The 122,808-nt window shown below is 37.4% G+C and overlaps 5 protein-coding genes and 1 pseudogene across 6 annotated transcripts; 3 read left to right on the forward strand and 3 right to left on the reverse strand.

Annotated features, from left to right (window-relative positions):
* Positions 1-76,082: 76,082 nt before the first annotated feature.
* LOC143540464 (putative galacturonosyltransferase 12) lies at positions 76,083-78,289 on the forward strand. Its single transcript, XM_077033516.1, has 6 exons — positions 76,083-76,330; positions 76,410-76,474; positions 76,554-76,712; positions 76,899-77,489; positions 77,565-77,867; positions 77,930-78,289. The coding sequence occupies exons 1-6, from the start codon at positions 76,120-76,122 to the stop codon at positions 78,212-78,214; spliced, it is 1,614 nt and encodes a 537-aa protein (XP_076889631.1). The 5' UTR covers positions 76,083-76,119; the 3' UTR covers positions 78,215-78,289.
* Positions 78,290-79,600: 1,311 nt separating this feature from the next.
* Positions 79,601-83,868, reverse strand: LOC143540465 (transcription factor bHLH115-like). Its single transcript, XM_077033517.1, has 5 exons — positions 83,571-83,868; positions 82,471-82,536; positions 81,787-81,864; positions 81,555-81,717; positions 79,601-80,032 (listed from the first exon to the last, which is right to left on the reverse strand). The coding sequence occupies exons 1-5, from the start codon at positions 83,735-83,737 to the stop codon at positions 79,766-79,768; spliced, it is 741 nt and encodes a 246-aa protein (XP_076889632.1). The 5' UTR covers positions 83,738-83,868; the 3' UTR covers positions 79,601-79,765.
* A 1,969-nt stretch (positions 83,869-85,837) lies between these two features.
* Positions 85,838-94,115, reverse strand: LOC143540482 (kinesin-like protein KIN-14N; annotated as a pseudogene). Its single transcript, XR_013136598.1, has 17 exons — positions 93,939-94,115; positions 93,714-93,822; positions 93,535-93,644; positions 93,257-93,376; positions 92,977-93,180; positions 92,692-92,902; positions 91,888-91,962; positions 91,663-91,809; positions 90,977-91,115; positions 90,781-90,890; positions 90,187-90,348; positions 89,878-90,083; positions 89,702-89,783; positions 89,089-89,193; positions 88,994-89,022; positions 86,480-86,555; positions 85,838-86,097 (listed from the first exon to the last, which is right to left on the reverse strand). The product of XR_013136598.1 is annotated as a kinesin-like protein KIN-14N (transcript).
* Positions 86,868-88,198, forward strand: LOC143540467 (arginine--tRNA ligase, chloroplastic/mitochondrial-like). The gene is given in 7 exon segments (XM_077033519.1): positions 86,868-86,972; positions 87,030-87,153; positions 87,273-87,342; positions 87,462-87,531; positions 87,602-87,820; positions 87,902-88,000; positions 88,088-88,198. Coding segments are annotated over 7 exon segments (798 nt in total).
* A 16,295-nt stretch (positions 94,116-110,410) lies between the features above and the next one.
* Positions 110,411-112,203, reverse strand: LOC143540466 (21.7 kDa class VI heat shock protein-like). Its single transcript, XM_077033518.1, has 2 exons — positions 111,830-112,203; positions 110,411-110,678 (listed from the first exon to the last, which is right to left on the reverse strand). Exons 1-2 carry the CDS (start codon positions 112,125-112,127, stop codon positions 110,422-110,424), a joined length of 555 nt encoding a protein of 184 aa, XP_076889633.1. The 5' UTR covers positions 112,128-112,203; the 3' UTR covers positions 110,411-110,421.
* A 2,113-nt stretch (positions 112,204-114,316) lies between these two features.
* LOC143540483 (uncharacterized) lies at positions 114,317-120,085 on the forward strand. Its single transcript, XM_077033530.1, has 6 exons — positions 114,317-114,442; positions 115,311-115,698; positions 116,373-117,033; positions 117,296-117,507; positions 118,076-118,311; positions 118,388-120,085. Exons 1-6 carry the CDS (start codon positions 114,317-114,319, stop codon positions 120,083-120,085), a joined length of 3,321 nt encoding a protein of 1,106 aa, XP_076889645.1.
* Positions 120,086-122,808: the final 2,723 nt, after the last annotated feature.

Below are 122,808 nucleotides of genomic sequence, written 5' to 3' on the forward strand. Positions count from 1 at the left end.
GATATTGCTATCCACTCAAACCCATGCCCCCAATACTTACCGAGGCAAATAAGGCGCGACAATTTTATCAGTTTGAATAACAGTGGGACCCATAATTAAGAACCATACCAGACCCGAGTCACCCCAATTTGACTTAAACCTTATATCTCGTTGACCAAAACATGATGTGCCATTTTTAAGAATAGCTAAAGACAATCAAGGGTATTGTTTATCCACCTAAGCTTAAGCATTACGGTCTACCTAGCAGCCATTAGATACGATTAATGTATGTTTAAGTCACTAACTAGTAAGTGTTCCCCACTACATGGCATACCCCCGTTATCAAGCAATACCCCAAAGTTCATCTCCAAGGGTGAGTATGCACAAATTTATATGTAGGGCTTACATATGATGTGTCCCTTGTGGCCGTTTCTTAATGGTAATAAGGCGCGAGCAAGGGGACCCATATGACTAACAGCGTGGATGATCAAGTCAGTAGTGTATTTGTACTTTGAAGTATGAGGTGATCATCTTTATTGACTTATGTTTGGCAGACCGACTGCAGGTTTGCTCTTTGAGCTCTTTTAATATTCATAACTCCACTTAGGAGATGTGAATACCCAGATGATAAATCGCATAAAGACCCATGGTGTCCGCCCCCCAGAGCATCCTATCAATACAGGATTTAAGGTTATAAAACCATACGCCTATGAAGTGTTAACCACTAAAACTAGAAGCATGAAATTTATGTTTATATCACAGGCTACTTTGGTGTACCCTAATGTTAAACCTACCCAAGCATCATATGATTAGCCTATTCCAATTTCTATAAAATTTTTAATTTTTACAATCAAACTAAACATAAGGCTTGAGTATGACCCGACCTTTTCATCCCATTTTCTATAAAGTTAAGTCAACAACTAAACCGCCCTTTCATTCTTGAAGGCTGAGCCTACTAGTACATCGATTACTGAGTCTAAACTGTTCGGTTGCCATACATTATGTGCGGGTCTAATGGGCACTGTTTTTATTATATATATTTGAAAATACCAAGAAGTTATAAAATAACCACTACTCGGTAATAATATCATTTCCTGTTTAACGTAGAGAAACAAATTTCAAGGGACTATTTTTTTCAAATTTTCTAATTCTTTTTTTTTTTATTTTTTTAATTTTTTAATTTTTTTTTTAAATATTTTCTACAACTAAGTAAAATAAACCCTATCCCCACACTTAGAACGAAATCGTCCTCGATGAGTACCAGGAAAAGAAATAAAATAAAATAAAAATAAAACAGAAAGTCAAAATATAGTATACAAGACTAAAACAAGGAACGGGTTACTCCCCTGGTTTGTGTGTAGAATCTTCAACAGCTGAGTAGTAACCAAGCGACCGTATAGCATTTCATTCGTGGCCGCAACCTCGGGAGAACATGTTCCAAAACGCCATCGTAGCTACCATGCGCATAATATAACCTGCAAAAACTCAAAATCGCTCGCATGTAGCGGCGTACAAAACAGAAAACAAAAACATAAATAAATAAACATATTTTTGTGTTTTTAGTTTTTATAATTTTTTTTTAAATAACAGAACACCCCTTTAATCGACCGACTCGAATGGAGATTGAGTACGAGCGGTTTCATTTTGGAACATCCAGAAACAAACAAAAACAAATAAACAGATAGCACAAACAAATAACATAAATACAAACTCTATAGCTCGGGCAGTCACCCGAGTGATGCATCCAACACGTCTACGTCCCGGAGAGCGAGTCAAGGTAGAATACCTCGACCGTCTGATCAGTCATCGGCTCGCCAATGTAGTGCTTCAGTCTATGACCGTTCACCTTAAACGTCCCGCCTTTATCCTCTATCTCAACAGTGCCATAAGGAAAACCTCAGTAATCGTAAACGGACCTGACCAACGGGATCTCAACTTTCCTAGGAATAACCTCAACCGGGAATTATACAATAAGACCAAATCCCCACACTTAAACTGCTTATTACCTTTCAACTTACGATCCTGTAGTTTCTTCGCCCGCTGCTTATAACGATATGAATGCGTGTAAGTATGGTCCCGTAACTCCTCCAACTCATACAACTGATGAAAACGATGATCTCCGGTAGATAACTCAGATTCAAGGGAGGACGACTCAGTTTCAACATCAAAGGGTTGTTCAGTCAAGGCGACCATCTCAACCTTTGGATTCTCCCTATCTAAAATCTGTGTGTCTGAGGCGGAGCCTCCACAAAGGTCCCTAGAAAACTCCCCTACATGAGTCCTGATCGTATCAATGAAGTATAGGGAGTCATCAACCGATTTGGGATGCTTAAGTGACTGTCAACGTCAAACGTGAGGTTCTCATCCCCGACTGAAAAAATCAATTTGCCATCGCGAACGTCGATCAACGCATACGCGGTGGCTAGGTGTAAGGCCTCGAACCCTGGGAACCCCACAGTTGGACAGTTGGTAATCATTCAAAACACTCGTAAAAATAATTAAACTTAAAAACAAGTCTTTTCATTAAAATAAGCATCACAGAGTATAATTCGGCGGAAAACGTAAATAACAAAATAAGTTCCCAAAACCCGGGATTTTGCCCAAAACCAACATAATTATCTTTAATAAAAATTTTTAAAATAAATGTTTAATAATAAAATCTTCAAATCCCGTATGCCCTTCACCGTCCAAGTAGCTTCGTGCACGTCCAAGCGATAAGGCATCCTCTTCCTAACCTGAAACTCACACTAACATGCACACAAAGTCAGCTTAAGCTGAGTGAGTTCAAGTTTTAAATAAGTAACAAAAGTCTTAATAATCATTCCAACGGTTTTAAGACTGTAAACGGAAATACATCAGTTAGGTCATCACATTTAATAAATAATCATCCTTACGCATAAACATCTCTATACGTACATTCCTATATATATATATATATATATATAACATTCAATAATAACATTCAGGGTCGAGCAAACGTACAACCCAAACACGTAACATTCAGCACATGCAAACACAAAGTAGGCATACGCAACATTCAGTAGTCGAGACGACTACAACATTCGCCAAATATTTGCCATTCTATAATATATATATATATATATACACACACATACACACATTCTTTAACATTCCAAGGCCTACCAATACTAGCAAGCCTATGTAAATTCGTTTAAAACATTTCATCAAGCAAAATTGCTTAGGTGTGCATGCTAGCCCAAAACTTAAAAAGATTTAAACGGGGCATCAAGAACTCACCTAAGGTCAACCAAACACCAGCAACGAGCTAAGGACTCCCTAAGTACTCACTCACAAGCAAGGGCCTGTAAATTGCACGCAACGCGTCACTAAACTGGACCGTAAGAACACACTTGCCTAATGGGCCGTTCAAGCCCAACACTTTGGCCCGAGGCCCAACAACTTGGCCCGAGGCCCAACCCATACCCAATTACTTTACCTCAGCCCCTAAAACCTTTCAATTAACCAAATCCACCCTACGATTCTGGTCGGGGCTAACCATGACACACAACTCACCCACCGGTAATCAAATCGAGTCGAATACGCACGTAATAAATCTTAAAACCAATTGTCAAACAAATCAGCCCCAAATGGACCAAATTCCCATCTTAACCTTTTCTTACATTATAATTATATCACCCGAGTTGATAGGGTTGACGGGTCCTTTTTACAACTTTCAATTTAACATTTAAACGAAAATTCGCGCACCACCGACTCGATTGACCAATCACCAACCAAAACAGCCCCGAGTATCAAAAAAATAATTTTCCCACAGCCCTTAGACTCTTTTAGGGCCATGCAAACTGATTCGGTTGGTCATTCAATTGATTAACACATCAAACTCAACAATTGACAATTCTACACCCGATAAACCATAGTTTTCGAACTAAAATCGATTGACCGACCTAAACACCTTCAATGGCCACGAAATTTTAATATGACGTAAATGCCATGCCTGGGAATCTTTCTACACCAGAAACTCTAATTTTTATCCACGGGAAGTGGGTCAATTACACCTTGGCCGAAATCTGTCCAGCGAAAAGTATCGGCAAAATTGAGCATCAAAACGATTAGGGGTGAACGAAAAGAGTGTTGGGGATTGTAGTACATACCTTGAACTACTTCTAGGAGCATGGAATTGATCAAAAAGTCGAAGCAAGGAAGGGAGGGGGGCTGGTCTCTTGGTAGATCGCTGTAGGGGGGAGTTAGGGTTAGGAATTGTTTTATGATATAAAAAAAAAGTTACATCCAAGTCCCTCCAAATTGAAGTGTAAGGCAAAATGGAAGGAAAAGTTAGGTTCTTTAACGTACTGGGATGACGTAAAGGCTTCCGAGAAACGTTGGATAAATCCCGAGAATTATACATACTCTACAAGCTTTAATTCTTGAAACCGGAATTAACGGGCGTTACAAGTCCACCCCCCTTACAATGGGATTTATCCCCGAATCCCGATACGACAGGAACAACTGCGGATAGTGCTTCATCATCTCGTCTTCGGACTCCCAAGTGGCCTCGGAACCCCTACGGTGTCTCCACTGCACCTTCACCTGCCTAACCACCTTATTCCTCAGACGCCTCTCCTGACGGTCAAGAATAGCAATCGGTTGATCAACGTAGTTCAGCTTACTGTCGAAATATCATCAAGAGGCAAATGGGCCTATTCATCCGCTGAGCATTTCCTCATATGGGACACATGGAAGGTAGGATGAATCCCCGCGAGCTCATCAGGCAATTCCAGCCTATATGCTACCTCACCAACACGGGACAATATACGAAACGGACCAATAAACCTCGGACTAAGCTTCCCCCTCTTACGAAAATGAATGATGCCCTTCCAAGGAGAAACCTTTAACATAACCCGGTCCCCAGCCTCAAACACGATAGGCCTTCGCCTTTTATCCGCATAAGACTTTTGACGATCCTGATCGGCCTTCATAAAAGCCTTAATCTTATCCAGTTTCTCCGTCGTAGCCTCAACCACCTCCAAACTACCCAACTGTTTCTGACCAATGGAGCCCCAGCAGACTGGAGTCCTACACCTCCTACCATACAACATCTCAGACGGTGGCATCCCAATCGTGGCGTGATAACTGTTATTATATGAGAACTCTACCAAAGGTAAGTGACGATCCCAACTACCACCAAAATCGATTACACAGGCCCGCAACATATCCTCAAGAGTCTGAATGGTCCTCTCAGACTGACCATCCGTCTGCGAGTGATAGGCAGTACTGATAAGGAGTTTGGTACCCATCTCCTCGTGAAACTTTTTCCAAAACCTGGAGGTAAAACGCGTATCCCTATCCGAAACAATGGATACCGGCACCGCGTGCCTAGAAACGATCTCACGAATAAACACATCGGCCAACTGCTCGGAATTAAAAGTCTCTCGGATCGGTAAGAAATGAGCGCTCTTGGTCAATCTATCAACAATTACCCAAATGGTGTCATAAATACCCTTAGGAGTACGAGGCAATTTAGTCACAAAATCCATAGTAAGATGCTCCCATTTCCATTCAGGTATTTCCAACCGATGAAGTTTCCCAAACGGCTTTTGATTCTCGGCCTTAACTTGTAGACACGTCAGACACTTACTCACGTACTGAGCCACCTCAAACTTCATCGCAGGCCACCAATAATTTTTCTTCAAGTCTTGGTACATATAGGTCGCGCCCGGGTGAATTGAATAGCGCGACTTGTGTGCCTTATCCAAAATTTTATCTCTGAATCCCCCATACTTCGGTACCCATAAATGACCATCCTTATACTTCACCCCATCACCGACGTCTTCCAACAATTTCTCCTGACCCCAAACACGTTCTGACATAATCCATTCCACCTGCGAAGCCTCATTCTGAACGCTGGCTATTTGCTTCAAAATATCGGGTTTAATGATGAGCTGGTAAGATTTTACACGAATCGGCTTCGGTCTCTCCTTCCGGCTCAACACGTCAGCCACCATGTTAGCCTTACCTGGGTGGTACATAATCTCCAAATCATAATCCTTAATCAACTCCAACCATCGACGCTAGCGCATATTCAGTTCCTTTTGTTCGAAGAAATACTTTAAACTCTTATGATCGGTATAGATAACGCAGGGAACACCATATAAATAATGCCGCCACAACTTAAGCGCAAACACAACGGCCGCAAGCTCCAAATCGTGAGTACGATAATTCGCCTCGTGAGGCTTTAATTGCCGCGAGGCATACGCGATGACTCGACCTCGCTGCATCAGAACACACCCAAGCCCCTGGTAAGAGGCATCAGAATAAACCACCAGATCGTCGGTGCCATCAGGTAGAGCTAAAATCGGGGCATGCGTCAACCGGTTCTTCAACTAGAGAAAAGCCTCCTCCTGCTCAGTACCCCGAACGAACTTAACACTCTTCTTAGTCAACCTGGTCAGCGAAGAAGCAATTTTCGAAAAATCGGGAATAAAGCGGTGGTAATACCCCGCCAAACCCAGAAAGCTACGGATTTCAGATGGAGACTTAGGAGACTCCCATTCATTCACGGCTTCCACCTTTGCTGGGTCAAACAGAATACCACTTGGGTTAATAACATGACACAAGAATTGAACCTCACGCAATCAGAAGGAACACTTAGAAAATTTCGCATACAATTTGTTCTTTCGCAGAGCCTCCAACACTTCCATGAGATGATCGGCGTGATCGGATTCACTTTTAGAGTACACAAGAATGTCGTCGATGAACACAATAACCAAACAATCGAGCATCGGCCTACACACCCGGTTCATAAGGTCCATGAACGCAGCCGTTGCGTTGGTCAAACCGAATGACATCACAAGAAATTCATAATGCCCATAACGAGTGCGGAAGGCGGTCTTAGGAATATCATCCTCCCGAATTTTCAGCTGATGATACCCGGACCTAAGGTCGATCTTCGAGAACCAACTAGCTTCTTGGAGCTGATCAAATAAGTCGTCGATCCTCGGGAGAGGGTACCGATTCTTAACAGTGAGCTTGTTCAATTCACGGTAGTCAATGCACATTCGCATGCTACCGTCCTTCTTCTTAATGAACAATACCGGGGCACCCCAAGGTGAGATGCTTGGTCGAATAAAGCCCTTATCGACCAAGTCTTCCAACTAAGCCATAAGTTCATTCATTTCATTCGGCGCTAGGCGGTAAGGAGCTTGGGCAACGGGTTTTGCGCCCGGCACAAGGTCTATCTGGAATTCGACCTCGTGGTCCGGCGGCACATCTGACAAATCATCAGGAAATACATCCAGGAAATCCCGAACAATAGGAACATCACCGACAGTAACCCCCTCGGTATTTACGTTTATAGCATACGCCAGATATGCCCCGCACCCCCGCTGCATCAATTTTCCCGCCTTAAGCATGGATATAATATGTGGCGTCGCAACATTCCGATCACCGAAGACCGTAATTTGAGTCCCATCCGGGCCCTTAGACGAACGAGTTTCTGACCACAAATGATTTGAGCATCAACACTCACGAGCCAATCCATCCCGAGAACCACATCGAAACAGCCAAGCGGCATCAAATACATCCGCACCGGAAATCTATACCCGGACAACTCGATGGAACAACCCTGAATAGCCCTTGACACGGACACGGATTTTCCTACAGCGACCTCAACCTCAAACAATTCGACTACGCGCTCGGGTGATTTATTCAACGAGGAACAGAAAGCGGTAGACACAAAACTTCTACTGGCACCCGAATCAAATAAAACTGATGCCTGTAACTCATCAAGTAGAAAAGTACCTGGGACGATATTATACTACTGCTTAGCTAAACGGTCAACACATACAATTTCAAAGGAACAAGAAATTATAACGGTGGAATGAAAACTAAATAAGGAAAAGTACCTGAAACGACATCCGCATCATTCGCCTCCTTCTTGGAGATGTTGAAGCCCTTGCCCTGGCCTTCGGCTTCTCTTCCATCTTCCCTCTTGAGGAAGTCCCCTGACCAGACCCCCCCCCCACCTTACTAGTAGGACAGTTTGATGACAAGTGACCGGAACCTCTATAGTGGAAACAAGTCAGAGTCAGACACTCGAAATGGGGGTGCCCAACCTTATCGCAACGAAAACAGGTGTCGGACCCACTCTTACGCTCCCCCTTGTGTAGTTTTCCGCACTTCTTGCAATTACTGAATGCCGCATCCCTCCTAAACTCAGAAGTCTCAGTCTTCACCCTTTTCCCAGACGAACTAAAATTGTCTCCCCGGGGCCGCTTACCATACGAATTAGTGTTCCAAGTCTTCCTAGCCTCGGTCGGCAGTAACTTCTCCCTCTGATCATACAATGTACCGGCCAAGGTAACCACCGAGTGAAAGGAGTTCATGTCGATGGTCAACACACCCCTAGGAATATCCACCGGAAGGCCCTTCACATACTTCTTAATCCTTTTTGCCTCAGGGGTAACCAGATCGGGACATAAGCGAGCCATCTTGTTGAACTTTGTGGTGTATTCCCGATGTGTCATACTGCCTGCCTCCAAGGTAAAGAATTCCGGTTCAATTTTATCCAATTCGTGCGGAGGATAGAACTGTTTGAGAACCAACTTCTTCAATCCAACCCATGTCATCCTCCTAATCGATCGATCACCCATAGCCTGCACCAGATTATCCCACCAACATAATGCCTCAGAACGGAACGAGGCGGTAGCATAAGTGACCATGTCATCTCCCTTGCACTTTCTAACCCTTAGAACGGCCTCCATCTCTCTCACCCCACTGATGAGCTGCCAAAGCATCTTTAGTACCATCGAAAGAAGGAGGGTCACACTTTTTGAAGTCCCCATACGAACAACCCGGAGTAGATACACTAATAGTCCGAACCTCGTCCTCATCCCCACTCGGTACATACACCTCTTCCTCTTCCTCGACCAGTGCCTCCTTACCCTTCTTCCCTTCGTCCGAACCTTTACCAACCAATGACTCTTCCATGGCCCTAACGACCTCAGCGACGATCTCGAGAATGGCGCTATGGAGCACCTGGTAAACCTCGTCGACGATAGCCGCGCGCATAGCAGGATCTAAGGCGGGGTTATCCCCTCCTCATGAATCGGGGTCTCCTCCCGCTGGGGAGTAGGAATCTCCCTCTCGGCTTTGGCACGTGGCTTACGACCACGGCCGCGAACACTAGGACCACCTCCCTTAGCAGCTCGAGTATTAACCATGACTTATCCCTATAAAGACAGAATTTTAGCACGGTCAAGTACAAGTGGTAATTAGAACATGTAAGGTAAGGGTAAACTGCTAATGACGTTGATCAAGTGTAATTAGTCGTTTACTTTACCCGCCCGTCCTAACCACCCCTTACCCCTAACCACGTTAGCCTTCTATCTAACACTTAAACAGTTAATCACATACCGGGAACTTTTAAATTTAAAGGAATGACTAAATAATTAAAAGTTACCTCTTGGCATGCAGCTACTCGCGGTGGGCATACTGGTCTCTTTTCTTTCAGTTCGAGTCCAAGCATTCGGGGATGCTCGGATCCCTCGAACCATGGCTCTAGTAACAACTTGTAAGGCCCCGAACCCCGGGAACCCCACAGTTGGTAATCATTCAAAACACTCGTAAAAATAATTAAACTTAAAAACAATTCTTTTCATTAAAATAAGCATCACAGAGTATAATTCGGCGGAAAACGTAAATAACAAAATAAGTTCCCAAAACCCGGGAATTTTGCCCAAAACCAACATAATTATCTTTAATAAAAATTTTTAAAAATAAATGTTTAATAATAAAATCTTCAAATCCCGTATGCCCTTCACCGTCCAAGTAGCTTCGTGCACGTCCAAGCGATAAGGCATCCTCTTCCTAACCTGAAACTCACACTAACATGCACACAAAGTCAGATTAAACTTAGTTAGTGCAAGTTTTAAATAAGTAACAAAAGTCTTAATAATCATTCCAACGGTTTTAAGACTGTAAACGGAAATACATCAGTTAGGTCATCACATTTAATAAATAATCATCCTTACGCATAAACATCTCTATACGTACATTCCTATATATATAACATTCAGGGTCGAGCAAACGTACAACCCAAACACGTAACATTCAGCGCATGCAAACACAAAGTAGGCATACGCAACATTCAGTAGTCGAGACGACTACAACATTCGCCAAATATTTGCCATTCTATAATATATATATACACACACACATACACACATTCTTTAACATTCCAAGGCCTACCAATACTAGCAAGCCTATGTAAATTCGTTTAAAACATTTCATCAAGCAAAATCGCTTAGGTGTGCATGCTAGCCCAAAACTTAAAAAGATTTAAACGGGGCATCAAGAACTCACCTAAGGTCAACCAAACACCAGCAACGAGCTAAGGACTCCCTAATTACTCACTCACAAGCAAGGGCCTGTAAATTGCACGCAACGCTTCACTAAACTGGACCGTAAAACACACTTGCCTAATGGGCCGTTCAAGCCCAACACTTTGACCCGAGGCCCAACCCATACCCAATTACTTTACCTCAGCCCCTAAAACCTTTTAATTAACCAAATCCACCCTATGATTATGGTCGGGGCTAACCATGATGCACAACTCACCCACCGGTAATCAAATCGAGTCGAATACACGCGTAATAAATCTTAAAACCAATTGTCAAACAAATCAGCCCCAAATGGACCAAATTCCCATCTTAACCTTTTCTTACATCATAATTATGTCACCGGAGTTGATAGGGTTGACGGTTCCTTTTTACAACTTTCAATTTAACATTTCAATGAAAATTCACGCACCGCCGACTCGATTGACCAATCACCAACCAAAACAGCCCCGAGTATCAAAAAAATAATTTTCCCACAGCCCTTAGACTCCCCTAGCGCCATGCAAACTGATTCGGTTGGTCATTCAATCGATTAACCCATCAAACTCAACAATTGACAATTCTACACCCGATAAACCCTAGTTTTCGAACTAAAATCGATTGACCGACCTAAACACCTCCAATGGCCACGAAATTTTAATGTGATGTAAATGCCATACCTGGAAATCTTTCTACACTGGAAACTCTAATTTTTATCCACGGGAAGTGGGTCAATTACACCTTGGCCGAAATCTGTCCAACAAAAAGTATCGGCAAAATTGAGCATCAAAACGATTAGGGGTGAACGAAAAGAGTGTTGGGGATTGTAGTACATACCTTGAACTACTTCTAGGAGAATGGAATTGATCAAAAAGTCAAAGCAAGGAAGGGAGGGAGGTTGGTCTCTTGGCCGATCGCTGCGGGGGGGGGGGGGGTTAGGGTTAGGAATTGTTTTATGATATAAAAAAAAGTTACATCCAAGTCCCTCCAAATTGAAGTGTAAGGAAAAATGGAAGGAAAAGTTAGGTTCTTTAACGTACTGGGATGACGTAAAGGCTTCCAAGAAACGTTGGATAAATCCCGAGAATTATACATACTCTACAAGCTTTAATTCTTGAAATCGGAATTAACGGGCGTTACACTAGGAAAGGTCTGCCCAGAATGAGTGGAACATTATCATCCTCGTTTATGTCAAGAATAACGAAGTCCACCGGGAAGATGAGCTTACCAATGCGAACGAGCATGTTCTCAACAATCCCACGCGGATACTTCACGGATCGGTCCGTGAGCTGAATGCTCATCCCAGTGGGTCTTGGCTCGCCCAGACCTAGTCTACTGAAAACAGAATACAACATCAGATTAGATTAATACTGGCCCCAAGGTCGGCCAGTGCATGAATCACCGTATCATCACTCAAGATTCAGGGAATTGTGAAACTCCCTGGATCGGCAATCTTCTCTGGTAACTTTCTCTGTAAGACAGCGGAACAACTAGCACTAAAAGGGATGGAAGCTACCTCAGCTAACTTCTCCTTATTTGAGAGAATATCCTTAAGGAACTTCACATGTTTCGGCATCTGGGTAAGTGCCTCAAGGAATGGAATATTAAGGTGAAGCTGCTTCAAAAGATCAAGAAATTTGGATTTCTGCTCCCCATCTCTATCTCTACGGAGTCTCCCGAGGTATGGCACTCTAGGTTTGTAGACTCTCGGTGGCTCGCTCGGTAACTGCTGTCTCTCGGCCTGTGCTGAACTCCCTGGGCTGCTCCTCTGATGCACCTAGGCCGGCGGAGACTCCATCTGAATCTCCTCATCCATCTGCTCCTCTCTATCATCAACCGCAGGCTCCTCGACCACTCCTCATCTAGACGTCTCCTGAATCACGGGCTCATCTCGTGCCCCTACACCGCTCCTAGTAATCACTGATTTCACGAATCCTCTCAGGTTTTGCTCGGTATTGCTCGGAAGTGTACCCGGCAGCCTCTCATTTAAACGATTAGCTATCTCTCCCATCTGCCGCTCTAGATTCTGAATCGATGCTCCCTAATTTTCGTGAAGGTTTCATGCTCACGTAATTTCTCTTGGGTTTCTTTATAACGGGAATCCTCTCGTGTCATGAGCTGGGATAGCATCTGTCTGTTGTGCCATCATCTCCTCTAAGGTGGGCTTCTTCTCTTCACTACTCGCTCCTTCACCCGCATCCTGGAATAGACTCTGCCGCTGCTGAAAACCGGACTGATTTCCGCCCCTCCAGTTGGAGTTCTGATTGCCTCTTCAACCCGAATTATAAGAATTGAAAGAATTTTGATTTCGGTTTGGATTGCCTATGAAGTCTACCGCCTCCTCCTGCGAACTGACTGGGCACTGAACAGTATCATGCCCTCCTCTACAAATCTCGCATGGCTTGCTCTTTGTCTTCAGGTCATTCACAATCTTCGCCAACGCCTCTACCTGTGCCGTGAGTGCGGTGGTCGTGTCCACTGAATGCATGCCACGTGATACGGAATCGACGGTCTTACCACCCTTGGCGGGCGGCCTCTGTTATCCACTCATAGCTAACCCGTTAAACAAAGCTATACGCTCATCCGGGTCCTTCGTCGTCAGCAAATTTCCTCCCGCAGCCATGTCGAGCATATTCTGCGTCGCGTACGTCACTCCATTATAAAACTTCTTGAAAACCGCCCAATCTTGCAAGCCGTGGTTCGGGCACAACGCTAACAGATTCTTAAAAAGCTCCCATGCCTCGTAGAAACTCTCGGTATCCTCCATTTGAAAAGAATGTATCTGGTTACGCAAACGAGCGGCCTTAGCCGGAGGATCGTGTTTCCCAAGAAATAGGGTCTGCATGGCAGCCCAAGTAGTTATGGAGCCCTATGGGAGGGACTCGAGCCACAAACTCGCATGATCAGCGAGTGAAAACAGAAAGACGCGAGCTTAACGGCGTCTTCGGAAATGCCCGCAAGATGGAAAGTGTCGCAAATACGCACGATGCGAGTAAGATGAGAATGCGGGTTCTCGTGAAGCAACCCGTGAAACTGAGCAGAATGGGAAATGGTATTCAAGATGTTCGACGGAATCTGCCAGTTCGTGTTAACTCCAATGACGGGTGGTGCGATGCTGGATCTCGCGCCAGCATTGGGCGGACGGGCCCGGTTTGCAACTGTCCTCCTCGGTTCGGTCATAATGCTATCCCTATCGTCGAAGTCAACGGATGAAGAAGTGGACGATGGTGAAACAGGGCGACGTCTCTCACAAAACTCTCTCTAGCTCGGAAATGCTTCAGTGTCAGGTGGTCCACGAGATCGAGTATGTCGCATAAACCTATAAAAAAAATAAAATTAGCTAAACTATTCTAACAAATAAGCAAAACAAAAATAAATACACGTAGCGCACAAGGTAAATCCTAACTCGAGTCGCTCTCAAAACGCCTAAAACCGTGTCCCCGGCAACGGCGCCAAAAACTAGATGTGCGTCGGATAACCCTATAACAATGACCCTCACAATTAAGCTTTATATATAAAACGAAAATCCTAAACCACACACAACCGGCAAGTGTACCGGTCGCAAGTAGTACAAACCTAGGAAGTCCGAGTATCGAACACGAAGACACGTAAGGACGCTAAAGATCACTAACCCTACACAAGACCTACCTAAGAATAATATTTAATTGATTTTTGATTTTTAATTACTTAACTGGACTAACTGAACTGGCTGACAAAAGTTACATAAAATAGAAAACTTAACGGGGAACTAACTGTGTTAACTTAGGATGGAGAAAAACGTCTACCTAAGTCTGAATCAAACTGTAGGCCTAACAAGCTAATGGATTGTATGATATCAAGACACCGGCTCCTAAAGATGACACGACTAAGGATCGCTTGGGCTCACTGGATTACCTCTCGGTCTCACTCAACGAGCCTAAACTACTCAAAATCGGCAAAAACAACCAAACCGGAAAATAATCGTTAACGTGTTCTAATGTTGACTCACCTCTCGGTCTCACAAACACTCGAACCTAATGGCAATGACTTCACAACCAAGGATAGAGGAGCAATTCAACTTAAACCAAAATAGATCGACTAGTCGCTCAAAACACCTAAACCTAACAAGAAACGAACTCGCTCTCGCACAATTCTTATTCTAGCATGCAAAGGCAATGAGACAACCCTAACTTCTTATCACCTCTCAGTCTCTAAGAAGGTGTTTAACCGCTGTACTTTAACCTCAAATTCATGCAATAAAACTCTACGGTTTTTCCTACCGCAAACAAACCCTAAACACAAAGTCTAAAATCAAACAAGCACCGATCAATCAATACAAAACTAATCAACCAACGCAAGGAGTTTATGCAATGAATTACCAAAATTTCCAGCCCTTAAACACAAACTATTTCATGTCTAAATCAAACTTTACAATAACAATTAAGGTCTATTAATCAAACAATCAATAAAACTCATCACGTACTAACAATTATCATCATTCCTAGGTAGAACCGACAAGATTAGCCTAGCATATTGTTTGGACAGCACCAAATACTCTATAAAAACATCTTATAACTCATCTCAAACATCAATTCAAACACTCAATGATCAATACTAATCATAAACAAGTTAATATCTCAAGCAATTGCAAAACTACTAATCAATTGAACAAGAAAAATCAAAGTGTTGAACAATGAAATAATTGAAAGGATATGGCTGTTCCGGGGCTGCTCTTGGCTGTAAAAACCGATGGTGAATGATCCCGAGCTTTGGTTCTTGCCTCTTCTTCCTTCCTTAGCTTCCACAACACTCCAACCCTAGCACACAAAAGATTTTCTCTTTCTTTCTTCTCTTTCTAAGTCCGATCGCAGGTGGCTAGGGTTCTTTAGGTTTATTTTTTTTTATATTATAATATCATTGTAAGACTAGGACCTCCATGACGCATATGGGCCAGGCTTTGAGTTGTTCTTGAAATCATAAGCGTAAAAGGCTCGTAAACTCCTCAAAAAGCTCGGTTTCTTCAATCTTTCACCCATATCCTACAAGATAAAGATTAATATGTAAAACCTATCTAAAACAAGTTAAAACACATAAAATATAATATAATACGTAGATAAAAGATGCGGAAAATAAGTGTGTTTTACAACACATCATGTGCATCAGTAGGGTTCAATTCTTGCCAATCAATGTTGAAAGACTCCAAGATCACTCTAGTTTTCTTGTTGTACACCCGATAAGCACTTTTGTCAGCAGAATAACCAACAAAATAGCACTCATCCGCCTTTTTAGCAAACTTGGAGTTTGTTCCAGCATTGGTTTGGAGTATGGTACAGGGACATCCAAACATTCTGAAGAAATTCACCTTGGCTTCGTTCCATAAAAGACTTCATACGGAGTCTTGTTCATTCTTTCGTTCAGAAGCACACGATTCTGGGTAAAGCAAGCTGTGTTGATGGCTTCTCCCCAAAAGATCAATGGTAGTTTGGAATATGACAGCATTGTTCGAGCGGCTTCAACCAACGTCCGGTTTTGTCGTTCAGCCACCCCGTTTTGTTCGGGAGTGTAAGGTGCACTGTATTGACGAAGGATTCCCTTGTTGTGGCAGAATTCGTTCACCACTTTATTGCAGAATTCTGTGCCATTGTCACTCCAGATACACTTCACCCTCTTGTCAGTCTGGTTCTCCACCAAGACTATGAACCGTAGAAGAAATTGAGATGTCTCATCTTTGTGCCCTAACAGTAATGTCCAACTGAATAATAACCAGACATAGGCTTTTCGACCTATTGTCAATGGTTGAATTGGACCAAAGAGGTCCATGTGCAACAGTTGGAGAGTGGAGTTTATGGAATTGACAGTTTTGGTTCTGTGAGGGAGTTTGTGCTGTTTGCATTTAGAACAAGATAAACATTTTTCAGCACAATGAAAAGATTTTACAGGTAAACCCCTCACATGGTCACCTTTAACCAACTTATTCAAGTTTTTAATGTTGATGTGGCCCAATCGTCTATGCCATAAGGGTGAATCGTTCTCCGAGGCCTTGGACATCAAACAAGAAGCAGAACGCATGGAATAATTACTTCTCATGTCCAGAATGTAGGCATCATTGTGCCTCGGAGTACGCAACATGATCCACTCTTCAGGGACTTTAAAACCTGGTTTTAATATAAGACACTCATTTTCTGGAACAGGGTTGAGAATTTCTTATCACTAATTTGGGAGACACTGAGCAGATTGTGGTTGAGATGTTCCACCAGATTAACATCATCAAAGGTCAAAGTACCATTTGAGACCTTTCCTTGCTTTGTTATCTCTCCTCCAATGTCACCAGCAAAGGAAACATGCCCGCCGTCGAATGGTTTGATGTCAAACAACAATGACTCGTCTCCTGTCATGTGTCAGGTGCAGCTACTGTCTAAGTACCAAATATTATTGACAGACCTTCCAGGCTGACCCTACGCACACGAACAACCAGTTGGTGGAGGGTTTCCCGAGACGTACTTGTCACGGGAAAATTAAACACAAAATCACCAAGTTTAATTTTATGATTTCTGAAAATATAGTCCTTTGGTGAGTCAGAATCTGAAGAGCAATCCCTCGAGGAATTTGAATTATGATTTCTTCGGTTTTGAAACGGTTTTTTGGATTGCCTTCATTTTGGTTTAGGCTTAACCACAAAATCTTCTTGATTAGCCTTAGTGAAAACCTTTAAAGGGTTCTTGGGCTTTTCAGCTTCAGACCCCTTCGCTAATCTCTTCCTTTCCCTTTGGGTTAGCCAGAAAGGTTTCTTGGGTTTCTTAGTTCTTTTGGGTCTGAAATCCGTCTCACTGGCTGAAGTGTTAGTTTGGTTAGACATTTTCTTAGTTTTAGCAGGAAACTTAGGAAATGTCTGACCAAACTTACTGTTGAAGTCTCTTCGTTTCTCATGCCAGTTTTTGCAATGTCTTGCAAGATGAGACGAATTGCCGCAAACAATGCAACATTTTCTTTGATTGCAGTTATAGATATCTTGATCACTGAGATATGTGGGATAAGGTGATGTAGTAGGGTTAACATGTCTGTAACCTGTATCTGTCTGATAATGATGAACATTTGTAAATTTTGAAGCAAAATAATTTGAATGCCTAGGTTTCTGTTGAGAATAGTAATAGGCATTATCAAACTGATCATTATGTTGAGAACTATTGTTGTAGTAAGTATTTTGAGAAAATGAAGTTTTCTTTGGTGGCACATATTTATAAGAAGTTCTTGGTTTTTCATTTTCAAAACTCGATTTCATTTTGAAGGCACCATTGAATAATCATATCCTAGCCCCATTTTAACTTTAGTACTTCTTTGTGCTCTGATAATATCATCCAATTGCTCAGATGACGCTTCAAATCTTTCAACTTGTTTTTCTTTTTCTCTTTTATCAGAAGCATCAAGTTTTAATTTCTCAATTTCATCTTTTAACTCATTAATTATATTTTTATAATAGATGACATCTTGCTTCTTTATAAAATTCTTAAGTTTAAGATTTGTCACATCATCATGGTGAGTTTTAATCTTTTCAATATAGATTTTGTCAGCTTTTACATATTCAGCATTTAATTGACGAAGTTTTGCATTTTCTTTCAAAACTTCATGTTGCAGATATCTAATATGTCACCTTATTTATGCAAGCTTGAGTGCAAAGATTGTGATTTACTTCATCGATGGGTTACGCATCAGAACTTGCAGCTGCGAATGTGGATGGTTCATTGCCATGTTGAGAGGATTCTGCAGCTCTTGAAATTGATCATCCCAATCCTTACCAGTTTGGACCTCCATTTGGGAGACAAGGGCCCTTGTGTTTAAGCTTGAATTGCCCTTGTGTGGATGATTACCAATTCTTGGAGCTGAGCTGCTTGGCTTATGCACCTCATGCTTCTTTCCAGCAGCCTTACTGTTTTCTTCCTCAGTCACCTCAGTGACACGAATATCGTTTGCTGGCTTTGACGGATTCGTGCATTCTCGCGAAAAGTGACCCATCTCACCGCAGTTGTAACATCGTAGCTTTGACTTGTCAAACCCGATCCTCTTCCTGTCAGAATCCTTGAACCTGTCTTTCCCATACATCTTCATGAAGTTTGTGGCTCTTTGCACGGCCATTGCCATTTGGTACTTGATATCCATCTTGTCAAGATCCTTTTGATTGATATCTCTCATATCCCCAATCTCAAATTGTGGTGGCAATAGATTTCTTTGCATCAACTCTTCATGGCTTGAGAGAAAATCATGAACTATTGAGATGTTTAAGTCATTCAACATGGGTAGTGCTTCACAGTTGCTGGAGCTTTTGCTTGGCTGATTCTTTGATGACGATGAAATTCTGTGGGCCTTCAATGCTTGCTCAACTACACTATCGATTGCCTTTTGAAAAGAGCTAGGCTCAGATGATCCAGATTGACTTTTCGTTGAGATAAAGGTAGTAGTCTGTGGAGGAACACTTCGAGGAGTACTTTGGAGTGTTCACAGGGTACACATTCTGTTGGGTTTTGCTTAGAAAAGCAGTTGGAATAGAGGATGCAGTACTCATCCCAGCTTGATTCAGAGAACTCTGATGATTGTTCATTCTCATTTGTTCGTCTATTTCAAATGACTTGATATGGATATCAACTCACTGTTTGTCATGGCATTCAGATTGGTGGTTCTCTTGATTGTGATTGTGTTTGTACTCCAACTATAAGGTAACGAATTCATCAACTTATGATTGACCTCAAAGTTGGTGATGTGACACTTGCAGCTCTGACCCTTACCATTAGCTTCTCAAATCTCTTCACCAGGTCCAACACAGCTTCACCTTGACGATGGTTGAACATTTTGAATTCTTCCTTCAATAGGGCTTCTTGTTTTCCTAATTTCAGCGTTGCCCTCAACCTTCTCAACAAGAGCATCCCACAAACCCTTGGCACTTCTGTGTTCACGTAGAGTCTCAGTGATCTCATTTGAAAGACAAACGGTTAAAATGAGATATGCTTTCTTATCTTGTGTTAACAGGTCCCTATCGTTTTGATCATAATTTTCAGGAGTTTTTAGTTATTCCCCAGGCACAGTCATGGGAACATGAGAACCTTGTTCAAAACATCTCATTAATTCAGTTTCAGTCAACGAGATATAGTTCATGAACCTCCATTTGAAGTTGGCAAAGTTGTCATCTAAGGTCATGTACTTTGGAGGTTTTTGAGGTGTTCCCACTTGATTTTCTAACAACAAATACCCCTTCAACAACTTTGAATCAGTGCTAGCCATGGTCTTAGCAGTCTCAAACACTTAACAAATCTCAAACAGTTCAAATTTCAACAACAGACAACTTTTTCGCGCCAAACAGTCTTTCAAGCGAAGCAAAAAAAAAATTGTTTCAAGCGAAGCGAAAAAGCTTTTCCAACCGAAGCGAAAAACTTTGTGCAAAATGAACAGTGAAGTGAAGCGAAAAGATCTTGCGCGAAGCGAAATGCTATGCGAAGCGAAATCCTGAGCGAAGCGAGATTCTATGCGATGCAAAAAAGTCAAGTTTCCGGAAGAAATCTTTCTTGGGATCCGTTCAGCTAAGCTGTCAGTTCTGGTCTAAAGTAGGTACACTGATTTTCATGCCAAGCGATGCGAAAATCTTTAACTTATCATTTTTAACAAGTTTTCAAATCCGTAACACCAACTTCAACACTTTTAAACCCAAATATTTTAGATATAAGGCTAGTACACTTGTTGTTTTCTCCAAGAACACATTCTAAGACATCTTATGAACTTTTTAGCCGAATATTTTTGTATTTTTGTTGTTTTTCTTGTTTTCATGGTTTTCTTTGCAAGAGCTTTCTTATCTTCTTCTCAAGATCAAAACCCAAGGTTGTGATCCAAAAACCCTCAACTAGTGAGCCGAAGCTCTGATACCAATTGTAGGTCCCATGGCGGGTGGATCTAACAATGTTCTTGGATCAACATAACTTAGTGCTAGCGGAAATCACACTTAGCAACCTAAGAGGTCTCGGATCTTGAGTTTTATGATCGGTTTAGAGAAAGACGAGAAAGATAATATGTGTTTGTTAGAGAATATTTTCAAAAGGTTGTTCTTTCTCATGCCATGCTCCCTATTTATAGAGGAGCATGCATGAGAAATGGTTTTATTTCCAAATGCCCATTGGGCTTGTTTACATTTCTCTTGGGCCATTTCCCTTTGGGCTTCATACATATATAAATAGACATTTAAAGTCCAAGAGATACAAAATCAATACAAAAGACTTAGTTATACAAAAAGGGGCCTAACATACTTTCCCTGTGATACCTGGCGTATACAATCAGAGAATCATCATGATAAGGGTAGTTGAGTGAGCGAGAACTTGCACGACTTGTCACATAATGAGTCTTCTTGTTTCTCTTTACCGTTGTTTGTGACGACCCTGCAGTCTGGGCGAAAACGGGTTCAACTTCTGGTTCAGATGAAAGTTGATCTTGAGCTGGAGGTGTCTCTGGATTAGGCGAGTATTTGATATAGTCATCTTCTTGCGTCTTCTCTGCTTGAACAGATGCGACTGGTTCTAAAGTAGCTCCAGCCTCTAAGAAGGAATCCAGCATACCTACAAATGTATCTGCATCAAACAGATCGTTAAATAAATTATCAATGCCCACGTCATCTTGTCGCACCTTCTTTGAGGCCTCGTATGCGGCAGGGTCTTCGTGTTGTTCATGAACGTGTGGAGGTGATTGAGTGATGTCTCCACCTCCACCCGCCGCACAGGCTCCGCTATCCCCTCCATTTCCTCCTTCGTCATCACCATCGTCATCATCAAAAATATCGTGGACATTGTCATCCACATTATCATCATCCTCATTATCACTGTCGTCATCATCATCCTCATCAACGCCTCCACCAGCTCCAGCACTTGGTCCTCCAATGTTTACTGGTGCTGAGCTGGTACCCACCACACTTGTTGCTTGGCCAATAAGTGGTACCACAAGACCCACTGTTGCCTCGCCTTCAGAATCCACAACCTGCTCTGCACGTACCACCACACTTGGACTAGCAGTGGGTTGTTGTCCACCCATTTGTGATGTTTTCCTGATTTCCTCCAGCTTCCAAAAACTAAGTAAAGACGAGCCTCAAGCATGGCAAAGTCATCATCACGCATTCTGATAAGCTTGGAGGCTGCCTTGTATTGGCTTACCATTTCCTCATTATCCTTCAATTGGAGCTCGTTTAGGCGCTCCGGATTTGCAATCTTCGTCTTCATCTACTCTATCTCGGTTCTGAATTGAGCAATTTCATAAATAAGTGTACCAAGAGAGGCTGAGGATGTCAGTTGTCCTTCAAGTGCAGAAACCCTGGAATCTGTAGCTTCTTGAGCAATGAACCACTTGTCCGTTTCGCTCTCAATCTTCTTTGACAATCTATCCTTCAAGTATAGTAGTAGTGACAATCTAGAGTAGATACCCGATCTGCTACTTTAGACCTTTCAGCGTGATGAGAAGCGAGCGACAATGCTTCATTGTTAAGCAATTATTGCTAGTTGTCCACTCGCTTCTGAAGGGTTTGAATCCAGGACCTCTGACTATCTATCAATACTCCCTATACTCCCTGCATATTACGAGATTCCTCCAGAATCCCTATTCGATTCACCAACGCAGCCTTCTCTTTCGCATTTTCGAGCTCTTTCTTATTATGTGTCTTGATATACTCAAGCAATACCATCTCACGCTCAGCCCTTTTTGCGTTTGATTCCTCCAGTGTGATGATCCTATCAAAGATAGGATCTGCGCATACTAGAGGTCTCAAAGATTTCCCGGCAGTAATGGGTTTAGGTGTAAGGACTGTTGAGTTGGAGATGGTGGTGTGTCGGAGAGGATTGGTGGTGAGGTGGATTGTAAAGCTAAGGTGATGGATTGGGTAGGTGGTGGTGAGGTTACGGTGGTTGGTAGTGTTGAAAGTGTGGTGGTGTGGTGGCTTCGATTTGGGTGGTGGATGATGTTGGTTGTGTAGGAGGTGAAGCGGTGAAAGTTTGGGACCATAAGCTAGTGGATCTGATTGGTGATACGAAGATGGGTGAGCTAAAAGGTGAGGTAGATAAAGGGTCGGTTAATATGGGTTGCTCGGGTGGTGTGATGGTTTGAGTTTGTTGTTAAAGTGGTGAGGGTGGTAGCTTTTCTAGAAAGGTGGAAATAGGTGGGTCTTGTTGAGTGGGTGAGGGTTTGGGTGAGTCATCAGGTGAGTCGTGTAGTAGGTCTTTGGTGGTTTGGGTTTGGACTTGAGGCGGCCCTTAGGTTTGGCTTTGTAGATTGGAATTTGGATTTGGGAAACCTTAAGGTCGGCTAAGGTTTTGGCTAAGGTCTTAGGTGATGCAGTGTGTTGGTCAGGTGGAGAGGAAGGTTTACCTTTTCCGGAAAGTTTGATGGCGAGCTTTGGAGGCTTCTTGGAGTCTCCAACTCTCTTTAAACGCTTGAGCGGCCGCTTTTCTTCCTCCTCCTCTTATTCGGCTTGTTCTGAAGAACCACCCACAAAAGGCTTGTCGGTGGCCTTCCTTTTCATATCATGCTTAGCCTTTGTTCTACCCTCAGGCTTGTTAATACATGTTTTGTAAGTCTCGATCTTTATCAGGGTTATTAATGTAATAGATTAAAGTATAGGGGTTATAATGTAATTATGGCAAAAAGGCCATTCACTCTATTGTAAGTTACATTCGTTACCCCGTAACGAATGTAACACATTTGTCTAAATGTAAGCTCATTCGTTAACCCCGCTTAACGAATGAGATAACGAATGAGGGCCAATCGCTATCATTTAAAGTATTAACGAATAAGCATGTTTATTCGTTAAGGTTTTTGTAACAAATGACCTATTCTTTAAGTTAAGGTTAACGAATAGGGTCATCTCCCTATAAATATCCCTGTAATCTATTTTATCTATAACAGTTCTGATTATTCCTTGATTCTATCTCGTTACTCTATCCATTTGTCCTCTCAATACACACTAACGTAAATCTATCCTAATCGTATGGATAATCAACGAGATCATCGTCGTAATCGTAAGATCTAGATCCATCACATATTCTCTCTCACAATTGGTATCAGAGCCTGTGATCTGATCTTCGATGATTCTCTTGATGTTAATCGTATAATTCATTGTGCATTGAATTCAATTCATAATGAATTGATCGGAATTGAAGTTTAATTGAGATTAGGTTGAAACAAAGTTTGTAATTGAATAGAATTAAACTGTTCTAATTGTATCGCATCATTTATTTAGGTATTGTGGTTGAGTAATGGAGGTTTGAGGATAAACTGAGTTTGAATTGAACGATTGACAGTATGAATTGAGGTTGAGATGGTTTTTGTGAATACAGAGGGTTAACTGTATTGATTTGGTAGTAGTTTGTGAGTTCGGACGAGTTCAGTGAGGTTCGGATTTGGTTTGGGAACAGTTTGATAAAGGTTTAGGGTGATTTAAGCTTGATTTGGACGGATTTGTGTTTGAATTGGTTTTCAAACTGGATGAAGATTTGAACACTCATTCGTTATGATGAAGACTAATTCGTTAAGATCTAACTGCCCATTCGTTCATACCTAACTGCCCATTCGCTAAAGCAAACTGCTAATTCGTTAAACCATTCGCTTTCGTTTCAACCTGATTCGCTAAACGAATATCAATCTCATTCATTAAGTCAGTCATTCGTGAAAATCTTTTACGAATATCACTCATTCGTTAGAGTAACTCTCATTTAACGAATATACTTTATTCGTTAATCTTCCATTCGTTACTCAGGGTAAGGTATTAACGAATATCTATTCATTCGTTAATCATCTCATTCGTTACTGTGATCACATTCGTGTGAACAGTAAGTCTAAGTTTACAGTTTCACAAGTATAGTCCCTGAAGTTTAACCAGTGTTCTATCATGACTTCGCAAAACATGTCTTACTATGCATTAGCCTCTCAGAATGTATTACTGCAGCAGATGCTAACCACGGATAATGAAATTGGAAGTCACAACAAATGTCCCAAATTGTTGAAATTGTCAGACTTTGCTCGCTGGGAACCGAGGTTCCGTGCTCACTTGGGATCCGTGCATCCAAGTAGTGTGCGTTTTCTAGATGACGTGTATGCGACACCTTTGGTAGGCAGTTGACAACATGGGATGGATACCAAAGGAATTCAAAGAGTATGAAACTCAAGAGTAGAAAGATTTTGAGAGTGAAACTAAAGCCTACTCAACTCTTACTATGGCATTACCAGAACAAATTTTTCATCAATACAGTACAATTAAGATTTATGCCTCTTTGTTCAGAACTTTGAAAACAAGAAGTTTGGGGAACACACTTGAGAGTAAGAAGACGCTCGTAAAATTTCAATTTAGAAATTTTATTCTGATGGAAAATGAGACAGTTGAAAAGATGATTAACCGATTTAGTCATTTGCTTGTGGAGATGTCAAGTGTCAATCTTGAGCCAACTGAAACAGATAAGATTGATACACTGAAGAATGCTTTACCTCCTTCATATTCAACTTTTCTGTTTGTATTGAAAGAAAACGGTTTCTTTCGAAACACCGAGCTCACAGCTGTGCAATTCATCAACAAGATTGAAGAAAGGGAATTTGATATTAAATGTCAAAACTCGTTGAAAGAAAATCAAAATCAGCAATCTTCAACTCAAAACCCTTCACTCTATGGGGGTGCATTGCCAGCAAATCGTTCTTCAAGTTCTGTACCAATCAATGCTTTCTTTGCTCAATCTCAAGAAGAAATTCCTAATGTAAACTGTTCTCCTAATGTATGCTTTATGGCAAATGGAGCTAATGCAAACACAAGTGCTTCATCATCAAGCTTGCCTAAAGTAAATACGCAAGAGGCTGAACAACAGTTTGCATTCTTGTGTGCTTTCATGACTTCATATGAACAGCTTGTTGGAAGCAAGATTGCCACAAGTGAATTAACGGATGAAGATTATGAACAAATTGACCCGGATGATCTTGAATTAATGGATTTCAAGTGGAACATGGCTATGATTGTTAGAAAAGTAAAGAGATTCATGCAGCGTACTAGGAAAGATCTTTCTACTTTGAATAAAACGGTCGGATTTGATAAACTGAAGGTGAAATGTTACAACTGCGGGGACTTTGGCCATTTTGCCAAAAAATGTGATAAGCCAAGAAAAGAATATTCTGGGCCACGCAATTCAGAAAGATCTTTAGGGAAAAATTCATATGGTGGGGATAAGAATAACACGACTGTATCTGGTGGTGAACAAGATAAGTCTCCTGCTACTCAGGCTCTGGTGGTTAATGAAGTTGTTGATTGGTCTCAACGTTTGTTGGGAAATAAAGCAAATGTAACGCCCGTTAATTTCCGACAAAAGGTTTAATCTTATAGTGTTATGTACACCTTTAGGCTTGACCCGGCATTCTCTCGGGAGCTCCTTGCAACCCTCGTAAACGTTTCTCACTTAACTTTTCTTACAAATTCGATCTTTAGTAAAGTGGAAGGGCTAGGATGTATTATTATTTTATTATTATACAAAAAACAAAATAAAACCCTAAACCCATAACCCATCACCGATCGGCGCCCCCCCCCCCTCTCTCTCTTCTCGATTTTCATGCAAGACCAGCCCATCTATGGCCATCCAAAGTTAAATTCCAGCTTGGTATTAAGTGTCTACAACTCTTTTTCACCTTAATTGATCATATTAACATGCTTATTAGTCGTTAGGGTTGAGTTTTGATTATAACAATTTCTGACATATTCGTACTCGTTTATTGTAGGGCATGTAACTTGATGATAATCCTTTTTTTTTATCAATTCTCCTTTCCATGATGTTCTACTTTGACTCTAGTTTCCAGAAAGGTATAGTACATAATTTTTGGACGAGATTAGAATATTTTTTATAATATTATAATATCGAGGGTCAAAGCTGATACGGGATGACGGATTCTGGTCTGTCTTCCCGACATCATAACTCTTTTTAGACAAGTCAAAATTGGTTGGTTCCACTTCTAAAAGTTAATATTCTGAGTTAGGAACCAAACCCAATTGGAATAGTTTAATTTGGCTAGGTAATGATTTTTATAAAAATAAAACCATTTTGTTGCGCACTGAAATAGTTGCACATACCTTTCTGTGTTGGAGGACTTTTTATGATTTTTGTGTGTACTGGAAAAATATAATAAAAATATTTTTAGATACCCAAGACATTTATACAACTCTGGTAAAAATTTCATAACATATTCCTATGATTTTCCTATGTAAGGAAATACACTTTTGCATGCTAAAATCTGCTCCTTATTCTCGACATTGATCAATTCTTTCGGTTTAGGACTTAACCGGTGGCTGACCAATTGAGGTCCTTTCGGGGCTGTTTTAATTGAATTTCTTGATCTATCATCTTCTTTGGTATGTCTTGTATATCATACTTTAGTATCATGAGTTTTGGAATTGGTTAGGTTGGCCAATTGTTAATAGTTTGAAAACTAGGATTCGGTTGACTAGTTTGTGAGTTGTTGTGTTTAACGCGTTGTTTGAGGGAATTGACAACCAATTCGAATGTTGTAGACTCGGCATGATATGTTGGCTGTGAAAAATTCATTTTTTTTAGTATTTGGGGTGAATTGGTTGGCGGTTACTTGAACGGGTCGATACGGCGCAAATTCGCGTTTATTGGTAGTTTGTGCATCGTGCTTGCGAATTATCGACCCATCCAACTCGTGTAGAGTCGTGTGGACTTGTTGGCTGTGATTTTACTAAATTTGTTGCACACGGGGCCGAGTCGGTATCTAAGTGCATAAACAACCCGTTAACGCGCGTATTCGATAACGTCAACAACTTTCGAGGGTAAATTGGGAATCCTTTGTCCCCGGAATTAACTAAGGGTGGTTTTGGTAAATACATGGCCTCAGGGGCTGATATAATTGGATTTGGAAATGTCAAGGCTTTAGGTAAATCAAATCATGTCAGAACGTCTCGTAGGATAAGCGAGTCGGTACGTTTAGTTAGTAATCTTTGTGTGCAATCCGACATGCTTGTAAACTGTGGATTAGCTTTGAAGTTCTCATACCTATTGTTATTTGATTGGCTCGTTTCAGGTGAGTTCATGATGCCCTTTTTAATCTTTTTACGTTTTGGGCTAGCATACACACCTTATTATGATTTTAAGTGCTTTTTATTCGTTTATACTATTGGTTTGGTATTGTATGATTTTGTTTGTGGTTGTACCTTTATGAAGACATGTATAAATTATATTTTATGCCTTAGGATATTTTAGACTCGTTTAAGGTCATATATCCCTTAAGGTTATACATTTTACTTAGGCTCTAAGCCTCGAGGTTGCTATTAGGCTTTGTATTGAATTCCTAGATTATCCATTATTTATGGATTGTATGTGGTGATATTGTTGGTTGGATGTTTGAATTAGATGTTTGTATGTGTGTATGTGAATGTGTATGTGAATGTGTATGTGATGGTAAACTATGACCGGGTCAAATATATTACTCGGGGAAGACCCGGGGTGAGGAGGCCCGTGTTGCATGTTTATGACGCGGCTGGGTCAAATATATTACTTGGGGAAGACCCGGGGTGAGGAGGCCCGCCGTTCTGAAAACCGTGGTCGGGTCAAATATATTACTTGGGAAAGACCCTGGGTGAGGAGGCTCGTATCACGTGTTTGGTATGTTAAACCGTGACCGAGTCAAATATATTACTTGCGGATGACCCGGGGTGAGGAGGCTCGTGTTGCGTGATTTTGTATTAATTAAACTGCGACCGAATCAAATATATTACTTGGGAATGACCCGGGGTGAGGAGGCTCGTGTTGCATGATTTTAACGGTTTTGTTAAACCGCGGCTGGGTCAAATATATTACTCGAGGAAGACCCGGGGTGAGGAGGCCCGTGCTGCGTGAAAAGATGTTTAATGTTTTATTTACTTATGATTTGGTTAAGAAAATCTATTTATGATTTTATGGACTCATGATTTTCCCCTACATTCCATACTCATGGAATTTAAATTTTTAATGAATGTCCTTTATGAAAACTTGAACTCACTCAGCTCAAGCTGACTTTGTGTGTATATTAGATTGACTTTCAGGTTAAGAAGTGGATGCTACCGCTTGGGCGTGCTGGATGCTACTCGAGAGGTTGAAGGCATTTCTGGTCAAGGATTTTCAAATAAAACAGATATTTTATTTATATTCGATTTTGGACACTTGTACCCGTGTTTGGAACTTTTAATACTTAAACTTTTTCCGCTGTTATTTACTCTGAACTGGTTTTAAATACAAAGAATTGTTTGGTTTTAAATTTTTGTGAAATTATGGATGTGATTACCAACTGTAGGATTCTCGGGATTCGGGGTCTTACATAATGTATCAGAGCCATGGTTCGAGGGACTCGAGTGGTTCGAGGGATTCGAGCATTCTCGAATGCTTGGTCTCGGACTGAAAAAGAAAGGACTAGAAATGCCAACCGCGAGTAGCTGCACGCCAAGATGTAAATTTTTATATTTGTTTATTCGTTTTTATAAGTATTGGAGTTCTATTATGTGCATATTTGCTTGAATGTTAGATGGGACGCTAATATGGTTAGGGGCGGGGGTGCTTAGGATGGGCGGGTAAAGTAAACAATTAATAACACTTGATTAACGTTATTAGCAGTTTACCCTTACCTTCCATGTTCTAAATACTACTTGTGCTTAACTGTGTTAGGGTTCTGTCTTTGTAGAGATAGGATTTGGCTAATGCTCGTGTCTTAGCGTTAAAGTTCCTCGCGTTCCTTAAATTATCCCGCTCATTTCTCATCCTCTTGTGTAATTAGATAATTAGGTTTCATCTCCACTTGCGCTTGTTCCTGTATAGCGGGATTCGGGGACTAATCCCATTCTTAGGGGGGTAGACTTGTAACGCCCGTTAATTTCCGACAAAAGGTTTAATCTTGTAGTGTTATGTACACCTTTCGGGCTTGACCCGGCATTCTCCCGGGAACTCCTTGCAACCCTCGTAAACGTTTCTCACTTAACTTTTCTTACAAATTCGATCTTTATTAAAGTGGAGGGGCTAGGATGTATTATTATTATATTATTATACAAAAAAAATAATAAAACCCTAAACCCCTAACTCATCACCGATCGGCGCCCCCCCCCCCCCCCTCTCTTCTCGATTTTCGTGCAAGACCAGCCCATCTCCGGCCATCCAAAGTGTAACGCCCGTTAATTTCCGACAAAAGGTTTAATCTTGTAGTATTGTGTACACCTTTCGGGCTTGACCCAGCATTCTCCTAGGAGCTCCTTGCAACCCTCATAAACGTATTTTACTTAACTTTTCTTACAAGTTCAACGATTAGTAAAGTGGAGGGGCCAGAATGTTATTTTGTTATTATATTTTATATAAAAAAAACTAAACCCTAACCCTAACCATCTAGGCCGATCAGCGCCCCCCCTCCCCCTCTCTTCTCGATTTTCGTGCAAGACCAGCCCATCTCCGGCCATCCAAAGTTCAATTCCAGATCGGTATTAAGTGTCTACAACTCTTTTTCACCTTAATTGATCATATTAACGTGTTTATTGGTCATTAGGGTTGAGTTTTGATTATAACAATTTCTGACAGATTCGTACTCGTTTATTGTAGGGCCTGTAACTTGATGATAATCTATTGTTTTTGATCGATTCTCATTCCCATGATGTTTTACTTTGAGTCTAGTTTCCAGAAAGGTATAATACGTAATTTTTGGACGAGATTTGAATACTTTTTATGATTTTATAAGATCAAGTGTCAAAGCTAATGTGGGATGACGGATTCTGGTCTGTCTTCCCGACATCATAACCCTTTTTCGATAAGTCAAAACTGGTTGATTCCACTTCTGAAAGTTAATATTTTGAGTTAGGAACCAAACCCAATTGGAATATTTTAATTTGGCTAGGTAATGATTTTTATAAAAATAAAACCATTTTGTTGCGCACTGAAATAGCTGCACATACCTTTGTATGTTGGAGGAATTTTTATGTTTTTTGTGTCCACTAGAAAAATATAATAAAAATATTTTTATAAACCTAAGACACTTATGAAAGTCTGGTAAAAATTTAATAATTTATTTCAAAGGTTATTCTATGTAATTAAATGCATCTTCGCATGCTAAAATCTTCCCGTTTTATTCGTTATTGATAGATAAGTTCGTTTTAGGCTTAACCGGTGGCTGTCCTTTCTCGTATCTTTCGGGGCTGTTACAATTGAAGTTCGTGCTCCGTCATCTTCTTAGGTATGTGTAGTGTAATATACTTTAGTATCATGAGTTTTGGCATTCGTTAGACTGGTCAACTGTTGATGAAGTGAAAACTAGGTTTCGGTTGTCTAGTTTGTCAATGGTTGCGTCTAGCGCGTTGTTGGAGGGAATTAACAACCAATTCGGATGTTGTAGCGTCGATATGATTTGTTGGCTGTGAAAAACTATATTTTTATGTTATTGGGGCTGAATTGGGTGTCGGTTACTCAAACCGGTCGGTACGGCGCAAATTCGCGTATATTGGTAATTTGTGCATCGTACTTGCGAATTACCGACCCATCCAACTCGTGTAGCGTCGTGTGGACTTGTTGGCTATGATTTTACTGAATTTGGTCCACACGGGGCTGAGTTGGTATCTAAGTGCATAATCAACCCGTTAACGCGCGTATTCGATAAAGTCAACAACTTTCGGGCGTAAATTGGGAATCCTTTGTCCCCAGAATTAACTAAGGGTGGTTTTGGTAAATACATGGCCTCGAGGGCTGAGGTAATTGAATTTGGTCATGTCAAGGCTTTAGGTCAATCAAATCATGTTAGAACGTCTCGTAGGATAAATGAGTCGGTACGTTTAGTTAGTAATCTTTGTGTGCAATCCGACAGGCTTGTAAACTGTGGATTGGCTTTGAAATTCTCAAACTCTTTGGTGTTTGTGTGGCTCGTTTCAGGTGAGTTCATGATGCCCTTTTTTACTCTTTTTACTTTTGTGTAGATTTTCATTGGAGATTTAATGGTTTATGGATTTAGTTGTTATTTGCATGTTAACCGAACAGTTAGCATCGATTATATTACATAATTGAATCGATTATCGAGCAAATGATATACATTAATGTAGTAAAACGATTATCGATCTTCTTTTTTAGGAAAGATTGTTAAAACTCATAAGTTATCGACTGATTGAAACGATGATGTTCGTAGTTGTTGTTTTTAATTAGTCAAAATTAAGTTAATGTTGACTACTGATAAGTCAATTGGTGATTCGTTAATTATATAATGAAGGACTTATCAGATTCGTTAAATTTGTTAGCGAATGATCATTTAAGATTGGTAACGGATAAGGTATAACGAATCAGGTTGATTCGTTAGATATTTAAAATTCATTCGTATAACATTTGTTAACGAATATGTTTCATTCGTTAAAGGTAACGAATGGAAACAATTAATATTAACGAATATGTTTCATTCGTTAAAGTCAACGAATGGATACAATTAATATTAACGAATATGTTTCATTCGTTAAAGGCAACGAATGTAAATATAATGTATAAAGAATGTCTCATTCGTTTAAATATTTTAACGAATGAGATAAATCTTAGTTAATCACTATTGAATATTATACTAATATGTGTTATTTTTTAACAGACATGGCCGACGAAAACGTTCAAAATCCTGCTCTAGAGCAAAATCCGATGGTTAACCTTGCTGTAGCTGAACCTGAACATGCACCAGTACTTTTGTCTTGGAGTGAAAGTCATAACATCTGTGCATATCTCGAGCCACAATTTGATGATACACCGATTTTTGGTGGGATGATTAGTTTCTTGATCCGATCAAGAATTTATAAGGCCATATCCACTCGCACTATGGTCTATCAGAAGATTATACGGGCGTTCTGGGATACAGCTCGATTAAATGAAGTAGAAAATCAGATCGAGGCTGTTATTCAAGACAAGCAAGTGGTGATCGATGTTAATGTTATTCGAGACTCGTTGGGCTTTATTGATTCAATCGATGATCCATGTGAGTTCGATAAAGATTTGATCAGAGGGTTATTCAGCCGTGTAAAGTATAATGGTGATCTAGGGAGATCCATGTACAACAAGGCTAATTTATGTGAACAATACAAGTACTTGTTACATGTATTGATACACTGTCTTGGTGGACGAAGAGGTGGATTTGATGAGTTTCGAGCTATGTTGCAATCTGCTTTTATCGCTTTAGTGTTGAATAAACCATTTAACTTCTCTGAAATGGTTTATTATCACTTGAAAGAGAACTTGACGAGCCACCATAAGTTTTTAATGTATCCAAGATTCCTCCAGATGATAATCAATGATCTTCAACCTAAGCTGATTAAAGATCAGGATGATGTGATGAAGTTAAAGCATATGGATGAGGAGACCATGAGACGTTTGAGATCGTATCTAGGTCAGAGTCTTGCAGATAGACCAAAGTTCAAGCGTTTGATTGGTCACTCGGTGAATATCGATTATATTGCACCGCCTAATGATCGTTGGATTCATGATGATTCCGATTCTAAACGTGAAGATGGTGGTGGTGGGAATGGTGGTGATGACGGTGGTGATGGTGGTCCTGGAACCACAAGCCGAGTTAAGTTATGAACAAAAGCGTAAGCGTAAAGGAAAAGAACCGATGATGGAAAAGGGGGAGAAACCCAAGAAACAACGAGTTAGAAGGGGTTCAGGTATAGAGATACCGAGTCAACCATTTGTACCATCTACTATTGTTTCTGCTTCTACTATTTCTTCTCAAGTTCAACAGAGAATTCCACGATCTCCTACTCCTACTCCTATTACAGATTTTCCTCGTTCTCCAACACCTGTGCAAATGCCTACTTCTCTAATGCCTCCAACTCTGACTTTGGCTACTACTGTGAGGCCTGATCCTCTTTTTGGAGATGTATTACAAACTGTATTGGCACGGATGCCTACACCACAGCCAACTACTCCTGTTACTCCTGTTACTCCGACAATGTTGCCAAGACCTGAGCATTCCTTTATGTCATTCACTCGTCCTCAGGGTCCTATGCAACCGGTGCATCCGAATTTCTATCTTATGGCTCCCCAAGCTCAATGGTTTCACATGATGAATCTGTTGCATTTACAATATACTCAAATGCAAGCAGATAGAGCTGCTCATGAATTAGCACAAAGGAATTTGCTGCGGCATATCCCGTTCACTCAACGTGAAAACAGGGAACTTCGAGCCCTGATTGCTGCTCAGGGGGAGAGATTGGATAAACAGGATGAGATCATTCTTCAGTTGACTTGTAAAGAAGATGAATTGAAGAAATTAAAGAATGATCAAGATGGTGCAGGGGTGGGGTAGATCAGCAATTGGGCGGAAGTTCCACACGTCGGCGGGTAATAAGAGTGATGCGAGTGTTGGTGGTGGATCTGAAGCTAGTAATCTACAGATTGTTCCATACAAAGATTACACGAGAGCCAAGCCAATAGATGTTATTCCGGCTAACTTGCTTCTGTTTGTAGGAATGGATGTAGTTGTGTACAGTATGGTGAATGCAGATGAGATCAAAGAAGGTGAATTTGTTGATCACTCATTAGCAAAAGAACAAATTGCCTTGCTTCTTGATCTAAACGAAGATGAGGTGGACGTATTGGATAAGAGTATGGATGTGGAAATGGAAGAGAGTGATAATACATGCATTCCTCACGGGAATGTGCCTGATTTTGAAGAAGTAGAAGTTGAAGACGTTACTGCTGAGGAGTACCCTGAGTTCTATACCAACAACAATACCAACGACTCACGTATTCCATTTTTCACTACAGAGCACTTTGATGCAGCAGAACGTCGTTTGCAGGAAGAAAAGGATAAATTTAAAGCTGCTGAAACAAGTCATCTCTCTGTTACTGAAAAGAAGCGTAAACGTGCTTTGGATGGTATGTTTGAACATAATGTTGCAAAGATGAACAAGATGATCGAGACTTTTCGTTATCACGAACGAGAAGAAGTCAAAGTTGAAAAGGCTCGAGCATCGGCATACCAAATGAAGAAGTACAAGCCAGCTAAAGATGTGAGAGGTGATTTTGTGGCATGGTAGTATGATTCAGATCTTAAGGTATATATCGTGAAGTGGGAGCATGGTATTTATTACTTCAAACGCCCACACGATATCTTATCTATGCCCAGATGGGATGTGAGAACACTAGCTAATCGACCATTTGTGAATCGTGGGGACGATAAGTGGGCTAGTTGGTTCTATAAGCAGTTATTACATGAAACTCGTTTCGGTTTCAAGTTCTTCAAGCCACAGGTGCCTACTCATAAGTACATTGATGAGATTGACACTCGCACAGGCTGGAGAAAGTTAATATTACAGGTAAAGCCACCAAAGACGATGAAGAGGGTTCCAATGAAGACATTTCCTCAGAGTCTATTCACCTTTTATTGGTACTACGACAATCATACAGGTGAAGTGGTTATTGTATATGGTCACGGTTCTAACACGAAGACGATATGTGTGATTAACCCAATGTGGCTAGTTAACTTATCTAAGTCTGACAACGATGCACTATTTACTAGTCAGATCAGGTTTGCTAACGTAAGTGATTACAAGCTTGCTATGCAGTTTCAGAAGGTTGTTAGAGTCTGTTATGCATACAACATTCACGGTTGCATTGACTGGAAGACCAAGATGTTCCAGATATAAGAGATAAAGAGCTCGAGACGAGGGGGAGTTTGTTAATACATGTTTTGTACGTCTCGATCTTTATCAAGGTTATTAATGTAATATATTAAAGTATAGGGGTTATAATGTAATTATGGCAAAAAGGCCATTCGCTCTATTGTAAGTTACATTCGTTACCCCATAACGAATGTAACACATTCGTCTAAATGTAAGCTCATTCGTTAACCCCGCTTAACGAATGAGATAACGAATGAGGGCCATTCGCTATCATTTAAAGTATTAACGAATAAGCATGTTTATTCGTTAAGGTTTTTGTAACGAATGACCTATTCGTTAAGTTAAGGTTAACGAATAGGGTCATCTCCCTATAAATGCCCCTGTAATCTATTTTATCTATAACAGTTCTGATTATTCCTTGATTCTCTCTCGTTACTCTGTCCATTTGTCCTCTCAACACACACACAACACACACTAACGTAAATCTAACCTAATCGTATGGATAATCAATGAGATCATCGTCGTAATCGTAAGATCTAGATCCGTCACATATTCTCTCTCACAAGGCTCCTCCTCATACTCAGTTTCTTCAGCCTCAGCCTCAGATGCTACGATCTCACCACTTTCTTCTTCAGACTCCTCCCCAGCAGTCTCAGTCTCTTCAAACAATCCAAACTCTGAACCAGGCCGTTCACCCTGGTAAACATATCCCTTTCCCTTCATACTCAACATTGCCCCCAAAAACCATCTGCTTGATCATATTAGCATGATAGATCTCAGTTGGTTGTGCCTTCTTTCCCTTCTTCTCTTTGATTGGCTTGTAAACTGGTCTTGGAACTTCGGGAATCATGTCATCTAATAGCAATTGTACAAAGCTTGGGTACATTAACCATGTTGCCTCAGTGGAGGCGTTGGCCAGCATGCATAGAAAGAACATCCGGGAATAATTGAACTTTTCCCTGTATGTCAACACGTACATAACCCGCACCCAGTCAATCCTCAAACTATCAAAGCCTCCACGTAGATCTGACAAGCTATGTATAACGATGTGAAATAAGAACCTCCAATAGGACAGAAGGTGTTTCTTCTCTAATGACTTCCACTCTATGTCATAGCCCATAACCTTCACAAACCGGCCAGCTTAGCTTTATCTCCTTTCTCAAACAAATAATCTGGCTCATCCTTGATCTTTAAAGCCCGTCTAATATCCCCTTCACTTATCTTTAACACTTTCCGGAAACCTTGGTGTTGTTGGATAGAGAATCCTCGGACCCCTTTGCATTTTCCCAAAATTCTCTGACCCATTTAATATGAATAGCCGGATCAACAGAAATTGCATACTCTAGGGGTGATTCTTTGAGCCCCTTTATCATGGAGACGAACACCCGATCTTTCCTCTTCTCTCGTAACTCTAGAGGACAAAATAGATTGTGCAACTGAAATTAAATACAAAGATCATGAGAATCATCATTGATAACTAAAATGAATAAAAAGATAAATTATATATTACAGTTAAGAATTTACATAAGATCTTATATATTCATATACTTACATTAAGTTAAATTACATAATTGATTTTAATATGTTAATGGGTTGTTTTTAGTTTATATTAGGTTATTATGACCATAACAGACTGTTATAGTATGTCCAATATTGGTTTAAGTCCAAACAGTCTTCAAGTTTTAAAACAGTCCAGCAGCTATGTTGTCCAGATTTTCTGAAAGTTTTGCTAAGTGTAAAGTAATCGCAAGAGAAGAATTCGCATCGCATAAGTTTCCATTCGCATCGCATGGTTATGCGAAGCGAATAGGATATTTCATTCGCATCACGTAGTCATGCGAAGCGAATAGGGTACTCTATTTGCATCGCACGGTTATGCGAAGCGAATAGGATATTTCATTCGGTTCACAGGATGCGAAGAGAATACAAGTTATGAGAAAAAAATTCCTTACATTGCGAATAAGATACACTTGACTTAAAACTTGTTCCTTTTTCCTTCTTAGGGATCACCTAGACCCGAATTGTTGATCTGGAGTATCTTGGTCCTTATCGTTATCATTTACACCGTCAATCGGACTTATGAACTTCCGAAAAACCCTGGATCTACAAACTATACAAATCAACCCTAAAAACACTAATTAATGACGATTATCTATTTCTGAGAAGTTGTATTTCAATCATACGGCCAATATATGTTAACAAACATGAAGATCTATAACCTAGATCTAGTCGACGGTTCATATGAATCGTCGCTCAGATCTAAAAGGAACCAGAAAGAAGATGAAGGAGGATGTGATTATGATCATATACCGAGGGTGTTGGTTCCATTTTCACGATTAACATGTGATAATAACACTTATTTTTTGTAGATCTACAAAGGTTTGTTAGGGTTTGAGATAATAGAGAACAGAGAGAAAGAGTAATTGGTAAAGTGAATAGTGAAAGATATTTTGAAGTCCCCATAGGATCAGCTCATCTCACGATAGGGTCAAAACATCATGAGTTTTTACCGAAAATTCGCTCTCAGTCCTCGGTCTTTAAAAATATTTTCAAATTTAAACCCGAAAAATATTTACCCACCGAATCCAAGCACTTGGTTGTTTTCAAAATTTTCTTTTGTCGGTTCATTGCTGTTAACGTTTGCATAAATGATCTCTTTAACAAAAAAAAATTAAATAAAAGAAAAGTTTTAAATTAAATAAAAAATTAAAAGATAAAAATTAAAATTAAAATAAGAAATTAAAATAAGAAATATATTAAATGGATAATATCTTAGTTAAAAACAAAATAAAAACAAAACAAAAGAAATAACACGTAGAAATAAAACCACAATGTTAAACTAAATAAGAAAGGACAAAAGGAAAATAAATATTAAATTAGTTTACATATATCTTTTAATTGATTTGGTTAATCAATTTTATTAAGATCGCAACATGGAATCATATTGATTTGCAAAGTCCTATATCGCATTTCCATTTAGATATTATTGTGTCACAAGCCCCTTATCGATTGTAGATATTGTCCACTTATTTAACTTGACAAGTGTTTTTATGTCAACATGATAAGTTAAGATACAATTAGGCACGATGCTTGTGTGGTCCCCAATTAATCAGACATGTTACTGATTCCATCATATCTCGGGCCTAGTTTGTGTTGACATATCACCTCAACTTAACTTAAACCTTTCTTATCTGATCACAGTACTCTTATTAACACACTTGACCCTTTATTTTTTTTTATTTTTTTTTTTTGTACAATTGACTCGATCTAGAAAAGATTAAAATAAAGCAGAAGTTCCGAGCCTTAACAATCAGGTCGGATAATACCATATTATCACGTAGAGAAAGTCCAAGGTTTGAAAAAAAGAAAGAAAATAAAACGAAGCAAAAGATTCAGGGCCTTAACAATAAGATCTCGTATGACTACAAACGTAGAAAGCCTTGACTACAAACGTAGAAAGTCCAAGGTTTGAATCAAAATAAATGAAGAAATAAAGCAGAAATTAAAATTCCTAGGACAGTCATTTCCTTTTGTTTTTCTTTTTCTTTTCTTTTCTGACTCAGTTTCTTTTCTTTTCGTTACTTTTCTAGACGCTTTTCTTGACTCAATAAAAATTAAAATGACACGGACTTTCATAAGACAACTGTGATTAGATAAAGAAGGCTTGGGTGTGACATGTTTAATTGCATTTTAGCCTTCATGGATATGACTTTAACTGACACGGATTTTCATAAGACAGCTGTGATCAGGTAAAGAGAGGCTTGGGTGTGACATGTGTAATTGCATTTTAGCCTTCATGGATATGACTTTAACGAAAGCATGCAACCGCTTCATAAACGTATAGCCACTAGCACCGGCAAGAGATTAAGTTTATATCATATGACATTTACTTGTTTGTCAGGCCTATCTACACATCAATGAATGATCTTGTAGGCTTTTGATCTACTCTTTTTATGCGCTAGGATCATTACAAACCAATGTACTATCATATTCCATAAGGTTGTATCAATTTCTTAACCTGAAAATTTTAAATATCCGACTACCTCTAAGCAGGAGCTCTCTCTAGGCGGGACAATTCTTTTTAGATTTTCTTAAATATCAAAATAAAATATTTTGTTAAGTCAAGTGACTCATTTCAGCTTTTCTTAAAGGCAAATTGAAAATCTTTTTAGTGAGTTAAACTTAACTCATTTTTTCCCTCTAAAATTGTGACATATTTGAAAAATATTTGCAATTTTACAAAAAAAAATGATTTATTCAAAAGAAATCATGCTCAAGGATTCAACAAGATATAAAAATCGGGCACAACTAAAAGCTTTTGTAAAGAGATCTGCAAAGTTATAATTGGAATGGACTATTTTGATGTTGGCAAGTTTACGATCAATAGGCCTGTAAACGAACCAAACGTTCGGTGAACTGTTCGTGAACCATTCGGCGGGAAGTTCGTTTATGTTCGTTTATTTAATAAATGAACGAACATGAACAATAAATTTGTGTTCATTTAATTAAACGAATGAACATGAGCACATCTTTCGTTCGTTCATTTATGTTCATGAACGTTCGTTTATTTATGTTCGTTTATGTCTGTTTATTTATGTTTTTCTATGTATTAATAGAAAATAATTAAAAATTATCAGGATATGTCATCTTCTTAAAGGTTTTATATTTGTTAATTTGTGTTCATTTAAGTTTGTTTATGTTGGTTTGTGTTCATTTACATTTGTTCATATATGTTCATTTATGTTCGTTTATCTTTATCCAGTTATGTTCGTTTAGATTTTAAACAAACGAACATAAACAAATACAAATGTCCATTTTTAAACAAACGAACATGAACATAAATATTTGTTCGATCAAGTGTCTGTGTTCTTTTAAAGTTAAATGAACGAACACGAACATGCCCTTGTTCGTGTTCATTCTATTCGTTTACAGAATTTCATTATTCACATTAATGAATACATAGGTCTAAATCTCTAGGTTCTGCCGAGTTTATTTGTGTCACTTGGGTTCGTGAACCGTTAATGAACACATTAATTTCCTTAATGAACGAACAAGAACATAAAATATCGTTCGGTAAGTGTTCATGAACCATTCACGAACACATTATTTTGTAAATGAATGAACATGAACAAGGCCTTTTCGTGTTCGTTCGGTTCGTTTACAGCCCTAACGATCAAAACAATCACGAATGAAATGCATTCGGATGTCAATATGTTTTGTCTTAGAGTGCTGGACCGGGTTTTTAACAATCGCAACAGCAGCCTCATTATCATATTTGATGATGGTGTTAAAGAAATTCAAACCGTAATCCAGTTGCTGATGCACGATCCTTGGGAACAGCAACTGCATGCGGCAATGTAGTCGGCTTCAGCAGTTGAGGTGGACACGGTGACTTGCTTCTTGCATTGCCAGGAGATCAACCTATCACCAAGAAATTGACATCCACCTAATGTTGACTTGTGGTCAAGATTACATCCCTTATAATCACTGTCAATATATGCATGAAATTCCAAAAGAGACTCTTTTAGATACCAGAGTCCCAATCGAGGTCTTCCCTTAAGGTATCTGAATATACGCTTGACTGCAATCATGTGAGACTCTCTCGGATCGGATTGATATCTAGCACACTGACAAACAGGGAACATGATGTCCGGTCTGCTTGTAGTGAGATACATCAGTGAGCCAATCATTGACCGTTACAGGTCAATAAGAGGATCGGTCATGTAGCAACCGGTGTCATTAATGCAGATGAATCCTTGAAGCCAAACTTTTGAACAATGTCATGAACGTATTTCTCTTAATGAATCAAAGTCCCGTCCTTCTTTTGTTCAACCTGTAGACCCAGGAAGAAAGTCATTTCTCCCAAAGAACTCATCTCGAACCGTTTCTGCATAACCTCTGAAAACTCCTTGCAAAGACTATCGTTCGTAGATCCGAAGATGACGTCGTCATCATACACTTGGACAAGGATCAAATCACCCTGAACTTTCTTGACAAAGAGTGTCTGATCAACAACACCTCTTTTATAGCCGTTCTTCACTAAATGATCAGCAAGAGTAGCATACCAAGCAAGGGGTGCTTGGTGAAGGCCATAAAGTGCTTTGTCAAGTCGGTAAACATGGTCAAGGATGATTTGGATCCTCAAAACCTGGAGGTTGCTTGACATAAATTTCTTTTTTCACTTTTCCATATAAAAAGGTTGTCTTTACGTCCATTTGATACACTTTGAAATTCATGTACGAAGCGTAGACCAAAAGGATACGTATTGCTTTTAGTCTGGCCACGGGTGCATAAACTTCAGCGTAATTAAGACCCTCACGATGCGAAAACCCCTATACAACAAACCGGGCTTTGTTTCTTATGATCACCACCTTGTCGTCCTTCTTATTTCGAAACACCACTTTGTTCTGATTGGCTTCTTCTTTTCTGGCTTTGAACAGTTTACAAACACTCAGCTTCTTGAATTGCATAATTTCTTCTTGCATGGCTTCCACCCAAGAGTTCTCCTTTATTGCAACTCTGTAATCCTTGGGCTCAACCTATGAAATAAAACATGCAAAAAGACACCTGTTAATATTACCAGATGTGCTGCGGGTTTGGATATTGGTCGATGGATCTCCGATGATGTTCTTAGTCGGATGTCGCCGATGAATCAGCAATTGAGGAACCGGATCGACGTGCTCGAATGGAGTGGCCTCAAGTTCAACATACAAGCTTTCAACGGGATGGAAAATAAATGGCACATTGACTAGAACATCAGTTTGAGGTTCACTGACTTCTGGTTGATCAACCAGATGTTCTTGATCAATGGGACCATCTCATAGGTTCTCATAGAAAGGTACAACGATGGCTGGAACAAAGGTAGAGTCAGTGTTGTCAGAAGCATCATTTTGAGTAGTTTCTGCACTTGTCTCCTCAGCAGAACCTTAATTTTCTTCTTGAGAAGGAGGTGTGGGAACAGACTCAACCACACTAGGTTCAGCTGGAGGATTCGCTTCTGGATCAGTCTGGTCATTTTCCACGTTTTCAGCCGACATGTAAGAATCAGTATCTGAATCGGTAGTGTCTTCGACTATGGGCATATCAGTAGTGTCTACAGGTGGAGGCATTTGTTGACCGCAGCTGGTTGATTAACCACGGGCAATCATTCAGCACAGGTGCAGGAGCAGCTACATGAATGTCTTCTAGACCTCTTAACACAGCATGCATCAACATTGACAACATTGACTGATCGTCTTCAGTATGGATAGGTGCAGATACAATAGGAGGAGCACGGGAAACAACCGGCGTCACATACATTCCCCGAAACTATTTGAACAAGCCCTCATAATCAAACAACCAGTTGGGACCCGTATGTGCATCCATGGGATTTAACTCTTGCCAGTCAATATTGTACGATTCCATGATCACTCTTGTTCTCTTGTTATAGACTCGATAAGCATGTTTGTCAGCAGCGTAGCCCACAAAGTAACACTCATCTGCCTTCTCAGCGAACTTCGATGTTGAGGTGGCATTATTTTGGAGCAAGGTGACGGACATCCAAATGTTCTGAAAAAGTTGACTCTTGGCTTTGTCCCATAGTAGACTTCATATGGAGTCTTCTTCATTCTTTTATTCAGCAACACACGATTCTGAGTAAAGCAAGCTGCGTTTATGGCTTCACCCCAGAAAATTAACAGAGGCTTGGAATATGATAACACTGTTTGTGCAGCTTCGACAAGTGTTCTGTTTCGTCTCTCAGCAACCCCATTTTGTTCAGGAGTGTAAGGGGCACTGAACTGACAAAGAATCCCCTTGTTATGACAGAAATCATTCACTTCCCTATTGCAGAAGTCGGTACCATTATCACTTCTAATACACTTGACTCGTTTATCTGTCTGCTTCTCATGAACCTGATTAGAAATTGAGCAGTCTCATGCTTGTGACCTAAAAGAAAATTCCAACTGAAACGCGAGAAATTGTCAGTAATAAGCAGACAATAGGATTTTCGTCCTGTTGCCAAAGGTTGAATTGGACAAAAGAGATCCATGTGTAATAGTTGGAGAATGGAATCTATGGTATTGACGGTCTTGGGTCTGTGAGGGAGTTTGTGCTATTTGCATTTTGAACATGATAAACATTTTTCAGTACAATGAAAAGATTTAACAAGAAAACCCCTCACAAGGTCAGCTTTAACCAACTTATTCAAGTTCTTAAAGTTGACATGACCTAAGCGTTGATGCCATAATGATGAATCGTTCTCTGAGGCCTTGGACAACAAACATGAAGTAGTCTACATGGAGTAATTGCTTCTCATGTCTAGAATGTAGTCATCATTGTGCCTCAGAGTACGCATCAGGATCCATTCATCCGGGACTTTAAAACCAGGTTTCAGAATAAGACACTCATTTTTAGAGAAAAGGGTGGAATAATGTTTATCGCGGATCTGAGACACTCTGAGGAGATTATGATTGAGCTGCTCCACAAGATTTACATCTTCAAAGGTCAGGGTTCCATTGGAGACTTTTCCCTACTTTATTATTTCTCCTCCCACATCACCAGCAAAGGAGATGTGTCCGTCGTCAAATGGTCTAACATCAAACAGCAATGACTCATTCCCAGTCATGTGTCGGATACAGCCACTGTCTAAGAACCAGATACTATTGACAGGCCTTCCTGACTTACCCTACACACATGAACAGCTAGTTACCAGTGGGGTCCCGAGACTTACGTGTCTCGGGAAAATTGAATAGAAAATCACCAAATTTTACTTTATGATTTCTAAAAATGTAATCCCTTGGTGAGTCAGAGTCTGAAGTATAATCCCTCAAGGAACATGAATTAAAATTTCTTCGGTTTTGAAATGGTTTTCTGGATTTCTTTTGTTTGGGTTTGGGCTTAACCACAAAATCCTCTGAATTTTCCCTTTTGAAAAACTTTGGTGGGTTCTTTGGCCTTTCAACTTCTGAACCCTTCCCAAGCCTTTTTCTTTCTCTTTTAGTTAGACAAAAAGGTTTCTTTATTTTCTGATCTCTTTTCAATTTTGAATCCGTCTCACTGGCAGAAGAGTGAGTTTGATAGGTCATTTTCTTGGGTTTAGGTGCAACCTTTGGAAATGACTAGCCAAACTTACTATTTAAATCTTTTTGTTGTCTGTGCCAGTTTTTGCAATGTTTTGCAAGATGAGACGGATTTCCACATACAAATCAGCATTTTCTGTAGCTGGTTTTATAGACATTTTTTGCACTGAAATATGTGTGATTTAACTGAGAAGTTGATGCAGGCGGGTTAACATGTCTACAATTACTATCTACTGTCTGACATATAAGTGCAGTCATCAGCATAAATTGCATGAAATTGGTTAGAATGCCTAGGTTGATGACAAGAGTAGTAGTAGTCACTATCAAACAGGTTATAGACTTGAGGATTCTTATAATAATTAGTGTTTAGTGAAAATGAAGCTTTTTTTGGTAGTACATATTTACATGAAGTACTTGGTTTCTCATTTTCAAAACATGATTTCTGATTACTGTTATCGTCATTCATATGACCAGTTGATGAGCAGTTAGGCATACTCTGTTCATCAACCTTGTTATCAATGGTTTCATCAAAAATGGTTTCACACTCTGAATCTAAAGATAAACATTCACTTTCATTAAAATCAGTATTACAACTTTCATTTGTCTGACTTTCACAAAATACAAGATTTAGGGCAGACACCAGACTTTCTAACAATGATTTAAAAACATTATTACAAACGGGGCTGTTAATTGATTTATTTAGTTCCACAATAGACTCAAAACGTGGTTCTAAAACCCCTTTTGTCTCACAACCCATGTTAACCTTCCCACATCCACTTTTGGTTACATCACCTGCTTCACAAGATATATTGACATTAGATTTATCATATGCTAGCACTGGAGCAGGAGTTTGTGAACTAGAGAAAAAAATTTCACAGGTTTTGGTAATCTCCATATGACATTTCTTCCAAGGGAGAGGTATTGTAACTAAAGTGGGGCAAGCTGGTATAATTATCATTCATAGGAGGAGGTATTGCTGTATAATCATACCCCAGCCGAGCCTTTAGTTTAATACTTATCTTAGCTCCAATAATTTCATCCAACTGACCTGATGTTGTTTCAAATCTCTCAGACTACCTTTTCGTGCTTTTCAACAGTTGACTTACTAACAGAAATTTCACTTTTCAAGTTTTCATTTTCATCTTATAATTTTGAAACTATGTTTTTGTAGTATATAACTTCTTGTTGAGTTTGAAAGATTTTCAGTCTGAGATTTGCAATATCATCATGATGAGTTTTAATCTTATCGGCTTTTACATATTCAGGATTTAATTTCTTTTGTTTTGAAATTTTTTTCAAAACATCATCATAATTTTTTCTATAAAATGCAACTTTAAATATGCAGGCTTGAGAGCATAAGTTGTGGTTTACCTCATCACAAGATGATGTGTTGGGAACTTCAGTCGAAGAAGATGAGGCTTCATTGTTGATGGTAAAGGCCATGCCTGCTATGTTCAATGTACAAAACTTAGAGCGATAACATTCGTTCACTAATCCTCTCGAGGGTTAATGAAGAATTCGTTTACAGGCCCTCCCAATTTTAGTCCCTCAACTTAAGTCCTAGGTTTCCAATGAACTTTGCAAGAACGACCTTGACAACAAAACACATGATTTTGAATAAAACAAGGTTTAATAAAATATGTACGAACACAATAAAAACTTAAAATCTTTTTGGCATTTTCATATATTTTAAAATAGCGAAAATATATACATAATATTTTGAAGTTGAAACATAAAATAAAACAGAAGAAAATAAACAATAAAAGATAGGAGTACAGATGAAATTAATATTATATATCAAATAAATTAAATTAAAAGTTTACTAAATTATTTTTGTGAGAAAGATCACGACATGGAATCACATTACCTGTTAACGTTCTAGATCACACTTCTATTTGGACATTATTATGCCAAGTGTAGGTCCCGTGACAGATCTAACAACAAAGTTCTTGAGACAATCTAAACCACTAGCTAGCGGAAATCTGTAGGTCCCGAACGCGGGTGGATCTAACAACTATTATTGGATCAACCAAACCCGGTGCTAGTGGAATATCACACAGAGTCACCTTTGGTCTCGGATCTTGTTTGTTTATTTTCGAGTAGAGAGAAAGAGTGAGAGAGTTAGAGAGATAGATGTAAGTTAGACAATTGACAAAAGGCTTCTCTTCTCATGGCATGCTTCTCTATTTATGGAGATGCATGCATGAGAACTTGTATTATTTCCACTAATGCCCAATGGGCTTGTTTACAAATGGCCTTGGCCCAAATACATACAAAAAGACTATGATAAGCCCAAATCATAACAAATACATAACTTCCAATACAAAAGACTTATAAATACAAAACGGGATCTAACAAACTCCCTCTAGTGTTTAGTATTGGAAACCATTGGTATCGTACTCCAAGAATTCGTCCTCAGAAAGTGGAAGTTCAACAAGCCTTTTGGCAAACTTGTTGAATGCTTCAACTATCCGGTCTGTGTTCTGACATCCAATGTCCTCGACGGTGCGTAGGGGTGAGTTGTATAGCTTCAGAATCTCTTCCTTGTGCAAGCCCATCAGCTCATGTTCATCAAACATGCGAATCTCGTGCATATTCCTGTAGTGTATGACGGCTTCATCCATAGTGTTGTCAAATTCCCAGCCAATGAAGTCTCGAAAAGTGTTTGGAATGTAGGATTCACCATGATAAATGATGTCACTATATTTTGGTGCCCTATACCTCCACATTATACGAGGCTCTCCGTTGGCTGGGTCAATCTCTCTTGGGTTCTTGAACTTCCGACCCTTATTCACTTCAAAATCCTTGTAGCCAACCTTTGACTGATGATGCAGATGACTCGTGACCCAACCTTCCAACGTATCATCATACTCCCCCGTACCCAGAGCTTTTCAAAGATAATTGATGTCAAGTTTAGGTAGTGTACTTAACTCTTTATGGGTGAGGTAGATGAGATCTCTGTTGTATCTTCTAATCGCCCAAGTACTCTTCTCCCAATTGTATTTAGCATATACAATCAATTAATCATCGTGATAGGGGTAGTTGAGGGAGCGGGTATTGGCACGACTTGCCACTATATGTGTCTTCCTTTTCTTCTTCTGTGTTGCTTGTGACAAGTCGGCAGTTGGATCAATGACGGGATCACTTGCAGGTGCTTCAGAAGTGGCTTGAACATCAGCAGGTGGTGTGTCTGGATTCAGCGAGTAATTGATGTAGAAATCATCTTTAGGTCCCTCAGCCTAATGTTTTCCCAGCTTTGATGAAATCATCCATCACACCTGCAATATTACTTGCAGGAAACAACTCGTTATATATGTCTGCCATTCTAGAGTCGGCCTGCCTCACTTTGCCTGCAGACCCCGTGGGATCATCATGATGCTCTTGGTCCTGTGGAGGTGATTGAGTGTTAACTCCACCTCCACCTCCTGTTGCACAGGCCCCACAATCTCCATCGTCACCTCCGTCATTATCATCACCATCGTCATCAAAACTATCGTGGATATTATCATCCACATCATCATCTTCTTCCTCGTCATCGTCACTCTCGTCTTCATCATCACCGTCTCCACCAGCTTGGAGTTGATGAGACATTCCCAAGCTGGTACCAACCACACTTGCTGCCTGGCCGATTTGTGGTGCAACCAAACCCACAGTCGCCTCTCCTTCTGATCCACCAACCTGTTCAACTCGCACGGCCACACTTGGACCTAAGGTAGGTTGGGATCCACCAATCTGTGCCACGGTGGCAGACTTCCTCCATGTACCAAAAACTGAATCAAGACGTGCCTCGAGCGTGGCAAAATCATCACCACGCATTCCAATTAGCTGTAAGGTCGCCTTGTATTTCTCTGTCATCTCCTCATTTAATTTCAGCTGGAGCTCATTCAAATGGTCATGCTCGGATATCTTTGCTTGAATAGCCTCTATCTCGGTTCTGAACTGATGTGTTGTAAAACACTCGTATTTTCCGCACGTTTTATCTACGTATTATATTATATTTTATATGTTTTAACTCGTTTTAGATAGGTTTTACATACATTTATTAATCTTGTAGGTTTTGGGTGAAAGAAAGAAGAAAACCGGGACTTTTCGAGCATTCTACGAGCCTTTTACGCATACAAGTTCAAGACAAAGCTCAAGGCCCGACCCGTATGCATCATGGAGGCCCAAGACCATATTATATTATATTATATAAAAAAAATAAAACCCTAATCAGCCAAAATAGCTGCTGATCGGATTTAGCAGCAACAAGAGCATCAACAGCAGCACAACAATCAACAACAGCAGCACAACAACAATCAACAGCAGCACAACAACAATTAACAGCAGCAACAACAGCAATAGCAGCAGCCCGAAACACCCAATATCCTTTCTTTCATAACATTGTTCAACAACTTTAATTCTCTTGTTTAATTGTTAACTAGTTTTGCACTTGATTGAGAGATTGAATTGTTTATGATTAGTGTTGATCATTGGATGTTTGTTAAGATGATTGGTATGAGTTTAATGATGGTTTTATTAAGTGTTTGCTGCTGTCCAAAAATTATGCTCGGCTAATCTTGTTAGTTCTACCTAGGAATGATGATTCTTTGTTTGGTTTTGATAGGTTTTATGGATTGTTTGATTAATAGACTTGAATTGTTATTGTAAAGTTTGATTTAGACATGAAATAGGTTGTGTTTAAGGGCTGGAAATTTTGGTGATTTATTGCATAAACCCCGTGTGTTGATTGATTAGTTTTGTATTGATTGATCGGTGCATTGTTTGATTCTAGACTTTGTGTTTAGGGTTTGTTTGCGGTAGGTACCACCGTAGGGTTTTGTTGCATGATTTATTGAATTAAGTACAGCGGTTAAACACCTTTCTTGAGACCGAGAGGTGATAGAAAGTTAGGGTTGTCTCTTTGCCTTTGCATGCTAGAATAAGGATTGCGCGAGAGCGAGTTCGTTTCTTGTCAGGTTTAGGTGTTTTGAGCGACTAGTTGATCTATTTTGGTTTAAGTTGAATTGTTCCTCTATCCTTGGTTGTGTAGTATTCATTACCATTAGGGTCGATTGTTGGTGAGACCGAGAGGTGATCTAGCATTAGAACACGTTAGCAATTGTTTCCCGGTTTGGTCGTTTTAGGCGATTTTGAGTAGTTTAGGCTTGTTGTGTGAGACCGAGAGGTAATCCAGTGAGCCCGAGCGATCCTTAGTCGTGTCATCTTTAGAGACCGGTGTCTTAGAGTCATTCAATCCATTAGCTTGTTAGACCTACAATTTGATTCAGACCTAGGTAGACGTTTTCTCCATCCTAAGTTAACACAGTTAGTTTTCCGTTAAGTTTTCTATTTTTGGTAAGTTTTGTTAGTTAATCCAGTTAGTTCAGTTAAGTTAAAAGAAATCAAAAATCAATATAATATTATTTTAAGGTAGGTCTTGTCTAGGGTTAGTGATCTTTAGCGTTCTAACGTGTCCACGTGTTCGATACTCGGACTTCCTAAGTCTATACTACTTGCGATCGGTACACTTGCCGGTTGTGTGTGGTTTTAGGATTTTCGTTTTAATATTAAAGCTTAGTTGTGAGGGTCATTATTATAGGGTTATTAGACACACATCAAGTTTTTGTCGCCGTTGCCGGGGACATGGTTTTAGGCGTTTTGAGAGCAATCCGAGTTAGGACTTACCTTTTGTGCTACTTGTAATTATTTTTGTTTTATTTTGCTTATTTGTTAGAATAGTTTAGATAATATTATTCCTAATTATAGTTTTATGAGACAGACTCGATCTCGTGGACCACCCGACACTGAAGCATTTCCCGAGCCATAGAGAGAGTTTCGGGAGAGACATCGTCCCGTTTCACCCTCGTCCACTTCTTCATCCGTTGACCCCGACGATAGGGATAGGATCATGGGAGACATTCCACCGAGGAGGACAGTCGCGGACCGGGCCCGACCGGCCAATGCTGGCGCGAGATCCAGCATCGCACCACCCGCCATTGGAGTTGCTACGAACTGGCAGATCCCGTCAAACATTCTAAATACCATTGCTCATTCTGCTCAGTTTCACGGGTTGCTTCATGAGAACCCGCACTCTCATCTCACCCGCATCGTGCGTATATGCGACACTTTCCATCTTGCGGGCGTTTCCGAAGACGCCGTTAAGCTCCGCGTCTTTCCGTTTTCACTCGCTGATCAAGCGAGTCTGTGGCTCGAGTCCCTCCCACAGGGCTCTATTGCTACTTGGGCTGCCATGCAGACCCAATTTCTTGAAAAATACGATCCTCCGGCTAAGGCCGCTCGTTTGCATAACCAGATACATTCTTTCCAGATGGAGGACACAGAGAGTTTTTACGAGACCTGGGAGCGATTCAAGAATTTATTAGCGTTGTGCCCGAACCACAGCTTGCAAGATTGGGTGGTCGTCGAAAAATTTTATAATGGAGTGACGTACGCGACGCAGAGTATGCTTGACACGGCGGCGGGAGGAAATTTGTTGACGACTAAGGACCCTGATGAGTGTATCGCTTTATTTAACGGGTTAGCTATGAGTGGGTACCAGAGACCACCCGCCAGAGGAGGTAAGACCGTCGATTCCATCTCACGAGGCATTCATTATGTGGACACGAACACCGCACTAACGGCACAGGTCGAGGCGCTAGCGAAGATTGTGAAGGACTTGCAGACGAAGAGCAAGTTGTGTGAGATTTGTCGAGGAGGGCATGATAACGTTCAGTGCCCATTCAGTTCGCATGAGGAGGCCGTAGACTTCATAGGAAATCCAAACCGAAATCCTAATTCTTTCAATTCTTATAATTCGGGATGGAGAGGCAATCAGAACTCGAACTGGAGGAGCGGCAATCAGTCAGGTTATCAGCAGCGTCAGAGTTTGTTTCAGGATGCCGGTGAGGGGGCGAGCAGTGGGGAGAAGAAGCCCACTTTAGAGGAGATGATGGCGCAGCAGAAGACGCAGATGTTGTCGCAGCTTATGGCGCGTGAGGATTCCCAACACAAGGAGACGCAGGAGAAGTTACGCGAGCAGGAGCAGTTCATGAGGAATCAAGGAGCGTCTATTCAGAGTCTCGAGCGGCAGATGGGAGAGATAGCGAGTCGGTTAAATGAGAGGCCGCAGGGTATGCTACCGAGTAATACTGAGCAGAACCCGAGAGGATTCGTGAAGGCTGTGACGACGAGGAGCGGTGCAGGGGCACGAGATGAGCCCGTGATTCAGCAGAGATCTAGAGGAGGAGTTGTCGAGGAGCCTGCAGTCGATGGAGAGGAGCAGGTGGATGAGGAGATTCAGATGGAGTCCCCGCCAGCCCAGGTGCATCAGAGGAGCATCCCAGGGAGTTCAGCACAGGCCGAGAGACAGCAATCACCGAGCGAGCCACCGAGAGTTTACAAACCCCGACTGCCATACCCCGAGAGAGTCCGTAGAGATAGAGATGAGGAGCAGAACTCCAAATTCTTTGATCTTCTGAAGCAGCTTTACCTTAATATCCCATTCCTTGAGGCACTCAATCAGATGCCTAAACACGCGAAGTTCCTTAAGGATATTCTTTCGAATAAGGAGAAGTTAGCTGAGGTAGCTTCCCTCCTTCTGAGTGCTAGTTGTTCTGCTATCTTACAGAGGAAGTTACCAGAGAAGAGAGCCGATCCAGGGAGTTTCACAATTCCCTGCACCTTGAGTGATGATACAATGGTTCATGCGCTGGCTGATCTTGGTGCCAGTATCAATCTCATGCCGTATTCTGTGTATCGCAAGCTGGGTTTAGGCGAACCGAGGCCTACCAGGATGAGTATCCAGCTTGCTGATCGTTCCGTGAAGTATCCGCATGGGATTGTTGAGAACATACTCATTCGCATTGGTAAGTTCATTTTCCCGGTGGACTTCGTTATTCTTGACAAGAATGAGGATGATAATGTTCCACTCATTTTGGGCAGACCTTTTCTTGCCACCGCACATGCGTTGATCGACGTTCGCGATGGCAAACTGATCCTTCGAGTCGGGGATGAGAACGTCACGTTTGATGTTCGACAGTCATCTAAGCATCCCAAATCGACTGATGACTCCCTATGCTTCATTGATACGATCATGACTCATGTGGGGGAGTTTTCCAGTAACCCCGGTGGAGGCCCCACCTCAGACACACATATCCTAGATAGGGAGACCCCGGGGGTTGAGATGGTCGCCTTGACTGAACACCCCCTGATGTTGACATTGAGTCGTCTTCCTTAGAATCTGAGTTATCTACCGGAGATCATCATGATCATCAGTTGCTTGAGTTGGAGGAGTTACGGGAACGTACTTACGCGCAGTCAGATTGTTATAAGCAGCAAGTGAAGGAACTGCAAGATCGTAAGTTAGAGGGTATTGACCAGTTTAAGTGTGGGGATATGGTCGTATGGTATAATTCCGGGTTGAGGTTATTCCCGGGAAAGTTGAGATCCCGTTGGTCAGGTCCGTTTATTATTACTAAGGTTTTCCCAGATGGCACTATTGAGATTAAGGACAAAGGAGGAACATTTATGGTGAACGGTGATAGACTGATGCACTACATTGGCGAGCCGATGACTGATCAGACGGTCGAGGTATTCTACCTTGACCCACTCTATGAGATGTAGACGTGTGGATGCATCACTCGGGAGACTGCCCGAGTTGTAGAGTTTGTATTTCTGTATTTGTGTGTGCTATCTGTTTTATTTGTTTTGTCTATTTGAAAAAAAAATTATAAAAACCAAAAACACAAAAATATGTTTATTTGTTTATGTTTTGGTTTTCCGTGTTGTACGCCGCTACATGCGAGCGATTTTGAGTTTTGCAGGTTACATTATGTGCATAGTATCTATGGTGGCGTTTTGGAACAGGTTCTCCCGAGGTTACGGCCGCGAATGAAATGCTATACGGTCGTTTGGATACTACTCAGCTGTCGAAGATTCTGCACACAAACTAGGGGAGTAACCCGTTCTTTGTTTTAGTCTTGTATACTTTATTTTTATTTTCTGTTTTATTTTAACTCTTTTCCTTATACTCTCGAGGACGATTTCGTTCTAAGTGTGGGGATGTGGTTTATTTTACTTAGTTGTAGAAAGTTTATTGAAAAAAATAAATAAATAAATAAATAATAAAAAAATATAATAAAAAAATTAAATAAATAAAAATTTGAAAAAATATTTAAAAAATAGTCCTTTGAAATTTGTTTTCTCTACGTTAAACAGGATATGATATTATTACCGAGTAGTGTTTGTTTCATAACTCCTTGGTGTTTTCAAAAATATATATATAATAAATAAGAATAGTGCCCGTTAAACCCGCACGTAATGTATGGTAACCGAACGGTTTAGACTCAGTAATCGTGTGTCGGTAGGCTCAGCCCTTGAGAATGAAAGGGCGGTTTGGTTGTTGACCTAATTGAACCTTTTAAATGGCCTGACTTTAGTGGGAAACATCTTAGGGTTTTGTTTGTTTAACTAAGCTCGTGACAGGACTGGAATGAAAAGCCGGGTCATACTCAAGCCTCGAGTCACATGATCGTCTGTATATTATTTGTATAATCTTTTGTATATGTGTCTATTCCTGTGAAGCTCCGTACTCTGTTGCGCGGTGGCGTAGACCTGAACGTTGATGCTAGCAGAAGACAGTTTTGCTCGGCCCTCTGTTGCGCGGTGGCGCGGATCTGAGCCTTGATGCATTTCTGTAGTTTCGTCCAACATGGTATAAAAAAAATAAATAAATAAAAAATAAAAAAATAATAATAAAAATGCAAAAAGCCAAATGGCAGAAAAAATTATTTTAAATCAAAACCACCATGAAGGAAACTACTGTCAGTCGATCTTGACCAAGCTAGAGTTTATAGGTTGTATTGAGTCGAAATGTTTTAATCATGTGGCAAAAGGTTTAAGTCAAATTGGGGTGGCTCGGCCCGGTAAAACCATAATGGAATTGGTGAAGTGACAGCAGGGCTTTTAGGTGTGGGTTCCACTTAGTCATACAAATTAATAGAATTGTCACGCTTTATTTGCCTCGGTAAGTATTAGGGGCATGGGTTTAAAGTGGACAGCAATACCGGCAATCGACCTGATCTAGCTTATTAGGTGAAAGTTGGAAGGGGTAACGGGTCACTTGTTATAATACTTTAAAAAGAAGAAAAAAATATTAATAATAATAGTAAATAAATAAAACCAAGAGTTGTCGGTTGAACTTGGGTATGATCCTGTGTAGTATTCTTTTTCAGGGACGAAAAAGTCTTAAATGTGGGGATATTTGATGTGTTGTAAAACACTCGTATTTTCCGCACGTTTTATCTACGTATTATATTATATTTTATATGTTTTAACTCGTTTTAGATAGGTTTTACATACATTTATTAATCTTGTAGGTTTTGGGTGAAAGAAAGAAGAAAACCGGGACTTTTCGAGCATTCTACGAGCCTTTTACGCATACAAGTTCAAGACAAAGCTCAAGGCCCGACCCGTATGCATCATGGAGGCCCAAGACCATATTATATTATATTATATAAAAAAAATAAAACCCTAATCAGCCAAAATAGCTGCTGATCGGATTTAGCAGCAACAAGAGCATCAACAGCAGCACAACAATCAACAACAGCAGCAACAACAGCAGCACAACAACAATCAACAGCAGCACAACAACAATCAACAGCAGCAACAACAGCAATAGCAGCAGCCCGGAACACCCAATATCCTTTCTTTCATAACATTGTTCAACAACTTTAATTCTCTTGTTTAATTGTTAACTAGTTTTGCACTTGATTGAGAGATTGAATTGTTTATGATTAGTGTTGATCATTGGATGTTTATTAAGATGATTGGTATGAGTTTAATGATGGTTTTATTAAGTGTTTGCTGCTGTCCAAAAATTATGCTCGGCTAATCTTGTTAGTTCTACCTAGGAATGATGATTCTTGTTAGGTTTTGATAGGTTTTATGGATTGTTTGATAAATAGACTTGAATTGTTATTGTAAATTTTGATTTAGACATGAAATAGGTTGTGTTTAAGGGCTGGAAATTTTGGTGATTTATTGCATAAACCCCGTGTGTTGATTGATTAGTTTTGTATTGATTGATCGGTGCATTGTTTGATTCTAGACTTTGTGTTTAGGGTTTGTTTGCGGTAGGTACCACCGTAGGGTTTTGTTGCATGATTTATTGAATTAAGTACAGCGGTTAAACACCTTTCTTGAGACCGAGAGGTGATAGAAAGTTAGGGTTGTCTCATTGCCTTTGCATGCTAGAATAAGGATTGCGCGAGAGCGAGTTCGTTTCTTGTCAGGTTTAGGTGTTTTGAGCGACTAGTTGATCTATTTTGGTTTAAGTTGAATTGTTCCTCTATCCTTGGTTGTGTAGTATTCATTACCATTAGGGTCGAGTGTTGGTGAGACCGAGAGGTGATCTAGCATTAGAACACGTTAGCAATTGTTTCCCGGTTTGGTCGTTTTAGGCGATTTTCGTTTTAATATTAAAGCTTAGTTGTGAGGGTCATTATTATAGGGTTATTAGACACACATCATGAACTTTGTGTTTTCAGCTATGAGCGTACCAAGAGAGGCAGATGAGGCAGATTGTCCTTCAAGAATTGACACCCTAGAGTTGGTGGCCTCTTTCTCAATTTCCCACTTTGTCACTGTATCATCAATCTTCTTGAACAAGGGTTCTTCAAGGATCTTGGTAACAGGTAGGTTCTTCTCAAGTGTCTCCACCCTAACTCCCAGTTTAGATTAGTCTGCCCTCATATTTGCATTCCTCAAAGCTTCATTGTTGAGCAGCTCTTGTTGATTTTGAATTCGACCTTGGAGTTGATTGATCAAGGATTGCTAATTGTCTATCAAAGCATGATCCAGTTCTCTTTGCTATTCCAAGACCTCAACTCTTGTCACCAACTTTGCCTTTTCCTTGGCATCTTTAACCTCCCTGATTCTTGATATATTCAAGCAGTACCCACTCACGTTCAGCCCTTTTCGCGTTTGATTCCTCCAGGGCGATGATCCAATCAAGGATAGGATCAGCGTACATTGGAGGTGTCGAAGACTTTCCTTTGGCGATTGGCTTGGGTGAAAGGATAATGGTTGGAGGTGTATCATAGAGGATGGGTGGTGAGGTTGATTGGAATGGTAGGGTAATAGATTGGGTAGGTAGTGGTGAGGTTGTAGTGGTGGGTGGTGTTGAGAATAGAGGAGTGTAGGCTCTAGGTTCTAAGGATGATGAAGTTAGTTGTGTTGGTGGAGAGGAAATAAAGGTTTGGGTCCATAGGCTTGTAGATTGGATGGGTGAACTAAAGATGGGTGAGGTGAATGGTGAGGTAGGTAAGGGTTCAGTTTGTGATGGTTGTTCAGGTGGTGTTGTGGTTTGAGGTTGTTGTGAAGGTCGTGAGGTTGTTTGTGGTTGTGATTTAGGTGGGGAGGGTGGTAGGTTTTCTAAAAATGTGGAAATGGGTTGATTTTGTTGTGTGGGTGATGGCTCGGTTGAGAAGTCGGGTGAGTCATGTAGCATGGTTTTGGTTGGTTTGGCTTTGGCTTTAAGTCTGGTTTTAGGTTTCTTGTATACAGGGATCTGAATCTTTGCTACATCTAGGTCTCTAAAGATTTTAGCTAAATCTTTGGGTGAGACTTTGTGAGGCTTAGGTGTAGAGGAAGGTTTACCTTTGGTGGAAAGCTTGATAAAGAGCTTGGAAGACTTCTGGGAGTCCGCAAGCTTCTTCAACCGCTTCAAGGGTTGACGTTCCTCTTCCTCCTCCTCTTCTTCACCTCCTTTTTCTTTTCCCGAAGTACCACCAACAGAAGGCTTGTCGGTAGCCTTCCGCTTCAAGTCATGTTTTGCCTTTGTTCTATCTTCTGGAGCCTCATCAGAAGAGTCAGCTTGTTCAGCTTCAACCTCTGGCTCGGATGGAACATGCTCCCCACTTTCTACTTTAACCTCATCTTCAGCAGGCTTGGTCTCCTCAAATAAACCAAACTTGGGTCCCGGTCATTCTCCCTGATACTGGTGACTCTACCCTTTGTACTCAACAAAATCCCAAAGATAGACTGCCTGATTTCATTGACATGATAAGGCTCGGGCAATGACTTCTTATCCTTAGCCTTCTTGTGAGGTGTCCTGGGTGAATTTGGAATCATATCGTCTAGTAACAGCTGCACGAATCTTGGATACATGAGCCAAGTTGTCTCATTCTTTGCATTGGCCATCATACATAAGAACAACCTCCGAGAATAATTGAACTTTTACCGTTGTGTTAATGCATACATAATCTGCACCCAATCTACCCGCATGCTAACAAAGCCGCCACGTAAGTCTGAAAAACAATGAGTCACTATATGGAATAGGAATCTCCAATATGGTGGTAGGTGTTTCATTTCCAGGCTCTTCCACTCAGTATCATAACCCATAGCCGTCATAAACTCACTCAGCTTGGCCCTGTCACCTTTCTCATAAACGTAATCTGGCTCATCCTTGATCTTTAATGCACATCTGATGTCTCCTTCAGTGATTTTCAGTGTCTTTCCCGCCACCTTGGTGTTAATTGAGAGAGCGTCATTAGCAAGTGTTGCAAATGCCTAGAATTCTGTAACCCATTTAGTGTAAATGGTCGGGTTAGCAGTAATGGCATACTCAAGGGGTGACTGCTTTAGCCCCTTAATCATTTAAGTAAACACCTTGTATTCTTTATCCTTTGGCTCCTCGAGAGCACAATATAGGTTATGAGCCTGAAATCATACATTAAGATTATGAGAATCATCATTTATTACTTAAACAAGCACAAGATATATTATATACAATTCCTTAAGTATGTACAAAGTACTTAACTTAATTAATTACATATAGTTAATTAATTATATACAATTAGTTTTAATAAGTTAAAAAGTTTATTTTAGTCTATTAAGAAGTTAACAAGTCCAATATATACAAAGTTTGTATGTCCAAAATAGTCCAGAGGTCAAACAGTCTTTAAGTCCTAACACAGTCCAGTAGCTTAACAGTTCAGTAGTCTGAAAATTTTGCTAAGTGCTTGAATTTCGCACAAAAATTTCGCATGGACCATTATTTCGCTTCGCATGGCTATGCAAAGCGAGCTAGAGATCCCATCCACTTTGCATAGGAGTGTGAAGCGAAAAAGAATTCCATTCGCTTCGCATAGACGTGCGAAGCGAAAGAGATTCCTTTTCGCTTCACAATGGGCTATGTGAAGCGAGTTAAAAAGATGTTTCGCTTCACATGGTGATGCGAAGCGAATAAGAAAAGCATTTCGCATCGCATGTTGATGCGAAGTGAAATAGAATTCTTATTCACTTCATGGAGCATGCGAAGCGAAAAACCCTTTTTATGCGAAAAAGTTTACTTAGCCCCTTTTTGATCCTTTTCGCTTTCCAAGTGGTCGCCTAGACCCGAATCGAAGTTCTGGAGAGTTTGAGACTTAACCCCTTACATTTACACCCTCAATCGGACCCTAAAAGGTCCGAACAAACCCTAGATCTATAGACTGTACAAATTAAACCAAAACCTAAGATCTACTGATGGTTCTCAAAATTCAAAGATGTGAGAACACATTTAAAGCATGTTAGCAACACCAATTTTGAAGATCTACCACCAGATCTAGCCGACGGTTCATATGAACCGCCGTCTGGATCTATAAAAACCCAGAAACAAGATGAATGAGTGATGATGGTGTTATACCGGAGGTGCTGGTTCCATTTTGATTATCAAAATATGATTACGAGGTCGGATTGAATGTAGATCTGAAGATGAACAGTTAGGGTTTGAAAGAAGAGGAAGAGAGAGAAGAGAGTGTTTGGTAAAGTAAAGTGGTGAATAGTGAAAGATATTTTAGGTAGCCCTCTTATATAAGGTCAGCCTATCTCGCGATAAGGTCAAAACATCCCGAGTATTCACCGAAAATACACTCTCAGTCCTCGGTCTTTAAAAATATTTGCATATTCAAACCCGAAAAACATTTACTCACCGAATCCAAGCACTTGTTTATTTTTCTCTTTTTTTTTGTCGGTCCGTAACTGTTACCGTTTGCAAAAACGATCTCTTTAACAAAATGAAATTAAATTGAAATAGAATTAAAATAAAAATAAAAATAAAAGTAAAATAAAATAATAAAAAATTAAAATTAAAATTAAAATAAAATAAAATAAAATAAAAATGAAAATGAAATAAAAATAAAACATAAAATATTAAGACACCAAAGTAATTACTATTTTAGAAAATAAAAATAAAAATAAAATAAAACAAAATTAAACATATGTAAAAATGTAATTAATATTTAATTAATTTATATAAATCTTTTCATTGACTTGATTAATTAATTTATAAGAATGATCGCAACATGGAATTATATTGATTTGCAAAGCCCTAGATCCGTTTCCATTTTGATATTATTTTGACACAAGTTCATCACTTGTAGATATTGTCCACTTGTTTAACTTGACAAGTGTTTTGATGTCAACGTGAATTTGAGGTTCAATTAGGCACGGTACTTAAGTGAACCCCACTTAATCGGACATGTTACTGATTCCATCATATCTCAGGCCTAGTTTATGTTGACATATCACCTCAACTTAACTTAAACATTTCTTAGTTGATCATAGTATTCTTATTAACACACATGACACTTTGTCTTTGTACATTTGACTCTTTGTACACTTGACTCGATCTAGAAAGATTAAAATAAAGCAGAAGTTCAGGCCATAATAATCAGGTCGGATAATACCATATTATCGCGTAGAGAAAGTCCAAGGCTTGAACAAAAGAAAGAAAATAAAACAAAGCAGAAGACTCAGGGCCTTAACAATCAGATCTTGTATGACTATAAACGTAGAAAGTCCAAGGCTTGAGTCAAAATAAAAAGAAGAAATAAAGGAAAAGTTAAAATTCCTAGGACTGACTCCTTTTCTGACTCTTTTTCTTGAATTTTCTTTTTCTTTTACTTTTACTTTTCTGACTCTTTTGTTTTTCTTGCTTTTCTTGACTCTTTTCCTGACTCTTTTGTTGACTTAATAAAAATTAAAAATGACACTGATTTTCATAAGACCACTATGACCAGGTAAAGAGAGGCTTGGGTATGACATGGGTAATTACATTTCATCCTTCATTGATATGACTTTAACATAATCATGCAACCGCTTCTTAAGTGTGTAACCACTGGCACTGGCGAGGAATTATGTTTATATCACCCAATATTTACTTGTTTATCAAGCCTATCTACACATCTATGAGTGAGCTTGTAGCCTTTTGATCTACTCTTTTCATGCGCTAGGATCATTACATACCAATGTACTATCATTTTCCATAAAGTCGGATCAAATTCTTAAACAAAAAATTTTAAATATCCGACTCCCTCTAAGCAGGAGCTCCCTCTAAACGGGACAATTCTTTTTGAAATTTTCTTAAATAGGAGTAAAGATGAAATTAATATTATCTATAAAAGTAAGATCTTTTTGTTAATTCAAGTAACTTGATTTTGTTTTTCTTTTAAGTAAAGTGAAAATCTTTTTGTGGAGTTAAAGCTAACTCCTTTTCTCCCTCTAAAATTTTGACATATTATAAAACATTTACAATTTTAAAACAAAAGATTTACTCAAAAGAAATCATGCCCAAAGATTCAACGAGAAATAAAAAACAGGCACGACTAAACGCTTTTCTAAAGAGATATGCAAAGTTAAAGTCAGTATGGACCCTTTTTATGTTGACAAGCTTATGATCAAAACAATCACGAATAAAATGTATTCGGATATCGATGTGCTTTGTCTTAGAGTGCTAGACCGGGTTTTTAATAATCACAACGGCAGCCTCATTATCACATTTGATCGTGGTATCATAGAAATTAAAACCGTAATCCAGCTGATGCTGGATCCAAATGACTTGGGAACAGCAACTGGATGCGGCGATGTACTCGGCTTCTGCTGTTGAGGTGAACACAGTTACTTGCTTCTTGCATCCTCCTGATGTTGACTTTCTGTCTAAATTGCATCCACCATAATCTTTGTCAGTAAATGCATGAAGTTCCAAGAATGACTCTTTTGGATACCAGAGTCCCAATCGAGGTTTTCCCTTCAAGTATCTGAAAATACGTTTGACAGCGGTCATGTGAGATTCTCTTGGATCTGACTGATATCTGGCACACTGGAAAACAGTGAACATGATGTCCGGTCTTCTTGCAGTGAGATACATCAGTGAGCCAATCATTGACCTATATATGTGTTGATCAACTGGATTTCCTGATGGATCGGGAGCGAGAACAGGTCATGTAGCGATTGGTGTCATGAATGCAGTTGAGTCCTTGAATCCAAATTTCTGAACAATGTCGTGAACGTACTTCTGCTGATGAATTAAAGTCCCGTTCGTCTTTTGATTAACTTGTAAGCCCAGGAAGAAAGTCATTTCTCCCAAAGAACTCATCTCAAATCGCTTCTGCATAACCTCAGAAAACTCCTTGCACAGATTCTCATTCGTGGACTCAAAGATAATGTCATCAACATACACTTGGACGAGAATCAGATCTCCCTTGTCCTTCTTGACAAAGAGTGTTTGATCAACAATGCCTCTTTTGTACCCATTCTTCACTAAATGATCAGCCAGTGTGGCATATCAGGCACGAGGTGCTTGGTGAAGACCATATAGTGCATTGTCAAGACGATAAACATGATCGATCTTCAAAACCTGGAGGTTGGCTGACGTAAATTTCTTCTTTCACCTTTCCTTACAAGAAAGCGGTCTTCACATCCTTTTGATATACTTTGAAGTTCATGTATGAGTCATAGGCCAAAAAGATACTAATTGCCTCTAATCTGGCCATAGGTGTATAAACCTCATCGTAATCAAGTCCCTCGTGTGCCAAAATCCTTGTACAACAAGCTGGGCTTTATTTCTAATGATAACCCCCTTGTCGTTCTTTTTATTTCAGAACACCCACTTCGTTCCAATTGGTTTCTTATTTTCTGGTTTCTTTACCAACCTCCAAACATTCAGCTTCTTGAACTATAACAGCTCCTCTTGCATAGCTTCAACCCAAGAATTTTATTCCAATGCGACTCAACAGTCTTTGGGTTCGACCTGTGAAATAAAACAAGAAAAAAAGACATCTTTTAATGTTACCAGAAGTACTGCGTGTTTGAATACCAGCTGATGGATCTCCAATGATATTCTCAGTCGGATGTCATCGTTGAATCGGTAACTGAGGAATTTGCTAAACATGCTCGACTGGTGTTGCTTCAAGCTCGATGGATAAGCTCTCTATGGGATGAAAAACAGTAGGCACATTGGCAAGAGCATGCGGTTGAGGATCACTGGCATCTTCTTGTTGATCAACCAGATGTTCTTGTGCAATGGGACCCTCCCATAGGTTGTCATAGAAAGGTACAACGATGGCTGGAATTGAAGTTGAGTCAGTGTTGCCAGAAGCTTCATTCACAGCTTGTTCAACCTGAGCAGCATCTGTGTTAGTTTCCTCAGCTACACCTTGATTTTCTTCTTATAAGGGAGGTGTGGGAACATATTCCACCACACTTGGTTCAACTGGAGGATTTTCAACGTGTTTGGTCAGGTGATTCTCCACATTGTCGGCTGACACGTATGAATTGGTATCTGAATCTGTAGTGTCTTCGACAGTGGGCATTTCAGTTTTAACTGTGGCTAGCTGCACTTCATTTACCGGGGCTGGTTGATTAGCCACGGGTGGAGCATTGAGTCCGGGAGCAGGAACAGCTACGTGAATGTCTTCCAGACCACTTAACACAGCTTGCATCAAAGTTGACTCTTCATTCTCAGGTTGATCAGGAGCACAAACAACAGGGGAAACTAGTGGTACAACTGGTTTTACGTACATCCCTCGAAACTGCTTATACAAACTTTCATAATCGAACATCCAGTTAGGACCGTTGTGTGCATCAGTAGGGTTTAATTCTTGCCAATCTATGTTGAATGATTCCAATATTACTCTATTTTTCTTGTTGTAGACCCGATAAGCACTTTTGTCGGCACCATATCCCACAAAGTAGCACTCATCCGCCTTCTCAGCAAACTTGGAAGTTGAAGTGGCATTTGTTCGGAGCACAGTGCAAGGACATCCAAACGTTTTGAAGAAGTTAATCCTTGGCTTCGTTCCATAGAAGACTTCATAAGGAGTCTTCTTCAATCTCTTGTTCAACAACACACGGTTTTGGGTAAAGCATGCAGCATTTATGGCTTCACCCCAGAAAAACAATGGAAGTTTTAAATATGAAGCATTGTCCTTGCGGCTTCAACTAATATACGGTTTCGCCTTTCAGCCACCCCATTTTGTTCAGGGGTGTAAGGGGCACTGAATTGAAGAAGGATCCCTTGTTGTGGCAAAACTCATTCACCACCTTGTTGCAGAATTCTGTTTCATTGTCACTTCTTATGCACTTAACTCTTTTATCTATTTGATTCTCAACCAATACAATGAACCTGAGTAGAAACTAAGCTGTCTCATCCTTATGCCCTAGAAGAAAAGTCCAACTGAAATGCGAGTAATCATCGGTAATAACCAGACAATAGGCTTTTCGACCTATTGCCAATGGTTGAATTGGGCCAAAAAGATCCATGTGTAACAGTTGAAGAGTGGAGTTTATGGAATTGACAGTCTTGGGTTTGTGAGAAAGCTTGTGCTGTTTGCATTTAGAGCAAGATAAACATTTTTCAGCACAGTGAAAGGATTTAACAGGCAAACCCCTCACATGGTCACCGTTAACTAACTTATTCAAGTTCTTAAAGTTAACATGACCCAAACGTCTATGCCATAAGGATGAGTTGTTCTCCGAGGCCTTGGACAACAGACAAGAAGCAGTGCGCATTGAATAATTACTTCTCATGTCCAGAATGTAAGCATCATTATGCCTCGGAGTACGCATCAAAACCCATTCTTTCGAGACTTTAAAACCTGGTTTGAGAATTAGACACTCATTTTTTGTAAAGAGGGTTGAGAAATGCTTATCACATATTTGGGAGACACTAAGCAGATTGGGGTTAAGCTGTTCCACAAGATTGACTTCATCAAACGTCAATGTACCATATGAGACCTTTCCTTGTTACGTGATTTCTCCTCCTACGTCACCAGCAAAGGAGACATGTCCGCCGTCGAATGGTTTGACATCAAACAGCAATGACTCATCTCCAGTCATGTACGGGAGCAGCCACTGTTCAAGTACCAAATACTGTTGACAGGCCTTCCAGGCTGACCCTACACACACGAACAGCTAGTTAGTAGAGGGGTCTCGAGACAAACTTGTCTCGGGAAAATTAAACAGAAAATCACCAGTTTTAATTTTATGATTTTTAAAAATGTAATCTTTTGGTAAATCAGAATCTGAAGAGCAATCCCTCGAAGAACATGAGTTGCAATTTCCTCGGTTTTGATGTAGTCGGGTTAACATGTTTGTAACCTCTATCCGTCTGATAATCATTATCATTTGAAAACTGAGAGGCAAAATAATTTGAATGCCTAGGTTTCTGACGAGAATAGTAATAGGTACTATCAATTTGGTTATAATGTTCAGGATTTTTGTTGCAGTTTGTATTTTGAGAAAATGAGGTTGTCTTAGGTGGCACATATTTACATGATGTGCTTGGATTTTCATTCTCAACATTTGATCTTTGATTTCTTAATTCCTCAACATTATTACCAGTAGATGAGCAGCTAGGACCACTCTGTTCATCAACTTTGTCTTCAATTGTTTCATGAATCCGATGAAGAACATTCATTTTCATTACAGTCATTTTTACAACTTTCATCACTTGAACTTTCACAAAATACAAGATTAGATCCTGAATTTAAACTTCCTAACATCGATTCACACACTTTATTACAAACTGGATTGTTAATTGATTTTGTTAGATCCACACAAGATTCAAAACGTGGTTCTAACTCTTCATTTTGCTTACAACCCAAGTTAACCTTCCCACATTCACCACTGTTTACATCACCTGCTTCACAAGACACATTGATGTTAGATTTATCAGATGGTATGACTTAGATTTATCAGATGGTATGACTAGAGCTGCAGTTTGTGAGACAGGAGGAACAAACTTCATAGGTTTTAATATTCTACCAACTCCATATGACATTTCTTCCTCAGGAGAAGTAATATATCTAAAGTGGGGCAAACTAGTATAATTATCATTCAAAGGTGGAGGTACATCAGTATAATCGTACCCTAGCCCTGCTTTTAGCTTAGTACTTCTCTGGGCTCCAATAATATCATCCAATTTCTCTGATGATGTTTCAAATCTTTCGACTATCTTTTCTTGTTTTCTTTTATCAGAAGCATCAAGTTTCAAACTTTCAATTTCATCTTTTAGTTTTGAAATTATGTTCTTATAATAAATTACTTCTTGCTCTGCTTAAAAATTTTAAGTCTTAGTTTTGCTACATCATCACGGTGAGTTTCAATTTTCTCAATGTAAATCTTATCGGCTTTTACATATTCAGTGTTCAATTATTTTGAAATTTCTTTCAAGACTTCATCATAATTATGTCTATAAAATTTAACCTTGTTTATGCAAGCTTGAGAACATAAGTTGCTATATACCTCATCAGCATGTGATGCATGTGAACTTGCAGTCGAAGATGAAGACGCTTCGTTGTTTGAAGAAAAAGCCATTCCTGCCATGTTGAGAGGATTTTGCAGCTCCTGAAACTGGTCATCCCAATCCATGCCGGTATGGACCTCTGTTTGAGAGACAAGGGCTCTTGAGTTTGAGCTTGAGCTTTGATTGCCCTTGTGTGGATGATTTTCAATTCTTGGAACTGAACTGATTGTCTTCCGCACCTCATGCTTCTTTCCAGCTGACTTGCTATTCTCCTCATCAGTCACCTCTGTCACACGAATGTCATTTGCTGGTTTGGGAGGATTGGTGCATTCTCTTGAAAAGTGGCCCAATTCACCACAGTTATAACACCGAAGCTTTTCTTTATCAAAACCAATCCTTTTCCTGTCTGAGTCCTTGAAACTGTCTTTCCCATACGTTTTCATGAATTTTGTAGCACTTTGAACTGCCATAGCCATTTGATACCTGATGTCCATCTTCTCGAGATCCTTATGGTTGATGTCTTTTAGATCTCCTTGCTCAAATTGTGGTGGTAACATATTTCCTTGCATTAACTCTTCAAAGCTTGAAAGAAAAGCATGAACAAGTGTAACATTTGAGTCATTCAACAAAGGAAGTGCTTCATAGTAGTAGTAGCTGGAACTTTTACTTGGCTGAGTTTTTGGAGCAGAGGTAATCCCATGGGCTTTCAAGGCTTGTTCAACTGCGCTATCAACCGCCTTCTGAAATGAGCTTGAACTAGATGACACAGATTGATTGTTGGTTGAGATAAATGTTGTCTTCTGTGGAGGAACAATTGAAGAGTACTTTGGAGTATTCATTGGGTACATGTTTTGCTGGGATGTGCTTAAAAAAGCAGTAGGCATTGTAGTTCCGGTATTCATCCCAGCCTGGTTCAGAGAACTCATATGAATGTTCATCCTCATCTGCTCATCCATTTCAAATGACTTGATGGTAGATATCAAGTCAGTGGTGGTCATGAGATTCAAGTTTCTAGTTCTCTTGATTGTCACAGTATTTGTACTCCAAGTATAAGGCAAAGAGTTCATCAATTTGTGGTTGACTTCAAAACTCATGATGTTGACATCGGCAGCTTTGATTCTTAGTAACAGCTTTTCAAATCATTTAACCAAGTCTCCCACACTTTCTCCTTGACGATAGTTGAACATATTGAACTCTTCCTTCAACAGGGCCTTCTTGTTTTCCATTATTTCAGCATTTCCTTCAATTTTCTCTACCAGAGCATTCCACGAACCTCTGGTAGTTGTACGTTTTCGAAGAGTCTTGGTGATTTCATTTGAGAGACAGATAGTTAGTGTGAGATATGCTTTCTTGTCATGTTCTAACAAAGTCCTATCATTTTGATCATAATTTTCCACGGGCTTTGGTTGTTCCCCATTTGGAGTGACTATCACGGGAACATGAGGACCCACTTCAAAACATCTCATCAGGTCAGAGTCTATCAAAGCAATGAAATTCATGAACCTCCATTTAAAATCAGCAAAGTTGTCATCTAAGGTCATGAATTTTGGAGGTTTTGTGTTGGTTCCCACTTGATTTTCAAGTAACAAGTACCCCTTCAACAATTCTGAGATGATTACAACAGTTTCAAACACAAAAAGTCCTTAAACAGATGAGTTTTCACAAGACAGAACAACAAAATTGATGCGAAGAGAAACTGTTTGATGCGAAGCAAAAAGGTTTTGTGCGAAGTGAAACTATGATGACAAGCGAAGCGAAACCACAAGCGAAGCGAAACCACAAGCGAAGCAAAAACGTTTCAGGTGAAGCGAAATGGTTTTGCCAAGCAAAATGGTGTGATGCCAAGTGAAATGGTGTGATGCCAAGCGAAATTTTTAATCTTCCAGAAGCAATCTTTATCGGGATCAGTTTACCTAACTTGTCAGATCTTGTCTAGAGTTAGTACAACAACTCCAAGTTCATGCGAAGTGAAATTTTTAAACACTTCATTTTTAGCAATTTTCAAAACCGATTCTTTTATATCTAACACTTTTATACTTGTAGTTTTTAACCAAGAACACTTTAAACCATTTTGTGAAACTTATGAACCTGAATCTTGTTGTAGTTTTTGTAGTTTTTCTTTTGCAAGAACCCTTTCTTTTCTTCTTTCTCAAGATCAAAACCCAAGGTTGTGATCCGAAAACCTCAACTAGTGAGCCGAAGCTCTGATACCAATTGTAGGTCCCGAATGCGGGTGGATCTAACAACTATTCTTGGATAAACCAAACCCGGTGCTAGCGGAATATCACACAGAGTCACCTTTGGTCTTGGATCTTGTTTGTTTATTTTCGGGTAGAGAGAAAGAGTGAGAGAGTTAGAGAGATAGATGTAAGTTAGACAATTGACAAAAAGCTTCTCTTCTCATGGCATGCTTCTATTTATAGAGAAGCATGCATGAGAACTTGTATTATTTCCACTAATGCCCAATAGGCTTGTTTACAAGTGGCCTTGGGCCCAAACACATACAAAAAGACTATGATAAGCCCAAATCGTAATAAATACATAACTTCCAATACAAAAGACTTAGAAATACAAAACGGGACCTAACAAAATCACTAGTTGTTAACCTAGATCTCGGATCTGGGAGTGTTTGTTTTATTTGCTAGAAGGTAAGAAGAAGATGAAGATGAAAAAGATGAGCAGAGAGTTTTTATGGATAAGGAGAATGGTTTATGGAAAACTTACTTGTGCATGTGAAGTCTCCACTATTTATAGTGGGAGACTTCCATGCCATTCATCATCTTATTTACGTCCCAATGGACTCACCAAAATAAGGCCTCGGGCCCAAACATACAAGCAAATGAAAACCGAAAATCTACCAAGTTACAATAATTATTGCTAAGTAAATACAAAAGACTAATTAAACAAAACCGGGCCAAACAATCTCCCTCTAGTCTTTAGCATTTGCTTCGGTAGTCTCTGTCGTCAATCGGTCTCGTACTCAAAGGCGGAAGGGTATCCGGTGGCTGGATCGATCTCAGTTGGATGTCGATAAGACTCACCCTTATTAAGCTCAAAGTCAGGGTAGTCATCTCTCCACTACCTGTTCAGAAACCAATTGAACCATTCTTTAAGTTCCTCCTCCGTTGCCGAAAACCCTACAATGCGTCTGAAGCAGTTCACGTCAAGCTAAGACAGCGTGCGCATGTCATGGTAGTGCATGTAGGTCAGATCTCCATTTGCACGAAGAATCGCCCAAGTTTGGCTACTGTAATGCCATTTACAATAGACAATCGGAGAGTCGTCAAGGTATGATACAATCGATCACGAAGACTTGCCACCTTACTGATATAATAGCGCTTATTTCTTCTTCATCTTTGTTTCGGAGCTAGAGACGGTTTAGCAGTAATCACAGGGAGAGCCAACACAGTCACTGGCTTCTGTACCGATTCTTCAACTTCATCACGAACCGGAGTGTCCGAGTTCGGCGAGTAGTTTATTCCATCATCATCTTCCATGACTTCTTGAACCTGAGAGGGATTACCTGCAAAATGAGCACAATCGTGCCAACTACAGCCAAGCCACCACCAGAAACGGTGACTCCACCACCACTACTACTCGCACCAGCATCAATGGGTCGAGGTCTATCACCATCCACTCCTTTTCAGCTTCCAACATGAAGAGCATTACTAACCAGATCAGCCAAAGCCTTTCGTTTAGCCATATTTCTTTCAGCTTCCACCTAGGTTGGATCCACCCAACTTCTAAACATGATTTTCAACCGTTCCTTGAGGTTCTCAACATCATTCTCAGTCATTTGAAGTACCTCAGTAGCAGCAAGGAAACGGTTGACAAGGCCTTCATTTATTCCGTCTTGATTTGCATTAAATCTACTCTGCTCGTCAATTAAGGCTTGTAATCTATCAATTTCAGCTCGAAGACTTGCATTTTCTGACACAACAGCATCAACGTTTGAATAAGATCCTTGATACCCTTCAAGTAACCCAATTCTCGACTCCAGTCTATCGGTTTCGTCTAACATCCGATTCGTCCAATTTTCTAAATCAATCTAAACCTTTTCTTGAGCTCAAAAAGACGATGGCATATCACTTTCAAGGTATAAAACTCTAGACTCAATCCGTAGATCTTCATCATGTTGACTGTCAAACCGACTATGAATAGTTTCAAGTAGCAAATGTTGATCCTCAATAATCTATTTATCCTTTTCCCGCTCGCTTTCCAGATCTTCAATTCTCTTAACAAGCTCGGCCTCTTAATTTCTTTGATTTCGAACGAAGTCAATCATCAACAACTCTCGATTATCACGCTTTTCGTTTGAAGCCTCCAGTGCCTCAATCCTTTCAAGGATGGGATCGGTATACACTGGAGGTTTGATATGCCTTCCACCGGTCATGGCTTAGGTGGTATGAATGTAGGTGTTTTGGTAACGGCTGGTGGGGTTGTTGATTGGGTTGGCTGGGATTGAATTTGGAGTGGTGAGGTTAAGGTTTGAGGTTGAAAAGGCATGTTTAAGGTTTGAGTTTGAGTGGTTGTTGTGAGGGTTTTAGGGGCAAGGTGATTGGTTCAGTTGATTTGAGTGATAGGAGAAGTTATCTGTGAGGTGGAGGTTTGTGAAGCGAATGTTTGAGCCCACAAATTTGGTTGTCTAAGAGGGGAGGTGAAGACGGGTGATCCTATGTGTAGGTCCCGAAACCGAATCCGACAACGAACGGCTTTGTTCTTGATAAGTGCTCGAGACGGGTGCGGTGAAACAAGCGACCGGACATAAATAATATAACGATAAAATAAAGGAACGATCTCGTTATCGGTTGAAAGATTACAATAAGCGCACGAACCGACCCCACCCAATGTGAGCTCCCCTTGGGTGGGTGATTTCACCTAACAAAACACACACATAAAAGTAAGCAAATGCTACCTATTTATAACTAAACACAAATCTTCTAGAAGATCTCTTCCGTTGAAGCTAAACGCGCGTGCCGAAGTTCTCGTCTCGGGTCCGGATTTCACGCCCACTTTATTATCTTGACCATAAATATATAATGGTTTCATACTTTGATATCGCAAGTCACATTTTTGGCCTTACACTATGGGTGATGTTGTGGGAGGTGATTGGATTAGAGGTTGAATATGTGAGGTTCAGGGAGGTTGAGTAGGAATAGGTCCTTCTATCTATGGAAGGGAGGTGGTTTGGATTTGTCTGGTAGGTGAGATTTTGGGTGAGGTAGTTGGTTCATCTTGAAGGTTCCTGGGTGTATGTTTGTTTTGGGTTTAGGATTTAGGTTTGGGGTGTTTGCCCTTTTTGGTTGCTAAGGTTTGGGTCAATGAGGTGGGAGTTAAAAAAGGGAATTACAATATTATTAATAAAAAGGCCACTAAAAGTCGACCTGCCTTAGACAATATTATTAATAAAAAAAGGGAATTACAAACTTGGGGATGTTTTGATCATGACTATAGTTACAAGAGAGTGTGTATGGTGTGTGTATGTGTTGTGTCTTATGTGATCAAAATCATCTCAATATATAGTCACAACAGCTATAACTAGTAATAATGAGCAATAATATGCATTAATTGTCCTGGCGAAGATCTTGGAGCAGTTACATATTTGAATATCTTCATCATTAAATGGTGGCTATAATTGCCCCAGTGTTCTAATATTGAATGTTTGATCGGGTCTTCAGCTGAGATTTGATGGTTGACTGTTACCTATAAGACCAAGTCATAGATAAAAGGATAATATCAACATATACTGATATTACTGAGGATGTTGTCTTCTGTCTGTGATCCTGATGCACTGCGAGGATTCTTGTGAGGATTCTGCCTGTAAGTATCCTAATGCGCTGCAAGGATCCTGGAACCGTTAAAGAATATCATATCTTTATTAATAACTTGTTGTAACACCCCTAAAGTCCTAATATTCATTGATTGAGCAAGTCTTCGGGTAACGGCTCCGGGTCTTTAGCCTTTCCTTGAATCGTCACTAAATGTCTTGTTTCTTAACTAGGTTATTGACCCGTGTGCTTCACGGGTGGAATATAAAATTCGTCAATTAAACACGTAAATAAATTCAAATGACAACATATTGTAAGTTTTATTTGAACGGAAAAAATGATATTGAAAGACATACTTAAAAAATGGCATTACACCGTAGAATGTTTACAAACAAAATTTTTAACTTTACATTATCTTCATAAACTACTAAATATTTCTTTATAAACCATAATTGTTGTTTTGTTTCTAACTTTACCTCCATCTAAAATAAGTATTCACATCAATATCCCAGTCAGCTCTTTAGTCTCGAATCTGCCACAAATATTTACTAACTATACCATCAATGTTGTAACATATCTCATAGACATCAAACTCAACACGGCGATTCATTAACCAAAATTAATACAACAATATTTATAATTAAGCACGACATCAAGATAAAACAAAGCAGGTGGTATAAACCCTTGCGTATTTAGTGGTACCAACTCAATAATGTATAACAAAAATATTTTTTTATGAGAATTAAATTAAGAACCATATTAATCATATTAATCACATAAAGGAAACTAAGTATTCATGATTGGGTTTTAATTTGTAACATAATACATACCAAATATGATTTTTTAAGTCGTGGGTCTGATCTCAAAACTCAGAAGCCAGCTTGTGCTTTCAAGAGATTGATCGGAGAGTTTAGATCTCCGCTATCAGAAAAGAAGAAATAGGGAGCACGATTAGTGGTTGGAGGAGATGTCGGCATTGTTTTTATTAAGGTTACAAATATGTTTTATGTGCAGAAATGAATTATCATGGGTAATGGGTAATGAAAGGTAAATTATTCATTTATTTTTGAATTATTAAATTGTAAAAAAATTATAAGAGTGATTGTTATTTTTTGGAAATTAGTAAATCAACCAACAGAAATTGACCAAAACTTATTGCTTTAATATAGATATAGATTTAATTTGATCAATTATGATTAACCCTGCAAAGGTAAATAAACATTTAGAGTAATATTATCAATGTTAATAATATTTAAATGCTAAATCATTCTAGGACACTTAGGTTTGTTCAGGATCTTGGTGCATCGTTAGGATGCTTGAGACACCATCGTTAGATCCTTAAGCTGATTCTGAATTTCGAATCCTTGAAATTTTACCAACACATGGCAGCCCACGGCTTGGGTTTCTCTTTATTTCCCTTTCCCGGCCACCATTCCAGGTATCCAATTCTATTAAAACACTCATCTTTGTTGTACCTGTCCCTATCACAGAACATGCAATGCACAATTCGTCATTTGGAAAAAAAATTTCCATCTTTGCTACTCCCTTTTGTCGCCCAAAGTAGGATGTTAGGAAGGCAGCAGTTTCTTAAACGGGTCTTCCGGAAGCGTGAAGGTAGAGTGGAGATGTGTGGTCGATGGCATAAGTTTAGGGATTTGTATTGCTCTTATGCCATAAAGAAATTGGTACCGAAGATTCACAATTATATTAAAATGTTGTTCAATGCATATATAGCAATATAATGCAAAAGAAAATTATAAAGACATATCCTTAATCAAGGAGTCTAAATGAGGATAAAATATATGATTTCCAAGATGGTGTTGTATCATAGGAGCCAAACGGGCTCTTTAGTAGAGACTTGAAATGTGTTTTAAGAAACTCGTGTTTAACACGAAGCCTTAAGCCACAACTGTCAATATTTAGTTTGCTTATTGTTGTGGTCAAGAAGCTTACCCAAAGACCAAATGTGATGAAGATACGAGACGAGAATACTACATGAAGAAAACCCATTAAAGTACCCACTAAATACACTGATTCAAAATAATTTTGGATTATAACATTTAGTAGTTTATATTACTTTTATTTGGTTTTGTGAACGGTATTCTACTAGTATATTTCTCATTTTTAACGAGTCTATCGTTAGTGTTTATTTTATTATGTTTATATATATAAAAAAGAAAAGGGAACCTAGTTATGCAAATATTAAAATAAAATGTCTCTATTTGAATTTTGTTCTACAAAATTCAAATAGAGACATTTTATTTTAATATTTGCATTTTTTTTATATAGAGAATTATAGTCAGTCTTTTGCAGATTGTCATGAGGGTAAAATAGTACTTTTAGATTTAACTTTAAATAGTCATTGACCTTCTTGTCCATTTAAATAGAGGTGATGGTTAAATCTTGGAATTTTTGAGATCTTATGTTCGAAATCTGACTCAATTGGGTTATCTCACACTGGTGGGTTTCCTCATTGATAATGTTCCTTGGTAAGTCATGTATCAGTATTGGTGGTTGGCATTCTATCTCGGGAATGCTTACTCGGATATTGAGGGTATAGTTTCAAACGTTGTTAAAAAAGGAAAAAGAAAAAAAAAGAAAAAAAAAAGAAGAATACCTTTAATATCTTAACGCAAGTTGTCGTTAGAACTCTAAATTGGTGTAGAATTAAACCCACATAACTCAAACATTCAATATCTTTAACCTATATCTTCAAGATGTGACTAGCACTACAACACACAAACTACTTGTGTACTTAACTTTAGGGACTATTTATGTAATTAACTTTGGGCTGTTCACAAATTAAATCAGGGTCTCCTCGTGTTTGGATTATACTGTTAATAAGCTAATCCGGGTATAAGATCTGTAGCTCATATATAGGTTTGAGAGACAAGGCGGGCATGAAATTTGTTACATTTCACCCGTCCTTGTTTTGAAATTCTTAGAAACGCCAAGAGTCGGTACATATAGATTTTCTTTTTGGTAAATTTGTGACTAATTCCATCGGAAAATTTCCAGACGGTTTTTACATAGGAAAAAAACTGCGGGTTATACCTCAGCTTTCTTGTACGTAAAATAGAGCTGATAACACCCATTGACCATGACCAGGCATACTAACTTTTAGACTTTAGAGTGTTAGTCGTAACTCGTACGTAGTCTGTAATGTGGGCGCTTCAACACACCTAGATTTTAAGGCCCACTAGAACATTCCACGACTAATAGTCAACATATATTATGTGTCATTTTCCTAGTTAGAAGAGGTGTGCCATCAAACAAATATAGAATAACACATGTTAGCCTTTTAACTTAAATAAATTATTTGGGGCAAATACCATAAAAAAACCAATCAATTTTATATATTTTTTCACAAAAGTCCCTCAACTATTTTTTTGCATATTAAAGTCCCTCTAGTTGATTTTTTTTTAGCAAAAATGTGAATTTACCTCTGATAGCCTGTTAATGCCCCAACTCATTTATTATACTTTATTTATAAACCAAACAAATGACACTTTTTAATTCTATCTCCTCCTACCTTAGCCCCTACGCGACCATGAGACCACCATTACAAGCAGTCAAGCATACCGACGGTCACCTACCTCACAGCTTCAAAAGATAACAGATTGATTATGTCAAATTCATATCGTTTCCACGGCGATGTCAACTACCAGAGATTTTTAACAGAATTCAGAATACTCACGTTTTGGTTGAAGAACACACTGGATTCTGGGATTGCTCCGGTCAGATTATTTATTAGAAGACAAATTAATTGTCACATTTACTGGAATTTTTCCGGAAATATAGTTGTGTGCAATGTTAAGTTCACCACTGCCAGAATTTCCCACCAATGTCGCATTGATAAGAATTAGCTGATAGATCTAAAACATCACCGGTGGAAGCGAGATTACTCGGCGCCAGTGGCATCTAAAACATCATCAATGTCGCATCATCCGGCGAACTCAAACATCTCGTCGGAGATCAAATTATTTCGACTTTTTGAAGCTGTTCAATTTAACCCAAATTGAAGGAAATGGAAGCTGTGTAAGGAATTAGGAGTAAAACAAGGAATGGAAGGTGTTTGTGATTGAGAGTTGTGGCTGTGGGGGGATTAATGACAATTAACCGGCTACTAGAAGTAAATTCACTTTTTTGTTTAAAAACATCAGTTAGAGGGACTTCAACATGCAAAAAAAAATGGAGGGATTTTGATGAGAAAATATAAAAAGTTGGTTGGTTTTTTACGGTATTTTCCCAATTATTTGTATGGTAAATAACTTGAAAGCCAAATCATCACCAAACATAACACACTTTTTTATTCCTTTATACATGTGACATACGCCCATCAAATAATATCTTACAAACATATATTTTAAATAAATACTCTTGTTACATTCAGTTTTGTAATCCAGGATACATTTAGATTCCTTTTACTTTAATCATAGTCTCTATTTTTCTTCATTTTCGTTATGGCTAAGGTTTTCTTGTCGCTTGGTTTCTGTCCAACTTCTTGTTTTCAATATTTACTTATTTGTTTATTTACTTATTTATTTATATAGAGAGAGAATACTAAAGCTTAAGCAAGGTAAAGGTTAGGTGCAAGATGGGAAACCCTCAACAACATTGAACATAAGCATAAGTCATACCCTCCTATTAACATTTCCACACCACCTTCTTCCCTATCAACCCAAAACACACATTTAAAGTATATATCATCACAAGTCGAACCGAACATTTTTGAACCTGTTGAGGCTCGGAGGCTTGGCGTCTTGTTTTGGTGAGCTTGATCAAAATGCAGTTGCATATATCTCCAAGTTTACGACATATTACGGTGATGACAAGTAAAGGTGTGAAGGAGTTCATAAAAGTTAAGGTCGGGTCACGAAAATTGTCATACAAGACACTTTTCTATTCGCTCTTGTTGTTAACTTTCCTTATTAGATTCATATTCGTGTTAAGTTCGGTTGACACCATTGATGATCATATCAAATGCACCACCATCGGTACGTGTTTCCTTTTTCTAACAAACCACATTTTCTATCTCAAAAACCGCTTAGCTCGTGACTTTTTATTGTCGTGTAGGTTGCTTGGGGAAGAAGTTATCGCCCGGTGTATTAAGGGGAAGAAACCTTCAATCAGCTTCAGATGTAATATGCTAACACCCAATGTTTTGTCTTATGACTTCTAAAAGTTTAGGGACTAAAATCATCGTTTCATTTCTGCAAGGTGCCACAAGTAATTTATCAAATCTTGGAGGACCCATCTAGCCAAGATGAGATAGTAGGAGGGCCTGATATCCCTCAAACTTTAGAAGAATTTGTTACTAGTTTGAAAGGCAGCAATAGACCAGATGCAAAGACCTTTGCCATCAAACTTAAAAATATGGTATCCTCTTCTAGCAAAACGGGTGGATCGGTCGGGTCAAAACAGATTCCAATTAAAATGGGTTCGAGTCAAAATGGGTCGTTTTAAAGTCATTATCTTGGGCCAGAAAACGGCCCACCGAGGCCCACTTAATTGGTGTCAAATCTTACTTTGTTCTAACAAACATGTTTTCATTTCTTTTCTTAGATAACACTTCTTGAACAAAGGACTAGAACAGCTAAAGTTCAAGAATACCTCTACCGCCACGTGGCATCAAGTAGCATACCCAAAAACCTCCATTGTCTAGCCCTTCGGCTAGCCCACGAGCACGCCACCAACGCCGCGGCCCGCCTCCAACTCCCGCTGCCCGAGCTCGTCCCGACACTCGTTAACAACTCCTACTTTCATTTTGTTCTTGCATCCGATAACATCCTTGCAGCATTGGTTGTAGCAACATCACTCGTTTACAACTCGTTAAGACCCGAAATGGTGGTTATTCATATAATAACCGATCGAAAAACTTACTCACCAATGCAAGCATGGTTCTCGTTGCATCGGTTAGCACCTGCGGTGATCGAGGTCAAGGCATTGCACCATTTTGATTGGTTCACAAAGGGAAAAGTCCCGGTTTTGGAAGCTATGGAGAAGGACCAAAAGGCCCGGGCTCATTTCAGAGGCGGCTCATCGGCCATAGTGGCTAATAACACCGAGAAACCACATATTATTGCAGCTAAGTTGCAAGCTATGAGTCCAAAGTACAACTCGCTTATGAACCATGTTCGAATCTATTTGCCACAGGTGAGTCGGGTACTGTTTATAATATGACCATTATACCCTTCTCTTATTTCTTAACACTATAAACTCTAATATCAGATGTTTCCAAGTCTTAACAAGGTCGTGTTTTTAGACGACGACCTTGTGGTTCAATCGGATTTATCGCCTCTATGGGAGATTGACATGAACGGGAAAGTGAACGGAGCGGTCGCAACTTGTAAAGGGGGCGATAAGTTTGTAATGTCGAAGCGGTTCAAAAGCTACTTAAACTTTTCTCACCCATTAATATCAAAGAATTTTGATCCAAATGAATGTGCTTGGGCTTATGGAATGAACATATTTGATCTTGAAGCTTGGAGAAAGACCAACATAAGTGAGAATTACCATTATTGGCTTGAAGAGGTTAGTGATTTATTTAAAAAAAAAAAAAAAAGATATTTGACCATGTGTTTGACCTTATGCAGAACTTGAAATCAGATCTAAGTTTGAGGCAGCTAGGAACATTGCCTCCTGGTTTGATAGCTTTTCATGGTCATGTGCACGTTATCGACCCGTTTTGGCATATGTTGGGGCTCGGGTACCAGGAGAATACGAGTGCAGCAGACGTTGAACGTGCTGCGGTTGTTCATTTTAACGGTCGAGCAAAACCGTGGTTAGATATCGCGTTTCCGGAACTTAAGAAACTATGGACAAAGTATGTCAATTACTCAGATAAGTTTATCAAGTCATGTCACATTACAGCATCTTAGAAAGGTAGCTAATCATTAAGTCATGTCACACTACATTTTTTTGGTGTATTGCCATTTATATTACTGTATCCATAATGTTTTGTATGTTGTTGGCTCTGATTTAAAGAGAATATGAGAAAAAAACATAAAGATTCTTTCATGGTCTTTCTGTCATTCTTGAATTTGCGCGCAATCCGCACAAAATACCAAATTCTGGGTTGTCATATCTAACCCGTTTTAATAAACAAATTGTGTTCAGCTTGACATGTTTAACCCATTTAACAACCTACTTAAAAAACCAAATTTTAGGTTGTCATATCTAATCCGTCTTATAAACAATTGTGTTAAGCTTGACATGTTTAACCCATTAATCTAAAAAAGTTGACCCGTCAACCTGCTTAAAATTAGAAAAATATCAAATTTTAATTTCCGTATCTAATAGGTTATGTTTAAGCAAGCGTGTTTAACCCATTTAATGAAACATGTTGACCCATCAACCCAAATAAAAATTAGAAGCCCGTGCAAAAACAACCAATTGGAAAGCAAGAGTCATGCTTTTAATCCTCCAAGCTACCAACAAATGAACTATACCATTTGATCCCTATATCAGCATACCATGCTGCGTCTGGACTTCAAACAGTTTAGCTTTAACCATGTTAATGGTCCCACATTATTGGTTGATAGAGAATCAAAGTGGATTTTCCAATAAATTACGAAATGCTCATTAACAGCATTTAACCAACCTGGCAACCATATGCTTCGACCCGAATTGAATGCCGGGCCGTAAAATATAGTACTTAGTTCTTTTTTATTTCATTTAATGCCTATTGATGTCCCAAAAGTACCTTTTCGAAGTCCTGGAGAGGAAGATGCATCCCCTCGTAAATCATGTTTAACCTATTTATACCCACCAACCCGTTTAACTTAAAACTTGATTACAGCCCATCAACCCACTTATACCTTCTCAACTAGTTTGACTTATTTAGATAAATGGGTTAAAAGCTTCGGGTTACACGGTTTTTAAAGTGTGCCATAGTTAAGGTTGATGTCCTTGGCATGAATAAATATACAGGTCGTGCTCGGGTCCATCGATTAAACCCACCAACCCGATACAACCACCCCTATAATAAATCTAATCAATTATGATGGGAATCCAACTTTGTTGGCCACTTCAGTAAGTGCAGAATCAAGTAACATATTAGTCTATAGGCATCTAATCTAAACAGTTAAGCCTTTTTCTTCTATAAGCATCTAATCTAAACAGTAGAGCCTTTTATATCATCAAAAACTTGTTGTAAAAGAACTTCTAATCGATCACGCATCACGATGCTCATATCGAAAAAGTTAAACAGGTCTAAGCATGCCACAAGCATCAAGAGAAACACATTAAAAAAATAAAAATAAAAAAAAAACTAAAAACTAACAAAAATCACACACATTAACAGTTAGTTTAACTTCATAAACATGCCAAAAGTATACCAAATTTAACCATAGTTACACAAGCACAAACCTAACACAAGAGTCATAGATTAATGACAAACCGCACCGCATGCACATCCAGCGATGACTGAATTAAGCGACTGGTGGATGGAGGACGTGATCCTGTGAGGTGTCGACTGCAGCAGGTGGCATGAACTGCCACATGGCCATTCCCATTCCCGGGTAACTGATGACTGGGACCAACTTATTTCCCACTTGGCCTTGTGCATAAGCAGCAGGGATTGCAGATGGAGGAGCCATGAAAGTCGGTTGCGGGTTCAGTGAGTTTACTTGTTGCTCGAGTTTCTCTTTCTCCAGTTTCAATCTTTGTTTTTCATCACGGAGTTCGTTTTTCTCAGCCTAGCACAAATGGGTCAGATTCAAATTGTTAAATCTCTAACGGGAAAAATCAAAAACTATTTAAAAGATAATGAGTCAAACGCGTTAAAAGTTGTCTAAAATGTACTTAAATGCATAAAACACATTAAAATCTGACATAACGAAACTAGTATAAACCATCCAAGCATGTACTCGGTTTTGCTTATACCAAATCCAGCCAAAAACATGTTGCATGACAAAAACGATGTTCAAATTTGGTTACTGAATGATAGGTTTTTACTTCACTTGGAAAGGTAACTAAGGGTATTTTTGTCTTTTCAAGAATTTTAGTGCATTTCCATCATCTTGCATTGTTAATGCCAAATTTTGATAAAACCAAATATGCACGGGTCAGTTTTAGGCTCAAACTGAACCAAAACCGAAATTTCGATTTTATAAAACCCGTTCATTTCGGTTTTACATATGGGTTTGGTTCAGTTATGGTCAGTTTTCAGTTCTACACTTCTGCACTTGGGCTTGAAATTTGTGAGCCTAAAAACAGCAACTTGGGTCTCAAAACTTTTGGTTTTCAGAAAAAAAAACAAAAAAAAAAACGAACGGCCGATTATTTTATTTTAGGTCAGTTATTTCGGTTCGGTTTTGTCAGTTATTTCAGTTTTGTTTCAGTTGATCGGTTTTCTGCTCACTCTAATGCCCTACAATGTAGTTTTGGTATACAAGTGCCTTTAACTAAAGACGTTTAATGGTCGTGTGGCCTCCACACGCTTATTGCTAACAAAAGTATAACTAGTAATGAACCATTTTTTGTGTCAACCCGACTCGCATTACCCATTTAGCCTGTTAACCGACCCACTGGATAATAGAAACCATAGTTATTAAAATCGCAGCGCCAGGCCGCTTAGGCGTTTTTTTTTTTGGGCAAATCGGTGGTTCACCGCCTTCGTTAATAACATGGGCTAATTTAGGAAAAAAGTCGGCCCTTATTTTTCTGCTTGATTTTATTTGATTTTCATTTTTCTGCTGGATTTGATTTGATTTTCTTTGACTTTATCATTTAACCCATTTAAACAACTTACCTAAAACTAATTTGGGTTAACATAATTAAAAAAACACTATTAACAGAGCTTGTGATTGATTCTCAATTTCTCATATTTTTTAATTTTAATTATTTGAAGATGCATCCTTTTCATAATTAAAAGTTTAATGTAGTGTGTTTTATTTACTAATTGCATCATGCAACATGTTAACATGTTTTTAAACTTTAATCTAATTTAGATTGTTGAATAAACTGTCAATACTTTTTTTGATTGAAAATGCTCAGATCATTTTGGTATTTAGATGCTTAGTTTATGTTAGAGGATTATGGCTTGAAATACATTGGAAATGTATTTTCCGTTACTAAATATTTTTGAATTTTTTTTATTTAAGTGCGCTTTTTTTTCAAGGCCCACGCTTTTTCTGCGCCTAGCGCGTAGGTCCTCGGAGAGGCCTATGCGCCTTGAGTGCGCCTAACGCATTTGATAACTATGATAGAAACAGTTACCTTCAGCTCCTTAATTTTCTCCTGAAGATCTAAACTCGAGTCTTTCAGCTTCTGGGCTTCTTTTCTTAACTGAGTCACTACACGGACCGCATCAACCAAAATAGCAGCTTTATCAATTTTTGGGGGCCTTCCCGGATCAAGAAGTGAAGCCAACTCAACAAACCTAAACACATAGCATAACAGTAAATACTAAAACATAAAAAAATAAATATAAAATAATAAAATAGCATACTTGTCATTTAGCTTATCCCTCCTCAATTTCTCTCGGCATGCTTTGCTACTTGTACCGCAGCAAGATTCACCCCTTCCCCTGTTGCACACAAGTTCAATATTCAAACAATTTTAAGTAAAGATATACGGAAGTGCATAATGCACTTGTACATAGAGTTGAAAATATTTAAAGCAATAAGTACAAATGTACAAGTGATTATACAGTTCTTGTAGATCATATGTAATCCTTCAAAACAATCTTGTTTACACATACAATCAAAAACATGTGCTTTCAAAATCATTCATACAGAATTATAGATGCGCAGTGTTGTAAAAATCAGTTTTAGGCGCCAATTAGTCGTTAATCAGCTGGGCTGCTGATTCGATTTCAGCTAATCGGCCGCAAAAATCGATAATCGGTCAAAGCTAGTAAAATTTCTATCAAAATTGGTCAAAATCAATCAAAATCTTCAAGTATTTAAAAATTTATACTTTTTAATCCAATCCGATTAATAAGTTTGAAGTTTATATATAATGCTTTAAAAGGTCTTGTGTGCGTGCATACATGTACACACACACATAAGTTTGAAAAATTACGTATAAAATTCCAATCCGATTAATCGCTAGTTGGTACACACAACTAACGTCTAGTGAGTTCTACAACACTGACACGCGTATATAAACTTAAGAAGGAAGATATAACTACCGTTTCTTCGATCTAGAGTCATTATTATGTCCATCTGAATCCACAATTGAGCCATCAAGATCACCACTATAGCCAAATTACACTTAGTCAGATAAAATCATAAAAATCAATCCAAATTCACACCTATTCTATAACAACTATTTACAAACAATTTCCAAGAGTAGCATTTAGTCAACAAAATTAAATCTCTACAATTCCATCAATCTATAAAAGGATCCATTCAAATATAATCAGGGTAAACTATAATCAACACCAGCATAATTCCGCTATAAACAGAGAGACCATAAACCGTAAAATTTAATAGTTGTATGATTAATAATGTAATATGCACTAGGGATGTAAACGAGCCAAGCCACTCGTTATCAGCTTGTAAAAAACCCAAATAGAGCCCGAGCTTCACATATCGAGCTCGCGAGCTTTTTATTTAACTGTTATTTAATATATTAAAAAAATAACTATTATTATATATTAAAATTATAATAAAAATAAGTAACATGTATTACATATAAAAGTTATAATTATGAATACACACTTACACACATATATATAGTTATAAAAAACATATAATAAAAATAATTAAATAAATAACAAATGAGTTGAGCTCGAGCGTTGGAGATAAAGCTCTGAATGACCCGAGTTCGAGCTCGACCCCTCTTTAGTTAAAACGAGCCAATCTCGAGTTTCACAAATCGAGCTCGAGCCAGCCCACGAGTCTAAACAAGCTTTTTATTTATATACTTTTTATTTAATATATTAAAACAATAACTATTATTACATATTAAAATTATAATAAAAATAAGTAATATGTAATTATGTATTACAAATAAAAGTCATAATTATGAATACACATATATATAGTTATAAAAACATATAACAAAATTAATTAAATAAATAATAAGTAAATCGAGCTCGAATAACTAAACTACCTAAACCACTCACATCCGAGCTCGAGCTTTGCCGATAAAGCTCTAAAAGAGCAAAATTATGCATTCAACTTCCCAAATTTAGTAACTTATTCTCTACGATGAAACCCTAATTTGATAAACAACCAAAAATTGATGAAAAACAATTAGTCGACGATTATTATAAGAATTAGTTACCTGGGGTTAGATGAAGAAGCATTGAAGGTAGTGGATTGAATCGGCCAGGTAAACCCAGACCCAGAAACCATAAAATGATTATTATTATTATTACCATCAGGTACTGTTATATCGTCAATGAAGCCACCGTAATCGTAGATCCAATTGGTGGTTTCAGGCGAAACCATTGCTGGGATACAAGCAACTGGTGATTACACAAGTGGGTTTTGTTTGTTAATGTGTGAAGATGGATAGAGAGAGAGAAATTGAGGAATCAAAGGTAAATGGTGATGGTTGATGGTGTGTGTGTTTGGGTTTGGGTTTGGGTTTGGGTTTGGGTTTGGGTTTGGGTTTGGGTTTGATTATAATAATATTATTATTCGTCCACTAAGTGGAGTGGTGGTTTATCGTCATCGAGCATATGACATGACTTGCGTGTTGACGTGTTCTATGTTTCCGGGCTAAAGTGGTTCGATTACGACATTTAAAGGAAAAACAAACGTGCGCAAATTAAATCTTTTTGGTAAAGGAATTTGAAAAGTAAACTTGTGGTTTTATCAAATTTTTTATTTCAGCCTAAAAGTTAAAATTTGCTATTTTCGTTATTAAAGTTTCATTTGCGTTGCAGTTTTTGTTCATCTCGTCATTTTGAACTAAAATAGCATATTTTAACAAATCACATGGATGAAAAGTGCAACGAAAATGAAACATTAAGGACATAAACATAAAGTGCGGATTTTTTTTTCTTTTGGATCTAAATTTTTTTAAAAGGGAATTTTAGTTTTAAAAAAAATAAGAATGGGGATGCTGAAAAGAAAGGCTATTATTTATTTTTCTTTTCTGAGTAATTAGAGCATTCTAACACTAGACCTAACGGAGTTAAACTAAGAATCGCCACTGGTTTATTCGAGTAATACTGGTTATTCACGAGTTGAGTCAAGGTGGGTTCGAGCTTGAGCTCGAAATTAGATGAGGCGGCTCAGCTAGGCTCGAGCTCAAGTCTGAAGTTAAACGGGCCTAAGATCGAGCAAACGAGTGGAGCTTGGGTAGAGCTTAGCTCGGTTTCAAAGACAAGCCACTCGGCTTAGGTCGTTTCAGATCAAGTTCCTTTAGTTGGTTTTATTCAAGCTATCGAACGAGGTACGAGCCACTGGCTTTTTGAACAACCAATGTAAGTGAAACGATCAATTTTGAGTAAATACAAAACTAATAAAAATTAAGAAAACACGGTAAAAACCCATCAATTTAGACTCAGAGCCGATTACCTATCAGTAGAGATACGAAAAAACTAATTAGGCAAATCAAAACTATATTGACTGATAAAGCAACACTTGAATAACTGACCCAAATAACAATAACATATGGTTCTTGAGAAGCCTCGATCTAATTAATTATGTTACGGATCTAGTCTTAGATATGAATTGCGTTTAGGTTATACGTTAGTGTGTGTGTGTAGTGTGTGTGTTGAGAGAATATTTGGGCATAACGACTTGGAAATCGATAAAGTAAGAACTGTTGCATTAGAATAATTTACATCAGGATATATATAGAAGATGACCTCATTCGTTAGATAAACCTAACGAAGAGCATCACATTCGTTATGCAATTCATAACGAATAAGATCATACATTAACACTCATTCGTTAAACATACTCAATGAATGAGGTCTAACACACGCGGGTCTCATTCGTTAAAGGCTCTTTAGCGAATGAACCTTACATACATTTACCTAAAATACCCTTATACATTATTCTAATACCAAAATACTTTAAACAAAGTTCGAGACGCAAAACGATGCTCTAACAGTTCTTTTGGTTGTTTTTTTTACTAAAAACTGTGTTTAGTTCTGGTTATACCTCATTTTGAAACCGAACAAACCAAACTTGACAACTGAACCACACACAACTTGTTTGAGTGTTTGTTAATGGATTTGAGTGTTTGTTTGAGTGTTTGTCAAAAGTTCATCAACTTCACTATTACGCTATTTTAAACGAGTAAAATCTACTTCTAAAATCCGCTCAAATGTTCATATTGTGTTCGACTAGAACCCACACCATTTTGACGAAGACAAGCACTAGTCGTACTCGTCGGCGCTTGATTAGTAAGAGTTTTAACAAAAAGTGAAATAAGACAATAAGAAACTATCCACCAATATTATCCAATGAGTTAGCGAACAAGGATCTATAACTATCAAGTATCATTAATCAAATCAACAAGTACAAACCTCCACTGACCCTATCATTCTCGACTGTTACAAACCATGTAAGGCTATACACATTACCATGCACACTTCATGTTAAAACTCACAACAACCTTTTTGCGTTTCGTTCTATGTCAATAACTAACAACTGTGCATCCAGCACTTGACTCAGCCATAGCTCAACCGTGGCTCCATATATCTCATTGATGTCTGGCGTCTCGGGATGCTGATCTCACACGCGTTCACTCGTGCAGCAAATCGTAAAGAGCAAAGTGACTCGTTGACTGACGTTGGTGCGGGAGAAATGTTGACCACCATTAACGTCTTTGAATCGCCACCTAAGTAAGGCTGGTTTTGACCATCGAAAATTATTATTTATTAGCATGTTTCAAAATTTTTTAAAAAAATTATAATATAAAGTTTTATTGATTAATAACTAATAAAATCACAAACATAGCCATGTCATTAATTAAATTAGAAAACAATAGCCTTTGACTTTTTACTTCTTCAAGTTATTCAGACCAGTGAAAAAATGCCACGTGTCCACTTTGAGCCACAGAAGGAGTTGACTCTTTCATTAATTTAAAAAAAAAATTTCCTATTTTCTAATTATATTCCTTTCATTATTTAAGTAAAGCGAAACTTTTTCTTTAGCAAAATAAGGTCAATGGCAATTTAGTAAATTTATTGGTCGACGGGTAATTTCGTAATTTTCCTTTGATAATATTACCTGAAGAAGATATGTGAGTTTTGAGTTTCTGAAAGGAATGTGTTCTTCCTTCTTTGCTAGTGCGAATATAACATCGCTTAGGGGGTGTTTGTTTTTTCTTCAAACATCTTCAAGGGAGCTTATGTCTGCAGGCGCGCAGACGTCACCCTTGAAGACTGTTTGTTTTTTTTTTTTAAACAGATCTGAACACATCTTATTTCCTCTTAAAAAATAAGACACAGATCTCTTTCTTATAACATCTTCACAAAACCCTACTCACTCTTCTCCTCCGACCAGGTACGCACACAACATCAGGCGCTCCTCCTCCGATCATTTTTCCGGTGACCAGGTACCTCCCTCTTCTCCTCCGACCAGGTACCTCCCTCTTCTCCTCCGACCAGCCCCTCCCATGGTGTTGATTGAAAAACAAAACCCTAAACTAGGGGGGGTCGGGTTTAGGTATAATATTAGAATTGATCTCGAAAGATCGTTATTACGTTTTATGCCAGCTGCAGTTCACTCAATTAACCCTTCTATACACCATCGTTTCAAGTAATTAATAGTGTTTCAGGATATAAGAACCCTAAAATCTGGTGACCTCCCTCTTCTCCTCCGACCAGCCCCTCCCATACTGAAGTCGTTAAGCTGGTTGGATGAAGCTAAAACTCGTTGTAAAGCAGCTCTTGTGGAACGAGGTATAACCTCTTATTACTTTATTAATTATTATTATTATTATTATTATTATTATTATTATTATTATTATTATTATTATTATCATTCAAGTGAAGTCAATCAATAATTATGAGTTTATTAGGTAAGGCGGCCGAACGGACTGCTGAGGAGCTTGAGCAGACTGCTGAAGCGGTTGGATACGGTGCTGTTAAGTAAGTTTATCATGCTTTTATTATTATTTTTACCATGGTTATTGTGCTCATGCTATTAGCACCAACACATTTATTACTGCAACAAGTTATATTGTTTTGACTATTTGTGTTCTTAACAGGTATGCAGACCTGAAGAATAACAGATCGACCAGTTACACGTTCAATTTTGATCAGATGCTTAATGACAAGGTGCTTTTATTAATTTGAAACCGTGACACCGTTATTGTTTCTTACCTGCACATATTTTTTTGATACATAGGGTAATACTGCAGTATATCTGCTGTATGCACACGCTCGAATATGTTCGATTATCAGAAAATCCGGTAAAGACATAGAGGAGTTGAAAAGGGAAGAGTTATTTATTTATTTAATTTTGAGTTGAAATAAAATATCGACATGTTTGTGACAGGAGGGGCAAATATTATTACATACAGACGATGAACGCAAGCTGGGATTACATTTGCTCCGGTTTGCTGAGGTAAGAAATGAACCAAAATCAAGCATTTTTGTCTATAATTTGAAGTACCGGTCAAACATCTTATTTTAATTTGTTTTAAAGGCGGTCGAAGATGCTTGCACAAATTTGTTACCAAACGTCTTGTGTGAATATCTATATGATTTATCCGAGAAGTTTACAAGTTTCTACTCAGAGTGCAAGGTATACTTTCCGAGAAATTGTTTATTTTATAGAATCTTGTTTATTTATTATATAAGGGAGTTGTCGTTACTTTTGGATATCGGGCAGGTTGTCGGGTCTGCTGAGGAGACGAGCCGATTATTATTGTGTGAGGCAACTGCAGTGGTGATGAGGAAATGCTTTCATCTTTTGGGCATTACCCCTGTCTACAAAATCTAATACACATTTGAAGTTGTGTGAATAATGTTTTGAATAGTAACTTTAATGCTTGATATATATTATAATTCTAGTTTGATCAGCAGTCTCCAGTTAAATATGTGCTCGTGGCTTAAGTCACGAGAAGCGTATGAGGCGAACACCTCAGTCTGTCTAAGGTCTGATCTGAACCGTCTAAAGACAGGCTTAGTTTAGTCCGATACTTGCTTTTAACCAACCTTTGTTGACCACTGACCAGCCCCATGACTTCTTTTGGCGTGATCGCTAGACGCTAGTCCTACTTCTTCACCAAAAAAGACAAAAATATAACCAGTGACAAGATCCATTACAAACACATTCTCTCTTTATTGTTAAGACTGATTTACTAGAATGAATCAAGGGGCTCGCAACTCACTGGAAACCGATTAATTCTTCGTTGCTTGAAAAGTGATTCTTGAGCTAGACCACCTGTTTTTCCAACTACTTGTTTCGTGGGTTTCTCGTGAAAGTTACGAGTTTGAGTATCGCTGCTCCTCTATATCGGTCTAGTTATATAGAGGAGCAGCGATACTCGAATTCGTGAGGTCAGTTTTAACTTTTAAGAGATGTGGTTTTCGATAATCATCACCGCAAATGTTTTTTTCTTTCTGGATACATATAATAATAATAGTTATTTAGCTTGCAGACAGTATCAGCTTATAAAAACAAACAGTCTTATATTTTCAGCTTGCAGATCTTCAGACCACATCTTCAGTTGCAGACATGAAAACAGATGAAATCAGCTTGCAGACAGTTTATGTCTGCAAAAACAAACAACACCTTAATGACGACAAACTCCTGTTGATGGCCTGATATTAAACATGGTAAGCGTTAGTTGAACATTCGGGCCCGAACCGGAATGTGAAATAAATTACCTGAGTTTCTTTTAGCCGTTCCCCGGTTGACCCACTCTTGGAAAGATGTTCGCTGCCAGCAAGATCTATAAGGTTGAGAACACCTTGTACATGCTGCTCCAATGTCTAAAAAGTTAAAGCAAAACGCCAACGTTAGCATTTAGCAATCGTGCATTTTGGACCGTTCATACAACCACCACCATCAGAAAGGCTCAAATGCCAAAACTATATATGGCAAAACGGGTGGGTTGTGAAACCGGTTTAGATGGGATAGAGTCAACTGTTCAGCCCATTTACTTTCAACCCGTTAAACTAGATGACATCCGAGACATTCTATAGTAAAATACACTTAGGGTGAATTTCAACCCGTTTGACCCGTTTCGATTCAACCCGTTAAATTAGATTATTTAGGAGGCTATATATATTAAAAACTAGAATGCATTTGGGTGACTTTCAACCCGTTGGCCCGTTTCCTTTCAAACCCATTTGACCCACTTACCATTTCCTCAACCTGTTCCTTTCAACCCGTCAACTTGGATGATTTAGGAGGCTTTATGTGCTAAAAAATAAAATACACTTTGGGTGACTTGCAACCCATTTGACTCATTTCCTTTCAAACTTGAGTGATTTTTACCTCATTAACACCTGATATCCGCAGAGTAAAGACAAAGTGACTTCTTGAAGACTGCTCGTTCATTTGAGTCTTACCCACAGACCTAAATTTAAAAAAAAAAAAACGAATCCATAATAAGCAGTTTTAACATCTAAATTCTTGCATAACGTTTACAAATTTCATAAAAATCAAGATACCTGCTTTGTGCAGCACGGTTTAACAAAAACGCAACCTCCTTACTGCTACGAACATCAACAATGGTCAAATCTGAAACATGGGTGGTTCCATTTGCATCATGTTTGATTGCATATTGTTGTTTGTTAGCACTACTTTCGGTAGAACAAGCCTTATTTGATGACAACAAATCGCGTATCGTCTCGTTGTATATTTCCAACATTGAAACCTAAAAAGTTCAATTGTAGGATAAATTGCTCAAAAAGGTAAGAAAAAAAAACATAACATAATTTGGAAAAATAAAATAAGGATTATGAATTTCGATTGCAAACCTGCATTTCATACTTCCACCCTTGCTCTTTAAGCTTTTGTCGTGCCTCAAATATTTGTTCTAGTGAACGTGGTATAAGTCCTTTATCATCATAGCTTCCTGGTGTTCCCATCATTGTATGTGTTTTACCAGATCCAGTTTGACCATATGCAAAGATGCAAACCTACACACAATATCAAGTTTGATTAATTAATAAGCTAGAATGCTTTGAATTTTGAGGTCAAAGACACTTATTTCCCACTTTTAAATTAAATAAGGTACAGGTGGCAAGTTTAACTTGGTTAATTCTGATTTTATTTGTTTGATAAAGGTTCAAACTTGGTCAGCAGTCGTCTAATGTTGTATTCAAAAGCTTACCATGTCCAAAATTGTTTAAAAGTATACAACTACTTTAGGTGATAATTTAGGAGAATCTGTTTTTTGTAATCATATAAAATAAACTAGTTACTTAAAAATGCAAGAAATGGACAAATGAATACTTGTGGGCTAGCCCGGTCCATTTTGTCCCTTGAATAAAAATTCCTCACTGAGGTTTGGAGACGAAAGTATGTTTATTTGTTGTTTCATAACCAATGAAAATAACTTTAAATTTGACCTTATAACCGTCAAGTGCACTTTGTACAAGTTGTGATATCTCTTCAAACACCTCTTCTTGTGTTGTTTGAGGTGTAAACACCTTATCAAACATAAAAGGATGGGTTTGACCTATTCAACAAATTAAAAACACTGGTCAAACATAAGAGTCAACACAATGAAAAACAAAAAGTCAAATACATAGTTTTAAAATATACCATGTTGCAACACTTCGATGCCTCAGCCAAGAGCTTCGGTTGTTGTGGGAAAAGAAATGGTTTTTATTTCATTTTCCACACCTTCATCAAACAAAAGGGGCCGCACTCTACAGAAAACTCGTATGTTTCCTTTCAATTCCTGCCTCAAAATTATTGTTTGGTAAGAATAGTATAATTATTATATGTTTCATAAACCGGAAAACTAACGCTTTGACTTAGCTAAAAATTACAAGATTAGTAAACGGCCGAGCATGAGCTTGGCTCGTTTAACTTAAGATAACTCCAACTCGGCTCGTGAGTAGTTATTAAAGCTCAGACTCGCCTCATTTATCATTTACTACATATTTTATTTATAGCTTTTATATATTGCATAACATATTACATATTTTTATCATAATTTTATGAATAATAATTATTATGTATGTATATTCAATATATTTATCATATAAAATAGCAAACTCGCAAGCCTAGTCAAGTAAGTGAAGTTTGGGCTCAAGTTCGCTACAAAAAAAAAGTGTATATTGTTAACGTTCACAACCTCTTTTAACACGAAACTTGTTTATAAGAAGTTGTGAAAAGTTGGACAATATGTGTTACGAGTCAACCTAACCCAACCCGACCCATTTTGACCCGTACCTATAAATTACTCATTTTGCCACCTCTATAGGAAAAGAATGAAATTTTACCAATATTGTATTATGCAACTTCTTTCTCAATGCGTCTCCTTCAATAACTTTCACATCAGCCTCCACCAAACGGATTTGTAACTCGGAATTAAGTTTTTTCTGTTCTTCATATCCTGCTTTTGTCTCAACCGATGATAAAGCAGACATCTACAACAATTTCATATATAAGTCAAAAATATATAAAACAAATATATAAACATAAGTGGTCCCAAAGTCTGATGATACCTCTAATTTTTTCCGGACAGTGGCAAGTCGCTCCTCCAATCTTTTTATTGTGTCGTTTTGTGAAGCACACGTTGCCTAAGAAGAGCAAATGAAAGTGTAGCATAAGTTATAAGATACAAACATGACAATTTTGATTTATTTACTTATAAATATATCGATTAGGTTTAGGGCTGTAAATGAACCAAGCCAGGGTGAGCTCGGGCCCGACTCGTTTACAAACCGGGCAAAGCAAAGCCATCTCGGCTCGTTTATCTTAACATGCTGAAATGTTGAGCTCAAGCTCGGCTCTTCAAGAGCTCAAGTCAGCTCGTCCTTGTCGAGCCAGCTCGGCTTTTTATCTTAACAAGTTGAACTGTTGAGCTCGGCTACTCAAGAGTCGTGGCTCGTCAAGCCAGCTCGGATTGTTTATCTTAACAAGCTGAAATGTTGAGCTAGCTCATCAAGAACTCGTGGCTTGTTAAGCCCGCCCGTTTATTTTAAAAAGTTTTATTTGTTTCATATTTTACACGTATTACTTAAAAAATATTTTTTGTAACATACATATAAATATATAATGCAGAATTCATAATTCATATATATTAAAATTTGGGTTATAAATTGTGCATATTAAAATTTGGGCTCTACTTTTGAACGAACCAAACGAGAATTTATGATGTTAAGAGAATTTTCAATAGTTTTTATTTTTTCCGATAAAATATGCCATACGGCTTTAAGTTGCATATATACCCATTACCCATGTTGACCTGCTACTCAACCTGTCCATTTTCCAAATTCAATAAAACAAATCTCAGGGTATTAAATAACCTCGAGCTCCATTGATCTTGAAGTTAGTGTACCCAACTCAACCGCCGATTTTCCAGTACATTCTTTATATTGCTCCACTTCGCTTGTTAAATCTTGAACAAGTAAACAACTGCCGGTCCCGATCTTCTCTCACTTGATGCAAATCCCCTCTCAAACACCCGACTTCACTAGCGAAAGCTTCTTTTAGCCTCATTGATTCTTCTAAACTTGCCTAAAATATTAACTCAAAAGCGTTAGCAAATGTTAATTAAAACAAACAAAAGATTGTGAAAGTGCAAAACCGACTTTTGCAGAAGCTAACTGATCCTGTTGAGACTGATGGTAGCCTTTTAACTTGCTTAAATTCTCCATTAACGCAGCTTTTTCGGGTTCCACTTTGCTTAGGGTTTCACTGGTTTGATTAAGCTCGGTTTGCAGCTTACTGTTGTATTGTTGTAAGCCCGTGTTGTACTCTTGCAATCTTTTGTACATGTCATTGACCGATAATATCTGAAAAACTAATAATAGGTCACATAATTTTTATAACTTTTATTAGGAGTTAAACATTTAGATCCAATTTTATAACCTTCTGATTCGCGCTTAAACTTTCATTTTTCGCTTTTTCAAGATCTTCGGTAAGTGTTGCCTGTGACCGTTCAGCTGTCATTCTAGCATTCTTCTCCATCATCAATGCTTCAACCGCGGCCTGAAATTATTATTATTATTATTATTATTATTATTATTATTATTATTATTATTAATCAAAGTTATATTACCTAATTATGGAAATAATATTACAATAAACCATCAATAATTATTAATTAACAAACATTAATCAAACTTTAAACTAGATGCAAATCATACCAGTTTTTCGGTTTCTTCTTTCGCGAATTTCTCTTGTAAAGCTGAGTAACTTGCTCGTAATTCCTCGATTATTGCATTCAGTTCTTCTTCCTTAGCATTCATTAGCATTTCTACAACACAATTAAAAAATAAATCAAATTCTGAAATTAAATATTAAAATCAAATATCAAAATCTTTACCCATTTCATTGGATTTCTTTTCTGCTAACTCAAACAAATTTTTAAGCTTTTCGTGTTCCACCGAAAGCCCCCCTTCGAAATCTTGAAACCATTTCACACACAATCTTAGCTTTTTAATATATTCCATATTAAATCACATTTTTCCTGCAAACCCACAAAAATTCACATTACAAAAACATATATCAAATATTTAAAAAAATAATTAAAAATTTAAAAAAAAAAAACCTTGAGATTGAATTTATCTTTGGTTTTGATCTTCATATTCAACAATGCCTCCACTTCCTCTCTAGTAAACCCAACTCTTCCACAACCCGACCCGGCAACACTTTCGGGTCCGACCCGGGTATCCGGATCTTGACCGCCATTCACAACAGCTTCAACACCGTTTGCAGTTCCCACCATATTTTTTTCAGATCTTTAACACAGTTTCATGAAAACCCTTGAGATCTTTATCAAAAACCCACAAAGAATATGGGTTCAAGTAAGGGTTTTGACACACACTAATAAAGAAATTTGGTTCCAAGATTGAATGTAATATCTGGGAAGACTAGATTTCTTTTATCAACCAACAGATTTAGTTTTATAATAGATAATATTTAAGGAGAAAGATTATTAGTTTATAGTTTAATTTAATAAAAGGGGAATTATTATTATTATTTAAAAAAATAATAAAAAGATGAAATTTTTAACCTTTTGGTGTGATGGGTAGGTGCATCTGCTGCCATTAAAATGGAGTGAGGTAAATTGAGATGGAGTGTGGATGGAATATGGTTAATTGGTTAAATTATTAGGTGCATTTGATATACCCACCATACCAACAGAAGATTTTAAATTTAAATGTATTTTTTATTTTTAGTAGTTTTTCCATTTTTAGCTCAAGAATAATTAGTTTATTTTTAAAAAATTTAAACAAAGCCAGGGTAATCTATTTTAGAGGCTATTTGGTTCAATCACATCGTATCGATTCAAATGTAATCACATGTTGATCAATTCATACTTAATTTTACTCATTAAGATAGTTTTTTTTTGGAACCAAATGGTATGAACTCTAACTTAATCATATGTTCACCTCTTAATGGTTCTATTCATATGTAAACAAGCAGCCTCCTAAAGATTCGAAGTGTGACAAATAAGTAAACAAATCTATACTATATATAATACATGAGACAATGGTAAATTAAGACACTTGATTTTAAGTGTTTTACAAAATCAAGTACATCTACCTATTCTAATAAAGTAAAATAAATTTTGACACTTGTCATCTTTTGGTTAATTCTCACAAATTTTTTCCCTCCAAAACTAATATATATGTAATAGATCAATTATTATTCACTTTCCTTTTATACTCTATTTATATAATATCTATATATTTTTATAAATATAAATATTAACATATTATTTTACTTTATATTTCAAAATACTTGGTAAATTCCAAAAATCAACAACAAATTATGTTTCTCAAATGAAAATTGTTTCGGGTTTGTTGTGAAACTTAAATTTGATTTTATGGGTTAAAAGTTGGTAAATAGATTGTTTGGTACAAGTTAACTACATTTAAGTCAAAATTTGTTACGGGTCAAAAATGAAAATTTTGAGTATTTTTAAAAGTTTGAGAATGCAAACTAGATTTATTGTCAAATTTGTTATGGGTTCAAAGTGTTGACTTGAAAATGTTAAAAGTATAAAAGTTAGAATTTTATGCATGATTCGGATTTCAAATTTATTTTTAAGGGTTTTTTTGAAATAATCAAAAGGTTCGGGATTTGGCAAATTGACTATTTTTCCTTCAACTATTAAAATTTAATAAAAGATTGCCGATCAATGCTTTGAACTTTTATCAAATTTGAAATATTTATTTTAACATTAACTTTTACTTCAATGGTTATCAAAACATTGTATGGGAAGCATGTTATGCAAAAATATGCTCAAATGAAACAAAATATTCACAAAATTGAATGGGTTAGCATGTTATTTTTTCTGTTGCCATTATGACCAAGTCGAGAAGCTTTCTAAAACTTATCAAAATCTTTTTCATGGTGTAGTTCAAAAAAACATAGTTCTTTAAGAACATTCATCGTTATAATTTAATGTTCTACTTTCCTTTGATGGGTGGTAAATTTGATGAGTGGTTAGAACTACTATCGTATGAGATGTCTTATTTCCGAAATTGGCTCATAACCAAAATTTTTTCAATTATACATATATGACATCGAGAATGAATTTTTCAACAGAAAGAAGCATTCTATGGTACATTTTTGCACGAGCATTTTTTTTTATTAGGTTCATTTAAAAAAATAATTTTGTGATATAAATAAAATCAATTTATGTACATATAGTATAAATACAAGTATAGATGTAATACATTTTTTCATATACGATGTGTAATTATTTGTTTTACTTGTAATTTTATAATTTGAATTATCAAGTGTATGACACGGACACTAAAACTAGTGTGTTAATATGGGTAAACTATCTTTTAAACGCAATTCATTCAACTTACAAATCTGTACCCTCGTCTTTAACAGTATTATGTTTTAATTTAGGTTTTAAACTAACTTCTCACCCACGATTTTTAAATGATTATAACTTTTTCATACGTTAATATTTTTATAAAAAAAATTACAACATAAAAAACGAACATTTTATTCTCTTTAATTTGAATATGATATTGTTATAATTTTTTAAAAAGGAAAAATTAATATGTTACCTAGGGTGCTCAATGCCGGTTTTGATGGTTTTTAAGTTAAACTTACAAGCCTAATCATTAGTACCGTTTTTTTCGTCCAAAACCAAAACTTAACCATTGAAAACTGAAACCGAACCATTACTGACGACCTGGTTCCGGTTTGGTTTCACAGTTTAAGCTTCGATAATAAATTTTGTTTAAAATGGTTATTAACTTGACTGTACCATTATAATAACATAACAAGAACAAATATTACAACAAATCATACTAAATTTAGGTTAACTTAAAGTGATAATATCCAAGTTTACTTGTACTAAAAAGAACTTTGTTAAATTATATTTTAACTATATATAATATATATAACAAAACATATCTAATACTAAGTAATAAAAAATATTAAATGTATGCAATATTTACAATCTGGTCTGGTTTCATATGGTCGGTTTCTTGTTTAATCGCGAACCAAATACGGTCTGAAATTTTTGAAATTGATCAACCGGCCGAAAGTAAAAAAACAGATGTGAAACTGTATCGATGACCAGTTTAAACGGTTTCAATGTTTTAAACCGAAACATAACCAACCATGAACACTCATAACTATTACGTGATTAACATGGTCTGCATTCAAACACCCATCACATCGTTTGGGCACCCGTCTAGTATGTCTATATGTCTAATTTAAGAAAAAAATACAATCAAATATAAATATGTAGCTTACAATATAGATCATCTTTGAAACATGCTCTAATTTTTTTATAAAGCTTTAAATAAGAGGAAAATGTTATTGAAAATCTAATAAGTTCATTTTGTGCTTTGTATGTAGTATTCTCAATAATATAATTTTGAGATTTTCAAGCAGATATTGGCTAGGCATATTTTTAGCATCTTTCTGTCGTGATGCTCTGGTTTTAGAGTGTAAATTGACTAGGCATGTTATAGTGTTAAAAGTAAAAGAAATTCGTTTTTCTTCAATATTTTGTATGTGGAAACCTCAATAATATAATTTTGCAATTATTAGGCAGATATTGACTAGGCATGTTTTTAGCATCTTCCCGTCTTATGCTCTAGTTTAGAGGGTAAATTAACTAGGCATGTTTTATCATAAAATAGTGTAAAAAAACTGAAGAAGTTCATTTTTCTGCAGTGTCGTAGAATTCTCATTAATATAATTTTACGATTTTTAGACAAATATTGACAGGCATGTTTTTAGTATCTTCCTATCGTGATGTTCTAGTTTTGAGTGTAAATTGACTAGTCATGTTTTTAACATGTAATGGTGTAAACATAAGATTTGCATATGTGAAATCCGAGTTCGAGACAGTCAATTGTTGGCCTTCTCAATTGATTATGATCTTCAAAACCAAGTTAAATTGTTTTGTTATATATAATTTTATAAATGGAGTGTAATTGGATCTTTGGAAACATCGAGCCAGGTGTGGCTTATGCGTATTCTTCGCCACCATCTTTCAACCGATTTATCACTAGTCTCCCCGTCTGTTTTTTTTTTCTCGCTTGAATGTGGTTGGTTGATTTTGTTTGGGTGAAGCTTGAGATTGGGTCTTGGGTATGGATTGACTTGCAGTGGCGGATGTAGAACTAAATTCCATGGGTAACCTAAAAATTTTTGTTTTTATCATACATTCAAAAAAAATAAATAAAAAAAGACGATGACAAATAAAGTTAACATACCTACCTAATAGATGATCTCTCCTCTCTGGCATTAGAAAAACATCTTTCAGCAGTTGCAGTTGCAACTGGTAAAACCAGAGCTAGCTTCAATATCCGATAAACCAAAGGAAAAGAAATATTTTTTCCGGTTTCTATCATTAAACGAGCAAGATCATGTATTCCATCCAATTTTGTAAATCTTTCATCTTTGTTTACAGAGTGATAGAAGACATTGTAAAGTTCACCCAAAAGACACCCTCTTTTTTTTGTTGTAAAATCGTTCTCATACATCTCAGAAAATGCAATTATCAAAGGGATCTGAATGAAGATAATTCAAATAAATTGTATGTGGAATTGAAGGACTTGAAGTCGAAGGAATATTTGGACCAATATTATCATCATCATCTTGTTCTTGCACATTATTACCAATATTTGGACTTCCATCAATGTCATCAAACTCTTGAAATTTTCTTTTAAAAATTTGCCAATAAGAACTTGTTTTGAATGTGGCTTCATCTTCTAAGTTTCAAATACCCTAATGGCCTAATTATATAAGAAAGTAAGAGTTACAATTTTAATTATAAACAAAGAAAAAATAACAACTAAAATTAACAACCAAAGTACCAAACCCTAACCTAAAGTCCAATTTCATCCCTTTTAAATATAAAAAAACAAACAATTACAATTAACAATACCTTTAAATCTTTGAATATTTGAGTAAAACAATGGTGAATAGGAGGTAGATGATGAATTTGGCCGGAGAAGAACGGCCGACGGACGACAGTGGTTGTCCGACGACCTGCTGGAGTGCCGGCTATTGGATGTGGTGGGAGCAGAGGGGAGAGTCTGGAGGTGTAATATTATGTTTTTTGGGTTTATTTTATTTAAGTTGAGTGGGCTTTTTACTAATGTATGGGCTTTTAAATAATGTGTGGGCTTCTTAAAATTTTTGAGGGATAACCTAGTTTTTGTTTAGGGGTAACCCGATATATAAAACGACTAAAATAAAATTTTTTTACACCACGGAATGGAAGTTGAGGGGGGCCTTATGTCCGCCACTGTTGACTTGAGAAGAATTTTCAGTTGAAGGTCAAGGTCATGTATTTTTTTTAATCTGAGAGCGTTTGAAAAAAAAAAAAAAAAAAAACAGGTTGCTTGTTTATAGTTACTCATTAAAAGGTATGTGAAACAAGTTATTTAGATCAAATGCGTTCATGTGTTAGAGTTGTTTGGGCTAATGATTGCATGTAAAAAAATAGGGGGTTTTTTTTTCTTTTGTTTTGTTGGTAAAAATGATCTAAAAAGTTGGGTGTTTATAAAAGTTTAAATTACTTCTTTTACCCACTCAACAGTCACATAGCAACTCAATAGAAAGAAAATATACTGCTGGAATCAAACCAAAGTCACACCTATAGCATTAAGTCATGCTCACCACACCACCACTTAAGTTTTGCTTTTTGGTATCAAGCCATGGTTTTTTTATCTATATATATGTAAGTGATATTGGTTTTAATACTTCAAACTTTCACTCGATAGACAATATTACTCCCAACTTTTGATTTGTTACACATCACTTCCAACTTTCATCCTAATTGTTTTTTTCACCCCCTCACTAACATACCACTAGCGTCATTAATGATGATGCTGGCGTGGTGTTTTTCATTTCTTTTATTAACTAAGCTAGCATAATATTATAAAGTTGATGAGTCCACCACTCCAACTTCATCTTCTTCCCCCCAACCCTACAAACCCAAACCCCCATCACCACCCAACTCATCCTTTAAACTGAGATGTAGACGATGTATCATCTTCTTCCTGTTGTGAAGAGATCCACCATTCAGCTACGTCAAACACGTTAGCATATTCTATTTATATTCTAGATCCATATTCAAATAGCAAGTCGTTGAAGAGAGAAAAATGACGAGGTTTGATGAAGATGATAGTAACGAATCAAGAGAGAATGGACGAGCAAGGCAGCACTATGCGGAGAAGAAGAATGAACGGAGGCGGTAATTCTTGAGCCAATTTTGTCCAAATCTATTAAACTCTGGTTAGATGTAATGGTTGGTTGTAGTTAACGTAGATGGCGGTGGCGATAGTGGTGATTAACGGAGATGACGGTGGTGATGGTGTGGTTAACAGAGATGGCAGTGGAGACGGCGGTGGATAACAAAGGTGGATCTGAGGATGATGACGGCAATGGTGGTTAAGGGGATGAGAGTTTAGCAGCAGAGGTGTTGATGATGATAGGTTCAGTGGCGACTGATGTATAGTGGTGGCCTGAGTTTGGGTGGCGAAGGGTGGCCGGAGTTGTGGTGATTATGGTAGCTTGAGTTAGGTTTTCTTGGAGAGAAAGAGGAAGAAGAAATAGTGTGGGGAAGAAAATGAAAGTTGGACTTTCATCGTCAGCATCACCACATGCCAGCTCAGTTAAAAAAGAAAAGCGACGTTAGCGTCTCCACTAACGTCGTTAGTAGATCTGTTAGTGAGGGAGTGGCAAAAACAAATATGGTGAAAGTTGGGAGTGGTGTATAACAAATCGAAAGTCGAAAGTGATATTCTCCAATGGATGAAAGTTGAGAGTATTAGAAATCAATAACCCTATATATAATAGGGTTTATATTTACGAAAGCTTATATAGCCTTATTACAACTAAATTGTATCTAATATAATATATATCCACATGATACGTTATAAAAGTTACATCAAAACATAAATTAAAATAGACATATTGAAACGCTGAATTTATAAAAACTATTTTATTAAAAGTTATTAAAAAGAACAAATTTTCACTTTAAATAAAAAAATTTAGAAAAAAAGAATATCACCGCAAACTATACTCTCATCTCCAATAATTTTATGGTAACAACTATCAAAAACGAATTCTTCAAAATAGTGAAGTTCGAGTGTAATGACTATAAAAACAAAGATAAGAGAGTGGGTGTTAACTAGGTATTTAGCATGTTCCTATCCAGGGGCCGCCCTATAGTAATGTCGGGTGAAGTTAGGGCTTGAGGCCCCCGAAAAAATAGGGCCTCCGTTTAAAAAGTTTAAAAATTTGTAGATATGTAAAAGATAATAGAGTTAATAGCCATTTTCGTCCATGTGGTTTGTTACTTTCGCCATTTCAGTCCAAAGTTTGAAATTTTGTCAATTTAGTCCTTATAGTTTTAAACATTAGCCAATTACGCCCCCCCGTCTAACGGCATCCAACTATGCCGTTAGTTTTAGGGTATTTTTGTCTTTCTCCTGTTTATATTTAGTTAATGGTCAGTTTCGTCCCTGTGGTTTGATATTTTTGCTATTTCAGTCCAAAGTTTGAAATTTGTCAATATTATATTTAATTTATTCAGTTTTTTTTTGTTTTTTATTTTTATTTTATTTTATTTTATTTTATTTTTGCTACTTCAATCCATGATGGAATTCATTGGTAAAGTGGTCAGGATAATTCCCTAAAACCGAACTATACCGAAAAAACTAAAATCATTTCTCTGATTAATGCATAATAGTTAGAGTTTAGAGATTAACATATCATAGCAAACATCTGGGTCGAAATCAACATCAGGAGGTCGAATATCCCGTATTTCCATGTTTGCTCAAGAAATCGATGCACTAAATCGCATGTGTGTTCTTCAAATCATGGTATTGTTCTTGAATTCGTCGAATTCAACCCTAGAATTGTAGTCGATATGAAGAATTCAAGAACACCACGATTTGAAGAACACACATGCGACTAGTGTATTGATTTCTTGAGCAAACATGGAAATGCGGGATATTCGACCTCCTGATGTGATTTTGACCAAGATGTTTGCTACAATATGTTAATCTCTAAACCGTAACTATTATACATTAACCAAAGAAATGATTTTAGTTTTATCGGTATGGTACGGTTTTAGGGAATTACCTTGACCACTTTACCAATGAATTCCACCATGGGGGAGAGTTTAGAAAATGTCTAGAAACTAAATACGAGGGGGTATGATTATTGTTATCGACAGAGTAAACGTAAACTTGTTTTGGTCGATGCTCGATGGTTTTGGCTTGGATTATGCTCTTAAGGGCTATAGACATAAAAAAATAAAAAATAAATAAAAAAAACTGAATAAATTAAACATAAAATTGAAAAATTTTCAAAATTTAGACTGAAGTAGCAAAAGTATCAAACCACAGGGACGAAACTGACCATTAACTAAACATAAACAGGAGAAAGACAAAAATACCCCTTAAACTAACGGCATAGTTGGATGCCGTTAGACTAGATGACGCAATTGGCTAATGTTTAAAACTATAAGGACTAAATTGATAAAATTTCAAACTTTGGACTGAAGTAGCAAAAGTAGCACCCACAGGGACGAAAATGGACATTAACTCAAGATAATATTTAAACCATGTAACTAAAGTTTAAAAAGATATTCTATATTGGCCCAGTGGTTAAAGGTTCAAAGCACCTACCTTCTTAAAGAGTTTTTCATCCAGTTCGATTCTGATAATGAGCAGCATTTATTTTAGTTATTTACTATAGACATTTTTTATTCACTTTGTTTCTAAATTTTTCAGCTGTTACATATAACTTTTTTTCACTACTGGGAAAGACAAAACAAAGTTGGGTATTCCTTTGATCTATATTATAATCAAACTCTAAAGCAAAAATTGAAAATTTTGTAATTATATATATTAAACACGGCGATCCCTCGATAAATTTTAAGAATTACCTTTATAAATTATGTAATTTCAACTCTCTAACTTTGAAAAAGGCTCCGAATTTTTTTATGCTTTAGACCCCCAAGATGATTGGGCCGCCCCTGTTTCTATCGATGATTCTCCAATAATGTCAATAGATTCACACTACAATATGATAAATTTTCTTAGATTTAAAGTATAGTATGCTTTAGATATTGAAATTTAAAAATCGATACTTTTACATATAAATATAAATATACATTAAAAGCTTATAGTTTAATGAATGAAGTGGGGTAGAGAGTATTTGAAATATTTAAACAGGAATCTCGCGGTACTACCCGTTAAGAATAGATAACCATTGTCAACCACATAACCCCAATCAATTTCTTTACAAACTAACATATACGTCCATCACATTTTCGTTTTGAATTTCAAAAACCCATATATTATTCTACACGAAAATAATCAGTTTAGTCCAGGTATAAATGGGTCTGGATATATATGCTGGCCGACATTGTTGGTTTTTACCTCACTGACTAGTCATCGGTAAATGATTATTTGGTCAAAATTGAAAATTTTACATAGAAAATTTGATGTATATATGCATATTTAAAAATTATATAAAAAATTTAATTCCAATTAATCGATAATCCATACCCCACTGTCTGATTAGCGTTTAGCGAGTTTCACATCATGGGCGAGATTTTGTTTGTAGTCGAGAATTTTATAAATAAATGAGTTAATGTGTTTAAATTTAAATTTATAAAGTGAAAATATGTGGTTTATAAGGTGACAGCGTAAATTTATTTACAACATGTTTAATCTGATTACAAAAATTATTTGTTTGGCAGAGAGCTTTCAGAAGCTTCTAGCTTCAAACTTTTAAGAAAAAGCTTTTACTCAATTTAAAGCCTTGTTTGGTTAAAAGAGCTTAAAACTCTTAGGTCATGAGAAAAAACTTAAATCTTGAAACTCCCACTAGTAGCATTTATAAAAAGTTAGAAGCTTTTAGCATTTTAAATTACTTAAATAACATTCCAAAATAGACACATTTACTATTATATTTTTAGTTATGCCCATTTTGATCATTTTATACATTTTATTAAATGCTTCAGTTACTCTACCAAATATCTAAATATATCTAAAAAAGCTACAACCACCTACCACCAGCTTCCAGTTACAGCTACCAAACATACCCATAACTTTATACAACTTATAATATTGTATAAGTTAACTGGTTTACGTGCGTCCGGATTTTAGAAAAAAAAAAGAACCATACAAATATTTATTAGTTTTAAGCCTATCAAGTATCAACTAGACACAACGGTTTCATAATTATTTATTTATTTTTTCTTTTAACGGCACAATTGTTTGATCTACTATTCATATTTATTTGCTATTACCTTTTTCAATGTGGCGAAACACATTCGCACATGTCTCTCACGGGTATTTAATTCTATCCACAAATCTAATAGAATATTTAATTGGAGTTTTTCAAAATACTAGTTTGTTCTCACATTATATTTCACAATCTTTGTCTTTTGCATAACTTTACATCGATGATTAGCTATATATAATTAGGGAGTGAAATAACTCTTTAAACCATTCAATCATTTTGATTAAAGCACGAAAGAGAAAGTATAACCTAAAAAATATGATTCATCTTGCACTTTATATATTTATGGTTTTATAATGGAACACAATACAGTTAATTAGACCATACGTAGTGAAAAACGCCTTCACCTCTCTCTATATTCCCAGGCATTTTGGGAAAAAAATGCCCGTAGACAACACCCACTGCGTATAGTCTTGTAGCAATGAAAACGGTAACAGTTGAAGTGACATTTTTTGGTATTCAAAGTATATCAACAATCAAATTATAATGTATCAATGTTATATATTTTTGAAGGTACATTACTTTCTGTTAAAATATCTAACAGTTGCAAAAATAAAATATATAACTTAGTGTATATTTTAACAATTGCACTAGCATACTGCAATACTCCAATGTCTATGAGGATAATGCATGTCTATGAGGATAATGCATGAAGTTTAGATTTATGTTAATTCTAAACATTATTATGATTGAACGTACAAGTGGCACATAAGTTAAAAAAAGGCTGGGATCTTTCATATTGCAAGAGACGGTGATTGAACATTAGACCAACCAAAACAATACATTTAGGGCTTGCAAACTGCGTGTTCGTTTAAACACAATAAGACATATTTAGTAAAAAAAAAAATACACCATGCAATTATATATATATTTTTAAATAATTAAAATCGAGTGATTATGGGTATTTCTCATTATTGAGACATAAAACATATAGTTGTCATACTTAAACTATCAAAGCCAAGTGTTAAATGAGTTATTTTCATGTTAGATATTTTTGTTAATCGCTGCATCTCTAACCTGTTAAATACGACTTCACACTAAAATGTAGAATTTAGTTTTTAAACACTATTAGAAGGTAATATATATATATATATATAGGAGAAGTATACAATGAAAACCCACTTGATTTGTGAAAACTCATGAAAACCCTATGTAACATCGTTTTTTTTAATTGTTTTTGTTACACACGTAATATATGTTGCACATTTAATACAAAACATCAAAAACTAAAAAAAAATTTGTTTTGCTATTTTTTAACATTTTTTTACTAATTTTTATATATGTTTTCAGAAGAGAGAAAAAGTTATATTTATGTTTACATTTTTTATTAACTTTAATTATGGACCATAAGTTTTAAACTTTAATTAAAAACATGTGGTTGAGAATGAGTTTCTACATTTTTCACAACTCAAGTAGGTTTTATTTTAACCTTACCATATATATATATATATATATATATATATATATATAACTGGAAATTTTAACGATCATCCGTGTTAGAAACCACTTGTGTCACAAAAACAAATTAGTTGGGCCATTTTGGTCAAACTTGCAATATTAACTCTCAAATAAATAAACAAGCAAAGATAACAAGATTTAAAGTAACATCCAACTCATATGATATATGGTGTCACATAAACCACAAGAGCACCCGAAAAAAAAATAAAATAAATAAATAAGCAAGCAAAGATAACAAAATTTAAAGTAGCATACCCATGTAAGGCCATCGTATAGAATGGCTATGTGTTTTCTCTATATTAAATTACAGTATCACAGCTCCACAATAAGGAGAATGAAACTTGAAATTGAACCAAGGAGAATTGTGGTACGCATTTTCGAAAGGTTAACCTAATACGAGTTGGATGAAACATGATATCAATTCTAATATGTTTTGAATGTAATGTTGCATCATATAGGTTGAGATGCATATATGTTGTTGTTTTACTGTTCATATTGGTTGCGATGCATATATTGTTTTGTGTCAACGACTAGTGACTACGTATCATGGTTATGAGAGATTTATTCCGCTTTTCAAACTAACCATCATCCAAGTAAATAAATCAAACAAATAATTGATAATTCATTTTCTTTAACAAGGTATCATTACAATAATAATAATAATAATAATAATTATTATTATTATTATTATTATTATTATTATTATTATTATTATTATTATTATTATTGGATCAATCTATTCCCAACCTCATAGAGTCATAGTTAACCTAATTAAAGTGTCTATATATGATAAAAATCATGAAATTGACTTAATGACTAATAGTTGCAATTAAACACAATATTCAAACTCATAGCTACATTGACGTATAGGAGGTTGAAAAGGTGCTATCAAATATTACAATGTAGGGACTTCGGGACTGAATGAATTTTTTATATGCTTAAAGTATGTTATGTTAGAACCGATATTCCTATCATGTGAATAATGTAATGACGAGACTATAACTTAGAATTGGTAAACAATGTTTGGTTAGAGAAAACCTTTTATATCTTAATGATTCATATAATATAGCTAGTGATATCTATATTATAACCTAACTATTGATTTTGGTGCGGATATATTATTTATTTTATTTATCTTCATTGGTCTTATATTGCGTAAAGATGAGCCAATGAATAAAAATACAAATGACTTTGTTGCGAAGCATTCACAAGTGCTTTTTGAGTATTCCATACAAGCGTAAAGTTCCATACCCTCTAGTTATTTATAAAATCATTTCCAAATCATCTACAAATCATGTTTTTTATGGTTTACTTATTAACAAATCATTGATGTTTATTTAATACAAACAGACACTTTTTCCTTCTCACATTTCATACTCACAACAATCGATATGACCTTAGTTTAGGTATTTTAAGAGCATGTTTGGGATTGAGTTTGAAAAATGTTTATAGGCTTATTGGTGTTTTCAAAAATCCAATAAGTTAAAACGTGTTTGGCAATCACATTTTTTTTATTTTAGTTTTTTGAAAGGATTAAAAATATTTTTGAAATCCTGACTTTTGAAAATGACTTTTTGAAAAAGTCAATAAGCATTTTCCAAACTCAATCCCAAACATGCTCTAATTCACTCCCCTTATTGTATTTACCCAATAAATATTATAATATCGATTATACTCACTTCAATTACATCGGCTTAAAACCTCAATTAAGATATCAAGTTTGGGGTGTAAACAGTAAGAAGAAAAGAAAGAATTTATAATGATATGTTGTTGGAAGTGAAGCCAGTAAATAAAGTTAAGACTGATAAAGATAGTTCTGTCATTTGTCATTGAAGTTTCATAGAAAACTAGACAATGTGTAAATTCTTTGTTGATTATGATTTCTATAGATCACCAATGAATATTAGAAACAAATTAAATGGTTAGTTTTTTCAATTATTTTCCTTTTCTTTGTCGTTGATCTATTGGTACTTTTTTCTAATAAATGTGCATACTTTCTAGTAGTGTGAACGAGAAGTATATTTTATGACATGCTTTTGACCATTTATAAAAGATGGTATGCTATATATATATTGGAGTGAAAAAAAAAAGGAAAAAAAGGAAGTGAATTCGAAAAAAAAATTATATTATTTAATTGTAAAAAGGCAAATTGGAACATTTTGTGTATTGGTCGATAATAATCTCACATTTAAAAAATCACTACAAACGGTTCAACATTTCAACTATTTTTGTCTCAATGGACATCCGTTAAAAAAACACTTAACGTTGTTATGTTTTTATCCGATTTCAAACCAATGTTTTAGGGTATTTGATCGGAAGAAGCTTACAAATCGACTGATGTAAAATTATCTCCAAACGGTGATTCAAACACCCTAAATGATACACAGCTTCGTTGTTTGGATCACCGTTTCAAGATAAGTTTTACATCGGTCGACTCGTAATCTTCTTCCGATCAAAAGGCTTAAAACATCGGTTGAAACTCGAAAAATATTTAACGATGTTAAGTGTTTTTTAAAGGAGGTCTATTAAGACAAAAATAATAAAAAGATTTGACCATTGATAGTGAATTTTATTGGTAAAATTATTATCAACCAATATATATAAAATGAGATTATTTATTTTCAACCTACCTTTTGAAAATGACGGCGACTATAAATAACCTTATGTATATTTAACCACAATATTCATTGACGTGCAAATCACTTTTTATGCTGGCTACATTTCAACCTTTATTGCGTCATTGTTTAATTGTATTTTTTTTCGGTTACTTATCCAAAACATTTTATCCAAAACATTTTATTATTGAAGTGACGAAATATTGCTAAATATTAAAAACAAGAGCAGTCAAGCCAAGTTGCCGACACAAATACCTTGTCTAGTTGTCTATATTGTTTTCTCGTTATTATACTTTCATGAATCTCAATGGATTAAACCAGTTACTATTTTAATTATTAGTTATAAAAATATAGAATCTTAAAACCAGACAAAATTTTAATCAATGGGATTAGTTTCAAGTATTTTCACGGGGTTGATGATACTAGTTGATCCCCGATATAAAAACAGAATAGATCAGTATATTTCGATTTTGGTCGTTAATTTTCGAACTTTAAACTACAAATTTACTTCTTTTTCCACAATGTGTTTTATGTAATAACTTAAGTTGTAAACATTTTAATCAGATTCAAGTGCTGTAATAAACAGGTTAAGCAGGTCTTAAACGGGTATACATGCCATTCTGTTTGATTCAATGAGTTAAACATATGAACCTTAACTTAATTGGCCAACCTAAAAAACGCTCGTTAAACGAGTTACATAAAACTGGTTACTTTATGTCGTCCCACGAACCAATTGCAAGAAGTGTGCACGAACCAATTACAAGAAGTGTGGTTATTTAAAAGGCTTTTTAATCAGTATAACCAAAATAAAGTGTTCCAGTCATCCAGTGTAATGCCAAAGTTAAGAAAAAGACACAAAAATAAATGGGCTTAAGCCCAACTCTATTAAAAAAAATAATATTACATAAAGAATAGAGATACGGGGTATCGATCCCCGTACCTCTCGCATGCTAAGCGAGCACTCTACAATCTGAGCTACATCCCCTTTGTGTTATTAATTTTGTGAATTAAATATGACAACATTTTAATTCCAAACCAGAAATGCTTTTTGACTTTTGAGATAAGTTTTCAAAATTGAGAGGCTAGATTTAAATGATTCTGAAATATGTGATGCTCAAGGCCTTCTGCTCTCCCCTCTCACTCACAAAAGCCATCCTATGGCATTTGTTATTTATATGAATTTGTGACACTCAATTCCTTGGTTTTTATGATCTATCCATTTCAAGTCTTTAACCTTGTTCTAGTTATTTCATTATTCAGAAAAGAAAAGGAAAATATGTTTTAAGCATGAAAAAAATGGTAGAATAAAGAGAATTTATCTCATTAAAAACCAATTTACTTTTTTATTTTATATGAAAAAATATTTCCAAACAACATTTTGCTTTATACTTGAACTTGTTTAAAATACATAAGTTTGTATTAAAATTTTAAAATCATGTTTTCCAAAATTAATGATAAACGTCGGTTACTTGTATGACACAAGACATGTGTTAATTGCTCTCATCTTAGTTTCTTCAAATTGATTAACGATAAACGTCGGTTACTTGTATGACACAAGACATGTGTTAATTGCTCTCGTCTTAGTTTCTTCAAATTAAATAACGATAAACGTCGGTTACTTGTATGACACAAGACATGCTTTAAATTTTAATTGCTCTCATCTTAGTTTCTTCAATTTAGTATTGAACAAATATACAGCAAAAATTACCACAAAATCAAAAACCAATATATTGTGATTTTTGTGGTCCTCACATCATGTGAGTTTCTAATGACATGAATAAACACGATATTCATAGATTTAGGTTTGTTCTTAACGAGCTTAGGTCAGTTTCTGGTCAAAACGTAAACAGGTTTAACTAGATGGTCTTGTTTGGGTTGACCCATTTAATTTCTCTCGTGTTCAGGTTCATGTCTTCTTCGAGCTCGTGTAAGACTAAACCCGCCAACCCTCAAACTCGACCTGTTTAATTAGCATTTCTAGTTTCAACCTTCAAGAACATAATTAAAGAAAAATATAGATCTCCTTTGAAAGCTCATACATCACTTTGGGGTTGTATGTCCTTTTATATACTTTCCTGTTGTTTCCCTATAGTATGAAAGTAACATGACATCAAGATTCAAGATTTACATAGTTTTACTATCTTTTCATATAGAAATGGAGAATTATATGTTTAAATAGTTGAAATTTAACATAAACCTTTGTGTTCACTGCTGGACATCACATTCAGTTGAAGTTTTTGGAAGTCTAATGTCCAAAGTGGTATTGTTGGTCACATACGCCTCGATTCTCTTCCAATCGACATTTTCAGGCAATTCCAGCCTTCGTACGAAGCCTCGTTCCCACCAATTGCCACTCCGCCAGTCCAATGATGCTCTTGATTCGCCTTTGTGGTTCAATAGTCCACTAATCTCCATAACTTTCCCATTCTCAACATAAACTCGAATGCTGCTTTTATCTACTTCTGTTGCAAATAAGTTGAACATTGTATTTTGTTAAAAAAAAATATATATTTATTATTGAAACAATATAATTCTACAACCATACTTGAGATATTATCCATGCAAACTAAATTTTACTAATAAATGCTATAAGTCTATAACTCACTCACGATAATAATCTATACTGATAATGTAACCAAAGGCACCACTAACTTTCACTTTTATTGTCAAAGACAAGATCACTCTATTACGCTATTGAAAAAATAATTCCACATGCCTCTCACTTTCCTTTATGTCGTTATAAAACAAATTCCCACATTCTGATTGAGATAAAGAGGACGCTTAATTGTCCATTAAGGTAGACATAATTACTTTTCTGTTAGAGACAAGAATTAAGAGTGTCACTAGTCATATCGGTTGCAGTACACATTATTATCGGCTAGTGGATCATAGTTTATATTATTGAAAGCCAATTTGCCTATTATACCTAAAATTTCAAATTTAAGAAAAAGAATTGCTTTTAGGTAAACCAACCCGAGACAGGTAGACAACAGGTTCACAAAAATCACCCATTTTAACCCTGTCCTTTTGACCCACCCATTAATCACTTCTAGTCAATAGCATCTCTTAACCATGTAACCTGTTCATTAATCACTTCTATTCAATAGCATCTCTTAACATGCAAGCATTATTAATATCAAGAGGTTATGATTTCATTGCATTGAAAATTAACATGTGTGCCTAGGACAAATGTTATTAAAAGACATGTTTATATAATTTCTCCAATTTAGTATTGAGCAATATATAGCACAAAAGTTACCATAAATCAAAAACCAACATATTGTATTTTTTATTTTTCAATTGGGGTGTGAGTTTCAAAAATGATAAGAACCAAACACGAAATTGATGGGTTTGGGTTGACCCTATACGAGCTCGGGTCAATTTCAGGTCGACCTGTGAAAAGGTTTCACTAAACGATTTTGTTCAAGTTGACCCACTTAACTCCTCTTGTGTTTGGGTCGAACCTGATAAAGTTGACATAAATGAACGATTTTTAATTAACATATGTTCCTATGACAAATTTATGCAATTAAACTCAAAGAGATTTTGATTTCACTCATTTAAAAATATGTACCGGAATGGATTCAAATCTAGAAATAATATAAATACTTACCTGATAGTTCGGTTTTTAGGACATAACATGCTTCTGTTTGAAACCAATCCACGCACGGGTTCTGAAGATCTGACAACAACACACCTGGCTCAAATTCCCAAAGTGGAAATGCGTCCGATGGATCAAAGAACTTCTTAAACAATAATGGTCCAAACAATGACTTATCACCAAAAACCTTATGCATAACCGGGCCTCCTTTTGCCATAAATGCACCAAAAACGTCTTCTTTTAGAGGAACACGCCATTTATGTGGAGAGTGATCTTCTGATACAACCAAAAGTTGTGTGCTAGCCATCATCCCCGAGTGTTGCAAAGTTAAAGTTTAGATGTTCAACACTTCTTATACTTTACAAGCTAAAAATTAGAAAGAATATATTCGACTAGAATATATGGAGGAATAAAGTTTTTGCACGAATAATTCGTTTTAAAGATATTTTATAGAGAAAATTCTGGCACCGTCGTGAGTGACTCAATCCATTGGGCTACAGTTAGGAAATATGTCTTGATTCAGAAGTTACATCCTTGTGATCACGCGATTCGTATCTCTTTTAGTTGTTATTCGTAACCTTTTACGGTCAAGAATTCAAAAGAGGACCTTTATGACAAAAGAAATATGATGCAAAAGAATCTTGGGAGGAGTTGTCATGTTGCATTACAGTAGTGGCCTTATCTTTAGTAGTGGCCTTATCTTTTGCTCTAGGAACAAAAAGAGTCTTATTTTTTTAGGACTTTTAACTTGAAATATTATGTTTGGTGGCTTATGTGTTATGGGGGTGTTAGTGGGCTCTTTAAAGGTGTGATTTTGATGTGTTTTGTGGTGCTTTTTAGCAAAGTGGAGTTTGTAGAGTCTTCATCAAAGGTAGATATGTGCATTTGTCAATAAGGCACTGGTAGAGGCACAAAATATATCAAGGGCATAAGAAATTTCGATTCTACACGTAGGTAAGTTGGCCAGATTAGACGCTGAATAACATAATTCAGTTTTAAATGTTAGCAATAAAAAAGAAAACGATTGATGTTTGATCACAGATAGACCCAAACTTTAAACAGATTATTTATAATAATGTTCAATCTATTCTACACACATAGACATACATAAATTATTGATCGTTAATAATTATAATTTGATATAATATCAATATATATAATGCATGAGTTGCATAAAGTACAATTACTAATGCAAACAATTTGAAAATCTACTCGTAAAAGTTTTAACAATTTAGTTTGAAAAATACTTGCAATAATGGCCCTTAAACTTAAAGGTAAGTTTTGTTAACTTATTAAATAGTTATACATTTACCACCTTATTCTAAACCAACTAACCCAACGAAGTTTTAACGACCATAATTTTTTTTTAAAAAACATTACACCACAAAAACGATCACTTTAATTTGAGTATGATATTGCTATACTTTTTAAATAATAGAAAATAACATGTTACATGACAACCAATTAGGACCGCAATAGGTTGGGTGGGCTTGGATCACGTGTCAGACCGAGTTACATGTTCACCAACAATGGTTACATGTCTGATGCTGCATTACATGCATCGATGTTGTGTTTGTGTGGGCACCCCAGCTAGTAGTAATAATTAGTAAATGCTAAAGAACTTTAGGTTAGCTGGTATTTCGAGGAACCGCAGAGTTATGAGTGATCGCAGATGTAATTGTCATTGGGTTATACAGGTCCCGGGTCGCTGAACTTTATTTTTTTTAGAACGACGACTTTCTTATATTTAGGCTACCGTACTCTCCATATTTGGAGAGCCCCGATGCCCTACTCTTGTCAGACTATGTTGTCTTAACCGGGCCCAAGCTGGCTTCAGAGTTTGGCTTGGGTGTTCCCCCGGGAAACCATACCGCTGACTGCCACTTGGCAGCCGTTGTGCCACCACAAAAACAGAACTCTCTGGCATAACACACGGTGGGACGAAAACCCGAGTGAATCAGGATTCGAACTGACAACCTTTACGCAATTCCATCGTTACCAATATCCACCAAATATGACATTCTAACTTGAGGCTCCATAATAATAATTAAAAATTAGGATCTAGGAAGTATAGTTTTTGTCGATAATCTTTGAAGTGTATGTATGTATATATATGTAACCGTTTTGAAACTCCGTACGAGGATCTATCTTTCTTCCATAATTTGTATGATAGTTTTGTGCAATCCTGAACAAACACAGCATCCGTGAAACAATTAATTACTTCAGCTTTCTTTCTTTCTTTCTGATTGTTGCCTGCCTTTACGAAAGAAATCATAAATCTTTGTTTCTTATTACAATCGTCAAGAGATACATACATATCCATCTAATTCAATTCATCCAAACCTATATATATATATATTCAAGGTTTTATTTTAAAAACCTAACCAAATTCATATCCGTCGTAATTTGAATGAGGAAACCCAGAATTCGATATTCCCCGACGATGATCATTGCACCCACATTGCTGCTGATTTATAATTATAATAATTAAATAAAAGAATGGGCGCCGAAGGGATGGTTTCATTCATTGCAATTGTTCTAATTGTTATACTTTTCCCTTTGGCAACACCAACAACAGCACCAATGGAGAATCAGAATCAGAATCAGAATCAGGACGAAACAACGGTCGGTACCCACTCTCTTTTTCCTCATTTAAGCTTTATTTTTTGTTTATTTCCTCATGCCCACCAGGTGTTTGTTCTTTTGCGTCTTTCACCCACAATCACCAAATGATACTTTGATTTTTTCTTTCTTTCTTTCATCAACTTTAGATGTCAATACATAGTTACTTCCATGTGTTGCTCTTAAGATAGCTTCATATAGCTGTTTGTTGTTTTGCTTCACCCACATTTCGTTATGGCTAGGGGTGCAAACGAGCTTAGTGGATTGATAAAGATCTCCAAACAAGACGAGCCTCAAATAAACCCCGTTTATTTATTTAAGGTTTTTTGAAGTATATTAAATTAGTTAAATATGTGTTATATTAATTAATAAAAATAAACCTCGAGCTTTAGAAGAAGAGCTCAAAATGAGCCAAGCTTGAGGCTCGAGCTCTTGTAAGTCAAGACACCGACATGTCAAGATCAAAATTCGAAAGGTAGATCATTTCCGTAACGCTTTCGCAGAAAGGTTCGGTCTTTAATCTATATCAATAGCAAACCAACCGAATCGCTGCCTTTAAGGGGAAGTTACTTTGTTCAGTCGATAGATGCAATGGAGAAATCTCATATGCTCAAGCGGAGCTCGAGCCTAGTCGAACTCGGTCTCGGCTTGGCTAGGCTCGTTTACACCCCATTACCAAAAGGCAGTTTGATTTTTGTTTATTTCATGAAACTTTAGATGTAAATATGTATAGTTATTGGTGTTGATTACTTGATTACATCCATAAATTGCTGTCAAGATTGGTTCAAATAGCTTAATTTTTAACTTACTTTCATGCCCACCAAATGTTTGTTGTTTTGCTTCAACCACATTGGATTATGGTATCTTGCAGATTGAACAGTTATTTGTTGATTGTGGATCAGCAGAAGCTCTTCAAGATCTTCAATATAACGACATTGATCAAGCTATAATCGACTGTTTGAAGGATCATAACAATAATATTAGAAGGCCAAATGCTGTTCCTATAAGACGCAAGTTGGCTGAAGAACGCGACAGTTCTTCTTTGGATAAAGAAACAGAACCCATTCCGTTTATTGTTTCTAAAGCAGAAACGGGTGGCGGCATTGATAGTACAACAATTATTATCGTTGTTGTTTCTACTGCAGCTATTACGTTTTTTCTTGCTACCCTGATCTTTTGTTGGTATACAAAGACTTATGGTGGGGTGCAAAATGATGAAAAGCCTCTTTTGAGCTTGAGTAGACGCGAGTTTTTGAATGGTAATTTTTTTAACAAGTTATTGCATAAAAAAGTAACTCCAGTGGCCCGTTTGGAGTGGTTTCTGGTTTTTGTAACGGGCATATCAGTATATCCTTAAAAACCGTTTTTCAAAAGATCGGTAAAAATTCTCAAAGTTTCTAGAGTTTTGAGTTAAGGTAACCCGTTAATGGGAAACACCATTAAGCTTTTAAAGACTGATATAAACTCTCAAAGTTTCAAGATTTTCGATTAATGGCAACCTGTATAATGGGGGAAAAAAACCATTTAACTTTCAAAAGATTGATAAAACCTCTCAAACTTTCAAGATTTTTTATTTAAGGTAACCTGTTTAATGGAAAAAAGAAACCCCATTAAACTTCAAAAGATTGATAAAAACTCTCAAAAGTTTCAAGATTTTTGACTTAAGGTAACCCGTATAATGAGAACAAAACCATTAAACTTTCAAAATATTGATAATAACTCCAAAAGTTTCAAAATTTTCGATTTAAGGTAGCCGTATAAGTTATTGTGTCCTTAAAGTTTGATCAAGTTGAATTTTTTCCAACTTGTGCAAAATGCCCAAGACTCACATCAAAAGCTCAACTTTTATGCAATCTTTGATCATATTATCTACACGATTCAAGTTTGTTTGCATGTTGGATATTAATATGATGTTAAATTGTTAATCTTCCAGGATCTTCACAAAAATCTTCATACAACATACAAAACTCCATTAAAGATCCTACAATCATCGGTAATCAATCGTTTGGTACCACCACTTCAGACCTACAAAAAATAAACTCATCTTTAAATTCAAGTGTGTCATTAGGTATCCCATTAGAACCACCACCCGGAATATTAACCGCTTCTGGAATAGCCCCTCTAAAACCGCCACCTGGCAGACCAGATTTGGCTCTAAAGACCCCACCTGGCAGAACCGATCTAACCGTCCAATGTCCACCTGCCAACACTCATTCTCCACCTAACCGATCACCTGTCGCTGCAGTTTCAGTTCCAGTGCCGCCTGCCCGAGTTCCTTCGGGCAGGCGGCCTCCAACAGCTAAACCACCACCTTCTGCTGCCCCACCGCCACCACCACCGCCGTCATCTGGAAAAGCGCCGCCACCTTTGAAGAAAGGTCCAGCCCCACCACCTCCGCCAAGTGGCGGCCGACCGCCACCTAAGCCGCCTGGTCCAGGGTTTAAATCTGCCCGCTCTAATTCATCTGAACCTGGTGAGGTTGATGGTGATGATGCTAACAAAGCGAAGCTAAAGCCGTTCTTCTGGGATAAGGTTAACATGGCTAACCCTGATCAAGCAATGGTTTGGAGTCAAATTCGAGCCGGGTCGTTCCAGTAAGTTGCGGTTCATAGTTTTTATAACATATTATAAAGATGGCCTCTGTGGTATGTCCAGATTCTGGTTTCGACCCCCAAGTTTAAAAAAATACGTTTGGTCCTTAAGATGAATAGAGGCTAACTTTTCTGTTAAGTTTTTTTAAAAAATGACCAGAATAACCTTAGTTAAAAAAAAAAAGAAATATAATTCTTCATGCTAGTTGTAAGTTTTTATAAAGAAATAAGCTTCTGAAATATGACGTGTTTTTTTAATTAACAGGTTTAATGAAGAGATGATTGAAAATTTATTTGGATATAGTGCTCATACTGAGAAAAAAAAAGGTAACAACAACAACAACAAGAAGAGTTCATCACTAGACCCCTCTTCGAATTTGGTTCAAATTATTGATCCGAAGAAGGCCCAAAATTTGTCCATTCTTCTAAAAGCACTGAATGTGACAACAAATGAAGTTTGTGATGCGCTTAAAGAAGGTAATTCTTTCACTTATTATAAGAAATATATATAGTAAATAACAGCGGCCACACGTGGGAGTTGGGTGGGTCCGGTAAAAGTAGGGGTGTGCATAGGCCGGTTTTTGGTTTTTTCTGTTTTCACAATGGGTTTGGTTCGGTCCGGTTTTGCCACTTGGGCTTGAAACTTTTGGGCCAAAAAAAGTGGCCCAAAATAATGAATTTGGGCCTAAATTTCAATTACCGTGAAAGGTCTACGCAGTTTCTGTTTTTTAGGACGGTAGAAACGGGCCCACCCACAAACACTTTTTGTCTTTTAGGAAATACAAGATCTATAAATAGTAATATGTTGGTTGTGATTACAATAGCAGTAAAACTAAAGCAACATTATATATTATGAATTAAACGTTTTAGAAGTTTAGAGGGTGTTTATAACCCATTTGAGATAAAACATGACCTGATTCGACCCATTCATGAGTACACGGCTCAAAATGGTCTTCACAAGCTCTAAAAGAATTAATTTCTACTTGAGATTGTGTTTTATTGTTTATCATTTTTTTCTTCTAAAAACGGTTATAAATGTAATTAGGAAGTGAGCTCCCGGTAGAACTTATTCAAACTCTATTAAAAATGGCACCAATGGGAGAAGAAGAGTTGAAGCTAAGGCTGTATGACGGGGACATGTCTCGCCTTGGAGCTGCAGATCGGTTTTTAAAACACTTAGTGGAAATTCCATTTGCGTTCAGACGGCTTGAGTCGTTACTTTTTATGTGCACGCTTCAAGAAGAACAAGATGTCATTAAGGAGTCCTTCCAAACATTAGAGGTCAAACTTTTGTTCAATTTTGCTTTATTCTTTTGTTTTATTATCTATTTGTCTGATTTTATGGTTGTTTGTACAGGCTGCATGTATACAACTTAGGAAAAGCCGATTATTCCTTAAACTCCTGGAAGCGGTTTTAAAAACTGGGAACCGTATGAACGATGGAACGTTCCGCGGGAGTGCACAAGCATTTAAACTTGACACACTCTTAAAACTTTCAGATGTAAAAGGCGTGGACGGAAAAACAACTCTTTTACATTTTGTAGTCCTTGAAATCATCCGAGCTGAAGGCATACGGGCCGCTAAAACGGCCCAAACCAAAAGATCCTTCAGCTTAACTTCCGATGAACTTCTAGAAGAATCCGCCAACAGTTCTCAAGATTCCGATGAATATTATCGCAACCTTGGACTTCAAGTGGTTTCCAGTTTGAGCAGTGAACTTGATGATGTCAAGAAAGCCGCCATTCTTGATGCCGAAGGGTTGACTGGCACGGTTTCCAAATTTGGACACGCGCTTATCAAAGCGCGCGAGTTTTTAAACACAGATTTGAAGAACACAGGTCAAGAGAATGGTGATGATGACGAGGACGAGTTTTCAGTTATTTTGGCTAATTTTGCAAAAGGTGCTGAGAAGGATGTGATGTGGATGCTTGAGGAAGAAAAGAGAATAATGGCGCTTGTAAAGGACACTGCGGACTATTTTCATGGGCAGGCGGGAAAGGATGAAGGGTTGAGATTATTTGTGATTGTTCGCGATTTTTTAATAATTTTGGATAAAGTTTGTAAAGAGATTAAGAATAATCCTCTTGTAAGATCGATTAAGATGACTATTAAGAAAGACGCGTCCCCGAAGACAGAAATGAAAGATGTTTTGCCGGCCGAGTCGAAAGATGGTAAAGAATCTGGTGTGGCACAAACAACAGATGTTTCAGAACCTAGGATTACACAAACAGAAGATGTTTCGCCATCTAAGCAGACAGAAAAGAAAGACATTTCATCATCTGAGACAACAGATGTTTCGGAACCTATAATAACACAAAGAACAGATGTTCCAGAACCTAGGATGAAACAAGCAGAGGATGCTTCATCACCTAGGTTACATGAAACTGATGATGTGCAACACGAGACGTGTGACAATGGGGATTTACAACTTAGGACAGAGGAAAGCAATGATGTACAACCTAGGACAATGGAAAATAATGATGTACAAGCTGGGAAAGAGGAGGAAGACGACGAGTTACAACATAAGACACAGGAAACTGATGATTCACAACCTGCGAGTCAAAACAAAGATGTTGAGGAAACGAGTGGGAAAGCTTCGGAGATCGAGAAGGTCCCATTTCGTGTTCCACACCGAGCTATTCCCGCCATTGCTATGAGGCGTGTGGATTCGTTTAGTTCGAGCTCAAGGTCAGAAGATGCTTCATCACCTAGGACACATGAAACTGATGATGTGCAACACGAGACGCGTGAAAATGGGAATTTACAACCTAGGACGGATGAAAATGATGTGCAACTTAGGACAGAGGAAAATAGTGATGCACAACACGGGAAAGAGGAGGAAGATGACGAGTTACAACATAAGACACAGGAAACTGATGATTCACAACCTGCGAGTCAAAAGAAAGACGTTGTGGAAACGAGTGGAAAAGCTTCAGAAATGGAAAAGGTCCCATTTCGTGTTCCACACCAACGACTTATTCCCACCATTGCTATGAGACGCGTGGATTCGTTTAGTTCCAGTTCCAGTTCCAGTTCAAGTTCAGATGATGACTGATCCATATGTCTTCTTTTTCCGGATATAAAAGGTATTTTATATATCCACACTAAAAAGATACAAATTTATGTGACGGTGAAATAAATTTCACCGAGACACAACACGCATTTGCTGATGATTTGTTACTTTTGATTAGGAAAAGGAGAGGGTAGCAGTGTAGCAGCACCCTTGCCGTTGTACCGTATGTTGAGAGTAAAGAAGAACATGATCATGTTGATATATGAATGTAAATTGTTGTAAATCTCAATACAAAAACAGCCTCCTCAATCTTTAGTGAAGGATGAAAGCTTGAAATGATTGTATATCGAATGTAAATGAATGTACAATGGATTTTTTGACCTTTAATAGGCTAGTTATAGTTAGTGTTATGCAAGAATTATTGATTTAAGGGTATGGGGAATACAATTGTATATTGCTCGTTACGTGTTTGATTCTTAATGTTTACTAACCACACTAGACATCTCTTATATAATCAGTGTGTTACAAATTACATCATTTACACTAACCATTAATTTCTCGTTAAATACATGCATGTGAGTTGCACATGAGGGTATAAATTTAGTTTTTCCCTCTTCTTTTAATATCAATTACACATAAAGAATGAAAATTTGTAACTTACTTTCACCATATACATCAAGTTATTTAATAAGATAAAAGATTGTCTTATACTATTATACATATTTCCTTAATACTATTATATTAATCAACACGTGTGTTTGTAATTCACTTTTTTTCAAAGTAAATTAAACAAAGTATTTCTAATAAGGAATTTGATGCTGCTAATTTTAAACTAAATTTGATGATGACACTTAATTACTTTTATGTAAATTTTCTTGCGGATGCAAAATTACAAGTTCATATCCTTGTAGATGGTAACATTTAGCCGTTCAAAAAAAAAATGACAAATTTTCTTCAAATAATGAACCTAGGCTGACTTCTCCTTTACAAAATTGATGCTCTTTGGTTCGATCAGAATATCCTCTTCATTCATTCACAAACTGGTCTTCCATATTGTCTTCGCCTCAATATCACACGAAAAGCCCTATCAATCATCTCCAACTTAGTCTCTTCCGAAACTTGTTTTCCCTTAAAAGTTGTCGTTATATCTACCAGACCTTCTTTTCGAAACACGACTATCAGCTTCAAAATAGGTCTCATCAGTTCCTTCTTTTGTCATACTAAGTTCCTTATTGTCTTCGTTTCCACCGCCATTGTGACTTTGGCTCGGTTCTGAAATCTGAACACCTTTCGGCCTCTCTCCAAACTTCGGTCCTCCCTTATAAGTTGTCGTATCAACATTAATACCTTTCGGCCTCTGTCCAAACTTTGGTCCTCCCTTATAAGTTGCCATATCATCATCATTGTGACTTTGGTTCGGTTTTGAAATCTGAATACCTTTCGGGCTCCCTCCAACCGCTGGTGAACTTCCGGTTGAACTCGATGTAGAGAGCGCGGGTTTGATACCACTCTTGATCTTGATCTTGTTACTGGACACCATTGTTACAAACACAAACTAATGATAATAACAATGAAATAAGTAAAACTAAAAGTAGGCTTCTAATATTACAAACTGTTAATCTATCTATCCCTATATATATAAACTAACTAAACGTCTATGAGACTTTGCTTGCAAGGCAATTTATTATTTAATTTAATTTAATTTTATCTTTAAATTAGTTTCCTTATTGGTTTTCCTATTTTTATGCGAATGTATCCTACAAGCATGTAACTTAGTCGGTGCATGTACATCCGTACTAACTCAATACTCTTTGTGAACACAAATAAAACAAGTCCATAGAAAGTGTTAAGATTACTAAATATAATAAAACAAACAAATAAATGAGTCCAACATTAGAGGTGCACAAAAAAACCCGAACCCGGAATCAGACCCCAAAACATACCCGGAACCGGTTTTTTTATACCCGGGTTTTTAATATCCGAACCTGTACCTGACCCTATCTGTAGGGTACGGATAGGGTATGCATTTTTAGTACCAAAACCCGTACCCGGAACCGGACTCGATTTATACCCGGTAATACCCGAAAACCGGAACCGGTTCAATATCCTGAACCGGTTTTTCAAATACCCGAAATTACCCGAAAAATATCTAAAAAATACCCGAAAATACCCCTAAAATTGTAATCCCTTAAAAAAATCCAATTTATACCGGGAAAAAACCCAAAAAAAATGGTGCCACCATCACAAATCGTTTCATATCTGAAACCGGTTTTAGTCAAACCAGTTCTCAAACTTAATCGAACCACCAGTTCGTATAGCAGTTTGGCCTTTTCACAATCAAACCGCTTTTAAAACGGTTTTTTTTCTTTTTAAAACCGGACCGGTTAAACCGGTTCTAAACTAAACTAAACCAGTTTTGGATTGGTTCAAGTTGTTCTACGTTGAAACCGGTTTCTAAACCGAACCAGTTTTGACCATGCAAAACTCAAACCGGTTCGGTTCTGGAAAGAAAATCGGTTTTGTACACGAACCTGGCTGCAACTTGAGTGTGTGGGGGGGTGTTTCTCAAATGGTGCCACCATCACCTACTTATACTTGCTAGACTACTACACTAATAATTCTTCAAATATCCTAACAGCCAGGAAATGTCTAGAAATCGTGTTTTTGACAAATCTACACATCGATGATCACGATACTTGGTGACCTCTACGCCTCCACCGTCGCTGTTTCATCACTTGAATGCCAAATTAGAGTCGCCGAATTGA

The sequence above is a fragment of the Bidens hawaiensis genome, unplaced genomic scaffold (genome assembly GCF_021521415.1).
Source record: "Bidens hawaiensis isolate Kalapana, Puna unplaced genomic scaffold, B.hawaiensis_p1.1 tig00012232_1, whole genome shotgun sequence".
Lineage (NCBI taxonomy): Eukaryota > Viridiplantae > Streptophyta > Magnoliopsida > Asterales > Asteraceae > Bidens > Bidens hawaiensis.

What these genes read in the sequence shown, in the direction of transcription:
- LOC143540465 (XM_077033517.1), bottom strand. Translation starts at nt 83,737, where the DNA reads ATGGTTTCGCCTGAAACCACCAATTGGATCTACGATTACGGTGGCTTC. An exon ending in GCTTCTTCATCTAACCCCAG is followed by an intron (nt 82,537 to 83,570) that starts GTAACTAATTCT and finishes ATTTGGCTATAG; the next exon opens with TGGTGATCTTGATGGCTCAA. An exon ending in GACTCTAGATCGAAGAAACG is followed by an intron (nt 81,865 to 82,470) that starts GTAGTTATATCT and finishes TGTGTGCAACAG; the next exon opens with GGGAAGGGGTGAATCTTGCT.
- LOC143540464 (XM_077033516.1), top strand. Translation starts at nt 76,120, where the DNA reads ATGCAGTTGCATATATCTCCAAGTTTACGACATATTACGGTGATGACA. An exon ending in ACCTTCAATCAGCTTCAGAT is followed by an intron (nt 76,475 to 76,553) that starts GTAATATGCTAA and finishes CATTTCTGCAAG; the next exon opens with GTGCCACAAGTAATTTATCA. An exon ending in CCATCAAACTTAAAAATATG is followed by an intron (nt 76,713 to 76,898) that starts GTATCCTCTTCT and finishes TTCTTTTCTTAG; the next exon opens with ATAACACTTCTTGAACAAAG.
- LOC143540466 (XM_077033518.1), bottom strand. Translation starts at nt 112,127, where the DNA reads ATGATGGCTAGCACACAACTTTTGGTTGTATCAGAAGATCACTCTCCA. An exon ending in CCTAAAAACCGAACTATCAG is followed by an intron (nt 110,679 to 111,829) that starts GTAAGTATTTAT and finishes TATTTGCAACAG; the next exon opens with AAGTAGATAAAAGCAGCATT.
- LOC143540483 (XM_077033530.1), top strand. Translation starts at nt 114,317, where the DNA reads ATGGGCGCCGAAGGGATGGTTTCATTCATTGCAATTGTTCTAATTGTT. An exon ending in ATTCGAGCCGGGTCGTTCCA is followed by an intron (nt 117,034 to 117,295) that starts GTAAGTTGCGGT and finishes TTTAATTAACAG; the next exon opens with GTTTAATGAAGAGATGATTG. An exon ending in AGTCCTTCCAAACATTAGAG is followed by an intron (nt 118,312 to 118,387) that starts GTCAAACTTTTG and finishes TTGTTTGTACAG; the next exon opens with GCTGCATGTATACAACTTAG.